The sequence below is a fragment of the Homo sapiens genome, chromosome 12 (genome assembly GCF_000001405.40).
Source record: "Homo sapiens chromosome 12, GRCh38.p14 Primary Assembly".
NCBI lineage: Eukaryota > Metazoa > Chordata > Mammalia > Primates > Hominidae > Homo > Homo sapiens.
Genome location: NC_000012.12, coordinates 74,818,853 through 74,963,031, shown reverse-complemented (window position 1 = coordinate 74,963,031; position 144,179 = coordinate 74,818,853). Strand labels below are relative to the sequence as shown.

General features: G+C 34.7%; 1 long non-coding RNA gene across 6 annotated transcripts, besides 1 other annotated feature; it reads right to left on the bottom strand.

Moving 5' to 3' along the window:
- Window positions 1–28,650: 28,650 nt before the first annotated feature.
- LOC105369842 (uncharacterized) lies at window positions 28,651–115,608 on the bottom strand. Of its 6 annotated transcripts, none has more exons than XR_001749205.2 (6): window positions 115,508–115,608; window positions 113,279–113,475; window positions 64,180–64,278; window positions 45,378–45,454; window positions 41,795–41,903; window positions 28,651–28,816 (listed from the first exon to the last, which is right to left on the bottom strand). It is a non-coding gene; the product is annotated as an uncharacterized LOC105369842 (long non-coding RNA). The 6 variants fall into 6 exon arrangements; XR_001749206.2 differs by lacking the exon at window positions 28,651–28,816 and adding an exon at window positions 38,425–41,121; XR_001749204.2 differs by lacking the exon at window positions 28,651–28,816 and having other exon boundaries at window positions 41,146–41,903.
- Window positions 142,250–142,865: an enhancer, noted in NCBI's record as "OCT4-NANOG hESC enhancer chr12:75213947-75214562 (GRCh37/hg19 assembly coordinates)". NCBI's record gives its function as "activates a minimal SCP1, AML or CMV promoter by ChIP-STARR-seq in naive and primed H9 embryonic stem cells {active_cell/tissue: H9 hESC(naive and primed)}" and the evidence as "EXISTENCE:reporter gene assay evidence [ECO:0000049][PMID:30033119]".

The window sequence follows — 144,179 nt, the reverse complement described above, 5'->3', positions numbered from 1 at the left end:
GACACTTTTCTTATATTATTAAATGGAGCTGGCACTTAGTAATCATAGTTTTAGGTTTGTTAGGTATCATGGTCACATGAAATATTTCATAAACTTTTCTTTCCATTCTAATTTGTTATTGTTTTTCAAAGGTGTAAATTAATCCTTTGATTAGGATTATAGATATTTCTTTATACATATAAATTTTCAGTTATAGTAGTTTTGGCAACATTTGGATAGTTTATCTAAAGGTAAGTAGACAGCAGATTAAGGCATTTTTCACTTATGAAAACTAACAGTGACAGATTTAAGTAAGTTCCTTTGGACCTAATAGAAAAGCTCCTAGCTACAATTGACCTAGTTTCTGAAAATCTGGATTCAAATAGAAAATACTGCCATAACATCCTTTGATTATATGCAATTCTATTTGTATTTTAGGCTCATGATCATATTTCGGTAATTGGAACACAGCCATTCCAAGGCTTTTAGCAGTTTCTTGTACATTAATCATCTTGTTCCTGGTAGGTGAACTATGTTTTAGTTAAATAAAAGGATAATTTTTAGTGTAACTTATTTTAGATATTTATAAGGCAGGAACTATGTTTACATTTTATATTTTGTCCAGCACTTAGTGCGTTGTGATTTTTGTATAGAATTACAGCCACTGCATGCCCAACAATGGAAGGGATTCCTTCTTAATATTCCTAACATATTGTCAGCTGGCCTCTGTTTAGATATGTCTAGGTTCAACCTCTTTTTGCCCTTTAAGAGAGAAATTTATTTTATACCTAAACTTTTAAAATATAAATTAACATGGTTACATTAGAGTACCTATTGTTAATAGGAACAAGCATTGAACTGAACATATACTAAAAACGCAAAATCTCTATATTATTAGTCTACTGTCACTATTACCCTTTGATTTGTTTGATCAATTAATTATTGAGTACTTACTATGTGCAAACTACTACGATAAGTGCTATAGAATGTAAAACAAAAGTGAATTGAATAGAAGTCTTATTCTTTAAATGGTAATAATGTGGTATAAAAATGTTTGTACTCACTTATGATCAAACATTGCTATAACACAAGGAAGACTGCCATAAATGAGAAGAGAACTGTGTGTAGGACAAAGTAGCGCATTAGGCCTAACTAATTATTACTACTTGAGTATTTTCCTAAGTTGCTTCTCTGTCCGCTGTTAAATGATGGTAGACTTGCTAGGTTCTCAGTTTCCCAAAATAAACCTATCCATCACCACTCCACACTTCCCAGAAATGGAGCACAAAATATTCTATTTCTGTTATGCTACTGGCATTGACAGAATAGAATTTTACTTTCATTTTTTCTCCTCCCCTAAAACACATATATGCATATCTAAACTATACACATTAACCATAATTATCTTAATTTAGGAAAGGGAAATTTGACTGCTCACTGTTGAATATGTTTCAGGTACTGTGTTAGGCAATTTACCTGTCTTATTTCATTTGATTGTCAAAACATCTCTGTGAGGTACATTTATTACAACTGACAAAAATGGATCAGAGAAGAAGTGAATTGCTCAGTTAGTAAATTTTTTTTTCACAGCACGTTAGTAAGGAGTAGAACCACTATTATGTATGTTATTTGTTTCCTTATTATATAAGCACAGTAGGTAGTACAGAGTAGGTCTTTAATTTAAAAAAATAATAAAAATATTCATTAAATAAGGACTTCATGCTAATAGTGACACAGGGAGAAAGGAGAGGAAAGATGCAGGAGATAAGGTGTGGCAGATGGAAAACATGCAATTTTATATCCCTCCCAGTAGTTCATGTCATCTCTCTTCATATCTGAGTGTGTTCTGTGACTACTTTGACTAACAGGATAAAGTAGACATTAAACCTCATGCATTTCTGCACTCAGACCTTAAGAATCTGCTAGATTTTACTTCTTGTCTCTTGAAGTGTTCTCTTTAGGAGAAGCGGAACACCACATCAGCAGTCTGACCACCCTGAGACTTCCATGCTATGAGGAAATCCAAAATAGCCATTTAAAATGTGAAGACAGTATATTTTTTAAAGAAAGCAATACTGGCTAACTGTCAGTTGTTTTGACATCCAAGTCTAGACACTAGCTATGAATGTGAAGAAGCCATTCTGGACATTCCAGACCCAGCAGATGCCACATGGAACAGTACTGAGGTCCAAAACACATGGTTTTCCACCATATCCTGACAATTGAACTACCCTGGCTGAAGCCCAGACATCATGGCACAAAGACAAGCTGTCATCACTGAACCCTGACAAAGTTCTTGACCCACAGAATTGTAAGCCTAATAAAAGTGGATTTTTAAAAAAATGTAACTAAGTTTTGAATTTTTTGTTACACAGCAATAACTAACCAGAACAGTGGGTTTTAAAGATAGGCTGGAACAAGATTAATCATCTCTCTCTCTTGCCTGCCCCCACCCCGACTCTGTGGATAATGAGAAACAAACATAAGGATATTGTCAATGTAAAATGGAAAAAGTGGAGGCGAAAAACTTCCCTATTCTTTTTCCCCTCTACTTAAAAAAGGAAGAAAAAGGCTGAATGTTAAGGAAGTAAGATATGCATTTTTTAACTTGTGACTGGCCAATGACTTCTGTTAGATTGTGAATATTAACTTCTTAGATGAGTATTTCTATAGAAAAAAATAGATAAATCACACCAGAAGAGTCTATTGAGAACAGCTAACCGTTATCTAGTCTGTTTTTCTAACAGTTTCTTCTTCAGTATCATGGTTGTGCCTATCTTACCCACTGTAGCATCTGAAGTTCTTGGTGTCCTTGTCTCTAGTGTGTCAGGGTAAAAGAGTTAGCTGGGGAACAAACCAAACATGAGAATAGAAAATATCTTTGTGGGTTTGGGTGAGAGCATGGAATAGGTGATTTAGAGTCAGACAAACTTGAATTCAAATCCCAATGGTGTGACCTTTGGGCAAATTTCTGATGTCAGTTTTCTTATCTGCCAAGGAAGGGTAACCTAAATTCACCAAGCTATTGTTAAGATTAAATAAGATGGCCTATGGAGAGGGCCCAGAACATAATACACAAGTTGCTTAATCACTGTTTTCTTATCCTTTAGGACTGAATAATGAAGCAACACAGAGTGGGCCTGGCTTTGTCTACTAAAGCGAGGAACTCGATGAAGATTCTAAAATGACTAGGGAAAAGATCTGCTCTGAGTCACTTAACCATGAAAATTGTTAAAGTTATGTAGATTGGCCTGAAGGACTGCAGAGCCATTTTCTGAGGTGATGCACAGCAGTTTTGATTAGTGAGCAGAAACTCAATGTAGACACATGGCTTTTCCACATGCATTTAAGTGTCAGTGTGCACAGCAGGATATTAGCAAGAGTTGTGTTTCCTCTTCTCCTCTTTTATAAATAAAATTGAATACCAGTAATTTCACTTAATATTTAAGTTATATAGTCTTGTCCCACATATTTACTGTTTTAAGCTTTTGCCCCCTTTCCTTGGCAAGTATTTTTACTAAATTATTATGAATAATTTTGGGATCTTAAAACATTTTTCTGTAGATATAAACAAGGTTGATAACTTCTGTTGCAGTTAGATCCATTTGGCTGCAAGGGACAGACACTCATATTATTTTAAATAATGGAAAATTACTTTAGTGATGAGTAAGGAAGGCAGGGATTCAAGAAATGTGAGAGATTTAAAGGGAGAGGGCCTTATGGAAACTGAAGCTTGACCCATAGCTGAGATCTTGGAAACAGGACTTTTCTTCCTTTCTTCTGCCTTTGACTTAGGAATTGTTTTTCCAATTCTGCTTCTCTTCCCCTAACGTAGTTGCTTCCCTATTACTCTTGACTGCTGCATCTTCAACATGGTATCTACAGGGAGAGTCTACTGCTATTACCTGTTTCCTTAGAACCTCACATTATGTGTATCTTCCATTCTACCTCTTTGCCTTTCTCAAGGCATTCTTTGGACTTCAGCCAAAACTGCCAACTCTTACTTTTTAAAGAACATTATTATGATTTACTTATCATATCGCTATTGCAGAGGTCAAACCTTTAAGGCTGGGCAGATGACTAGATAAGAGCCCAAGAAATGGCTGCCCTTCAGTCATGAGCTATAACATGGAGAAGTGGTTTGGGATAATTTCTCTTAAAAGGATCTGTAATTATAGCAGGTACCACAATTTGGCATATTTTACACAGTTTGAAATCTTCAGGGATATTCTTATCTACTTATGAAGGATTATAATTAACTCCTCCTTAGTTATGGTTCTTCTAGTCACCACATATACCAAAAAAGCTTTCCTCAACGTCTCATTCCAAGGCTAGGTTTCCCCTAGGCCTATCTCAGCACTTATTCAGTGGCCCTGTGACGGCCTGGGTATTTCATCCTTTGAACTATAATTCAGTTGAGGATGGAGATTATGATGTAATTATCACAAAATCCTCAAAGTATATATTTGTCACATGGAGAGCAGTGTATACATTTTTTCTTTTTTACCTTAAATGGATAAAGAAGATAAAACATGTTTAATCTGCTATAGAATTTCTTATGCCTTAAAAATCTCAAGTCATTATCTGCCACAGTCCAAGAAACAGTGTTAAGCATTATCAATAGGGCACATCTTCTTTAAGACCTGTACTGAGTGACTCTAATATAAATGGCTAATTGTTTAATAATTAGTTAAAGGTAATTGATACACTTTCGTATTTTTAGAAGATTTAGTCTATTATTTTAAAATGGGGAGCTTTTCAGTATTGGCTGGTTCTGTCATTTCTCCCAACCAAATATTTGACAGAAAAAAGTTTCTTCAAGCTGGCATGTTTTCCCCAGTTCAAAAATGTTCCAGTGACATTTTAGGCTAATTTTATTTTTACAAGTGAAAAAAATAGTCTTTTTCACTGAACAAGTTTTATTGCCATGGAAGATTAACTGGGGTTGTCAAAAATAAGAAAACATGTCAGACATTTTGTACTCTTTCTGTCAATGGGTCATTCATTTATTCAGTCATTCACAAAGTTAGCTCATTCTTTTAGAAACAGTAGAATCCTAATTTACATTTTTCATATATTTAAATGAACTAATTACTGAAAGAACAGCCAGAGACTATAAAACTCAGCCTGATGTAACAGCAAATGTGGAGGCAAAACATGACAGCTCTTCTTTGTTTAAAATTGTCTGAGGTTCTTGATATGAGTACCCAAGATGCATAGGAACTACTTGTGAAAAACAGAACTTTCACCTGCTGCCAAAGGCAGATATCTGTTGCTCTACTATACTTGGTACTGCCATTTGTGGGAACTCTCTGCTATGGATGATATCTTCAATCTGATTAGAATATTCATGAAAGGGAACTCTGCTATTCAAAGTACAAATAAATAGAGAAATAAGGTCTGCCAGAAAACATAAATAGGATTTTTATTTCTGTCTAAATTTTTAAGAATAATATATTTCCCTGTTGAAGCTATTGGAAAAATAATATCTTATTGACATAACACAAAGTGTTTCTGTCATGCTGATAATCATGTCATAAGTACAGAGAGCCTGTTTTCCCAATAGGGGAGGGACTTGAATTCTAATTCCTGTGGCAGAGGCATAGCCGGGCTCTGACATCACTGAGCTGGGCTAGCAGGGGCAGGGAGAGATAGCTAGTACCCAGAAGAAGCACCAGACCTTGACTGTCTTCTTTCAGTGTGTCATTTTCTTGCTTTCACACTCCGTTCTCTAGCATCTTTACATCAGAGAAATAACAATTAATTGAGTCAACATATTCTTTAAGAATATCGAAAAGGAATCAATTCAAAGAATGTTCTCAAAAAGAGAGACTGATTCCTCTGTTCTTCTCTTAGCTATGTCAGGGTTTATTACTGAATTGCCAGGCTCTATGGCTAACGAGCCTTAATGAAAATCAAATATTCTAAAATCTGTTTCTTAGCCATGATAACGACATGTTAAGAATGGGTATATTTTCTTATTAAACCAGTGTAATCCTAATCTTTGCTTTGTGGTTTATACTACCTTGAGCCATTTCTCCAGCGGATACAGATCTCCAGGAAGATATTACTTAGAAAAATTACGTTTGCTGAAAATGAGAGTAGACATAAGATAAAAAGGTTAATGTTAATGATAATAATGACAATAACATCTTTTATGTACTTATTGTGTGCTGGCAGATACTGTTCTAAGTGCTTTATAAGAACACAGTTTTAGGTGGAGAAACTGAGGTACAGAGCAGTTATGTAACTTGCCTAATTAGGGCCTAGATGAAGGTAAGGCAGGTGAAGCAGTTAAATCCAGTGCAAAAATGTCCATGCAACCCAAAGTGACCTGTAAGTTCAGTGCAGTCCCCCAAAAAACCCCAATATCATTTTTCAGAAAAAATAGAGAAAGCATTTCTAACATTTCCATGGAGCCAGAAAAGACCCTGCATACTCAAAAATTTTTTCCAAAAAGAACAAAGCTGGAGGCATCACACCAATTTATCTCAAAGTCAACTACAAAGCTATAATAATCAAAACAGCATGGTAGCGGCACCAAAACAAATGTATAGAAAAATAGAACAGAATAGAGAACCCAGAAATAAACCCACATTCTATAGTCAATTGATATTTGATAAAGGTGCCAAAAACACACAATGGGGAAAGAACAGTCTCTTTAATAAACTGGATTACCACATGCAAAAGAATGAAACTCATCCCACATAAAAAATCAATTAAAAACTTAAATGTAAGACCTACAATTATAAAACTGCTAGGCAAAAACTAGAGGAAAAGCTCCATGATATTGGTATTAGCAAAGATTTATTGAATATTATCACAAAAGCACAGACAGCAAAAGGAAAAATAAAGCAATGGGATTACATCAAACTAAAGAGCTTCTGCACACCAAAGGAAACATTCAACAAGCTATTCATGAGACAACCTGTTTAACAAGAGAAAGTATTTGTAAACCATTGTATTAGCTCACTCACATTGATCTAAAGAAATGTCTGAGACTGGGTAATTTATAAAGAAAAAGGATTTAATTGGCTCACAGTTCTGCAGGCTTTACAGGAAGCCTGGTGCTGGTATCTGCTCAGCCTCTGGGGAGGCTTCAGGAAGCTTACAATCATGGTGGAAGGCAAAGGGGGAGTAGGAACACCATACGGCAGTGGCAAGTGAGAGAAAGAGTAGCCAGGAGCTGTTGTACAGTTGTAAATGACCAGATCTTATGTGAACTCAGAGCCAGAACTCACTTATCACCAAAGAGACGGCCCAAGCCATTCATGAGGGATCCTCCCCAATGATCCAAACACCTGCTACCAGGGTCCAACTCCAACACTGGGATTACATTTCAACATGAAATTTGGGTGGGGACAAATATTCAAACTATACCAACAATATATTTGATAAAGGGTTAATTTAAAAAATATATAAGGAACTCAACTCTATGCAAGAAAACAAACAAACTGATTAAAAAATGGGCACAGAACTTTAATAAATATTTTTCAAAAGAAGAGAATCAAAAGGCCAATAAGTATACAAAAAAAAAAATATTTCACATCACTAATCATCAGGGGAATGCAAATTCACAGGTGTGAATGAGCTATCACTTCACACCTGTGAGAATAGCATTTATTAAAATACAAAAGACAAATATTGGCAAATATGTAGAGAAAAGGGAACCCTTGCACACTGTTTGTGGGAATGTAAATTAGTATAGCCATTATGAAAAGTAGTATGGAGGTTTCTCAAAAATTAAAAATAAAACTACCACATAATCCAGCAATTCCACTTCTGTGTGTATATCCAAAGGAAATGAAATCAGTTATGTCACAGAGGTATCTACAGCCTCATGTTCATTGCAGCATTATTCTTAATAGCGAACTATTATTCATAGCCAAGATATGACAATAAAATAATATCTCTTGATGGATGAATGGATAAAGAAAATGGGACGGATACACACAATGGAATAAGATTCAGCCTTAGAAAAAAGGGTATCTTGCTATTTGAGATACTATGGATGTATCTGCAGGATATTATGCTAAGTAAAATAAGCTAGGCACAGAAAAAAATACTGTATGATCTCACTTTTATGTAGAATCTGAAAAAGTTGAACTCAAAAGAGTAGGGTATTCTTTTCATAGGCTGGGAACAAGGACAGATGTTTGTCAAAATATAGAAAGATTCAGTTAAACAAGATGATTAAGTTCTGGACATTTATTTTGTTATACAGCAGAGTGACTATAGTTAATAATAATGTGCTACATACTTGAAAAGTGCTAAGAAAGTAGATTTTAAATGTTCTAACCACAGAAAAGATGTTTATGAGGTGAAGATATGTTATTTACTTTGATTAATTGTTCCATTATGTATACATATATGAAAAAGTCATGTTGTACCCCATAAATATATACAATGAAAATCATTTCAAAATAAATGAGTTATTTTTTTAAAAGTGGTGCCAAAAACTCAGTAATCAGGCTAAATAATAGTTAAGGCAATGAATTTAAAAAATCAAAAATTAAAAAAATTCATGAGAAGCAAGATGTCAAAATTTTAAAAATAGGCAGGTTGCTGTTATTTATTTGTCATATGACCCAGTGTTGTGTAAATGAAACAGTTGTTTCTAATCAACCCTGTTCGTGGGTATGCACAGCCATCATGACTCCTTGCTGGGCATGTTTTTGAAGGTTCATAATGTTGTGAAAACAGATTTGGCAACTCATGGATATATTTCACCATATATATTTGCAAATATGTAACAATACGTACATTTATTATATATTGATATATATTATATGTAGGGATATACATTATAAATAGTGTATACATGCATATTTCTTTTTATTGTGCTATGCTTTATTTTACCATGCAGATTTTGCATATTTAACAAATTGAAAGTTTTTGGCAGCCTTGCCTCTAGCAAGTCCATCAGGTCTTTGTGACACATTTTGGTAATTCTTGCAATATTTCAAACTTCCACTATTATTATATCTGTTACGGTGATTTGTGATCAGTGACCTTTGATGTTACTATTGTAATTGTTTTGTGGCACCAGAAAACATGCCCATATAAGACAGTAAACTTCATTGATAATTGTTGTGTGTGTTTTGATTGCTCAACTGATTGATCATTGCTCCATGTCTCTCCTTAACTTCAGGCCTCCCTATTCCCTGAGACACAACAATGTTGAAATTAGGATAGTTGATTATACAACAGTACAGTGACCATGGAAGTCAGAATCCACTAAGGAGTGTATAACAACTCAACTGACTACTCAACTGTCCCTGAAAATGGATGGTGCTGAGGAGTTGAGCCAATATGCAGCCATTGCTAGTAGAGGGACTAGAGCAGGAAGGACAGAGCAGTGCTCAGATCTCCCAAGCCTAAAGACACTATGCCAAGATGAGTAGAAGGGCCATTGCAATGTCCCTTAATAGAACATGGGCCTGGGTGGAGCCACTGCAGGCGCAGATCTTGGTGGTAGTAGCAAATATTAAAACAACAATAAAAAAATTAGGGCAATTAATAGCTCTACAATGGACTCGAAGTGTTCAAGTGAAAGGAAGAGCCACATGGCTCTCACTTTAAATCAAAAGCTAGAAATGACTAAGCTTAGTGAGGAAGGCATGTTGAAAGTCAGGATAGGCTGAAAGCTAGGCCTCTTGCAACAAGTAGCCAAGTTGTGGATGCAAGGGAAAAGTTCTTGATGGAAATTAAAAGTGCTACTCCAGGACAGGTGTGGTGGCTTATGCCTGTAATCCTAGAGTTTTGGGAGGCTAAGGTGGGGAAATTCCTTGAGACCAGGAGTTCAAGACCAGCCTGGGCAACATAGTGAAGACTTATTTAAAAAAAATAAGCCAAGTATGGTGGTGCATGTCTATAGTCCCAGCTACCTGGGAGGCTGAGGCAGGAGGATCACTTGAGCCCAGGAGTTCAAGGTTGCAGTGAGCTATGATTGTGTCACTGCACTGCAGCCTGGGCAATAGAGCAAGAACTTGTCTCTAAAAAATAAAAGTGTGACTCCAGTGAACACACAAATTATAAGAAAGCAAAACAGCCTATGGCTTAATGGAGAAATTTTGAGTGGTCTGAATAAAAATGATCAAATCAGCCACAACATTTCCTTAAGCCAAAGCTTAATCCAGAACAAGGCCTTAACCTCTTCAATTCTATGAAGTCTGAGAGTGGTGAGGAAGCTGAAGAGAAAAGTTTAAAGCTAGTAGGTGTTGATTCATGGGATTTAAGAAAATAAATTATCTTTATAAAACCGTCTCCAACCTAAAAGTGCAAGTGAAGCAAGTGCAAGAAGCTACAGCAAGTTCTCCAGCTGAAGTTCTCCTGCCTAAGATAATTGATGAACATGGCTACACTAAACAACAGATTTCTAATGTAGACCAAAATGCCTTCTATTGGAAGAAGATGCCCTCTAGAACTTTTGTAGCTAGAGAGAAGAAGTCAATGCCTAGCTTCAAAGCTTCAAAGAACAGGCTGACTCTCTTTTTAGGAGCTAATACAGTTGGTGGCTTTAAGATGAAGACGATACACATTAGCCCTTCTGAAAATACTGGGGTCCTTAAGAATTATGCTAAATATACTCTGCATTTGTTCTAGAAATGAAATAACAAAGCCTAGATGACAACACATCTGTTTACAGTATGGTTTATTGAATATTTTAAGCCTTACTGTTGAGACCTTTTGAAATTCCTTTCAAAATATTCCTGGTCACTGACAATGCACCTGGTTACCCAAGAGCTCTGATGAAGATGTTCAAGGAGATTAATGTTTTTTTCATGACTGCTAACACAACATCTATCCTGTAGCCCACAGTTAAGGAGTAATTTTGACTTTCAAGTATTATTATTTTACAAATACATTTATTAAGGATATAACTGCTACAGTGATTCCTCTAATGGATCTGGGCAAAGTTGAAAACCTTCTGGAAAAAAATTGCCATTTTAGATGACATTCAGAAAATTTGTCGTTTATGGGAGGAGGTCAAAATATCAATCCTATGAGGAGTTTGGAAGAAGTTGATTTCAACCTTCATGGATGACTTTAAAGGTTCAATACTTCAGTGGAGGAAGTCACTGCAGATGTGGTGTAAATAGCAAGAACTCTTGTCTGATGAACAGAATTGCTTTCGATGGCTACCCATTCTCACAGCATCTAGGAGTAAAAGCAAGCACGGCATTAGCATGAGAGGGGGTTTCAAATCTGCTGTGGGTGGGAGCAAGGGGAGGGCAGGAGACAGCAAGTCCCCAAGCATTCTGCTGTTGACTGAGGACCTATGACAGCTCCAGTGAACACTATATTCAAGAGTATCAGACAGAGGAGCTGGGGATTTCATCAAGAACCCGGAAGCCATATCATATATATATATATATATATATAAAATACATATAATATATATTATATAATATACATATATATGTATATATTATATATACATATATATGTATATATATGTATATTATGTATATATATGTATATATAATATACATATATATACATATATATGTATATTATATATATACATATATATGTATATATAATATATACATATATATGTATATATAATATATACATATATATGTATATATATATGTATATTATATATACATATATAAATGTGTGGGTGGAGAGACAGAGAAAAGGAGAGAAAGAGAAAGATGTATGTGTACAGTTAACCCCTGAACAACATGAAGTTTAGGGGCACCAAGAACCCACATAGTCAAAAAACCACATAAAACTTTTGATTTCCCCAAACTTAACTATTAATAGCTCAATGTTGACCAGAAGCCTTACTGATAAACATTTGGTTAACAAATATACTGTATGTTATATGAATTATATTCTCTATTCTAGTAAGCAAGAGAAAAGGAAATGTTATTAAGAAAATAATAAGGAAAAATTATTCCACTTAACTATTCATTAAGTGGAAGAGGGTCATCCTATAGATCTTCATTCCTGTCTTCCTCATATTGAGTAGGCTGAGGAGGAGGAGCGGGAGAAGAGGTTTGTCCTATTATCTCAGGGGTAGCAGAGGTGAAAGAAAATCCACATATAAGTGGATCTTTGCAGTTCAAACCCATTTTTCAAGGGCCAACTGTATATGTTTTCCTATATAGCTCTCTCCATATATCCACATATAAATTTCTATATATCTTCCACATATAAATAGATTTCATTTTATTTTATTATTTTCTTATTTATTTATTTTTTATTATTATACTTTAAGTTTTAGGGTACATGTGCACAGTGTGCAGGTTAGTTACATATGTATACATGTGCCATGTTTGTGTGCTGCACCCATTAACTCGTCATTTAACATTAGGTATATCTCCTAATGCTATCCCTCCCCCCTCCCCCCACCCCACAACAGGCCTGGTGTGTGATGTTCCCCTTCCTGTGTCCATGTGTTCTCATTGTTCAATTCTTACCTATGAGTGAAAACATGCCGTGTTTAGTTTTTTGTCCTTGCGATAGTTTGCTGAGAATGATGGTTTCCAGCTTCATCCATGTCCCTACAAAGGACATGAACTCATCATTTTTTATGGCTGCATAGTATTCCATGGTGTATATGTGCCACATTTTCTTAATCCAGTCTATCATTGTTGGACATTTAGCTTGGTTCCAAGTCTTTGTTATTGTGAATAGTGCTGCAATAAACATATGTGTGCATGTGACTTTATAGCAGTATGATTTATAATCCTTTGGGTATATACCCAGTAATGGGATGGCTGGGTCAAATGGTATTTCTAGTTCTAGATCCCTGAGGAATCGCCACACTGACTTCCACAATGGTTGAACTAGTTTACAGTCCCACCAACAGTGTAAAAGTGTTCCTATTTCTCCACATCCTCTCCAGCACCTGTTGTTTCCTGAACTTTTTAATGATCGCCATTCTAACTGGTGTGAGATGGTATCTCATGGTGGTTTTGATTTGCTTTTCTCTGATTCCCTTTGAAAACTGGCACAAGACAGGGATGCCCTCTCTCACCACTCCTATTCAACATAGTGTTGGAAGTTCTGGCCACGGCAGTCAGGCAGGAGAAGGAAATAAAGTGTATTCAATTAGGAAAAGAAGAAGTCAAATTGTCCCTGTTTGAAGATGACATGATTGTATATCTAGAGAACCCCATCATCTCAGCCCAAAATCTCCTTAAGCTGATAGGCAACTTCAGCAAAGTCTCAGGATACAAAATCAATGTGCAAAAATCACAAGCATTCTTATACACGAATAAAAGACAGATAGCCAAATCATGAGTGAACTCCCATTCACAATTGCTTCAAAGAGAATAAAATACCTAGGAATCCAACTTACAAGGGACGTGAAGGACCTCTTCAAGGAGAACTACAAACCACTGCTCAGTGAAATAAAAGAGGATACAAACAAATAGAAGAAAATTCCATGCTCATGGGTAGGAATAATCAATATCAGGAAAATGGCCCTACTATGCAAGGTAATTTATAGATTCAATGCCATCCCCATCAAGCTACCAATGACTTTTTTCACAGAATTGGGAAAAACTACTTTAAACTTCCTATGGAACCAAAAAAGTGTCCACATTGCCAACTCAATCCTAAGCCAAAAGAACAAAGCTGGAGGCATCATGCTACCTGACTTCAAACTATACTACAAGACTGCAGTAACCAAAACAGCATGGTACTGGTACCAAAATAGAGATATAGACCAATGGAACAGAATAGAGCCTTAGGAGAGAGTGCCACATATCTACAACCATCTGATCTTTGACAAACCTTACAAAAACAAAAAATGGGGAAATGATTCCCTATTTAATAAATAGTGCTGGGAAAACTGGCTAGCCATATTTAGAAAGCTGAACCTGGATCCCTTCCTTACACCTTATATTTTATTATTTTCATATTTATTTATTATTTATTATTTTCATATTTATTTTATTTCATTTTATATCTAAAAATTTTCTATCGTCTATTGACATTGTAGGTGTCATAACATCCTGACACAACATATTATTCACATGTTGCATAAAAGTTGCAATAAAAGTACAGCACATACAATTATGTATAGTTCATATTTGATAATAGTAGTGGCTATATTATCAGTTTATGTGTTTACTATATTCTACTTTTTATCATTAGGTTAGGGTATACGCCTACTTACTAAGAAAATTTAACTATAAACAGCCTCAGGCAGTCCTTCAGGAGGTATTCTAGAAGGCACTATTATCACAGGAGATGAGCTCCATGAGTATTACTGCCCCCGAAGACCTTCCAGTGGGACACAGTATGGAGGTGGAAGACTGTGATATTGATAATTATGACCCTGTGTAGGCCTACGCTAATGTGTATGTTAATGTATATGTTTGCATCTTAATTTTTAACAAAAAAATTTATAAAGTTAAAAAAATTAAAAATTAAAAAGTAGAAAAAATATTTTATAATAAGGATAAAAAGGAAGAAAATATTTTTGTACTGCAGTATAATATTTGTGTTTTAAGCTAATTGTTATTACAAACATCAAAATGTTAAACAACTTTGAAAAGTTTATAATGCAAAATAGTTACTGCAGGCTAAGTTTAGTTTATTATTGAAGAAAGAAAAATATAAATAAATTTAATGTAATGTAAGTGTACAGTTTTTATAAAGTCTTCTGTAGTGTACAGTAATGTTCTACACCTTCACATTCACTCATCACTCACTCACTGACTCACACACAACAACTTCAGGCCTGCAAGCTCCAGTTACAGTAAGTATCCTATACAGGTGTGCCTTAAAAACAAAAATTATACCATATTTAGTGAGCTTGTATTAACTTTTTAGTTAATACATTTAGTGAGCTTGTATTAACTTTCTCCACTTGGTTCAAAATAAACAAGGATATTTAGGTAAGTATGTATGGGGATATACATTCTTCCATTTGTCTCAAACTCTGATAGGACTTGGCAGGGCATTGTGCCTAAGGTTACAACAGCTTGTAATTTGCAGAGCCAGGACTTAAACCCAGGTGGTCTGGTATCACAGGGTTCATTTAAACTTCTAGATTGTCTCTCTGTTTATGATAAATGTGCACGATTTGCATAAGAACAAAAATTGTATTACAATATCTCTCAATCTGCAAGTTAAAAAAACCAATGAATTGGCTGGTGTTTACAGAATTACTGATAATTCAAAACATCTTTGCAGATATTGGTTACTTGCATGTCCTTTATTGAGATATAGCAGCTCGTATGCTCTTTCTTCTCTCCTTGTACTAGTATATCTCCCCAAATTCAATTTCACTAATTAAGAATTTGTTAAAATATGGGGGGAAATGTATAAATTTTAAATATTAAAAGAGTAGTATTAACTGGGCATTTTAAATATTTACCTTATGAAATCAATAATATTCTACCTCATAAAAGTAATCATATTACTATATGTGTAGCCATTTTTTTCCAGAGATATACACCTCTATATAATATATGAAATATATGGGTCGATATTCATTTTAAGGGATTTATTAAACAAAATAAGTACTGGGTAAAAATACGTATTATATGGCATGATTAATTTACCTTGATGTTACCATTTCTAGAATCGTCTCTAAAATGTAGAGTAATTGGAAAAATTTTTTCTTATACGATTATTATACAATTTAGAATGATTTCTATTCTTGAAAGTTTCCTTTTCTTTTCCTTTCTTTAATTAGTGATGGTTTATTGTATTAATGCTTTTAGTGGTTTATAGATTCCATTGTTAGCATAACTTGAAAATTAAATACCAGTAAAGCTGGAGAAGTTCCTGCAGATAAAGATTTTTTTTCCTTTTCTAATTTTCGATGTTTCAATAAGTCCCCACTAGAAACTTCAATTTTTTACAAAATTAGACAAATATTTACATATGTAAAAATATTTAATTTTCATTTTCTATTGATTGAACATTTTATAGTATATCTACTTTCAGAATTTTATTCTTAATTGTGACACTATGAGATTTTTCTCTTTAGTAATTTAGTTCATGCAAAGAGCAGTTTTACATAAATTTAAGTAGTGATAGCACAGGGATGAACTTCTCCAACTCACTGACACTCCTCTTCAGTAGTTTTGGAAAATACTAGGTTTGGAGAGCTGAGAGTCAGGCATCATTATGAATACAGCACTGGTATGTGTATTTGGGCCTGGGCTTTATCTTAGTGCAATTCTGACCTGCAAGTTACCTATTCTTTCATCTAGTAGGGGCTTTAGGATAATTGTACCTGCATTTGATTAGTTGAGTTGCACTTTTATTTTTGCCAATAACAATTTTATGTACTATTAAACATATTATATCCCTTTTGTCTTTAATTGTATTATTTGTTGGTTTGTTTAATAATTTGTCAGAAGAATTAATATTTGAAACTGACAAACCTTATTTATGCAAGTAACAGGCTTCTTTTTGTGTATTGTCATTTGCAAATGATTTTTCCTGATACAGTCCTATTTCTGTACTTCTGATTGTACCAGATGGTTGAGTATGTGCAGAATGGATGCAATTACTCTAACATATCCAGTCTTTCTCTGTTTTTACCCCTTTCCACATCTACATGCATCTCTTCACTCTCTGGCAATGCACAAGGCTGTTTTCAGACCTTTCAGTCTTCTTTGTTGCTTTCCACCTTGTCTCCTACTTCAAACGGAATGAAACTTTCAAAACAGGCTTATGAATGAAGGCTTTTCCAAATACAGTGCAATCATCTGAACTGTTTCATTCACAGGCCTGTTTTTTCCCTTCACAACATTTCTTGCACTAACTTGTGGATATCTTTTAACACAGAGATACTTGTATGCAGCACCCAGTAATTTTTTTCTTCTGATTTACAGAAGGCACACACCTTTGAATATGATTTAGTTACTTTATTTTTCAACTTCTCCTGTACTGTTTTCTTTAAGTTGGACAGCTTTTTTTTTCTTTTTTTAAATGTGGTCTATGATTCTTTCACACCTCTGTGGTTTTATTTGCACCATTTCCTCCTTCTAAACTTAAGATTCTTCTGGCATGCCTCCTACAATATTCATTAATCATTTCCAGACCTATTCATTGCTAGGTTCAGATAACTCTATGATTTTGTCCATTAGACTCAACCTTTTCCTTCCGTGGATGCTCTGGCACTTTTATTGGCATTCTTTAAATCCCATAGTGCATAAATATTCTTTATCTTCCTGGTCTCTCCCTGTACAAGATATTGCACATGAAAAGATACAATGCCATCTTTGTATAGTTATAGCACGTAACACAGGCTTTATTGCATGTTACAACTTGTCCCTATCAGGAGTAAAAGATGAATGTCATATAAACTGTTAACTAAGGGTCTAAAAAGTACATTTTTAGACATTGTAACTCAAGGGTCAGTAAAGACAGGATTATTTCCTGTACCTGGGGCTTAAGACCTGGCTGCCTTTGTGTAGAAAACAGATCATAGCAGGGTCTGAAAATTGAAAGAGGACTTTTCCATTTCCTACACATGGTTCAAATAGTTCTGATACATGCATGTTTTGTATTTTATAAAATGCACAGGACATAATGTTAGCCAAATTCTGCACAAATTTTATGAGTTAAATGTTAAATAAACAATTATTTCTAAAGATGAAAGAAAAGGATAATATTTTACCTGTTTTTTAATTTTTAAACTAATTTACTTTATATTTAAAAACTGTTCATTTTCTATCTAGGACTTTCTTTGCAAAGAGATTATAAATGTTATGTAGAAGCCCTCATCTCGAAGGCTTAACAGTGAGAAAACTGTCCCTGACTTGCCTACTTATTCCATGGAATGATAAAATTTTGCCAAAATAGCTTAGAAAAGTGATTTTGAAAGGGACACTCAGAGAGGATATTTTAAATAGAGTAGGTCACACTTGAGAGTTGAATTGCAAAAGGAAACTGTACTGATTTTATAAGAATCTATTAAAACTATGCAAAATTTTACAAATAATATGATTAATTCATAAAACCCAATATTTCCAGTGTAATGGGAAATGAATAAAGCTGAGCAGGCACAACCTAAAAGAAAACTTTAAAAATTACAGTAAAAAGGATGAGCACATGTTGGTGAAAAGCTAAACACAGGAGATATTTTTAAGCTTCACTCATACAGAAAATACATTTATTGAAAATTTGAGTAATTTGTGTAATATCACTGAAGTACAAGAGGCGACATTTGATTTTTCAAATCAAATGCACTGTGAGGAGTTCATTGTTCACCTAGGTTCCAGGCACTGTTCTAGGCACAGGAAATACAGCTGTGAATGTTCATGCTTTTTACTTTATGGATCTATAATGAGTCTTGCATATGTGTTCCATTGATGTTACTGAAAGACATGCATTCCAATATGAAGAGGGGTGAACACATAGCACTGCAAGGAAATAGAATATGAGACAGGTCTGGGAAAAAAGAAAGGGTTTAATTTTCAAAGAAACAATAATCAGGTCTCCAAAAAAGTTTCTATGACTAAGAAAATATTTGTGAACAAGTAAAATTAGGTTGTGATTAAAAGTTTTCATTTGTACTTTCTTTCATTCCCTTAAGTCTTGAAGTCTCTTTATGCTCAAATACCCAAGTAATAGCTCATTAACTGTGAACATGTTTCTTCCTTTTCATTGCAATTCTATTTTAAGCATGACAGAGAATCAAATGGCACATCACTGAAGGGTAAAAATTAGTGCAGGTGAAGGATTTCAGGACAATGTGTAAATCTACTTTGCATCATAAAGATTCTGCTAAATATTTAGAGACAGAGGTAGTTGGGGGGGAACACTTTACCATTCTCCCCTGAAGAAATCTCACAGTTATTGCTTTACCTTGTATTAGCAATATAACCTAAATCAGAAAGAACCCTTTACAACGTGAAAAGATTGTTTACTTCGGTTATTGAGCTGATTTACATTTGTATAAACAGCAAGACACATGACAACACAGCCTTCAATCTTTGTCAATTGGTGGAGATCAAATAAGATACTGCTAAAAATTGCCTTTTGTGAGCAAGGCTTACAAACCATATATAAACACTTCTTGGGACTTTAGCATCTTCCAATACCTCTATTTGGCACAGCTTTCTTCTGCATAAGGGATTTAGAATTAGTCCCAGATGAGTAAGTGGAGAACCTAAATGAGACCTAACACAACCAGGAGCCATATATATATATTCTGTAGAAAGATGAATAATGGGAGAGAAGATGAGGTCTGAAGTTTTATGAAGTACTGAATCAATACCAATAGACTGTCACAAAAAAGAAAATCTCCAGGATGTTTTCTCCTTAACTATATGGGGGAAATCTGAGAGTTTTATAGAGCTGTAACTTATTAATGGCAGATACCTCATATTCTGTTATTTTTTGTTCTCACACTTAGTAAAATACTTTGGCTTCTGTGGATGCAAACACATGTTAGTGAGCAATTAATAACTAGGGCAATCAAAGTATAAGACCAGAGAGATGAAATATTTGCTATAAATCTAGAATATTGCAAGCTGAAATAGACACAAGGTGAAGATATTATGGGTATAACCAGTGAAGTCAACCTCAATTTAAAATATTTAGGCATTCAATGTTCTCAGGATCAAATTCTGAAAGACAGTTTTCTTAAATATGTATGAAACAAATCTTCATTGCAAGCCCACTCAGAGCTGAACACATAAACATTAGACAAATGGCACAGCTATCTCAATCTCTACCAGTAGTGCCAAAGAACATGGTTGTGGAAAAAATTGTATCGTGTCTTTTAAGATAAGAATTTTTTAAAACTTGGAGAATGTACATCAAATTTCTAGACCTCTTTTTCTAACCTGTTATTGCATAAAAATTTCTAAATCGATTTGATTTTTGTTTAAAACCCATATAGCTCTTAGAATTATTTATTTATATTCAACGTAGAAAATAAATTAATGCTCAGAAATTTTTTTTTTGGAAATACCACTTAGAATTTTTTAAAAAGGCATACAGTTATATGTTATAGAGAACATAGTATGACCCACTAAGGATTTGACTAAAGACATTTTATACAAAATTTTCTATATTTTAACATAGTTTAATTTTTTCTTTCAAATACACAAACCAACCAGCAGTAAGCTTAAAATCTTAGCCTAAGAACATTAACTATGGCTTAAAAACCATAAAATAACAATTATTATTATTTTATTTATTTACTTACTGAGTCTCACTCTGTCACCCAGGCAACAGTGGCAAATCTTGGCTCAGTGCAACCTCTGCCTTCAGGGTTTAAGTGATTCTTCTGCTTCAGCCTCCAGAGTAGCTGGGATTACAGGCATGTGCCACCATGCACAGCTAATTTTTGTATTTTTAGTAGAGACAGGGTTCCGCCATGTTGGCCAGGCTGGTCTTGAACTGCTGACCTCAGGTGATCCACCTGCCTCGGCCTTCCAAAATGCTGAGATTACAGGCATGAGCCACCGTGTTCGGCCTAGTGAAACTATTATTTTAAAGCACAATTGGATATTTATATATCAGCTGAGCTTTCAAAGTATCTTTGTGTATAGAATCTCATTTCATTTTCCCAGAAGCCATATGAGACATTTTATTCCATTCTGCAAATGAAAAATCTAAGACTGATGAAGGTTGAATACCTTATTACATAGTAAGTGCTACAGCTAAAATTTGTTAGTCACCTGACTGGCTGTCCAGTGCATTTTAGATGACACAACATTGCTCTTATATTAACCATGCAAATATTCAGAAACTAGTACTTTTTATAACTTGATTAGTTGAATGATTTTTATAAAAATGCATATGAATTATAGAACATTTAAAAATAGAGAAGCAAAATAAAGTAAGTAAAAACCACCAGTTATATCACATCACCCAGTGACATGGTAACATTTAGGTGAATTTTCTCCCAGACTTTGTACACTTATATATGTATTTAAAAACAGGATCACAATTCACATACTGCTTTATAATCTGCTTTTTTTCCACTTAGTAATATATTATGACCTTATTTTCATATTATCACATATTGCACTGAATCATTTACAGAATATTTTCCCTATTTCTTACCACAATTAATAATATCATTCCTGATCAAAGGCATCTTCTACACCCTGTAGCGAGAAGTAGTTAATCTAGTATAAAAAAATCTCTCCCCATTACATAAATCAAAATTAGTACTACAGAAGACCTTAGATTTCCACTTCTTGCTGAGTGTTCTGGGAGCCTCAAAAGTGAACATACTGTTTAGTTGTTTCTCACAGCAGGTGGAAGGAGGTAAACATGATGGAAAATTTCAGAAGGCAAAGTCAGTAGGGTTTAATGAAGCTCATTTCTCAATAAGATGTGATAAATGGCAGACACATTTGTCTGAATTCCAGCTATTTCTACGATAAGCTGTGTGGCTATTTCCAGGGCAGTGTACAGAGATTTTTGTGAAGAAAAACTAAAATTTTCTATATTACTAGGTGAAGGATGCACTAAATATTTGTGTGTTTTATATAAATAAGGTTGTCATGTAAATTATAACATTTTTGTTTTATGTAAAGTGTTTATAGAAATGATGTTTAAATGCAATAATACATCCAAATTATAGAGGGAGAGCTCTAAAATAGTAGATAGTCTGATTTTAAAGTGTTAAAACAGTTAAGACTGATGAGCAGTGTTTCATATTCATTACACCTTAAAATGTTAGCATTAATATTTCTAGAAATATTAGATGTGATTTTTCATAGCAGAAACAGTATTTTCTTAAGATACATATTATTCTATATCAAGGATGACCAAAGTCCCGGTTTGTGTGGGACTGAGGTTTGTTTGTTTTGTTTTGTTTTTAAAGACGTAGCACTGTCAAGGATAGAATAGGAATTGTCTGGGGCAAACTGGGTGGTTGGTTATCATCTATATAGTGAGGATAAAAGACTGTAGGCAAGTTAAAAATCAAAAACAGTGAAAGCTATCAAGATGATAAGGCACACAAGCAAAGATGGGCTGCTAGCCTGTCCAAGAAATTATTTCCTGGAGAGTTGTGTTACCTAGATTTTCACAGAGGGTCCAAGACAACAGGCCAAGGGATGATACTGTACTTAGAAGTACAACCTTTTCTACTTAGCATCTGACACTTGTGATAAATTAAATACTGTTAAGATATTTTAGTTTCTTTTAATCTAATGCTGAAACCAACACATTCAAACTTGAAATAATAAAAATTACTTTTCCCCAGGGACTCTTAGAAAACAAATTAGAACAGAAAAAATAAATCTGTCTCTATTCGCAGACTGTGTGATTGCATACTTAGAAAAATGACAAAGTATTTGCAAAAGAAGTTCCTAGAATTAGTAAGTGAGTTTAGCATGGTTACAGGATGGAAGTTCAATTTACAGAAATCAATTGTATATCTACATACTAGCAATGAACATTTGGAATTTAAAATTAAAAACAAATAATAATAACATTTACAGTGATATCAGAAGGTGAAATGCTGAAATACATATTGAATAAGATATGTACAGAATCTGTATGGCAAAAAATGTAAAACACCTAAGAAAGAAATCAAAGACAACCCAAATAAATGGAAAGAAATGTGTTCATGAATTGGGAGACTCACTTTTGTTCTTTCTATCCTGACCTATAGATTCAAAGCAAACATAATAAAAATCCCTGAAGGATATTTTTAAAGTATAGACAAATTGATTTTTAAAATTTGGATGTAGAAAGACGATGCATATGTTTGACAGAAACAGTTGCATTTATTTTATACTAATTTTTTACAGAGTATAGTATTCAAACACACAATTTACCGAGTAAAATCAGTTTTACAGATAGAATGTAACAAGTCAATACTATTGTAACTGATACCCAAATCAATACACTGAGTGTTGCCAGTACCGCAGAATTATCTGTCATAAATAGTTCCCATATATGCCTGGTTTTACTTCAGGGTCTTCTGTTTTGACCCTTTGGCCTACTTTCCGTCCCAATGCCATAGGATGGTAACCACTAGAGCTTAATATTAAGTCTTGCTATCTGGTAAAACTTTCCCACTTTGTTAAAATCATCTTCTATGATACCTTGGATTCTGTCAGATGCTCCTGCCTCCTGGGCACTGAGATGCTTGTTCCAACCTGACTCCAAAGCAGCAGACGGACCCTGTGAGGGGCAGCCACATTTTTCACTTAGGTCAACACCTGGAGTCCCTGGCTTCTCCCACTATTTTCTATTTTGGTGTGAGCACTGTGTGGCAAGATATGAGGTGAGACTTTCCCACCAGCTGCCAAAGGGGCCAGGCTAATTTCTCATAACACCAAACTTGATCAATAGCACATCAGAGATGGGAGGCAGCTGATAAAGTCTTTCTCCATTGCGATCGTGCATGGACTTCTGAGGTGTAGTGTTTCTGTACAACCTCTACAAACGTCCTGTGTGGCCAAGTGACCGTCTCCTTGTGAAGAAGCAGCCATCTTGTGAATGCATCATAATATATTTGCTTCCCATTTATATTTTGGCTTCAAATCTTTATTTCCTTATTTTTTCCCCTGAAAATAACACTCACAATTAAGCATTAGCAATTAAGTTTCCTCTTCAGATTCTCTTTTTCTATGGGACTTTGAGTGGGACTACTATCTAGGCTATGCTATCTAGGCCATTTTGTCCTTTGTATTCCTTATAAATGTATAAATCCTCACCCCCACCAACCCTCCGCATTTCACAGATTCTGTGGTTATAAAGCAATTTGAAAAAAAAGTCACATCACATTAAATATGGAATACTTTAATTCATTGACATAGCATAATTCTCCATTTATTCATATCTTCTATGTGTACAAAGTATACATATTTTAATGTAAATGTTTCGTTATTTCTAGATACATGATATTTTTCTGCTATCTTAAATGGTGATTTTCCTTTTATTTCTAAATCATTGAGCCAGTTAAGTTTTAGATATTAATGTAAAATCTTGCATACTTGATAAGGTATGCATGTGTGCATGTATGCACATATATCTTCTTTTGAAATGCTACTTATACAATTGCAGAACTTTTTATTTCTTGTCAATCATTTTTTGTGTATTAGACAATCTCAGTTCTTCAGTATTAAATAGAAATAGTAAAAGCAAGAATACTTGACTCATATTAACTCTAAGGAAGAAAATAATCAGACATTTAGTTTTTATTTTCACTGTAAGATTTTGTACATGCCTTTACCATGTTGAGAAAGTTACATGACATTTCCAGTTTATCAAGAAATTGTATTATGAATGGATTATGAATTTTGCTATATAACTTTTCAACAAGATATTTTTCTCATTAATTTGTTAATGCAACACATCTTATTTATTGAATGTAGAACACAATACCAACTTCAAATTTCTGTGATAATCACAACTGAACATATATAACATATTTGCATACACTGCTGCATTTGCTTTACTTATATTTTATTTAAGCTTTATGGGGTAATACTGGCATATGATTTTCTTTTCTTATATTGTTCTTATCAGGTTTTGATTAAGATTAGGTTGAGTTCCTATAGTAAATTACAAAATCTTTGCAATTTTCTTTTTCTCTGACATTTTAACATATTGTGAAAAACATTTATTCTTTGAAAGTTTAATAGAACTTACTGATAAAACCATCTGGCCAGGAAGTTCATTTGTGAATTGTTTTGTTTATTTGTTTGGTTATACATAATCAAATCCTTAAATGGTTCTAGAATTATTAAGGCTTTTTATTTCTATTTGTGTCAGTTTTGTATATACCGTGTGTATTTCTATGTCACCTATCTCATTTCAATTTTATAATTTTTTGACAAAATTAATGTAAATGTTTTGTAATGTAAATCTGAAAATTAGTGTACTTAAATGTCAGTCTAAGAAAACTGGCACAGTAAATCTGGAGAATGTTAAAGTCAGAATATCATAGAAATAAATATTAATAAAATAAAAAATATATAATAAAATGTTTAAAAATAAATTTCCTGAAATTTGTAATTAAAATGAGAAATTTCTGGCATAAGTGAGTAGTACAAACGTGAGAGAAGTTTCAAGTAACCAAAGTCAGAATAGACAAAGGAGACATTGCTGGACAATCTTGTTAGACAAACTTCCAACCTTGCTCTGATTTTTTTCAGCCTTATCTACCACAACTTTCTTTAATGTTCCATCTGCTCTAAACTGAACTCTTCACTATTACACCCTATTTGCCCAGTTTTTCACTCTTTATTCCACATGAAGTATTCTCCCTTAATATCTATAGGTAGTAATCTTATAGTTCTCAGGTGCCAGTTAACATCATTCTAATGTCTCATAGATTTCCCTGTCCTCTCCAATCAGAAGAGTTTTTCTTCCATTCAACTTCTAGGCACTGCGTGTACAACTCAATTTCACCCTTACATTACCTTTATTGGAGTACATGTCATTCCTACTCTCCTAGAGAACATGCATATTTTAAATTACAATGTTTTCTAATCTTTTTGGTTTTCCACCATGCTTGACCAGTTGCCTGGCATGTAATCAGTATAGTAGACATGTAGAAGGATTGATTGAATAAATGAATGAATTAATAAATAAGTGCATGAACCAGTTGGCATAGACTGATGCCACATTGTCATTGGCTGATTGGAAATTGGCATTCATTCAATGAGACACTCTAAATTTCTTGCACAACAAAGTGTCATGCTTCTTATAGGAGATAGTGATTGATCCTATTAGATTGAAACAGCACCTGTTTCTCTTCTAATGTATTTTCAGTGCATATCAAGCATGTTTGATAATGCAGGCTTTAATTGTTCTAAATTGGCTTGAGTCTACTGAAATAATAAATGAGGCAATTTTGTCTTCAAAGACAATGGACTTTAATGAGAATATTTCTGTATCTGGCAATTTGCGGTCATAATTTATTTATAGCAGGGCTTATGATTCATCATTTTAATTTCTTTCAAATTTGTAAGAAAAATCATCTCTACGAGCACAAGTGTCTTATTCTGGCAGCTGTTCTTCACTAGCTGATATTTTCTGCAAACCCTAAACTTAGCATTAGCAGTTTTCAGCTTAATTTTTCTTTGTTTACATTTGGAGTATTTCCACCATATAAAAACAGTCTCATTGTAAAAATGCAAGGAAGAAATATATGCATCTGCAACACAGCCTGTTAGCAAACTCTAGTCTTCTCTGATCCCAGGTGAGCATGTTGGTAGCAGGAATAATCCCTTTCCCCTGGTGAGCATCTATAAAAAGAATCTGGATCAAATTATTTTCTTTGCTAAAATGCTCACTGTACCCACAGGGTTTCTTTAGAAACATTTGCTTTGTGAAGATTTAGCCATTTCCCAAAGCTTCTACAGAATGACATTTATTGTTTATTGTATTTTCAAGGAATTGTAACCTATAGTTGCTGAGGAAAAAAATGGGTTGATATTATTGCAGCACTATGGTGGTATTTTAACCAATTTCAATCTCTGTTTATTGCTTTCATTCTATCTGTGTTCATATTATGACAGATCTAACAGGTATCTGTAAGGCAATTCAGGGGCTGGGGAATACTTAGATAATGTCTGAGTACCTGAGACTTTATAGCTGAATACAAAATTAGCTGGGGTATAATAAAAGGCCCTGACATGAAAGAAGTAACTAGAGGAAGAGGATAGCTGCCCAACTTGCTCTTGCTTCTTCTAAAAATATTTGTTTAAATTGTTGTCCAGTATATTCAGGTCATAGGAAATACGAACACTTTTACACTGTTGGTGAGACTGTAAACTAGTTCAACCATTGTGGAAGTCAGTGTGGCAATTCCTCAGGGATCTAGAACTAGAAATACCATTTGACCCAGCAATCCCATTACTGGGTATATACCTAAAGGATTATAAATCATGCTGCTATAAAGTCACATGCACACGTATGTTTATTGCGGCACTATTCACAATACCAAAGACTTGGAACCAACCCAAATGTCCAACAATGATAGACCGGATTAAGAAAATGTGGCACATATACACCATGGAATACTATGCAGCCATAAAAAAGGATGAGTTCATGTCCTTTGTAGGGACATGGTTGAAGCTGGAAACCATCATTCTTGGCAAACTATCACAAGGACAGAAAACCAAACATCACATGTTCTCACTCATAGGTGGGAATTGAACAATGAGAACACATGGACACAGGAAGGGGAACATCACACACCGGGGCCTATTGTGGGGTGGGGGGAGGGGGGAGGGATAGCATTAGGAGATATACCTAATGTTAAATGAAGAGTTAATGGGTGCAGCACACCAACATGGCACATGTATACATATGTAACAAACCTGCACGTTGTGCACATGTACCCTAAAACTTAAAGTATAATAAAAAAAAACTCAATATAAAATATAGGTTACTTAATTTTAGATTTTTTGCTATTATTTTTTCTTCATTTGTATTACGTAGTTATGATTACACATTTGTTTTCATTTTGCTTTTTTTACTTAACATGACAACGTAAGTCATTTCCATATTAATATAATCACTAATATAATAATTTCGTAGGATTTTATTTCTGAACGTTCCATTCAGAAATGTTCCTACAGTCAGATTACCCATTTCTCTAATAAATAGTGAAGATTTAGTTTTGTCACTGTTAGGGTTACCGTGATTAAAAAATATGAGAATAAACATCAAAAAAAAACCATAGTAAGTCTCATAACAATTTGTTTTAACATTAATTATTTATATGGCCACACTTATATTTCTCATTTTTATAAATGCTAAATAGAAAAGTCAGGACTTTCCTGAAGAGTCAACTAGCATCAGGCACCGTGTAACGCAGTGCGATGTGGAGGATACACAAAACCAGTGCTGAGAAGAGACATTCCAAACCGAAGATATAGAAATGAGTATTTCAGTCTCAGATTAGAATAAGTAAACAAACACATACACACTGAAACATGGGACCTGAAGCACCCATGATTTGTGTGAGTGTGTATCTGCCTGGCCACAAACAAAAGATACATATACTTTGTCCTTTGAGATAATGTCCTTCATAGTTAGACAACCTACAGTAGTGAAAATTAAGTGTACTTTCAAGTTGGGCAGATTTTTCATTGCAGATCTTCCTAGTGTTGGCAAATTGCTTTACCTCCCTGAACCTCAGTTTTTTCTTTTTAAAATGGAGTTAATAAAACCTATGCCATAAAGCCACTGAAAGGATTCATTAAAATGCCATATATAAAGTGCTGGACATATGGAAGACATTTAGTAATATTAGCTCCATCTTACAACCATAATGGTTGAATTTCTCATGCAAAAATATATAACTAATTTGTACTGAGAAATGCCTGAATATCGGATATTTGCAGTCATCAAAATGGCATATTTCGAGCTGTTAAGTTTTAGGACTGTAGCACCATTATACTATGGTTCTTCTTTGCAGAAATTATTTTGGATTGTTTCTTGTCTAAATCCTCGGTTTAAATGATCCATTGCCGCTGAAAACCTGGTTTCATTATTTACTTTCAACTTCTTGACTCTAGCCTTTCCTTCCTTCCTTCCTCCCTCCCTCCCTCCCTCTCTCCCTCCTTCCTTCCTTCCTTCCTTCTTGTGTTCATTCTTTTCAGCATCTCACTCTGTCGCCAAGGCTGGAGTGTAGTGGCATGATCAATCATGGCTCCCTGCAACCTTTGCCTCCCAGGCCCAAGCAATCCTCCTGCCTTGGCCTTCCAAATTGCGGAATTACAGGTGTAAGCTACCATGCCCAGCCTTGACTCTGTTTTTAAAATTCAACTTTACATTAGGTTCTAAATTTGCAATATGATAATGATGTTCTTACCTTTTCACTGGCTCTTTGGTGAGATATACCTTTTTGACTCTCCTCACTACCAGAACTTAAAGATCCCTGGAGTCCTTGATTCTTTAAGGTTAAGACATATTTCTATAATCAGAAATGGCAAATTGTACACTTGGTGGTAGACAGCAGCCTAGGATTTTATTTGAAGATCATAATATTTTCATATTCAAGTTATCATTATGTTACAAACAATTGAAAGTCAATGATTGGGTGGGTATTAGGATGGAAGAAGTAAAAGACACATGATGCTTTAATGGAAATAATGTTCTAGTTAATCAGGTAAAATTTTCACAGACTTTTGAAACAAGGTATAAATTCCTCAGTACCAAATCTGTAGCCAGTCATGGAGAGAGTAGGGCCTAAGGAATGGTAGAGGAAATGTAAGCATCAACATTTGTGTGTGGGAAGCATGCAGGGGAATGGAGTAAATTGTGAGCAAGTGAAACATGATGACATGCTGTGAAGTCAAAGTGAAAATGGTCATTGCTAATGTTAGGGAAAAAAATAACTCAGCTCCGAAATTCTTTAAGATAGGCTCTTTGACATCTACAATTTGCTAGGATATTTGGAAATGGATTACCACCACAAACTGTTACATTTTCAGCTTTAAAAAAATCATCAAACAACTGTTAAAAATAGACAGTGTCACACTGCTCTTTCTGGGGTGAAAGTTAAGATAATACAAAGATGGCATAAGAGATAAATGCCATTGATATCTATGCAAATTACAGTATTTTTTAAAAAATGACCAACGTGATGCAGCATGGAACAGGTTATATTAAAATAACTTTACACCTGAACATCCAGTTTTTTCAACATCATTTGTTTGAAGAGACTATATTTTCCCTATTGTGTGCTCTTGACATCCTTGCTGAACACCTGTTGACCATACATTCATAGGTTTATTTATGGGCTTTCTATTCTGTTCTATTGGTCTGCATGTTCATGTCTATGCCAATACCATATGGTGTTAATTACTGAAGTTCATAATATGTTTTTGAAATTTGGAAGTTTGATGCCTTCCAGCTTTTCTCTTCTTTCTTTAGATTACTTTGTCCATTAGAGGTTTATTTGTGGTTCCATATAAATTTAAGGACTGTTGTCTTTCATTTCTGTAAAATATGCCATGGGATTTTTATAGGAATTGCACTGAATCTATGGATAGCTTTGAGTAGTATGATAATTTTAATATTAATTGTTCCAAACCATAAACACAGGTTGCCTTTCTATTTGTATGTATCTTGAAGTCTTTCACCAATGTTTTATAGTCTTCTGTGTAAAAGTTTTTTACCTTCTTGAGTTAGTTCATTTCTAAATATTTTATTATATTCAATGTTATGGTAAATTGGATTGTTTCTTAATTTGCTTTTCAGATAGTTCATTATTAGTATGTAAAAACACAACTAATATTTTCATGTTGATTTTGTATCTTGCAACTTTATTGAATTTGTTTATCAATTCTACAGTTTCTGTTTGTATGTGAGAATTATTTAGGATTTTTTAATATAAGATTATGTCATCTGCAAACTGAGATAATTTTACTTCTTCCTTTCTGATTTGGAATCTTTATATTTCTTTTTCTTTGCCGAATTTCTCCAACTAGGACTTCTAGTAGTATGTTGGATAGAAGTAGTAAAATAGGAGTCATTGCCTTATTCCTTATATTAGAAGAAAAGTTTTCAGGTTTTCACCATTGAGTATAAAGGCCACTTATGAAAAATCCAGCATATTTTCATGATAAAAACTCTTAATAAACAAGAATAGAAAAAAGAATAAAAACTCTCAATAAGCAAGAATTTCCCACAGGTAAATTCCTTCTATTCTTATTTATTGAGAGTTTTTATCATTAAACTATGTTGGATTTTGTCAAATGCTTTTTCTGCATCTATTGAGAAGATCATGTGATTTTTATCCTTCACTTTGCTAAGGTAGTATATCACATTAATTGATTTACATATGTTGAACCATGCTGAGGGATAAATCTCACTTGATTATAGTGTATTATCCACTCTGCAGCAAATGGTGCTGGAAAAACTGGATACCACATGCAAAAGAATGAAATTGTACCCTTACTTTACATGGTACACACAACACACACACATACAAAGTGAAAATAGATGAAAGATTTAAAAGACCTGAAAGTATAAACTCCTAGAATAAAACATAGGGGAAAAGCCTCATGACATTTGTTTTGGTAGTGATTTATTGAATATGACATCAAAGGCACAAGCAACAAAAGCGAAAATAGACAAATGGGATTACATAAACCAAAAAAACTACTCCACGGCAAATAAAATAATCAACCAAGAAAAGTGATAATCTAAGAATTCAGAGAATAGATTGGAAATCATACATCTGGTAAGGGGTTAATAACCAAAATATATAAGGAACTCAAACACTTCAATAGCAAATAAACAAATAACCTGGTTAAAAAATGGGAAAAAACATAAATAGGAATCTCCAAAGAGGACATACGCATGGACAACAGTATATAGAAAAACATTCCAAATCACGAATCGTCAAGGAAATGCAAATCAAAACTACAATGAGGTATCACCTTATTATACCTGTTAGAATAGCTATTATCAAAAAGACAAAAGATATGTGCTAACAACAATGTGACGAAATTAGAACGCTATTACACTATTGGTGGAAATGTAAAAGTGTTTCAGCCATTATGAAAAATAGCCTGGTGGTTCCTCCAATAGTTAAAAATAGAAGTAGCATGTGATTCAGCAATTCTACTTCTGAGTATATATCCAAAGGAAATGAAATCACTATCTCAAAGAAATATTGGTGCTCCTGTGTTCTTTGCACACTGTTTACAATAGTCAAGATATGGTTATAAACTAAATGCTCATTGACAAATGAATGGGTAAAGAAAATGTGGTATAACATACAATAAAATATTATTCAGCTTTAAAAACGAAGGAAATCCTGCCATGCACAACAAGAAGGATGAACCTGGAAGACGTTATGCTAAGTGGAATAAGCCAGTTACAGAATAACAAACCTACAGGATTCCACTTCCATGAGGTATCTAAAATAGTCAAACTCACAGAAACAGGAAGTTAGAATGATGGTTACCAGGGTCTGGGCACAAGGGGAAATGAGGAGTGAGGAGCTGATGTTCAATGGGTGTAAACTTTCAGTTATCCAAGGTGAATAAGTTCTAGAGATATGTTGTGCAACATTGTGCCTTTAGTTAACAATATTGTATTCAGTGCTTAAACATTTGTTAAGAGGGTAGATCTTGGCTGGGTGTGAAAACTCACTCATATAATCTCATCACTTTGGGAGACCGAGGCGGGAAGATTGCTTGAGCCCAGGAGTTCGAGCCTAGCCGGGGCACCATGGTGAAAAACTGTCTCAACAAAAAATAAAAATAAATAAAATAAATAAATTATCTGGGCATGGTGCTGTGTGCCTATGGTCTCAGCTACTTAGTAGGTTGTGGGAGGAGAATTGCTTGAGCCTTGGAGGCCGAGGCTGCAGTGAGACCTGTGCGCACACCAGCCTGGGCGACACAGCCTGACCCTGTTTAAAAAAAAAAAAAAAAAGGAAGGGGATAGATCTCAAGTCGTGATTTTACCACAATAGGAACAAAGTCAAAGTAAAAAACAAACAGAACAAATTAAACTAAATAACTCTACCACAATATTTAATTTTATTGCTCATGATCATCACAAACCTGGCTTTCATGGGGAGAATTGGGTCCGATACTGAGAATGCTGTTAGTGGACAGCCTTCATTTTCTCAGTAGCAGGTAGAGCCACCTTGCCCAAGGTAAAGCTCTTTCAGGATGGACCAAGTCTGATGCGTGATAAAGGTTGGGTATAAGGGCACAGCCACATGGGGCAAGATGGGAGAACTCCTACAGGTTATTTCTGCCTTAGCACTTCCCACAGCATTTGGGCATTTATCACAACTCAGTTTCTCTCTTTGTCCCATCTTGCTTTCTTAACCTCCCTTCCTAAGTTATTCATCCTAAAAGCCCTCCCTAGTAAACATTCTGAGTACTAAATTCTCAGAATCTGCTTCCTGGGAACTCACACAGTCAAGCATGTTGTTCTTCTCCCAGTGAGGTCTAATCAGGAGGTTTAATCCTGCTGTCAGGCTGATTTATCAACCACTACTAATGTGTCAGGCAATTTGAATAAAATCATCTGATATATTTTAGTCACATTAATTCTCAAGAAAAAAGTAGAAGAAAACCAATGTATTTTCATGTTGAAACAATAAAATTTTGTACTCGATACCTGTGCTAATAGTATTTAGCATACTTGGTCAATATTCAGATTAATAAAGATACAACTCAGAAAAGTTATAGAATACATTATTTTGTGTAATCTATTGAAAATATTCAATTTTCTTAGTTGCCTTTCTAAAATAGGTATGACTTAAAGAAAAGTAAAAGGAACATTTATCTGTCTAGGTGTATACACACACAAATACATTTATACATATGTGAATTATTGGAAAATTCCATTGTGGGGGAAATTAGGTAGTTGAAGAGATGATAAACCATTCTTAAGAAATGAAAATAATTTTCTTGCCTGAAGTATAATTTTAATGAATATTATTTTTATTTTTAAGTATAGTTTATCATCTCTTCAACTACCTAATTTCCCTCCCCAAAACGTGGAATTTTCCAGTAATTCACATATGTATAAATGTATTTGTCTGTGTGTACAATAGACAGATAGATAAATGTTCCTTTTACTTTTCTTTAACTAAGTCATACCTATTTTAGAAAGGCAACTAAGAAATGTATTCTATAACTTTTTTGAGTTATATGTTTAGTAGTCTGACTATTAACAGTGTAATAAAATTTGAATATTTAGAATACATGTTTTCTTATATATTCTCCAACTTTCTTGGCCTGTTCCTTTCATAGTTTAGTCAATGCAAATTAGTATTTAGTCATTAATATTAATTACTACTACTATTCCTGATGTCCCAATCCCACACTATATCAATGAAGACATGAGACTTTCAACCTCAAAAACAAGCAAACATACAAATAAAATCAATATTTGAATACTGACATCTATATGTGGGGAGGCTCTCATTATGCTCCAACAGAATATTTTTTAAAATTCATTGTTTTAATTAATTATAAAATTATATATATTTATTATGTATAGCATGATGTATTGAAAAATATAAACAATGTGGAATGCTAAATTGAATTAATTAACATGTGCATTACCTAACATACTTACAATTTTTTGTAAAGAGAACACTTAAAATCTACTCTCTCAGAGATTTTCAAGAATACATTTTATTAACTATAGTCACTATGTTGTACAATAGATTTCTTGATTAATTGAAATTTTGTATCATTTGAACGACATCTCCTAAACCCACTCCACTCTGCAGCCCTTGGTAACTATCATCTACTCTGTTTCAATGAGATCAGCTCTTTAGATTCCACATGTAAGTGAGATCATTCAGCCTTTCTTTGCCAGTCATATTCTAACTAACATGGTGTCCTCCAAGTTTATCGATATTATTACAAATGAATAGAATTTTCTTCTATTTTAAGGCTGAATAGTATATATACCACACTTTTTATCCATGCATCCACTGATGGACACTTAGGTTGATTCCATATCTTGGCTATTATGAATAATGCTGCAAAGAACATGGCAGTACAGATATCTCTTGCATATCCTGATTTCATTTCCTTTGGATATATGTTCAGAAGTAGAATTGTTGGATTATACGGTAGTTCAATTGTTAATTTTTGAGAAATTTCCATATTATTTTCCTCAATGGCTGTACTAATTTACATTCCCATCAACAGTATTCAAGGTTTCTCTTTTCTCCATACCCTTGTCAATATTTATCCTTCATATTTTGATGAAATCTATTTTAACAGGTCTGAGTTGATATCTCATTGTGGTTTTAATTTCATTCCTCTAATTATTAGTGATATGGAGCAGTTTTTCATATACCTGTTGGCCATTCAAATGTCTTATTTTGAGAAATATTTATTCAGGTCTTTAGCCCATTTTTAAATAGGGTTATTTGTTTTATTGTTATTGAGTTGAGTTCCTTATATGTTTTGGATATTAACCTTTAATCAGATATACGATTTGCAAATATTTTTTCCATTCTGTAGATTGTCTTTTCACTCTTTTGATTTGTTTCCTTTACTAGAAGAAGCTTTTTAGTTTGATGTAGCCCTACTGGTTTATTTTTACTTTTGTGACTTGTACTTTTGAGGTCATATCCAAAAATTCATTGTCCAGACCAATGTCATGAAGCTTATATCCTATGTTTTCTTCTAGTAGTTTTACAGTTTCAGGTCTTACGTTGAAATCTCTAATCAATTTTGAGGTAATGTTTATATTTAGTATAGATTAGAGTCTAATTTCATTATTCTGCATGTGAACATACAGTTGTTACAACCTAAATTATTGAAAGACTCTCCTTTTCTAATGTGTTCCTGGAACCTTTGTCAAAATGTCATTTGACAATAAATGCTTGGATTTCTTTCTAGGCTATTGTGTTCTGTTGGCTTATGTGTCTGTTTTTGTGCCAGTACCATGTTGTTTTCATTACTACAGCTTTGTAGTATATTTTGAAGTCAAGTAGTGTCACGCCTCCAGCTTCTGGTTTTATTGCTCGAGATTGCTTTTGCTATTTGGAATCTTTTGTGGTTTCATGCAGATTTTAAGATTGTCTTTTCCATTTCTCTGAAAACTGTCATTGGAATTTTAATAGGGATTACATTAAATCTGTAGTTTGCTTTGGGTAATACGAACATTTTAACAATATAAATTTTCTAATCTTTGAATATGGGATGCCTTTTTTGATACGTATGCTTTTTTAACTTTTAGGTTCAGGAGTACATGTGTAGGTTTATTATGTAGGTAAATTTGTGTCATGGGGGTTTGTTGTGCAGATTATTTCATCACCCAGTTTCTAAGCCAGGTACACATTGGTTATTTTTTCCTGATCCTCCCCCTCCTCCCACCCTGCACCCCCTTGTAGGCCCCAGTGTCTTTTGTTCCTCTCTGTGTGTCCATGTGTTCTCATAATTTAGCTCCAGGTTATAAGTGAAAACATGGGGTATTTGGTTTTCTGTTCCACATTAGTTTGCTAAAGATAAAGGCCTCTAGTAAGTTCTAGGGTACATGTGCACAACGTGTAGGTTTGTTACATAGGTATACACATGCTATGTTGGTTTGCTGCACCCATAAACTCTTCATTCATGTTAGGTATTTCTCCTAATACTATCCCTCCCCCAGGCCCCCACCCCATGACAGGCCCTGGTGTGTGATGTTCCCTGCCCTGTGTCCATGTATTCTCATTGTTCAACTCACACCTATGAGTGAGAACATGCAGTGTTTGGTTTTCTGTCTTTGTGATAGTTTGCCAAGAATGATGGTTTCCAGCTTCATACATGTCCATTCAAAGGACATGAACTCATCCTTTTTTATGGCTGCATACTATTCCATGGTGTATATGTACCACATTTTCTTAATCCAGTCTATCATTGATGGACATTTGGGTTGGTTCCAAGTCTTTGCTATTGTGAATAGTGCCACAATAAACATACGTGTGCATGTGTCTTTATAGTAGCATGATTTATAATCCTTTGGGTATATACCCAGTAATGGGATGGCTGGGTCAAATGGTATTTCTAGTTCTAGATCCTTGAGGAACGCCACTTCCACAACAGTTGAACTAATTTACACTCCAACCCACAGTGTAAAAACGTTCTTATTTCTCCATATTCTCTCCAGCATCTGTTGTTTCCTGTCTTTTTAATAATCGCCATTCTAACTGGCATGAGACGATATCTCATTGTGGTTTTGATTTGCATTTCTCTGATGACCAGTGATGATGAACATTTTTTCATGTGTCTGTTGGCTGCATAAATGTCTTCTTTTGAGAAGTGTCTCTTTATGATAGAACAATTTATCTTTGGGTATATACCCAGTAACGGGATTGCTGGGTCAACTAATATATCTGTTTTTATGTCTTTGAGGAATCACCACACTGTTTTCCACAATGGTTGAAGTAATTTACATTTCCGCCAGAAGTGTATAAGTGTTCCCTTTTTCCACAACCTTGCCAGCATCTGTTATTTTTTGACTTTTTAATAATCACCATTCTGACTGGTGTGAGATGGTATCTCATTGCGGTTTTGATTTGCATTTGTCTAATGATCAGTGATGCTGAGCTTTTTCATACATTTATTGGCTGCAGAACAGGGGATAGCTTTCCATTTATTTATGTCTTCTTCAAATTCTTTCATCACTTTTATAATTTTTAGTCTGTAGTGTACTGACTTTTCACTCCTTGGCTAAATTTATTCCTAAGGGTTTTACTTTTGCAGCTATTATAAAAGGAATTGTTTTCTTTATTTCTTTCTTTCTTTTTTTTTTTTTGATATTTCTTGTTAGTTTATAGAAATGCTGTTTTTTGTGAATTGATTTTGGGTCAGGCAAGATTACTTATTTATTACTTCTAATAGTTTTTAGGTAAAGTTTTTATAGAATTTTCTATATGCAAGTTTATTTCACCTGCAAACAGAAAAAAAATCATTTATTCCTCTTTTACTTGGTTACATTTTTTTTTTTTTTGAGATGGAGTTTCACTCTTGTTGCCCAGGCTCGGGTGCAATGCTGTGATCTTGGCTCACTGCAACCTCTGCCTCCCGAGTTCAAGTGATTCTCCTGCCTCAGACTCCTGAGTAGTTGGGATTACAGGTGTAATACATGCCCAGCGAATTTTGTATTTCTTTTTTCTTTTTTTTTAGTAGAGATGGGGTTTCTCCATGTAGGTCAGTCTGGTCTGGAAAATTTTATTTCTTTTTCATACCCAATTGCTCTGGCTAGGACTTCCAGTAGTATGGTGAATTCAAGTGGCAAGAGTGGGCATCCTCATGTTGGTCCTGTTCTTAAAGCAAAAGCTTTCAACTTTTCTCAGTTGAGTATAATCTTAGATGTGGGTGGTCATATATAACCTTCACTGTGTTGAGGTTCATTCCTTCTATACCTAATTTATTGGCAGTTTTTATTTAAAAGGATGTTGAATTATGTCAAATTCTTTTTCTTCATGTATTAAGATTATCATATGGTCTTTGCCCTTTATCCTGTTAGTCTATCATAGTTATATTTCCACATGCTGAAGCATCCTTACATCTCTAATATGAATCCAACTTCATCATGATTAATGATTTTTTTAATGTGCTGTTGAATTAGGTTTGGTAGTATTTTATTGAGGATTTATGTATCTATGTTGATCAGGGATATTATTGCTCTGTAAATTTCTTTATTGTAGTGTCCTTGTCTGGCTTTGATGTCAGGGTAATGCTGACCTCATAAAATGAGTTTGGAAATATGCCCTTTTTGGAAAAATTTGAGGATTCATACTAGCTCTTTTTAATATGTTTGGTAGAATTGAGCAGTAAAAAGTGATTAAATCCTGAGCCTTTCTTGGATGGGAGACTTTTCGTTTCATTATCAAATCTCCTTATTATTAGTCTATTGAGATTTTCAGTTTCTTCATGATTCACACCTGCTAGGTTGTACATGTCTAGGCATTTATCCATTTCTTCTAATTTATCCAGTTTTTTGGCATATCATTGTTCTTAATAATCTCTTATGAACCTTTGGATTTTGGTGGGATCAGTTGTAATGTCTATTTGTGTCTTTTCTCTTTTTTTCCCCCTATTTTGTCCAGCTGAAGTTTTATTTTTCTTCCTTTGTTTTTTTTTTTTTTTTTTTTTTGTCAATAAACCAACATCTAATTTTGTGGATATTTTCTGTTGTTTTTCCTAGTCTCTATTCATTTCTGTTCTGATCTTGATTAATTTTTAACATCTAACTTTAGGATTATAGTTTGCTGTTTTTTGAATTATAAGATTCGGGTGTTGATTTCATATCCTTGTTTTTTTGCTGTAGGGGTTTATGTTACAAACTTCTGTTTTAGAGCTCCTTTTGCTAGATTGCATAAGTTTTCATAGTTGTGTGTCCATCCTCATTTGTCAGAAGATTTTTTTTTAATTATTTTATTTTATTATTATTATACTTTAAGTTTTAGGGTACATGTGCACAATGTGCAGGTTAGTTACATATGTATACAAGTGCCATGCTGGTGTGCTGCACCCATTAACTCGTCATTTAGCATTAGATATATCTCCTAATGCTATCCCTCCCCCCTCCCCCCACCCTACAACAGTCCCCAAAGTGTGATGTTCCCCTTCCTGTGTCCATGTGTTCTCATTGTTCAATTCCCACCTATGAGTGAGAATATGCGGTGTTTGGTTTTTTGTTCTTGCGATAGTTTACTGAGAATGATAATTTCCAATTTCATCCATGTCCCTACAAAGGACATGAACTCATCATTTTTTATGGCTGCATAGTATTCCATGGTGTATACGTGCCACATTTTCTTAATCCAGTCTATCATTGTTGGACATTTGGGTTGGTTCCAAGTCTTTGCTATTGTGAATAGTGCCGGAGTAAACATACGTGTGCATGTGTCTTTATAGCAGCATGATTTACAGTCCTTTGGGTATATACCCAGTAATGGGATGGCTGGGTCAAATGGTATTTCTAGTTCTAGATCCCTAAGGAATCGCCACTCAGTGTATCTAAGTTCTAATTTTAGTTGTTTATTATTTTTCTGATTTTATTTAATTGCTTCTTTGTATTTTCTTGAATTTCACTGAGCTTTTGTAAACCATTTATTTTGAATTTCTTTTTAAATTGGGGAGCTCATAAATATCCATTTCTTTAAGGTCAGTTACTCGTGTTTTATTTTGTTTCTCTGGTAGTGTTATGTTTCCCGATTGGTCTTAATTTTTGTGGCTTAGTATTGGTGTCTGTTTATTGTAGAAGTTCGGAGTTATTACCATCTCTGCAGATTGACTGTGTCTGCGAAAACCCTTTACCAATCAGCCCATCCAGAGATTCTGAGCAGGCTGTCTGGCATGGTTCATGGGCTGGCTTGTTGCTGGGGTCCTCAGATAGGCAGGTCTGGTGCTTGGTTTAGCAGGTGAGTGGGCCTGTTATCTGGGTCAGCTGGGTTGAGTTTGGAACCTGGACTCACTGGAGTGGATATTTTGATTGGGTTTGTGGAGATATATCTGGAGCAAGAGTATGTGAGGGTAGACCTGGAGCCTTCATCTCCTGGGGCCATCCTAAAGCTTAAATCCACAGCAGTTAACTTGACTCTGGGACTGACCTTGAGCTTGAGTCTATAGAGGTCAGTCAGGTGCTAGAATTATCCTGGTGCTTGGGTCCAGTGGGTCAAGCCTGAAGCTTGAGTTCACAGGCTGACCTGGTGCTGAAGTAGGCCTGGAGCCTGAGTCTGTTCAGGAAGATCTGGGTTCTGGGCCCATGGGGGTTGGCCTGGCTTGGATCCTGGGCCTGTGGGGGTGGCATTGGAGCTTCAGTCTCTCTCTGGTAGTTGGCCTGACACCAGGGTCTACTGGGGCGGGCCTGTAGTCTAGATATGCCAGAGTAGTACTGGACTTTGGATCCTCTGGAGTCTGAGGCCATGAAGACTGGCCTGGAGCCTAGGTGCAGCCTGGTACTGGGACAGACATGGAAAATGGACCCATAAGGGCTACTGTGGAGCCTGGCATCATAGGTGCTATCCTAATGCCTAGAGCCTTGGTTTAGAGAGGCTGGTTGTGCAGTAGTTGGTTCGGAAGCTAGGCCTGCAAAGTCTGGCCTTGGTTCTAGGGTTGTGGAGGTGGACTTGGAACCTGATCCACAGGAGGCAGTCCTAGAGCCTGAGTCCGTGGGAGATATCCTAGTAAAAGTCTACTGGGGCAAACCTGGATCCTGGGTCTTCTAGAGAAAGCCTGTACCCTAGTTCTGTTGGAGCATGGGGTCACAGGGGCTGGCCTAGAGTGTGGAACTGCAAGGACTAGCCTAGCATTGTGCAAGCCTCGAGCCTGTATCTACAGGTGCCAGTCTGGTGCCTGAGGCTAGGGGTGTTTATCTGGCACTGGCATGGGCCTGAGGCCTGGGGCTATATGGGTTGACATATGTCAGAGCTGAGTTGGAACTTGAGGTGAGCCTGGAGCCAAGGATCACAGGGGCTGGCCTGATGCTGGATCAGCCTAGAACATGTATCCAAAGGGGTCAGTCTGGAGGCTGGGTCCTCTGGTGCCATTGGGTTTGGCCTGGTGTTGCTGTGGGCCCAGAGACCAAGTATGCTGAACAAGCCTGGAGTCTGGAGTTGTGGGATCTGGCCTGGCATTGGAACCAACCCAGAGGCTTAGTCAGTAGGTATTGGCCTGAAGTCTGGGGTCATGGGTGCTGCCCAACACTGAGTGTTGGGATCTGAGGCAAAGTCTTGTACTCACTGTTTTCTCCTTCACCCAAGCAGAAGTATCTCTCTCCATGCTGTGCTGCCTGGAGGTGAGAAAGGAGTGATGCAAGTAACGCATGACTGTCCTTTCTATCCTCTTTGATGCATTTTTTTCTTATTTCTGTGCTACACTCAGGTGCTATAATTTCTCTTCTGGTTTCCTTAGCTCTGTGATGGTTTTTTTGTGTGTGTTTCAGATAGTTGTTCAAGTTGATGTTTATGCAGTAGGACAAGGAGTGGAAAACCCTATTCTACCATTTTGCTGATGTTCAGCCCAAAACAGAATCTTAAAAATTATATGCGTCTTTGCTTAAAATAAAGTTTTTTCTATTACACCACCTTGTTTTTTCAATGGGCTTTCTCTGTATTTCTCTTAACCCATTCCATATATCTAGTTCCTTTATTATCCCTTTCTTTTTTCTACATTACTTTTAATTTTTCTCTCATTCCTTCACAGGAAGAAAATAAACTTCTTCTGGATTTCTCCTGCAAGCCAGTTTAATCATTGTATTCTTTAAGAGATTTCTACCAAGACAATGCTCTTCAAATTTCAACTTCTCTCCCAAGTGGCTAAAAAAGTATTTCGGCAAACCAAGATTATCCTGCCCTGAGAGGAATTCTGGTAGCAGGTGTTATAACATCATCTGAGTTCTTTGATAAATTAATCAAAACCATAACAAGTAATAATCGTAAGCAGTCATTTTAAAATGAATTTACCTCTTTTTAGGGACAGATGTTATCATCTCTTCTTCCGGACTATAACTGTTAGTGTCTTGTTTCCATAGCACTACTGATTAGTACTCCTCATTTTTGACAAATGGAAAATCTAACAAAAATAATTAGAACATATAACGTTTTGGTATGTTTAGTTTTGATAACACTTTTCTCAGTGACAAGTAATCCCATTGTCTTATGGTATTCATCTTCCCCCATTTATTGCCAAGGTTTCAGTCATGATGTGTGATGGTTTAGCTCCACACAGACTATTTGCATCACTGTCCATATGGAGCATCTATGTGTTTTTGATAATCAACTACTGTAATTCCCACAATGTTACATGAGACATAGATGAAAATGCATGAGTGAACAAAAATGTCAAGATCATCTTAACATCATAATCAAAGTCAACCTCTCAATATTTCTGTAAACTCTTTATGTCAGGCTTCTTATCCTTTCCTTTCTCAGTCACACTTCTAACAAGATGAATGGCAAAATATGGGAATCTCAAGATTTTTGATTCAAACAATCGTTTAAATTGTATATCTGTAATTTATATGTCAATTTAATGTATTTGTCTCCTCCTCTCTATTGTTGTCGCTAATAAATGAGAGTTGCCAATAAAAAAGAGAATTAGAGTTTAGAGATACAAAGTGATTAGAGACAGGCACTGATTACCTATCAAAAGGCAGGTCTTTAGGGAAATACATAAGACAAGGGAGAAAGATGGCTTTGGGGACTGAACATTACTAAAGTGGACTAAAAATTAAATGACAATGATTAGTGAAAGAAAATATTTTTTCTAACTCCCAGGGAAACAAAGATTTCTTTGGAAAATTTGAGTCGCAGGTGAGAACAGGGAAAATATTCATTAATTCATTTGTCACATATTTGGTGTGCTCTGGTTATGTGCTAGGCAGTGTAATAAGCACTGAGAATACTATGGTGAGCAATATAGGCATGGAGCTTCATGGAACTTATCATCTAGAAACAGGCAGCAATTACTATATGTCTACACTAGATCTCTAAAACAAATTGTCCCATCAATTACTTGGTGGAAAGAGTATCGCATCATAGTATGAGTAGTAGAAAAAGGCAATATTTTCTGTAATTAATGACATAAGGAACACTGTGGGAAAAAATGAACTTGCACATGTGTCACATCCATAATATTGGAAGGGGCTTTAAATTTGCCTGTAATAATTTATTCATTTTATAAATAAGATTTGTTAAAAATGATTTAAAGGATTAAGAAAAGTCTGTAAAATATTACTTTTATCTGTAAATAAACTGTCAAATTGATGACCATGTATATTTATATTTAGTTGAATGGATTCCTCAACCATGTTTTAGCACAACAATACTGATAAACATTGGTGGAGGTTAATGGGGGTAATTGCCCACTTCAGCTATGGCTGCTGACAGATAAGTCCCTAGTAAAGAAATAATTGCAGTCAAGAGCATAATCGCCCTGTCCCAGGGACCTCTAAAGTATTAATCAAAAAAAATTTTAAGTAATTTTTAATAATTATCTTTACTGTCTGGAAAGTAGTGATCATCATCTATTTGAAGAGATATTTTACTTTTAATCTCGAAACATGTAACACTATGTGTGCCAGGCTCACTTTCTTTTATTTTACAAATAGTAGCCCCTTTATTTCACACAAAATTTCCTGTTATCTTAGTCCATTCAGGCTGTTATAACAAAATATCACAGACTGGGTAACTATTAAGTGACAGAAATGTGTTTCTCACAGTTGTGGAGGCTGGAATCCAAGATTAAGGCACTGACAGACTCCGTGTCAGGGGAGGGCCGATTTTCTGGCTTATAGGCTATAATTTTCTCACTGTAACCTCACATCATACAAGTGACAAGGGAGCTCTGGGGTTCTTTTCATAAAAGCACTAATTACCTTCAAAGGTCCTACCTTCTGACACCGTCACCTTGAGGTTTAGAATTTCAGCATATGAAATTTGGGGGGACACAAACATTCAGTGTATAGCTCCCAGCGTTTGTCTTTTATGTTCTTAAAAATTGATTAGACATACTACTATACCAGGCATGAAGGAAATTGAAAATCTTTATTTAGGGATATGAACCAACCTAGCCATTACTTTTTCTGTGGCAAGTCTGGCTTGGGATAAATAATTGGTTTTATTTGCTAATGAGGAGCTATTCAATATTTTTCCACATTAATTTTATGATTAAACTGATTTGAGATAATATAATGTCAATACTAAATAAGACAAAATGAAATGAAGAGTGGAATTATAAGAAGATTCAGAATTCAGGTTCCAAATTTCCCTTTCTCCTCCTCATGTAGTCAGGAATAGAGTCTGAAGAAAATTTTATACTTAATCATATTTACTATTTAATAATCCTTAAATAATAAAGACAATCTATGGTATTTAACAGGTCTGAATCTGTATAAAAAGGAAATTAATTTATTGATAAATTGCTCTAAAAGATAACATACACATTTTCTAAGAAAAGTGTACACACATAAACTTTCTTAAGTTTTAAAAGTAAAAGTTTTAAAGTATACAATTTATATATTTTGTAAAGTAATCCTTGGATAACCAGTATTTTATATACATGCTTGATAAAACATAAAGATTAAGCTGTAAAGAAGATAGGGAATTCAAGAAACATTGAAAGCAGCTTATATTAAGTAACCATTTAAAAAGCAATAAAGCATGAGTCACTAACATCCAAACTATCTTGAATGAATATCTGTAGCCAAAGAAATTTGACTGGGGTCCCAGATATGATCTTATTGTTTGTACACAAATACTTAAAGCATAATTTACTTGAGCATTTTCTCATATTAAGAAAACAAATAAGTTGCCTCCAAGGCTATGAACATTTCTGAGACATAATATAAACGTTTTCAATTTTATATAACCATTTAAAATACCTAGACTTATTTTGAAATTAAAGTATTGGAACAAGTTCAGCAAATAGTCTTTCTATATATCTTCTTTCATATTGAAAAAAACTACATTATGATTAAAAATATACAGTCACACAAAAGTTGGAAATTGTAATGACTCTGAAAAAAATATGATTTTAGTTTTTTAACTATTCTATATTTATTTGGGCTGGCTTTAACACTGTGTGTGGTGTTCATGAGTTTATTTCCAATTCTAGACCATGTTCCTTATGTACTCATGTAGTAACATGAGTACATATTGTTTTCTTGGCTAAGAGTATTCTGCTTGCTTTCTAGGTACCTAGAAAGAAGATGGAATGAAAGCAATTCAATTATTTTCATATCTGGTTACTTAGCACTATGTAAATCTCCTTGGGCCTATTGTATTCCAGAAAAGCAGAAATTCCATTACAAGCAATGCCAATGTGTTTTTGTAATAGCTACCCAGGTGAAGAAAGGGAACTCATGCATATCTTGGGAGCCTAGGTTTTTTCAGATACCATTAAAAATCCTTTAGCACAGTAGTATTCACAATAATGATCAAATTTGAAATATTTTATTACAATAATGTGTTAAATAAGACTCAAAGAGTCTGAGTACTTCTCCTGAGGTTACATGACAAAAAAGCTATATATGAAAAAATAACATACCTCAGTATAATTCCCAAATTTAGATCCTTTCTGCTGTACTGTGCTGTTTGGCCCCACATCAATTACCAGTTCTCCTTCTAAGAAGAAAAAGGTAATACATGCTTATAGTCTGAATTTAGCTACAAATGATTAAACTAGAATTCTGTGGAGCTAACATTAATTTGTGAGATTTTGCTTATTCTAGAATTGAGCATGTAAAAGTCTGAACAATAAGACATGATTGTAGACACGGAGACAAAATTAGATGCGAAGGAAATTGCTTTGTTGGTTATTATATAGCTGGAGTGCAACTTTGAGATTCAGCTTGATGATCTTTTGTATCATAGTTCCTTGGTATAATACAGAGAGATAAGAGAGACAAAGCTCAAAATAGAACCAAATAGATCCCTTAAAAATAGGGAACATATAATTGGACATGGAAAATGACAGTAAATTATTATTGAACATATTTCATGAGAAATATGCTGGAAACACAACAAAATTCAATAACATATTTGCTGAAGGAGGACATATACTTAAAATATAAATGGCTATACAAGATTAATATTATGTTAAAAATAACATTGATATAGAACTTACTATATTTATATACTATATAAGTACTATGTTTTCATTAAAATCCTTTGTCTTATTTTCATTTTACCAATGAAAAAACCAAAGCCTAGAAAGTTCTCATAAAATATAAAATTATCTATGCAAGGCCTAATTAAATGGCATAATCAAAAGGAGTATAATATTTTAGGATTGCATGGCTTGGAATTTGAAATGCAGGATTTAGAGAAACAGCAAAGAGCTGTTTGGCCTAGAGAGAAAGCATGTGAGTTTCTTTGTGATTTCTTAGCAACAAGAATGTATGAAGATCATTTAGTGAGGAATAAAGAACCTGCATCTGAAGAGACAGTAGTGTGCCTGGTGTGACAGATGTAGACAATGGTTTTGATCATGTTGTTTTGAATTCATGAAAGAGATGAAAATTGGAGGACGAAAAAATTCCACAAAATGTTGTTTTCATCTTCAAATTTATCTCCTTTTACTGGTTATTACTTAAAATGATTCTTTTTATATTTTGCACTTATACTTTTCTAAAAAAGTTTTTTTATTGAGATGGAGTTTCACTCTTGTTGCCCAGGCTGGAGCTTACTGCAACCTCTGTCTCCCAGGTTCAAGCGATTCTCCTGCCTTAGCCTCCAAACAGCTAGGATTACAGGCATGTGCCACCACACCCAGCTAATTTTGTGTTTTTAGCAGAGATGGGGTTTCACCATATTGATCAGGCTGGTCTCGAACTCTTGATCTCAGGTGATCCACCCACCTTGGCCTCCCAAAGTTCTGGGATTATCCGCATGAGCCATCGCACCCAGCCTAAAAGTTCTTATCTGGATTTTTTCATCTGTCTTACCCTGTCACTGAACTTTGTATCATTTGATTCTTCCTACCAAATATATTTTGAATTTTTATCCCTTTCAAAACCCTCTTTCTCATAGGTTCATAAACTCTAATTCAACCTTTAAATGTTCTCATTACAGAGAAACTGATTAAAAGTACATGTAATAAGGAGAAAAGGGATAAAGAAAAGTAAATGCTCACTTTGTTTCTTTTTTTTTTAAAGTTCCCTGACTGTAATTCTTTCTGCAGTCAGTTATAATTGACAATGGATTCATTGTAAGATTAACTAAGCAAAGCAAAGAACATTAATTATAAATATCTTCCATTACTTCTTCATTTATGCTGCTGTACATAAGGACATATTTGTATGCCAGATTAAATGTGACTGTAGAGTACAGGAAAGCATTCTTTAGCAAACACTTATAAGCCTCTTTGGCCTGTGTGGTCAGGAACTGTACAGTAATAGGAGAAAAGCCACATATAAACTAAATCCTAAACCATGATCAATTTTACACATCAGGAGAATGGGAGAAACTAGGAAAAACTCAAAGTAATTACTGATTTTTTTAGTTGATATTTTTACCTTGTTACACCCAAGCCTGGAATATGTGGTATACTTGAATTCTGCTGTGTTTATTTTCTATTCCCATCTTTATGTATATATATATATGTTACAGAAAAGAAAGACAAAGGCTTTTTATAATTAAAAAATTAGTTAACTACAGTTTTATTTTTATTTCTATATAAATTTGATTCAAAGAACATCATTTGTACTGAATGTGGTTTTAGCTCTTGACAATTAGTTTTCTATTTCCTTTCTGAATGAATATGCCTATTTCTATATATAGTCATCCCTCAGTATTTATGGGAGGATTAGTTTCAGGACTTCCAATGGAGACCCAAATTCATGGATGCTCAAGTCTCTCATTTAAAGTGGTGTATTATTTCCATGTAAACAACACATATCATTACACAGACTTTAAATCATCCCTAAATTACTCATAATATCTAACACAATGCATACACATCTCTTCATTTGTGTGGATACATTGTAGTACTCAGTTCACAGAAAATTCAAGTTTTGCTTCTGAAACTTTGTGAATACTTTTTTCTGAATATTTTCAATCTGCAGTTGATTGAATACACAGATGCTGATCCCATAAATAGAGAGAGCCAACTGTATTTACTTCAAATGAAATTCTCATTTGAAAGAGACCGAATATTTAAAATATGACAAAAGTATAGATGGTAGTTACTTTCGACAATTTAGTATAAATTATAAAACTTTAAAAGCTTAATTGAAGTACAGTTGGTTTAATTTTCCCCACCTTACTCCAGAATTGGGTATAAGTCTACTTTTTAGTTACTTTTGATACAAGTAAAACAATATGTCGTAAGATGGCTTTTGATCCTTCAGACATAGACATTTCAGTAGAATACACAATGGCAACACTTAAATTGTTTCATCTTAGGAAGCCATTTGCCATGTGTTTGATTACCTATTACTAGGGGAAAAAAACACCTCATGTGAGTACCTTAAACACCTCATGTGAGTACTTCTTTTGCTGTCAATTCTGTGGCTTGCCTGGGCTGTGGGCATTTCTCATGTGGGGTCTCTCACCGGATTGTAGTCAGATAAAGTCTGAGGCGGGAGTCATTTCTAAGTATTCTTCACTGACATATCTGACACTTAAAATGTAGGTCTCTCTCTCACCATGTAGTCACACTTTTTACATGAAGGCTGAAGGCAGTCAGAACAAATGTTCCAAGAGAAATTGATTGAAGCTGCATGGCTTTTAAAAAATCCGTCCTTGGAAGTCACACAGTATCACTTCCATCACATCCTATTCCTTGAAGCAGTCATAAAGACCAGCCCTAGTTCAAGGGGAGGAAACCTTGATTCTACCTGAATTTGAAAACATATTTAAAAACCACCACACCATGTATGCAAATTGTTATCTAATTTTTATTCTTCTGTTTGTACAGAAAATGTCAATTTTTATTTAATAATGACTAATTTTTGAGTTATGAAAATAAATAACTCAGTATATTTTATCAATTGCGATTGTCCCAAGATGACTGAAAATATTTTTTACTCCTTAGGTCAAGATTTCCATAAAACAATAGGAAAAAGACTTAAATTCAATTAAATGTGACCTTTAGCTAGCTGATGTAATCAGTAAACAGGATCATTGATTTCCAATATTTGTTCAAGAAATATTTGTCCAGCATCTAATATATGCTCATTGATTACATAGTTATACTATCAAGAAAGATAAGAAAAGTAAAAGCATACCTTAAAAAAACAGTGCTTTTTTTCCCCCTGGGAATACAATTAAAACTACATGAATGTTAGCAGAAGGTTAAATTTTAAGAGACCAATTATTATTAAACTAAAAAACTAAGGAATTATAGGAACACATTAATTAAATATATTTGAATTTTAAGGAAAAGACATGCACACTGAGTAAAAAGTATGTGAAATACACAAAAAGAGTCTTCTACAAAGTGAAAACACTAATAAGCATATTGGCTGAATATTTAACCTTACTAATAATCAAATAATTTCAAAAACTAAGTATTATTTTTCTTTAAAATCAGCAAGGATTAATCATGCTTCCTTCCCACTATTGACAAATATATAAGAAATAGTAAATGGAAAATAGTCACTGGTTGGTGGAAGTGTAAATAGACACAAACTTCCTGGGGGGCAATGGAGAAATATAAAATGTAGAACCATCTTTAACATATGAAGGTTAGATAGGGCGCAGTGGCTCACGCCTGTAATTCTGGCACTTTGGGAGGCCCAAGCAGGAGGATCACTTGCACCCAGGAGTTTGAGACCAAACTGAGTCACACGGTGAAACCCTGTCTCTACAAAATAGTACAAAAATTAGCCTAGTGTGGTGGTGCATACCTGTAATCCCAGCTACTTGGGAGTCTGCGGCAGAGGTTGCCGTGAGCTGAGATTGTGCCACTGCACTCCAACCTAGGTGACAGAGTTAGACCCTGCCTCAAAAGAAAAAAAAGAAAAAGACTTTCTGAAAATTACTGAGGATATGTGCTAAAACACATATGTAAATAAAATAATTTTTCATACAGGAAATGATCATATATGTGGCAATAAATACAAACATGGTTAGTAAAACAGGAGCTCAGATAAGAGAAGTGGAGAGACCTAATCCAGATTGATTTCAAATAAGAACTCTGAGTTGATTTTGATAATGAAGAATGGACATAATGTGAATAGGATAAGGAGATAAGAGAAATAAAGGTAAGAGTAGTAAGTTCAACACAATATCTTTTGTGCCCTTGACTGACTCTTATACTCCTGATCCACATCAATCTTTCTTTTTTCTGAATTGCTAGTGTATTTATATTAAGCACCAAATTCCTGAGCACTTAAAGTGCTTTCTCATTACTTTTTGTTTCTTTTCTTCCCCATTAAATGATAAGCTCTCTAAAGACAGAAACAGTGTCTTCTTTAGTATCCTCCATTGCATAGTGCTGAGTAAAGGGGACCTGTTTAATACACATCACTTAAGAGTCTGTTGGTTGAGCAAGAACCAAAGGAGGTACAATACATAAATTATTCAATTCTGTATATAGGCGGAGCAACTGCACAAAGATTTTGTTCCATTGACTACAAAATTGGCTACATTTTAAGTTTTTCTTTTAATATAGTGAAAAGTGTAAATGAAATCACAGTTCATAAGAAAAGTAGTCAATAAACATAAATATTACTTGGTATTTTATAGCCTAAAACTGTATATTTTCTAATTTTCAGTATTGGAATTGGTTAGAAGCATCCAGATATTTTTATATATATATATATATATATATATATATATATATATATATATATATATGCACACACACATACATATACACAAACACACATACATATGTAAATATTACAAATGAAAATTATTTTAAACAATATTTTTATCTAAATATTTCTTTTTATAGTCATACATAAGATAGAAATCCTATCATTTCTGCATCCAATTACACATATATTTAGAGAAGCTATCTGATTTATTATGCTATTAATGTTTTTAGAAATATCCCATTTCCAGAAGTGAGTAAATATATTTTTAATTTTATAAATCATCCGTAGTTATTTATGAACAAATGAACTACAATTATAACAATCAGTTGACTCAAGTGGGAGAGACATTTATCCTTGTTATTTACTTTCATATATGTGAAAGTAGCTGCTTTTTACTTTTACTTTATATATAAGTGAATGATACAAAAGAAGATATTCTCTGAAAGAAGGAAAGAACAGTTGCTTTATAATGGGAAACATTTGCATTTTATGGAGGACTGTTAGAGAAAAAAATGTATGCATGACATCAAAGAAAGCAGAGAACAGTGTATGATTATGTACATATTTAATGTACCATCCAAATAGCTACATATCCACATATTTTGAGTATTTAATAATTTGCTTCTCACATCAGATTAGGAAATAGAGTGCCCTTTGTAGAATCAACTCTAATCTCAGAAAAGACTTTTTCCTATCACTTTGTGTAAGGAAAGATGATGAGCTCATTTGAAAGTTAGTAATAAAATGAAATTGTATTTCTGAATGGGAAAGAAGCATATGGCACACATTTGCATCTTTTAAAACTTTTTTGCAATAAAATATAAACATACTGAAATGAGATGTAAGATATATTAGTAGCTTGTTTGGAGGAAAAAGTCATGTCACAATTTCACTGTGTCACCCCATAAATAAACATATCCAGTCATTTTTCATAAAAACATAAAGCAAAATAATCTAAAACATTAAAATCGTCTCACGGAGAATCTTTCTTCAACTTGAAGAAATAAGTTGAAGAAATAAAAATAAATAAATAAGCTTTCTTTTTATACACCAACTGAGAAATAGTTTTCACTAGTGAGTTCAATCAGTGGACTAAAGGAGAACAGAACAAGTAAGGAAGAGTGAATGCTTGAATCAGGTGGAAATAAACCATTTCAAAACTAAAGCTATGTCAAAATATTAAACGATGCCAGGCTCAGTGGCTCACACCTGTAATCTCAGCATTTTGGAAGACTCAGAGAGGCGGATAGCTTGATCCCAGGAGTTCAACACCAGCCTATGGCAGAATCACCTGAGTCCTGAAAGTTGAGGCTGCAGTAAGCCATAATGGTACCACTGCACTCCAGTGCTGGTGATGGGAGTGAGACCCTATCTCAATAAATATAAATAAATAAATAAATAAATAAATAAATAAATAAATAAATAAAAATATTAAATGCTTCTTGATCCTTTCATTTCAACATTACACTCATTTGGCGAGAAGAAAAAAGTATTAGGCTCCTACTCCAGTTATTTGTGAAAGATGAGTCAAAAATACAAGAGTAGAATATCATTTTACCTGAACATGCGACTGAACACCTATCTATCTATCATCTGTCTATCATCTATCTATCTAATCTATATCTATTATCTATCTGTCTGTCTATCTAATTCCTCTCACTTGTGAAAGAAAAAGAATAAATAAATAAAATTCTGTCAATTTAGCCTAGGAATAGATATTCATCAGATAGTAAGAACAACTGAAGGAAGTAGTTGCCAGAAGATTCAGGGAAATGAACCAAAAAAGATATTTGTATTTGACATTTCTGTTACTTACATTGTTAAGGCAAAATAATAGTTGACCAAAATCTAAAATGTATTATGTAAGTAAAATATATATTCTGTCTCCTACCCAATCATTTATTTTACCCAATCTAAGTCACACAAAATAAAAGCAGTTCATAACAGAGATGTGAAGTGCAACCCCTTGCACTGAGGTTGGGTTTTTCATTCCTTTGACTAATAGCATTCAAATTGATGGAAGGTAACCTAAGCCAGTTCTCACTTTGAACTTTAAGATGGCTGGCATAATTATTCCACATTTCTGGAACCCACATTGCTCCCAGTGATACAATGAGCAGGTTCCAACAGCCCATGTGAAGAAGAATCAATGCCCAGCTAACAACCCAAGTTGAGCTCACTGACAACACCTGCTTCCAACTTGCCAACTATGTGAGGGAGACATCTTGAAGAGAGGAGAGAAAATATTTGAAGAAATAATGAAGAAAATGTTCCAACAATATAACATGAAAGACCTTATATTGAAATGTTTTATAATACATCAAATTGAAGATTGACAACCATAAATATGTACTTTAACATATTTTCATGAAATTTAAGATATCAATCTGAAACAATTATAAAAGCTTCCAGGTAAAAGCAAAAATCATCAAAATGGAACCAGAGTCTTGACTGATGTTAGTCTTCAATTGCCACACTGTCAGAAAACAATGAGTGATACTTGCAAAGAACTGAAGAGTGGGGTTATCTGAGAGCCCCTAGCTATTAATTTATTTAGAATAGGTCTCAGCTATCGGGCTTGCTCTCGTTGGAGCTGTCTCTAGCCTATAACAAAGAAAGGCTGTGGCCTAAGGACTTAAATATTTCCATCTGAAGTGGTATTTCTCACATGGCCAGTGTTTATCTACAAGCTCCTCAGTGGACTGACAGAGACCATAGTCATGTCTGTTGCATGGTCTGATGGCTCCCCCTGTGCAATTTTGCTTCTTTCCCTTACACTTTCACACTTGTTACTCTTTAATAAACCTTTTGCACTCCTACCTCCATTTCATTGTCTTCTTCCTGGAGAACACAATCTGAGACACTATTTTATCATTCTATAACCTTTCTTCTTAATATTTATTTTTAATATTTTTTCTAACTTTTACTAATTAATTTTTTCTTATTTCCAATTGTTAATATGTTTTCTTATGTCTTTAAGCATATTTATCACACCTATTTTAAATTATTACTTCATCTGCTTTGAAAAGTATACATTTAGAGTTTCAAAATGTTTTAATGTCTCAGTATATAAACCCACGTATGTCTCATGCTTGTAAGTCCATGTTCCATATTTCAGGGTGATAAAGGCTGAGTATTGGTTACTCTGTCTGATAATGTATATTACAGAAGGATCATAATCTTTAGTCTTTATTAATCTCTTTGAGTTTTAAAAGAAAGAAAGGAATAAGCTCCAGGCCAGAGAGTGTTGGAGGTCAAAGAACTCTAGCTGATTAATTTTGTTTGCTGGCTGACATAGTTTGGATATTCGGTCCCACCTAAATCTCATGTTAAATTTTAATCTTCAATGCTGGAGGTAGGACCTGGTGGGAAATGTTTTGATCACAGGAGTGGATACCCTATGGCTTGGTGCTGTCTTCATGATAGTGAGTTCTTATGAGATATGGTCATTTAAAAGTGTATGGCACCTCCCACCTCACTCTCTCTCTTTTGCTTCTACTTTTGTCATCTGACATGCCTGCTCCCCTTTCACCTTCTTCCATGATCAAAAATCTCTCTGAGGTCTCACCAGGAGCTGTCTCAACCTCTGAGGTCTCACCAGGAGCTGTCTCAACCTCGGATAAAAGCATCCCCTCATTTTCTCTGTTTCTACCATAGGTCTACTGACATCTGTAGAAGAAATCTAATTAATTTTTTAAAAATTCACAAAGACTGGCCTGGTGGGCTCTTGGTGCTACTTTTCAGTGCCTTTGTTTATTTATAATCAGGTTTTTTCCCTCTCTTGATAATAGATATCCAATTTTCTCCACTTTCAAGCATTTCTTACCTAATCCTAACTCCCTGTCAGGGTGTGACATTGCCTCTCACAACACAAAGAAAAAATAATTATTGTCATGAAAGGATTCCTTCAATAATTTTATTTTCCAACTCCAGACACACTTGAATAATAATATCAATAATATAAATGATAATAATAATCATTTTTTTCTGAAAATTTGTTTTGTACTTCACTAATTCTGAATTTTTTAACTCATGCTTCAGATTTCTCACCAATAAAGTGGGGATATAATAATACATTTTCATGTTTTTATGAATTAAATAATGTAGTTCCTTGTATATAGTAGATATTGAATAAGTTTTAGCTGTTTCATTACCAACATCATCATTATCACCACTATGCATACGTTTACTAACCATAAACTTGGGCATCATACCTGATGCCTCCCTTCCTCTCTCAACATGCATTTAATTTATCATCATTTCCTCTTGATTCTAGTTCCTAAATGTATCTCATTGTCCCCAGTTTAATTTTCCAAGTTTACCCTACAATTTTGAACATTATTATTACATTTTTATATGTCTTCTTATCTCCAGAACTTTCACTTTCTAATCTAATATTCGCAAAGAATGAGAAGGATCTTGTGAAAACATAAATTTGATCAAATTACCTTTCTATTTAAGCTTATTCCTGAGTCCCCATAAGAATAGATATAAGACTGGAATATGATTTAAATCTTTCCTGCTTAAAGAATTACAAGTGGACCAGCAGCACTGGCATTACTTGCAAAGCTTGTTAGATATTAGTGCTCCATTCAAGATCTACTGAATAGGAATCTAGGTTTTAACGAGATCCCAGATGATTGCTGTGCACATAAATTTTGAGAAACACTGATTTATAGTCTTTTCACCTAGTGCCTACCTACTACTCCAACATGATCTTTTTCCACTTAATTCTCTGACATACTGTATGATCCCGTCCCAACATATTTTTTAAGTCACCGACAACTCTTTCTTCTAGGCCTTTGAATATACTGTTAGATTTGCCTGAACACTATTATTTACCTTCACACCAATATATCCTTTCCAAGTCAAACTCTGTTTGTTAAGTCTATTTGCTTCTTGCAAGTCTTTCAAGAGTGCTGTCCTGACCTCTACCACCTGTTCTATACACCTCCCTTATTGCCTCCATAACACAACACCCTGTGCTTCTCTCATCATAGTTCTCAACATATTTGCATGGTAATTCTTTTGGACCCAGTACAATAAGATCATAAGATGAATTAATGTACCCTTGCTACATTTTCTCCATGATATCTTCAGTGTATAGCAGCATGACAATACATGACAAATGATGGATTAGTGTTTGTTTAAAAATGATAAATAACAAGAATTTTGAGACACAGTATTTGAATAATTTATGCTAACACACAGCTCACAATTAGAGTATAATAAAGTCTGACCACACTCTCAATGTCTAATTTTTCTCCCTTTTGTCTCAGAATACATGTTTCCCCCCTTGAAATAGTAAATCCTTTAGTTTTTCTTGATTCTTAGTCTTTCAAATTCCTCTAGAATATATTTATCCAATTATCTTGTCTCTCTTATATCTATAATCTTTCCAAATTCAGTTGATTCTTATTCTATGTAAACATACATCTTTCTCCCACTTAAATACAAAATAACAAGAAAAATGACAATTTTTTTAGATCAAGGTGTCTTGAAGATGTTCAATGTAATATTTGTAGATCAATGATGTCAAAATTTGGTCCAGAATATTAAAATATGAATATCCATCTTCAGGTACATTACAGAATATTATATAATATATTTCCCTTATGGAGAATTACAACAGTTTTTTAAATACTATCCAGTAGATGATCTGGGGTCAAAGATGGAAGCAAATGATCAGCTAGGAGACCTTTACTTCTATCCTGGATAAAGATGATTGTGACATTGTTCAGAGTCATAGTGATAGAGCTAGAAAACTGGTCAGATTGAAAACATTTCTTAAGGAAGAGGCACGAGAGCTTTCTGATCAGGCATGCAATATGAGAAGAAAAAAGTCATAGAAGATTCTAAAATTTTTGTTCTAAGCAACTGGAAGAATGGCCATGCTATTATCTATATGGAAAAGGTTTTGAGACGATCGATGTACTTGGCCTCTAAGATGCGAATGGTGGAAACGGAGAAGCTGTTGTTCTCTGGGACACCTACAGGCAGACATATGAATGGACAGAAAATGGTTTTCAGCAGCTTCTGGGAGTGCTCCTGGAGATCACCTTCTATGGTGTTGTAGGCTGCTGAGATGATTGGTGGTGACTAAGCGGTGGTGTAGGCATTTATTGATTTCATAAATTGTAGCAGAATATTCCCTGACCATCATAAACTCTACTCTTCTAGCAGACAGGCAAGTCTTTAATTTCCTTTGTTAACGCCTTTTTACTTTGAATTCTAGAGTAATTTCTGTTTTCCAGACCAAACTAACTGATACTGGCGTGAACACCATCCTCTGAGAAAGTCATATTACAGGTAGATTAACAAGATGAGGGAATGTTGACTGAAGAAGTAAATGATATCAAGTATTTTGCTTATCACGTAGTCTGAGTTCTAGAGATTTGTTGAAAAGGTTTCAGAAGTTGGAAAGGGTTAGGAGATGGAGTTAGATTTTCTTATGGCATTGAGAATCAAGCTTGCCATATAGTCTGAGTTCTAGCGATTTGTTGAAAAGGTTTCAGAAGTTGGAAAGTGTTTGGAGATGGAGTTAGATTGTCTTATGGCATTGAGAATCTAAGTACTAAAGGATAAACCTCGGTCTTGAACTTCTTATGATTAGTATGAACAGAGATAAAGATGTGATTAATTCTGATAATGTTCTATGAAAGTTATTGTAGTATTGGAAAATTTGTGTTAGATAGTACTGGAAAATAGGTGTGAGGTTTATAAGGACCATAAAATATTTGTTTAAAAAAATCAATTCATGGTTGCCACAGGAACCTTTTAAAAAGTTATATTTAACACTGTAAATATTTTATTGTTATTATTATCATTATAATTAAAGTATATGCTAAAAGTTACAGATATCCAAATAGCTATTTAATGATCAAACAAAATTACCCATAAGAATAAGTGTATAGTATTTACAGAGATGAATAAGTAAATTATAAGAATATAACAGAAAATATATAATCTTAGAAAATCCCTTAATATTATACTATATTGATTTGCTCCTAGAGTATTGCCTGAAAAATATGACTCATATATTTGGTGATTTTTCAGGCATTTGAGAAAATGTTGGTGAAAGCAATAGTTTCTCTAGCTTTTTAAGTGATGGGAAGAAAAGAACATAAGCAACAGCAAAACAGAGAAAGTACATTTGACACATTTTCCTATAAAAATATCTTATATATGTTCACCATATTTGCCTCCTCAATCAACCAAGTCATTCACATATTCTTTCATTCATTTAGTAAACTTATATTTGATACTAATGGTCAAAAATATGGTTGATATTACAGAGATTAACAGGAAGAAAGAGCACCATTTAAGCAGATTATGGAATTACAACATTGAATATTCTAACATTGCTGATGGACAAAGTAGTGAAAACACAGAAGAGACTCATTATGTCTGAGGATGCTGGAGGAGGCCTTACAAAAAAAAAAGAGAGCTTTAAAATGCTCCTTGAAGATGGAGGTGAGGTTTTTAGCTCCAGGAAGAGGAAAGAACATGTGTAAAATCTAGATTATCACAAGGTCATTGTTGCTTCAGTCATGAAAAAAGTCCTGAAAAACTGTGGCATGAGGACCAAGAGAACCTAAAATTAAAAGGGCAGCTAAAATGACTTTCTATGTGACGGGGTACCAGTGTGTGTTTTAATATACAGGCAATTAGAAGTCAAGAAAAGTATTTAAATAAATTACATTTGTGTTTTTTAAGAAAGTCTGCCAGCTGTGTGTTCTGGAATAAGTGAGTTAACTGATGGCCATAGGGGTGAGGATTATTTAGAAACACTGCTGTATTCAAGCAGTTCTTAGAACAAGTGAATATTTCCACATGATATTATGTGTTTAAAAAGGGCAACAACAAAAAGCAGTTAGATCTGATTCCACTATTTGTATTATATCTCATATCCACTATTTTTCAAGATACCAGGTTAGCATTATATGCTGTGTATACATAAATATAAATAATTATACTTATATACATAAAATCATATATATACATGTGTATATCTATGTATACACATGTATATATATACATACATATACATATATACACATATATCTCTATATATAGATATATCGCTAAGTATCTGTATATAAAGATATATCTCTGTGGATATATATGGATATATAGAGATATATCTATATGACCTCCAAGATATATATATGTATATATAGATATATCTCACTATATATAGACACTATTTTAAAGCAGTATAAAGTCATCTATTTAATTTTTCTAAAGAAGGGAAGTCTATGACCAGATTATCTTCTAAGAGAGCAAATTATCTAAAAATTAATTAAGTCCTCAATTTGGAATATATTCCACACTTTTTTGGTAGCATATGTGTCTCCCCAATTGTGATTTAATTGATTAATAACATTATGAGTTTGATCCTCTCAGGAGGTGGTGGTTGGGCATGGGGAATGTGTCTCAGAAATATATGAAGAGGCCAAAGGAGTCTAAGTAGTTTGTTGTTTCATGTGGGGTTTGGACAGTTGCAAAGACAGCATTTATAGTGGGAAAGAGAGAGTGAAGCATCCACCAAAAACCTGGACAGTTCTTGCTATGGTAAGTGGCATAGCTTATTCATCCAACTGTCAGGAGTGTAATGTGGTGATGATTCACAGATTTCCATTGACAAGGGAAGTTTCCTCAGTCCAAGCCTTGCACTGTCAAGGTGGGCAGACTAGGCAGCCCATTCACAATGATTGGTCTATTCAGGGTTACAAAAGCCCAAGTCCTGTTGCTCCAATTCAGAACAACTCTCAAGGGCCATCCCAGCTTTAGCGCCCCCTGTAGGATTGTATGAAGCCTGTTTATAACATTGTAGTTCAACTTCTGCCTTCATCTTCTCCTGTATCTTTCCCTCTCTTATAGGTGCTGATCTCATTCCCCAAGAAGCCACCTACCTAAAAATATTTGTATCCTGTAGAACTAAACTGAAATGACTATGTTAGCTGATAAAAATACAGAAAAAATAGAGTGGAGATTTTACAAAAATAATAGCTTATAGGGATATTACTAAAATCCAATTGATAAATTCTCATATTTACTCCTTTCTCTTAGAGCATTTGGACTGTATTTTTTATGTGTGTATCTTTCATTCACACTTGCATTCTTTCAGCAATATTTGTTCATTTTTTTTTGTTTCTAAGGGAAAATATTTGGCACTGGGAATACAAATATTGAATAACATATGAACTCCCATTAGAGATTGTGACTAATTTAGAAAGGCTAAAGATCAAGAAAATAAATGATGGTGAACTGTACATAGCCCATGAGAAATCTCCATGTAATTCAAAAAATTATGGAAGTCATTGAAGGATTTTAGGTACTCTCTGACATATTCATATTTGTACTGGTAAGAAAATCACTTTGGGAAAAGTATGTAGAATATACTGATAAAGAAGGAGACTGGAGATCGGGAGGCCAAGTAAAAGGCAATTTCAATATTCCAGGTGATCTGTGTAAGGCTGAAGCAAAATAATAAGTGCAGGGATGCAGATGAGAGGGTGCATTTAAATTATAATTAGAAGCAAACAACTTACAGAACTTTAGACAATGGGTGAAGGAAGTGATGAGTAGAACTGGATGGACTGCAACTCTCAGTATTCTGTTTTGGCCTTTTGGTTGTCCTTGTTGTCACCGAACAAAATAAAGATAAAAGTAGAACATACAGCTTGATGAAGGAGAAGAGAAGGCATTTGGTTCAAATTTAGACAATTGAAGACATTGCAGTGTACAAGATCTCCAAGGGGTAGAATACATAGTGAAAGAAAAAATGGCTGATGAGAGAGTAGGGCAGAGTAAAGCAACCAGAAAAGAATTGCAAATAAGATTGCAAAGGAGCTAGGGGGAGAATCAGATGAGGAAGAGAAGATGATACTATGGAATCCAAGGGATGAGATATTTAAGAAAGCATAGTAATCAGTACTGAAAGTGACAGTCAGATAAGAAGATACTAGAAAAATAACTTTTGCTTTAGCAATCAGCACATTATTGTAAGACTTAATTAGTGCAATTCTAGTGAAATGATGAGGTAATAGTAAGAATCCAAACATTGTGAACTGACAAATAAGAGAAAGTTATGTAAGAAAGATAATGAGTTTAAGTTATTCTTTGGTCATCCTAGAAGTGAAAGAAAGAAGAAATAATAGGTAGAGATAAATTCAAAGGCAGATGTTTTAAAAATTTATTTTTTATATTTTAATTTTTAAGATAGAAAACACTTGACATGTAAGCAGAAAGGAAGAACTAGCAGTGGAGAAAACATTGTCAACATAAAACAAAATATGTTAATGGCTGGAGAAAAGGTCAATAGAATGCTGGTGAACATAGTATCTACAGTAAGGGTAACGTACTTCATAAAGGAATAGATTTATTTCTTTAGAGATGAGAGGAAAATAATTATGGGTATACAAAAGTTTGCAGGTTGGATGAGGAAAGCAGCTGGTGGTAGACACTGTTTAGGATGATATCCATTTCTCATACATAATAGAAAAAAAATTATGCTAAAGGAGAAGAGGTTAGAAAGCTAGAGAAGAATGTGAAAGATTTTGAATACAGCTGAGTAATGTGAAGCTCCTCAATGTCTATAAATAGGTTAATTACTAAGAATTACTGAGAGTAGATGTGTTTATGAATCAAAATTTTGTAGGATTACCAATCCTCACAGTAAAATGATCTTGTCCAGTCATTTTGTTCAAAAAATAGGTGAAGTATTTAAACAATGAACAGGATTATTTGCACATCTGAAATAGAAACGTCTGCCTTCTTTTCACATGTGCTTTGACCATGACTTTGGACAACTTGGAGAAAAAGACAATATGGTGTGTGTGTGTGTGTGTGTGTGCGTAAAACATAAATTCCCAATGGTAAATAAAAGTCATGATCATGGGAGTAAAAAAAATCACTGAGAAGAAATCTTACAATTGGATTGTAACTAATAATTCTCAAGTATGACACAAAAACTTCTCAACATGAAGTGTTGTGAACGGAATCTGAGTTTAAGCTGTGTCTTTAAGATCTGATCAAGAACTGTTTTCCATTTGCTTGGTAGATTTTGGTTCATGTTATGATTTAATAAATTTGCAAAAGATTTTTTAAAAATCTGATCAGAAAAGATCAAAACAAGGTATCATTCTTTTAGAAGCAACCAATGTGATATTTTGGTAAATAACTAATGTTACTTTTCCTTAGTTTTATGAACAGTCTTCCCCTAAAATTTTTTGGGAATCACTTTCTTGACTGCTCCTGTGTGAATGTTTCCATGTGTATAATAAAGCGCTGTCAAGGGTTCACCTCAGTTGTTCCTGTTTCTTTAACAACGGGGAAGTGGGGATCACTTATAAATACAAAAATTGGGTATGTTTTTTCTCCAGAGTGTGAATGAAGTAGCCCTGTGTGATAGACTTAGGGTGACTTAATTTATAGGAAGCCAAGAGACTCAGTGACTTAGAAGAAGAGTGATTAAAAGGCTGTGATCCGCTGTGCACATGAACCATTTAGTTTAGTAGATTTGTAAGACAGCCATCATACAGTGATAACTAAGATTATTAATTGGAAAGAGAGCATTTGTGGCTCAGGGAAGAAACATAATTACTCCAGGGTGTATGTATGCACTTGTGTGTGAGTGAAGAAGAGGGCCCTCAAAAATTGGGTCAAACGTGTTGTTTTCATAGATGAATTATCAAGTATTTATTTTTTGAGTGAACTAGTCATCAGTTTTATAGGGAATGTATCTGAATACCCAGTTGCTCACAATTATGATTTTCCCCCAATTTATACTTCAACAGCTACTCCTATGCAAAATTGTCAGTAAGTTTTCAAATGCAGGAAAAAACCCACAGACATAGGCTTATATAACCAATAAAACACAAATAGTGCATCAAAGATCAGCAATCCTTACCGTGTACATGTAGGTTAAGACCACAAAAAAGGTCTAACTATGCTTGAGGAGCTAAACTATGGTTGCTGTGGAAACGGAACTTAACTTTAAGGCTTTGCACTGTGGTGCATAGAAAATTTCAAGCCGACTGTGCAGTAATGTCAGCTTTTTCAGTGAATATACAGCATCAGTTGCAGGAAACCGCATGAATGGAAGATAATGAGTTCCCAAGACTGACAACATTAAACACACAGAGACACAAACAGACAAACATACATCTAACTTTTTAGAAGCATAATTGCATATTATATATTTTTAAAAAATATTTCATTTTTCTACTGTTTTTTAAAATTATTTTCAATGGCAAATTTCTCACTATCCCTCAGCATTTATAAATGCAATTTGCAACATCAGTTTAAAGATCTCTCCTTTTTATCCTGATAATAGTGCTTATGAATGCTGTCTAACATCTCTCTCATCAATGTTTCCACTGATGTACTATAAATACACCAAGGAGGCCTTAGGCCATGATAATTTTTAAAATTATTTTGTTCCATGGACAATATTGAACAAGTATGAAATTGAATATATAGAGATATATAGACGTAAGTTTAGCTAACATGAAAGTGATATCTCTTATAAGTCGAATCCATAAACAAAGTACAGTTACATTTTTATGTCCCCAGATAGAAGACTGCTGATACACAGGCAGAATGCACTTTATACAAATTACTTGCCTACCGTGCCTCATATTTCTCTATAATAATTTTGTTATTCACATTTCCCAGTGTGACCCAACTAGAAAAAAAAAAAGAGCTAGGGCATATAGGTTATAATGAAAGTACTCTAAAGCAGCCTTTGTCTCAGAGGCTACTCTGACACTTCCTTATCGCTGTCACCGCACTAGCCTTGCTCCAGTTCACTCCTTTCTCTTGTTAGAGTCCTTGAGTTACTAAAACCTTCTCACCACAGCCAGTGACATTCACCTCTGATTCCACTGATGCTGGCCTTCCCTCCTCATTTCTCTGTGGCCTTGGTCCTGCCTTTTGCCATTTCTCCAGGTGATGCTGACTCACATTTATGCTAACTTTGAGAGTGGCTATTGCTTTCTGGTTAATTCTCAGGTTAACACAGGGCTGACCCAGTAAGTATTATGGAAGACTTTTTTAACCACAGCATTGAGGTTGGGGAAAGACTTTATCCATATAGTGAACAATTCTTTAATTAGATGCTCAAATAGAGATAAAGGTTTTTTTTTTTTCTCTGAGTCATCTACATTTTTTAGTGCTTTAGTGCTTTGATTTATTCTTTCAATTTCTTACTTAATCACCCTCACAATCCCCTTGCGAAACTTTTCATAAATCCAACCTGCATACAAACTAAAGAAATATAAAGAGTAATTCATAGAGAAGTATTCAAAATTATTCTGCCTCATCATGAACAATGGTTGTTTTTCCTCTGTGTATTAATTGTCTCAATTTTCTTTTGCTTAATTTTCTATATATTGTTTATTAATTTAGTCCCAAAGCTTTCTGACAATGTTTAAAATTCTTCTCAATTTCATTAAATACATTGTGTATTCTCTCAATTTGCTTCATAACCTCCTGTCTTTTTATCCAATCTTTCTAACACAATTGTATACAATTTACCAAGGGACCATCTTTTGCCAACATCTTGGGGATTCTCTTTACCTTTCTCTTGGAATCCCTGTTACTCCCACTTTCCTCATTCACATTGTTTTTATCTTGGTTTAATCCTTCTTCTGTCTAGAATACATCCACCATAGTTTCCTGAAAGACAGGACATAGGAAATAAATGTTAAGAGGCCTCTATGTGTGAAAATATCTATTTCCACTTTCATATTGGATTTCATATGGTTTTGTGTATAATTACAAATAATTCCCACTTGTAATTCTGAAAGTTCTGCTTTTTTTTTTTTTTTTTTTTTTTTTGAGATGGAGTCTCTCTGTGTCACCCAGGCTGGAATGCAGTGGCCTGATCTCGGCTCGTTGCAACCTCCACCTCCCGGGTTCAAGCAATTCCCCTGCCTCAGCCTCTGGAGTAGCTGGGATTACAGGTGCATGCCACCATGCCCAGCTAATTTTTTTTGTATTTTTAGTAGAGATGGAGTTTCACCATGTTGGTCACACCGTTCTTGAACTCCTGACCTCAGGCAATCCTCCCACCTTGGCCTCCCAAAGTGCTGGGATTACAAGTGTGAGCCACCGCGCCCGGCCAGTTCTGCCTATTCTTTCTTTCCTTTGGGAAACAACTTCACTTTTAGCCCACTGCCTCTTTGGAACTGAAATCATAGCATGCCTGTGTTCCAGCCATAGGGGTACTTGTAGGCCATGCAAACTTACAATTTAGAGTACTGTACGCTGTTGGCATGGAGAGCATTTCAGAAATGGCTCTGCGACTCCTACAGCTTAAGTGAGAACTTTACCAAGAATTTGACACATAGGTTCCAGGAGAGAGAAGATTTATCTTTCTCTAGAATCATGAACCATAGAGACCTTGTAAATCTAGAGATGCCTGCAAAACCTCCCCCTGGCCACATGAAGGCATATATTTACATAATGATGACAACACGAAGACACAGAGAAGCAAGTAAACTTGAAGTTTCTGCAGAAAGACACAGGACCTAAAGAGAAAGAGCCTTAAAAACAATGTTTTCACCTCTAGAACCAATCATACCGAAGCTAATAATTATCCATTTTATAAGGTTATTCTGAATTTCAATTCTGTTACTTACAAATGAAAGGATATTTAATAAAAATACATGTTAAAATTTGATGAAACTGAAACTAAATGAACCAATTGCTCTTCTCTGATCACACCCATTGAATGTCAGAGGCAGGTTTTCAGCCCATGTCTCTTCTGATGCACTACAATTTCTTGTTTCAACATGCCAAAACACAAGTCCTGAATTGTGGTATGGTTATGTGCTGCAAAGCTTCTGGCTTTTATTATTTATGATGTCACTAAACAAACAAACAAAAATGAAAACAAGTCATAAGCCAGGCAGTGGTTCACACCTGCACTCTAAGAGGCTGAGGCAGGTGGATTACTTGAGCCTAGGAATTCGAGACCAGCTTGGTCAACATGGTAAAACCCCATCTCTACCAAAAATACAAAAATTAGCCAGTCTCGTAACCTGATCTCTAAATAAATAAATAAATAGATAAAAATTAAAATAATAAAAAAGCATAGTCAGTATCTATTATATATCTGTTTCTGTGTCTAGCACTTTTTTTCCTCTGGTTAGTTGCTAAGTTCAAACATAAAATAATGTATTTATACATAAATATATTTGTGTGTGTGTTGTGTGTGTATAGACATGCCCTGAAAAATGACATTTCAGTATTGATGAACTGCATGTACAGAGTTGGTCCCATAAGATTATAATGGACCTGAAGAATTTCTGTCGCCTAATCAAGCACAATGCATTACTCAGGTGTTTGCGCTAAATGCTGGTGTAAACAAAGCTACTGCACTGCTAGTCACATGAAAGTATAGCATATAAAATTATATGTACAGTACCCCATTTTTGACAATAATAATCAGTGATTATGCTACTGGTTTACATATTTACTACACTATACTTTTCATCATTATCTTAGAGTGTACTGCCTCTACTCATAAAACAAAAAGAGTTAACTGTAAAACAGCCTCATGCAGGTCCTTCAGGAGATATTTCAGAAGGAGGCATTGTTATCACAGGAGATTTAGCTCTGAGCATGTTATTGCCCCTGAACACCTTCCAGTCAGACAAGAAATGGAGGTGAAAGACAATGATATGGATGATTCTGACCCTGTGTGTGTCTAAGCTAATATGTGTGTTTGTGTCTTTGTTTTCCATAAAACAGCTTAAAAGCTTAAAAAGAATAGAAAAAACTTTATAGAATTTATTGTATATATACATATATTCTATAAGTATATACAAATATACTTTTGTATAGCTGTACAATGTGTTTGTGTTTTAAGCTGTTGAGTCCAAAAATTAAAAAAAAAATAAGTTTATAAAGTAAAAAGGTATAGTGGGCTAAGCTTAAGCTATTATTGAAGAGAGTATTGTTTAAATAACTTCAGTGTAGCTTAAGTGTAGAGTGCGTATAAAGTCTACAATAGTGTTCAGGAATTTCCCAGTCCTTCACATTCACTCACCACTGCTCACTGACTCACCCACAGCAGCCTCCAGTCCTGTAAGCTCCATTCATGGTCAGTGCTCTAAAAAGGTGTTCCATTTATAAAAATCTTTTATATTGTATTTTATTGCATCTTTTCTATGTTTAGATATGTTTACATATACAATTCCCATTGTGTTACCATTGCTTATAGTTCAGTACAGTAACCTGCAGTACAGGTTTGTAACCTAGGATCAATAGGCTATAAACCCATATAGCCTAGATGTGCAGTAGGCTATATTTCTAGGTGTGTGTAAATATACCCTATCATGTTCACACAAGGAAGAAATGGCCTAATGACTTCTCAGAATGCATCCCCATCATCAAGCAACATATATGATGTGTGTGTATTTGTGTGTATGTGTACAAAGACCTCAAAACTTGTGCTAATATACATTCGTTTCATTAGTCCTGATGACAGTACTGTCCAAGGGAGTACATCGCAAAAACCTGAGTCTCCTGGATTCTCGCATATTTTCACTTCACCATCACTGTTCAGGTCATCCTGCAAAGCTCTCATGTGCTTTTAGCTTTTCCCTGGCACTTTTCTTTAGTTCAGTTTGAGAAAAATCATTCAAATATTCAACATATTTTTATAAATGTATCATAAATATAAAAATAAATATTTTTCCAGTTAAACTAGACATATTTTCCTAAACTGAAATTCCAATAGTTGTTTTTATGAGGTTGTGTTGATTTTTGTTAAGTGTTTATTTTGTAAGATAAATAAATATTGATAGATTTTCTTTAATAAAAATGACAAGGAAAAAGTTAAAATACTAAACAACCATATCTACTTGCTTGCCTATTTCCTATTTTTATGGTTCCTTTAAGACACTTTCTACTTTATGATCTTGTCAAAAGAGATAAAACTAAAAGGAATAGAGAGAGAAATCTAAAACTTAGCAAAGAGAGGACAACTTGGTGTCAATGATGTCACAAAGTGTGTATTCTTATTTTTTTTGATTGATGTTTCTTCATCATTATCATGATCTCAACCCAAAGTTACATCAAGTCTACAGGACAATACCTTCCTTTGAATAATCTAACACATAACCATAGTTTTTTTTTTTTTCTTTTTTTTTTCTTGAGACAGTATCTCACTGTGTCGCCCAGGCTGGAGTGCAGTGGCACTATCATGCTCACTTCCATCCTTGACTTCCCCAGGCTCAAGTGATCCTCCCACCTCAACCTGCCAAGTAGCTTGGACTACAGGAGCATGCTACCAAGCTTGGCTAATTTTTGTATTTTTTTTGTAGAGACAGGCTTTCACCGTGTTGTCCATGTTGGTCTTGAACTCCTGGGCTCAAGCTACACACCTACCTCAGCCTCCCAAAGTGATGGAATTACAGGCATGAGCCACTGTGCCCGGCCATTTTCCATTTTCGAATTGGATATATTCTCATTAAATATATACGTTTTTCTTATGAAATATCTTTTAAGTTCTGGACTGGCAAATTCTTTAAGTATCTCTTGTTTTATGGAATAATACAGTGAATACTTACAGTGTTTGCAAGAACTGGCCTAAACTTTAGGCAGTGATAAATGATCCATTTGAGATAAATGTTTATTTTCAAATGGGACAATTTCTACATTTGCATTATAATGGTTGTATTTATTATTAGGCTCCGAATTTGAATAAGCTCTCTCTGCAATCCACTTCTCAATTTCTAAAATAATTATCTTTATAATACTGTGAAGACAGAGAGATGGTTAGGATTCCATCTTTTTCTCTCCATGTCCCTGTGTTATTTGTAGTGTAGTGGAGTTACATTTCTACCATCAATGTGCTCAAATGATGGAGAATTAATATTATATGCAACCCAGGTAATGAATTATCAGTGGTGAAAACTCATACTTGTGCATCTGCACTCCCCTGGTCTGGGTTACCCTAGAGGATTAGAACTGATGCTTTTAAGTGATCAGTTGTCACAGAACAATAGATCCTGAAGAACCTGATGATCAATAGCAGTTGTGCTGCCCACACCACAATTTTCTGGACCAGGAGACCATTCTACACTGACATGGCTGAGATAGCCTGGATTCCACTAGTAGTAATTTTCTTTTAAATTTGGTTAAATGCTTTGCTACAAGCACCGTCACCAAAAATATACCTTATTTGATGTCTTTTAGCAGTGCCTCCAGGTGCTGTAAACTATGCCATCATTCAACTTTACTAAAAACTTTAACTCCTCATCACAAAATTTTGAGGGCCTCTTGGATGGAGAAACTTAACTTTTGAAATAAAAATTTTAGACTTTCTTTCTTTTTTATTATTATTATACTTTAAGTTCTGGGATACATGTGCAGAACGTCTAGGTTTGTTACATAGGCATACACATGCCATGGTGGTTTGCTGCTCCCATCAACCCATCATCTCCATTAGATATTTCTCCTAATGCTATCCCTCCCCTAGCCCCCTACCCCCTGACAGGCCCCGGTGTGTGATGTTCCCCTCCCTGTGTCCATGTGTTCTCATTGTTCAACTCCCACTTATGAGTCAGAACACGTTTTCTGTTCCTGTGTTAGTTTGCTGAGAATGATGGTTTCCAGCGTCATCCACTTCCCTGCAAAGGACATGAATTCATCCTTTTTTTGGCTGCATAGTATTCCATGGTGTATATGTGCCATATTTTCTTTATCCAGAAGTTTATGTTTCTCCTTGCTCAAAGTAGTTTGTAGAGAGAGTAATTGCCACTGTGGTCTGTTCTATTTCTTTCACTCTTCAACCTTTTTGTGTGCAATTTACGTAATGGTGAACAGGGGTATTCTGGGACCTGACTGCCCAAATTCTTTTCCCAGCTCTGCTATGTATTATTTGTGTGACTTTAGGAAAATTATTTAACCTGTGACTCCTTTGTCAGAGGTTAAATTTAAGATTGTGCTAGCATTAAATGACTTGATATCTATAAAGTGCTTTCTCTAAACAGTGCTTGGCACATAGTGTCAGCTATTGTTACAGGTGTAGAAACAGTCCTCATTTAAAACACTGAGCCCCATCACCCCCTTTAAGCAACACTTCTGTTTTAAAAATGCAAATCCCAGTTTTAAGCTCAGCATAGAATAAGAGTATATTGTTTAAAAAAAGGGAGGGGGTTTCAAGAGACATGAAAATTTACAGATGTATGCCATAGCCACTGTATTATCGCATGCCTTCTCTTTGCTTTCTATCTCTTCTCCAGCGCACCTTGGCAGCCACTCAAAAGCCTGGAGAAAGTGTCAAAGCCTATTCAGTTTTTCAGTTTAGTTGACCTTGTGACCAGGGGTGCTGCCCCTGCTTCACCTGGTGAAATAATCAGAATCCTGCTGGTGCTTCCTCAGGAGACAGTGAGGCTCACCACTTGCAGCAGGGCTCTGGATTCCAATGTCCAAATTCTTGCTGTAGCAATTACTATGTTCCTTGGTCACATGGATTAACTACCATTGCCTCATCTGGAAAATATGGGTACTAATGTGGCTCTCTTAAATATTTGTGAGGCTTACATAAGATAATCTAAGTAAAATACCATTAATGGCTAATTTCAATAAATTTATCACAGTATCCTAGAGCCCAAGCTAGAAAATTACAGTACATGAGATTCTTTATAACAAAGTCAATGTTGAGAAGGAGTAAAATTTGAAAGGTGGTAGTGAGAGCACTTAATTGTGACCATGAGAGCAAGAACAGCTACCCTCCCGCAGCTTCATCTTAGGATATAATGTGATCCTTGCCGCTGCTTTCCTTCTTTTTATTTTTTTGTGATCCCTGGAAAATTCTAATATTTGATGTATTCAAAACATGTAATTCTTGTTTGATTCCAAAGACTGTCAAATGAATAAATAATATGTTCGTACTTCAAGCTTCATCTGGTTTTATTCAGCGTTGCTATTTTTGCTCACTCGCTGTACTTTTGTGTGTCCTACTTCCTCTTCTACCTTCTTACAGATAAAATCTTAGATGATTTCCTTTAATCTTAAAAAGCTTTTCATAATGATAAAAAAATAACTCTGCAGTTCAGAAGCCAGGTGCACTTTTTAGTTATCAACAGTGATAAAAATGCTCTCCCCAAATGCTTTCATTGTATTGAGATTCCTTCAGCAGCCATAGTCTTGCTTTTGCAAAGCTGTGGAGAGGTCATTCACTTCATTCAAATTCTGTGGCTCTGTGAATTTTCAATGTATGTCTAAAAAGCCTATGAAGCCAATAGCTCTTCACTCCCCCCAGCTTCACTGTGTCGTGATAAAGGTCTTTTATCAAAACTCTTCACAGGTTTTTAAAATTATTCATCTCCTATCTTTACCAATCTCTTCCTTAATTTTTTATCCTAATGTAGAAAAGATTTAACATAGCCATTTAAGTAACCCACAACCAAATATTGTAAACCTATTTGAAAGTGCCTTCTTCTTTATTTTTATTCATTTTTTCTTTGAAATTGTGTATTTAAAATAGGAGGGAGGGGCATCCACAACAGCTGGTTGTATATTATCTGTCTTTGTAACAGCTGAGAGAAAAGATCAGTTAATTCTCCTTGAGAAGCAACTGCAGATGAAATTATCAGGCCAATTTGTCTATTTTAGATGGCTATTTTAAATAGCCCTTTACATCACATGACATTGAGGATCACCTTAAAAGCAGATGATAGTTAACTAAGGAAATATGCCCACCACACATATAAATTATGGGTTTTTCAAATTGGAAACACTGGCCTTGAAAAGGAAAGATGGATTCTTTGAGACCCTATAAAATTTTCTGTTTTCCACATTTTGCAAGATGAAGAAAACTAAGGGAGCTCAATTCTGAGATGCAAAAAACCTGGACCCCAATCCCAAAATGGCTTACATAATAATTCTCTAACTCAAGGATGAGATTTTTTTTAAGAGTGACTCATTCCCCTGTTATTTAAGATAAGTTTATTAGTATTAGATCCCTATCTGTAGTGTCGTGAAGATGAAACATGAATTGGCATTTTGATGAGATTGAGTAAATAATACTACTTACCTATGCATTTTTATTTTCCATGTTATCTCAATATTTTTAAATTTAATATATGCCAGCTTTATGTCAGGCCAGATGCTTCACATTCCTTATCTTTAACCACTATAAAAATCTTACAAGGTATCTAGTTTATAATCTCAAAGCTGAAAGGTTCCAGACAACTTTCTAATATATTTTTGTGCAAATGATGATGATCCCACTAACTTTAGGGAAGATAAGTGGAGAGTTAGAAAAATGAAGCTTCTAGCAACACTCAAAATATAATTCTGATTCTAGCTATATGGTATGGGTCCCATATAACTGCGTGAGAAAAAGGAACCCAGTGATCCTGACGTAGTTGGTTCTTGTATCTTGTTGTTACCTGGGTTAGACAAAATTGCTTGCAGTTAAAGTTGTTCAGCCATCTCTCCATATATGCAAAATGAAAGAAAATTGTTTCTATTTTCTTAATATCTATATATATTGCACAAATTATATTTGTGCAAATCCATTTAGCCAGCCTCCAAAATTTCAAATGAAATTAGTTTCAAATAGTTTTCAAATTACCAAATGAAATTTTTTGCAGTGTAACTATATGGTACATACTGAAGACTCAATATTCTTTATGATGTTCCTGAATGCATCTGGGAGGTTTTTTTTTGCTGTATTTAATCAATTTCATGTTTGTAATGTATTACATTAACTCAGTCTAGTTTTCTTGTCTTTATTAAACAGCCTTCTTTTAATGTTTGAAATCACATTTATAGCCAAAGACAAAAATCTTTGATAATTCTGCTTTAAGTAGCTTCCAAAATTAGAGGCTAGTTTATGTAACTATGTTAATATTCTCATTCCATAGATGGATACTAAAAGAATATGAAGGGTTTGTTGGTTTATTACACAGGGACACTGCATTGACGGTATCACATGTGTTTCTTTAGTATGGTAGCTGCCAGCAGAAACTCCGGTTTTAGTGAAGCTTTGCACAGGCTCTTACCTCTTGCCGGGACTGACTCTGTTATAAATAGCTTGGCCATGACTCATCATTAGACTCATATCAGGAATCAGCCTGAGCTCCTCTGGCTTACTCAGAGATTTGCCCTGCGTTATGGCTCATATTTTTATATTCATATAGAGTGGATAAAATTCATTTAATGGACTTTTCTCTGCTATTCTATATTACCAAATGGGGTGCAATCATTTTGTGATTTCTGGGTGGCTGAATTTTTGAGATATACTCTTGCTGTGTGAGCAAGTCATCAACCGTAAACAGTGTTATCCTACATCCTTACCACCAGATGAGAATACCTCAGAGGTTGAACAGCACACACTCTCTCTCCTCTATTACACACACACTCTCCTCTCTCTCTTTCCTCTGTGTGTGTGTGCACACACACATGTTTAGGACAGGAAAGAGACGGGGAGGATAACTTGAATTCATCAGAATTTTCCAGTGGGGAAAAGAAAATTCCAATATCCTATCACTGCAGATGCTAGAAGAAGGTGACTCTATCTCACCTGCCACATGTTTTGTATCGATCTGACACCCTTTCCCTACATAATATTAAGGGGTTGGCATTGCTAAAAACCATGAGCAAATAAGTGAGATTTGAGTAAGATATACAAGGATGTATGAGTCACATATTAGACAGGGGAATGCTGTTAGCTGCCATAACAAACCTCCCCCAAATCAAAGGGCTTTATGTGTGTTCATAAATCTTGTTCCTCATGTCATAATCTACTGTTAGTAGTGTGGATCACCTGAAAATCTCTTTTTGAAAGGGTGACTTGATTATCTGGGCTCCTTTTATTGTGTGGCTTCTCTATCTTGAAGTCATTTTCTTATGGCTACAGAAACAAAGAGAGACAGAGAGAGAGAGGGAGGAAAATTTGGCATTTGAGAGTTTACTTTTGGAAGTGGAATCACATCACTTTGCCCTGCTTTTTATTGTCCAAATCTAATTACAAAGTCACAACCTTACTGCCAGGAAAGCTGGCATATGTCTTAATGTTCTCCAAAACAGGCAAGAGAGTTTCTGAGTAGCTAGCTAGTTCCTTCTTGTTACCCATATCTTTTTCACTATTCCTCACATATAGAAAACGTTCAGCCTACCTCAAAGCTGTCAACCACAAAAGTATGTCAATCATGACATACAGCTCAAATTTTAGGATCTTTAGGTTATGTTAATTCTTTTCAATTGGGTCTAGCTATGACTCCTTTTGGTCTAAGGTTTACTGTCAAAAAAGGTATATTATTTGCACATCCTGCTCCCATCACTACTTAATTATTTAAGGGTGAAACAAGGCGATATGGTTTGGCTCTGTGTCCCCATCCAAATTTCATCTTCAATTGTACTTCCATAAATCCCATGTGTTATGGGAAGGAGCCGGTGAGACATAATTGAATCATGGAGGCAGTTTCCCCCATACTGCTCTCACGGTAGTGAATAAGTCTCACAAGATCTGATAGTTTTATAAGGGATTTCTACTTGGGTGTCTCTCTCGTTCTCTCTTGTACCACCATGTAAGAAGTGCCTTGTGCCTTCTGCCATGATTGTGAGGCCTCTTCAGCCACGTGAAACTGTGAGTCCATTAAACCTATCTTTTCTTCCCAGTCTCTGGTATGTCTTTATTAGCAGCATAAAAACAGACTAATACAGTAAATTGGTACCAGTAGAGTGGGGTGCTGCTGAAAAGATACCCAAAAGTGTGGAAGCAACTTTGGAACTGGGTAACAGGCACAGGTTGGAACAGTTTGGAGGGTTCAGAAGATGGGAAAATGTGGGAAAGTTTGGAACTTCCTAGAGACTTGTTGAATGGCTTGGGCCAAAAGCCTGATAGTGATATGGACAATAAGGTCCAGGCTGAGGTCATCTCAGATGGAGATGAGGAACTTGTTGGGAACTAGAGCAAAGGTGACTCTTGATATGTTTTAGCAAAGAGACTGGTGGCATTTTGCCTCTGTCTTAGAGATTTGTAATACTTTGAACTTTAGAGAGGTGATTTAGGGTATCTGGCAGAAGAAATTTCTAAGCAGTAAAGCATTCAGGAGATACCTTGGGTGCTGTTAAAGGCATTCAGTTTTATAAGGAAAGCAGAGAATAAAAGTCTGGAAAATTTGCAGCCTGACAATGTGAAAGGAAAGAAAAACCCATTTTCTGAGGCAAAATGGCAGCAGAAATTTGCATAAGTAATGAGGAGCCAAATGTTAATCCCTAAGACAATGGGGAAAATATCCCCAGGGTATGTCAGAGGTCTTCAAGGCAGCCCCTCCCATCACAGGCCCAGGTACCTAGGAGGAAAAAGTGGTTTCATAGGCCAGACCCAGTGTCCCCATGCTGTGTGCAGCCTAGGGACTTGGTGCCCTGCCTCCCACCACTCTAGCCATGGCTGAAAGGGGCAAACATATAGCTCAGGCCGTGGCTTCAGAGGGTGCAAGTGTCAAGCCTAAACCTTGACAGATTCCACGTGGTATTGAGCCTGCCAGGGCACAGAAGTAAAGAATTGGGGTTTGGGAACCTCTGCCTAGATTTCAGAGGATATATGGAAACACCAGGATGTCCAGGCAGAAGTTTGCTGCAGGGGCAGGGCTCTCATGGAGAACCTTTGCTAGGGCAATAGGAAAGAAAATGTGGAATCAGAGGCCCCACACAGATTACCTACTGGGACACCCCCTAGTGGAGCTGTGAGAAGAGGGCCCCCATCCTTCAGACTCCAGAATGGTAGGTCCACTGACAGCTTGCGGTGTGTGCCTGGAAAAGCTAGATACTCAATGCCAGTGCATGAAAGCAGCTGGGAGGAGGCAGTACACTGTAAAGCCATGGGCAGAGCTGCCGAAGGCCATAGGAACCCACCTCTTGCAACACCATGACCTGGATAAGAGACATGGAGTCAAAGGAGATAATTTTGGAACTTTAATATTTGACTGCCATGCTGGATTTCTGACTCACATGGGTCCTGAAGCCCTTTTGTTTTGGCCAATTTCTCCCATTTGGAACTGCTGTATTTACCCAATGCCTGAACCCCCGTTGTATCTAGAAAGTAACTAACTTGCTCTTGATTTTGTAGGCTCATAGGCAGAAGGAGCTTGCCTTGTCTCAGATAATACTTTATTTAGACTGTGGACTTTTGAGCTAATTCTGAAATGAGTCAAGGCTTTGAGGGACTGTTGGGAAGGCATGCTTGGTTTTAAAATGTGAGGACATGAGATTTGGCAGGGTCTGGGGGAGGAATGATATGGTTTGGCTCCGTGTCCCCATCCAAATCTCAGCTTGAATTCTACTCTCATAATTCCCATGTGTTGTGGGAGGGACCCAGTGGGAGATAATAGAATCACGGGGGGCAGTTTCCCCCATACTGTTATCGTGGTAGTGAATAAGTCTCATGAGATTTGATAGTTTTAGAAGGGGTTTCCGCTTTCTCTTCTCTCTCATTATCTCTTGCTGCCACTGTGTAAGAAGTGCCTTTTGCCTTCCACCATAAAGGTGAGGCCTTCCAGGCTACGTGGAAGTGTGAGTCTATTACACCTACTTTTTCTTCTCAGTCTTGGGTATGTCTTTATAAGCAGTGTGAAAATGGAGTAATACACACAAGGAGAGCATAATCACAAAATAGCCATATTCTGAAAATGAAAGAAAAGGTATTGGTTTGTTTGTAGTAAACATAAAGTCCTGCCAGTCAGGCTATGCAAAAGACCCTTTCCTGGATAGGGAAGATCCCTTGTTTGGGGAGCTTCCTTGACTAGACTTTGAGTCAGCTGTCTGGGAGGACTTTCCTTGTTGTTATTTCTCCGTATTCTCCTTGATCAGACCTCTAGGATGCTCCTCCTAGAATATTGTTTTCCTTAGCCACATCTGAGGTATGTTTTAAAACTTTATTTCTACTCGTAGAAGATTATGGGCCCAAGATTTGCTTTAAATAGTTATCAAAGCTGCCTCACATCTTTTTAAAGCCAGTTTCTCGGATGCTACATTTTCTTCAAAAAATTAGTATTCTGATTTATTTGCTTTGAGTGAGTTTCATGTGTCAGAAATCATGCCCAACATTTTCTAGTAGACATGATTCTTCTGTCTGTTCCATATATTTTCTTTGTGGCCTCCATAGGGTAATCTCTTTCTGGACGTATTTGTGGTCAAGCTCTGACACTAGAAATTATAAAAATAATTCCAGAATATATAGACGATATCATTAACAAACAGAATATTTTTTCAGCTATAAATATTGACAAGAGCATCTGCTTTTACTTGCTTACTCTTCTCATTAAGACAAAGAAAAAAAACAACAATAAAGTCTCCTTAATTTTAAGTCAATATTTTATCCAAGAATTCTAGATGAGAACTTAAGCATAATTTTTAGGACTGGTGATACTTTAGCCACCACTCTTTCCTATAGTCACCTCCTTTTACTGTCTCTTGCGCATATTACGCAATCCCTCTTGATGTCACCTCTAAAATAAGAATAATGATGTCCTCTTCTTAATGTAACTTTGAAGATTACATAAAACAACATATAAATTTCTTATTACAACATCTAAGTCCTCAGCATATGTTAATTATTATTTTTTCTATTATGACTGTCATCCATACTCAGAGCATTACATGAACAGGGTATCTGTTTAATATACAACATGTAATCAATGTTTATTGACCTGGATATAAACTAATGATTAAGACATGACCTTAAAGAGCTCTGAGTTTAGTGATCTCTTTATGAACAATCCATAGCAATTTGAGAAAATCCAGTTTTTATGTTCAGCATTGCTTTCTTTCACATGAATCAGTTTATAAATGTCCACAGATTAAATCAATCCTTGTTTACTCCATAAATGGCATTTGGAATAGCAGATGGCTTTGAGTTGTATGCATATTCTTTCTTTGGGCCTTGGTGATATATTGAGCAATCATTTGCTATATAATGGTTGCTTCAGGAAATAGAGCAACTTATTCCAAAAGTACAGGGCAGACACACGATACATGGGCACAATGGCATAAACAGACATATGCAGGTGGCAATGACATCTATACAACCAACATAAGTACTAGCAACAGATTTTAAGCACCAATTTGCCTTTGGGCTTCAACAAACTCTACCCATATTTCCATTCTTGATTTGTTTTAAAAAGACATTAACTTTTATTTTTAACTTCTTGTTTTAGATTTAGCATTCTCAATCAAGGTATGAATAATGCATTATGGTTAGCCTTCTCCTTCAAGTTGTATTCTATATGATTCCCAATTCATCAGACAATTTGAGTAAGAAAAACACCTTCTAATTTGTTTGTTGCTATGTAAACAAAACATATTTTTTCCTAGATAATACTTTGCAGATTGAATATGAATAACAAAAATCTATTTAAAGTATATTTTATAGAATGTATTTCTGGCCGACATATAAAAAGGTGATGCCCACCATTGCAGATTTGCTGAGAGATTTTTGTTTTGTTTGTTTCATTTTGTTTCGGTAGATGTCTTGGCATTGTCAAAATCTGACAGAGCCTACAACTGTGATGCAGTGGGAACTGTGTTAACCATCCCCCACTGAAGCCCTTTTCCAATAGTTTGCTGTTGTTTTCTAGGCTAAGCATGTTTCTTTCTGTGACTTTCAAGGGATCCAGGATTATACAGTTAAGTCACAAATGCTGACAAGATAAGAATCATGTCTTTTTTTTTCCCCTCAATTGCTACTTTTCTCTTTTTTGGTTTGTTTTATTTTAGTAGATTAAGGCACAATGTCCTTGTGCTATAGAAGAGAAACAAAAAGAATTCCAGCTTGAAAGGATATGTTGAATTATCTGTGGGACCTGAGTTGGAAATCACATTCTCACATTCATTTTTGTGCTGCTGTTATTATTTAATATTTAATCAGTGCAACTTTAGATACCCTAAAAAATTAAAGGAAACAAGTAATGTTTTCTTTTAAGTGCTCACAGGCTACTTTTTGGGGGGGGTTGTAAATTAAAGCTCTTCATCCAGAGACCAGTATGTGTTGAGGGAAAGGGGGAGGCTAAAAATTCCTGCAGAGTTAAGACATATTTGGAAATTTGAGACACACACTTGATTAGTATTACAATATTTTCCTAGGTTTGTAAATTGATCTCAAGGAACATGTAGTCTAATAGCTTCATCACTATCATCTTATGCACATAAAATACTATACATTTAATTTTTAAAAATAAATTTTACTGTGTATATTTAAGATATTCAACATGCTGTGGGATACATATAGATAGCAAAAGAGGTTAATATAGTGAACCAAATTAACATATCCATCATCTCACATTGTTACCCATTTTGTGTTTGTTTTGTTTCCAGAGCCATTTTCTAAAATCTGCTCATTTAGAATGAATCGTAAATATAGTACAATTTTATTACCAATAGTCCTCATGTTGTACATTAGATCTTGAGAAGTGTTCATCGTGCATATCTGCCACTTTATATCCTCTAACCTATATGTCCCAATTTCATCCTTATTCTCACTCCCTCCTCTCATTAACCACTGTTTGATCCTCTCTGTTTGTATATTTGACTTTTTTATAGATTTCACATACAAGTGAAATCATGCAATATTTTGCCTTCTGTGTCTGGCTTATTTCACTTAGCATAATGTCTTCCAAGCTTTTTCATGTTGTGATAAATGGCAGTATTGAGTTTATTTTTAAGGCTGAAGAATATTCTTTTATATATATGTATATATATAATGGAATAGACCATTATATATATAAAATATTCCATTACATATATATAAAATTGAATATGCTATTATATATGATGGAATATTATATTATTCCATTTTATGTATTGTATATTACATATATTATATAATGATATTTTTATATAACATAATATTTAATATTCCATTCTATATATATGATAGTCTATAATTCTACTTTATACATATATATATTTTCTTCTTTCTTCATTCATCCATCAACAGACACTTAGATTGTGTCCATGTCTTAGCTATTTTGAATAATGCAGCAGCGAACATGGGATTTCAGATATCTTTATCAAACGGTGATTTCACTTTTTTAGGTATATGCCCAGAAGAGGAATTTTTGGATAATATGGTAGTTTTATTTTTAATTTCTTAAAAAAATCTTCCTACTCCTTTTCATAATGGCTGTACTGGTCTACATTCCTACCAACAGTGCACAAGAGGTTTTTTCTCCACACTCTCTCTAATATTTGTTATCTTCTGACTTTTTGATAATAGCCCTCCTGATGCCTGTGAAGTGGTATCTCATAGTGGTTTTGATTTTCATTTTCTGGTGATCGATGATGTTGAGCGTTTTTCATATGTTTGTTAGTGATTTTGATGTCTTTGGATAAATGTCTATTCAGGTCTTTTGCCTATTTTTTATCAGGTTATTTGTTTTTCTACTATTGAGCTGTATGAGTTCTTTATAAAGTTTGGATACTAACCCCTTATCAGCTATATGACTTGTAAATATATCCTCTCTAATGTACAAACTGCCATTCATTTTGTTGATTGCTTTGTTTGATGTGCAGAAGTTTTTCAATTTGATGTTATTCCACTTATTTAATTTTGTTTTTATGGCCTGAGCTTTTGGTGTGATCTCCAAAAAATCACTGCCAAGGGCAACGTAAAACAGTTTTTCCCTTATATTCTCTTCTAAGAGTTTTATATTTTCCGGTCTTTTATCCATTTTGAGTTTACTTTTGTGGAAGAGGTAAGATAGGGGTTCAATTTCAATCTTCTACATGGGGAAATCTAGTTTGCTTAGCACCAATTATTGAAGAGACCATCCTTTCCTCACAGTTTCCTCTTGATATCCTTGTCAAAAATTAGTTTGAACCATATATGTTTGGATTTACTTCTGGGCTCTCCATTCTGTACCACTGTTTTATGTATTTCTTTTTATGCCAGCACCACACTGATATGGGTTGTATGTTGTCCTCTTCAAATCTCATGTTGAAAAGTGATTCCCAAAGCTGGAAGTGGGACCTGGTGGGAGGTGATTAGATCATGGGAGCAGATCCCTCATGAAAGGTTTAGCACCATCCCTTGGTGATAAGTGAGTTCTAGCTCAATTAGTTCACACACGATCCGGCTGTTTAAAAATCTGGGACCACCTCTGCCTCTCTTTCTTGCTCCAACTCTCACCAATTGATAAACTAGCTTCCCCTTTTCCTTGCACCATGTTGTAAACTTCCTGAGGCCTCACCAGGAGCAGATGCCAGTACCATGCTTCCTGTACAGCCTGCAGAACTGTGAGACAAAATAAACCTTTTTTCTTTATAAATTACCCAGCTTCAGGTGTTTCTTTATAGTGATGCAAATCAGGATTAACCCACCTACTGTTTTTATTTATATAGCTTTGTAAGATAGTTTTAAGTCAGGAAGTGTCATGTCTACTTTATTGTTCTCAGAATTTATTTGGCTGTTTGGGGAGTTTTATGTTTTCATGAAAATATTTTTTCATTTTTTTGTTTTATTCAATCTCTTTCATCAGCATTTTATAGTTTTAGTGTACAGATCATTCACTTCCTTAGTTAAATATATTTCTAGTATTTTAATGCCATCATAAATGAGATAGTTTTATGATTTCTTTTTCAGTTAGTTTGTTATTTGTGTATAAAAATGCTCATTTTTTGTATGTTGATTTTGTGTCCTGTCATGACACTAAATTTGTTAGTGTGAACAGTTCTCTCTCTCCCTCTGTTTCTGTGTGTGTGTGTGTGTGTAATTTTTGGATTATTCTTACATATAGTATCATGGGCATCCTTGCCTTGCACTGGATCTTAGCAGAAAACCTTCCAGTATTTCTGTAATAATTATAATATCGTCTGTGGGTTTTACATAAATGACTTTTATTATGTTGAGAAACTTTCCTTCTATACCTGAAATGTTTAGAGTTTTTATCAAGAAAAGATGTTGAACTTTTTCAAGTGCCTTTTCCACATCAATTGAGATGATTATGTGATTTTTTTTGTCCCATTAATGTAATGTATTATGTTGACGGATTAACATATGTTAAAACAGTCTCGCATGCCAGGGATAAATTCCACTTGGCCATAATATTTATTTATTTATTATTGTATGTGTACACCAAATCTCACTCTGACTTCTTCACTTTCTACTCTCCTTAATGCTCTCTTTAGGTTTTCACCTACTCCATACCACAAGAGACTGCTCTTCAGGAGACCAGCACTCACCAGCCTCTTTTTTTTTTTTTTCTTTTTTCCTTCTTTTTCTGCTTTTTTTATTTTAAATGAACATTTTATTTTATTTCATTTTGTTTCCTCTTTTAATGTATCAATTATATTTCTTTTTAAAAAATTTAGAGGTTATCCTAGAGCTTGCCATAAACATTTTAAACAAATCCGAGTTTACCTTCAAACAATACTATACTGCTTCGCATGTATAGTGCGGTTAACTTATAACAGAGTATACTCAATTCCTCCCTCCCATTTCTTTTTTTTTTTTTTTTTTTTTTTACAGGTCCAGTTTGTGTATACTTTAATGTCCTTTTCTTTTTTTTTTTTTTTTTTTTTATTATACTCTAAGTTTTAGGGTACATGTGCACATTGTGCAGGTTAGTTACATATGTATACATGTGCCATGCTGGTGCGCTGCACCCACTAACTCATCATCTAGCATTAGGTATATCTCCCAATGTTATCCCTCCCCCCTCCCCCGACCCCACCACAGTCCCCAGAGTGTGATATTCCCCTTCCTGTGTCCATGTGATCTCATTGTTCAATTCCCACCTATGAGTGAGAATATGCGGTGTTTGGTTTTTTGTTCTTGCGATAGTTTACTGAGAATGATGGTTTCCAATTTCATCCATGTCCTTACAAAGGATATGAACTCATCATTTTTTATGGCTGCATAGTTTTCCATGGTGTATATGTGCCACATTTTCTTAATCCAGTCTATCATTGTTGGACATTTGGGTTGGTTCCAAGTCTTTGCTATTGTGAATAGTGCCGCAATAAACATACGTGTGCATGTGTCTTTATAGCAGCATGATTTATAGTCCTTTGGGTATATACCCAGTAATGGGATGGCTGGGTCAAATGGTATTTCTAGTTCTAGATCCCTGAGGAATCGCCACACTGACTTCCACAATGGTTGAACTAGTTTACAGTCCCACCAACAGTGTAAAAGTGTTCCTATTTCTCCACATCCTCTCCAGCACCTGTTGTTTCCTGACTTTTTAATGATTGCCATTCTAACTGGTGTGAGATGATATCTCATAGTGGTTTTGATTTGCATTTCTCTGATGGCCAGTGATGATGAGCATTTCTTCATGTGTTTTTTGGCTGCATAAATGTCTTCTTTTGAGAAGTGTCTGTTCATGTCCTTCGCCCACTTTTTGATGGGGTTGTTTGTTTTTTTCTTGTAAATTTGAGTTCATTGTAGATTCTGGATATTAGCCCTTTGTCAGATGAGTAGGTTGCGAAAATTTTCTCCCATGTTGTAGGTTGCCTGTTCACTCTGATGGTAGTTTCTTTTGCTGTGCAGAAGCTCTTTAGTTTAATTAGATCCCATTTGTCAATTTTGGCTTTTGTTGCCATTGCTTTTGGTGTTTTGGACATGAAGTCCTTGCCCACGCCTATGTCCTGAATGGTAATGCCTAGGTTTTCTTCTAGGGTTTTTATGGTTTTAGGTCTAACGTTTAAATCTTTAATCCATCTTGAATTGATTTTTGTATAAGGTGTAAGGAAGGGATCCAGTTTCAGCTTTCTACATATGGCTAGCCAGTTTTCCCAGCACCATTTATTAAATAGGGAATCCTTTCCCCATTGCTTGTTTTTCTCAGGTTTGTCAAAGATCAGATAGTTGTAGATATGCGGCATTATTTCTGAGGGCTCTGTTCTGTTCCATTGATCTATATCTCTGTTTTGGTACCAGTACCATGCTGTTTTGGTTACTGTAGCCTTGTAGTATAGTTTGAAGTCAGGTAGTGTGATGCCTCCAGCTTTGTTCTTTTGGCTTAGGATTGACTTGGCAATGCGGGCTCTTTTTTGGTTCCATATGAACTTTAAAGTAGTTTTTTCCAATTCTGTGAAGAAAGTCATTGGTAGCTTGATGGGGATGCCATTGAATCTGTAAATTACCTTGGGCAGTATGGCCATTTTCACGATATTGATTCTTCCTACCCATGAGCATGGAATGTTCTTCCATTTGTTTGTGTCCTCTTTTATTTCCTTGAGCAGTGGTTTGTAGTTCTCCTTGAAGAGGTCCTTCACATCCCTTGTAAGTTGGATTCCTAGGTATTTTATTCTCTTTGAAGCAATTGTGAATGGGAGTTCACCCATGATTTGGCTCTCTGTTTGTCTGTTGTTGGTGTATAAGAATGCTTGTGATTTTTGTACATTGATTTTGTATCCTGAGACTTTGCTGAAGTTGCTTATCAGCTTAAGGAGATTTTGGGCTGAGACGATGGGGTTTTCTAGATAAACAATCATGTCGTCTGCAAACAGGGACAATTTGACTTCCTCTTTTCCTAATTGAATACCATTTATTTCCTTCTCCTGCCTGATTGTCCTGGCCAGAACTTCCAACACTATGTTGAATAGTAGTGGTGAGAGAGGGCATCCCTGTCTTGTGCCAGTTTTCAAAGGGAATGCTTCCAGTTTTTGCCCATTCAGTATGATATTGGCTGTGGGTTTGTCATAGATAGCTCTTATTATTTTGAAATACGTCCCATCAATACCTAATTTATTGAGAGTTTTTAGCATGAAGGGTTGTTGAATTTTGTCAAAGGCTTTTTCTGCATCTATTGAGATATTCATGTGGTTTTTGTCTTTGGCTCTGTTTATATGCTGGATTACATTTATTGATTTGCGTATATTGAACCAGCCTTGCATCCCAGGGATGAAGCCCACTTGATCATGGTGGATAAGCTTTTTGATGTGCTGCTGGATTCGGTTTGCCAGTATTTTATTGAGGATTTTTGCATCAATGTTCATCAAGGATATTGGTCTAAAATTCTCTTTTTTGGTTGTGTCTCTGCCCGGCTTTGGTATCAGAATGATGCTGGCCTCATAAAATGAGTTAGGGAGGATTCCCTCTTTTTCTATTGATTGGAATAGTTTCAGAAGGAATGGTACCAGTTCCTCCTTGTACCTCTGGTAGAATTCGGCTGTGAATCCATCTGGTCCTGGACTCTTTTTGGTTGGTAAACTATTGATTATTGCCACAATTTCAGAGCCTGTTATTGGTCTATTCAGAGATTCAACTTCTTCCTGGTTTAGTCTTGGGAGAGTGTATGTGTCGAGGAATGTATCCATTTCTTCTAGATTTTCTAGTTTATTTGCGTAGAGGTGTTTGTAGTATTCTCTGATGGTAGTTTGTATTTCTGTGGGATCGGTGGTGATATCCCCTTTATCATTTTTTATTGTGTCTATTTGATTCTTCTCTCTTTTTTTCTTTATTAGTCTTGCTAGCGGTCTATCAATTTTGTTGATCCTTTCAAAAAACCAGCTCCTGGATTCATTGATTTTTTGAAGGGTTTTTTTGTGTCTCTATTTCCTTCAGTTCTGCTCTGATTTTAGTTATTTCTTGCCTTCTGCTAGCTTTTGAATGTGTTTGCTCTTGCTTTTCTAGTTCTTTTAATTGTGATGTTAGGGTGTCAATTTTGGATCTTTCCTGCTTTCTCTTGTAGGCATTTAGTGCTATAAATTTCCCTCTACACACTGCTTTGAATGCGTCCCAGAGATTCTGGTATGTGGTGTCTTTGTTCTCGTTGGTTTCAAAGAACATCTTTATTTCTGCCTTCATTTCGTTATGTACCCAGTAGTCATTCAGGAGCAGGTTGTTCAGTTTCCATGTAGTTGAGCGGCTTTGAGTGAGATTCTTAATCCTGAGTTCTAGTTTGATTGCACTGTGGTCTGAGAGATAGTTTGTTATAATTTCTGTTCTTTTACATTTGCTGAGGAGAGCTTTACTTCCAACTATGTGGTCAATTTTGGAATAGGTGTGGTGTGGTGCTGAAAAAAATGTATATTCTGTTGATTTGGGGTGGAGAGTTCTGTAGATGTCTATTAGGTCTGCTTGGTGCAGAGCTGAGTTCAATTCCTGGGTATCCTTGTTGACTTTCTGTCTCGTTGATCTGTCTAATGTTGACAGTGGGGTGTTAAAGTCTCCCATTATTAATGTGTGGGAGTCTAAGCCTCTTTGTAGGTCACTGAGGACTTGCTTTATGAATCTGGGTGCTCCTGTATTGGGTGCATAAATATTTAGGATAGTTAGCTCCTCTTGTTGAATTGATCCCTTTACCATTATGTAATGGCCTTCTTTGTCTCTTTTGATCTTTGTTGGTTTAAAGTCTGTTTTATCAGAGACTAGGATTGCAACCCCTGCCTTTTTTTGTTTTCCATTGGCTTGGTAGATCTTCCTCCATCCTTTTATTTTGAGCCTATGTGTGTCTCCACACGTGAGATGGGTTTCCTGAATACAGCACACTGATGGGTCTTGACTCTTTATCCAACTTGCCAGTCTGTGTCTTTTAATTGCAGAATTTAGTCCATTTATATTTAAAGTTAATATTGTTATGTGTGAATTTGATCCTGTCATTATGATGTTAGCTGGTGATTTTGCTCATTAGTTGATGCAGTTTCTTCCTAGTCTCGATGGTCTTTACATTTTGGCATGATTTTGCAGTGGCTGGTATCGGTTGTTCCTTTCCGTGTTTAGCGCTTCCTTCAGGAGCTCTTTTAGGGCAGGCCTGGTGGTGACAAAATCTCTCAGCATTTGCTTGTCTATAAAGTATTTTATTTCTCCTTCACTTATGAAGCTTAGTTTGGCTGGATATGAAATTCTGGGTTGAAAATTCTTTTCTTTAAGAATGTTGAATATTGGCCCCCACTCTCTTCTGGCTTGTAGGGTTTCTGCTGAGAGATCCGCTGTTAGTCTGATGGGCTTTCCTTTGAGGGTAACCCGACCTTTCTCTCTGGCTGCCCTTAACATTTTTTCCTTCATTTCAACTTTGGTGAATCTGACAATTATGTGTCTTGGAGTTGCTCTTCTCGAGGAGTATGTTTGTGGCGTTCTCTGTATTTCCTGAATCTGAACGTTGGCCTGCCTTGCTAGATTGGGGAAGTTCTCCTGGATAATATCCTGCAGAGTGTTTTCCAACTTGGTTCCATTCTCCACATCACTTTCAGGTACACCAATCAGACGTAGATTTGGTCTTTTCACATAGTCCCATATTTCTTGGAGGCTTTGCTCATTTCTTTTTATTCTTTTTTCTCTAAACTTCCCTTCTCGCTTCATTTCATTCATTTCATCTTCCATTGCTGATACCCTTTCTTCCAGTTGATCGCATCGGCTCCTGAGGCTTCTGCATTCTTCACGTAGTTCTCGAGCCTTGGTTTTCAGCTCCATCAGCTCCTTTAAGCACTTCTCTGTATTGGTTATTCTAGTTATACATTCTTCTAAATTTTTTTCAAAGTTTTCAACTTCTTTGCCTTTGGTTTGAATGTCCTCCCGTAGCTCAGAGTAATTTGATCGTCTGAAGCCTTCTTCTCTCAGCTCGTCAAAATCATTCTCCATCCAGCTTTGTTCTGTTGCTGGTGAGGAACTGCGTTCCTTTGGAGGAGGAGAGGCGCTCTGCGTTTTAGAGTTTCCAGTTTTTCTGTTCTGTTTTTTCCCCATCTTTGTGGTTTTATCTACTTTTGGTCTTTGATGATGGTGATGTACAGATGGGTTTTCGGTGTAGATGTCCTTTCTGGTTGTTAGTTTTCCTTCTAACAGACAGGACCCTCAGCTGCAGGTCTGTTGGAATACCCTGCCGTGTGAGGTGTCAGTGTGCCCCTGCTGGGGGGTGCCTCCCAGTTAGGCTGCTCAGGGGTCAGGGGTCAGGGACCCACTTGAGGAGGCAGTCTGCCCGTTCTCAGATCTCCAGCTGCGTGCTGGGAGAACCACTGCTCTCTTCAAAGCTGTCAGACAGGGACACTTAAGTCTGCAGAGGTTACTGCTGTCTTTTTGTTTGTCTGTGCCCTGCCCCCAGAGGTGGAGCCTACAGAGGCAGGCAGGCCTCCTTGAGCTGTGGTGGGCTCCACCCAGTTCGAGCTTCCCGGCTGCTTTGTTTACCTAAGCAAGCCTGGGCAATGGCGGGCGCCCCTCCCCCAGCCTCGCTGCCGTCTTGCAGTTTGATCTCAGACTGCTGTGCTAGCAATCAGCGAGATTCTGTGGGCGTAGGACCCTCTGAGCCAGGTGTGTGTGGGATATAGTCTCGTGGTGCGCCGTTTCTTAAGCCGGTCTGAAAAGCGCAATATTCGGGTGGGAGTGACCCGATTTTCCAGGTGCGTCCGTCACCCCTTTCTTTGACTCGGAAAGGGAACTCCCTGACCCCTTGCGCTTCCCAGGTGAGGCAATGCCTCGCCCTGCTTCGGCTCGCGCACGGTGCGCTCACACACTGGCCTGCGCCCACTGTCTGGCACTCCCTAGTGAGATGAACCCGGTACCTCAGATGGAAATGCAGAAATCACCCGTCTTCTGCGTCGCTCACGCTGGGAGCTGTAGACAGGAGCTGTTCCTATTCGGCCATCTTGGCTCCTCCTCCACCAGCCTCTTTTTTTTTTAACCTGAATCTACTTTGAAAATCAGTGGAGACTTTTCTATCTTCCTCTTTTACAACTCTCAGAAATATCTAACAAAAATAATCTCTTTCTTCTGGAATTATTATTTTCTCTCAAATTTTGAGAAAACACATTGTGTGTTTTTTTCTACTTAATTTTCCTCTCTGCTTTTTGCCTCTTCTTTATATTCCTATATGGTTCATTCCTAATATTAGAGCAACCTGAAGCTTATTCTTTACCTCTCTTCTTTTTATTCACCATCATGGTTAAAAATGTAGGTTATACAATGGGTATGCGTGGACATAAAGATAGTAATAATAGACACCAGAGACTCCACAAGCAGGGAGCAAGGGAGAGGAGTGAGGGTTGAAAATTATTGGTTAAAATGTTCACTATTTGGATAATGGGGACATTAGAAGCTCAATCCCCACCATTACACAATATACCCATGTAACAAACATGCACATGTACCCCCCGAATCTAAAATAAAATAGCTTTTTAAAATGTGGGCTATAAAATCAGATTGCCTGACTCTCAAACATATATTCACAAATTATTAACACAGTGTCTTTAGGCATGCTATTTAGGCTCTTGGTTTTTCAATTTCTTGAATTGTATAAAATGAAATAGAAACAGTGTCTGCTAAAATGAAGTTGTTGAGATTAGATGAGTTAGTCTAAATAAAATTTAAAATAGTAGATAGCCCCCGTTAATACATTAGTGGGCCATACTATTTTACTCTCTCTCTCTCTATATATATATAGTATATATATGTATAAAAATATATATAGTATATATAAATATATAAATATATATAGTATATATAAATATATAAATACATATATAGTATATATAAATATATAAATATATAGTATATATAAATATATATATTTATATATATAAAATGGTATGTTCATTGTTCTGATTGTTATTATTATAAATGGCACAGGAAAAGTTTGGATGTTTGTTGATTTTATTCCATCCTCAGGTTTGCCATTGAGAGCCAGAGTGGTAACTACCTGACAACTTGATATCTTTGCTTTGATATCGAATAGCAATATGAAACTTAATATGAGTCAACCAAAATTCTTGATTTCTTATACACTTATAACTTTTTCTCCTTTAGTCTTCAGTCTCTTTAAGTAACACCACTTTTCATCTGTTTGCTCAAGTCAATAATATAGGACTTATCAATGAGTTTTCTTTTTCCTATTATTCAGCCATGCATTCATTTATTTATATATTCATTGATTAAAAAATAATTAGTGAGCAGTGACTGTGAACTATTGCTCTCAATCCCAGAAATACAGTAGTAAATACAACAGTTAAGCACTCTGCTAGGCTGGAACTGACATTTAAATAGGGAAATATAAATAATAGGTAGATAAAATATTTGATGGCAATAAGTGCTGTAAGCAGAATGGGAAAATGTTTATGTAAAAGAGAAATGATGGCTCCATGATATTTTGGGATCACAAGGGCCCTCTTAAAGAGATGACATTTAATCTTGGACCTAAATGAGAGAAGAACAGTGAGGAGGAAGAACAAGTTTAGGATGCAGCTTGACTTGTTTGAGGAAAATAAAATAGCTGATATAGCTTTATAGTGGATGATGATGACAGTTGTTTGAGATGAGGCCAAACAGGTAGGCAGGCGATGTATAAACCAGTTTAAGGAGTTTGTAATTCATTCTTTGTGCAATGATAATCCTTGATGGGCTCTAAGCAGGATAATGACATAAACCAATTTGCCTTATAAAAAGATCACACTCCCCCATATCCAATCCAAATTATTACTTTCTTGCTTAAAACCTTTCAATAGCATTAATAATTAATTAATAAGTGAGTGTTTTACCTATAGCATGTACATGATAAATATCAAATGAAAGAATGATTAAACGAGCAAAATAGATTTTATGTCGTTGCGAAGAGGTCTCAGTTCCTTACCACACGAACCTATCCATAGGACTGATGCAGAATCTGGCTCCTCCCGGTGCAGGTGATCCGAGAGAGAGATCAGGGAGGAAATTCAGTGATTCATTTTATAATCTAGTCTCAGAAGTTGTCTGTCACTTCCATCACGTTATATTCATTAGAAATGAGTCCCTAAGTACAGCCCCCTCTGAAGAGGAGTAGAAGTATGTACCAGTTTTGGAAGGGAGAAGTATTAAAGAATTTTGAGATAGAATTTAAAACTACCACAGCCACCTAAATAATTCCTGGCTTTATAAACCTTTACATTATTAAAAAATGTTAACATAGTTGGAGATACATGGCAATGCCTTAAAAGGGAAGAAAGTTAGGATCTATAAGACACTGATGAATTGAACTATTAACTCTGAAATTCAGGAAGAAATTTCTCAGACAACTTAGTCACTGATAAAAGTGACAGAAAAGAGAAGAACTTAGCATTTTATCAGTGTGAGCTACAGAGACATATTTTTTACTATTCATGAGTTTGTATTGTAGCAAAGGAAAAAATTCTAGTAATTAATTGTACTTTAGTGTCATTGAGCAATTTTTACAGGAAATATTTCTTCGAAAATTATTATTAAAAAGACACTGACCCGCCCGGAAGATAGCCAGGTATGATTGCTACAATTGTTTTGAAATGTAGATTCCTTGGCCCACAAAGTGTAATTTCCTGAGGCTGTGAATACATGCTTTGATTTTGGTTTTGTATAATTAAAAACAGCATATTATTGTCCTTTCATTTTAGAATTGTCAGTGGATTTTATTTTATTTTTTACTTTTGACCTGCTAATCTGGTTCAAGGACCAAGAATAAAGCAACTAAATATATGTCTTAGATGCTATCACTGGAACTGTTTCTTTAGATGTCAACAGATATTCAGAGGGCAGGATGACCTTAACCTTGCAATATTGGAACCAGGATTTATAATTGCTTTTAAAATGGTAGTGCAGTTGGCACTTAACTTTCACACAGTATAGAATTGTAATTTATAGCCTTGCTCCAGAATTGCAAAGAAACTGTGATCTGATAACTAAATTCTTGTGGAAAGTACCCAGAAAGGAAGACTAGAGATGTAGGTTACAGAGATGAAAAGACCACTTAGACCTTTTTGATCTTTGTTTCCTTCACTGCAAAATAAGTTAGGGCTTATTGCATTGTAAGACCACCTGGGAGCTCTATAGTTCTGTGATTACTATTTCATGGTAGAAAATATAAAGTGTCATTACCTTGTTTGGTATGAAAATATCAATGATTATTATTCTGTGGTACAAAATATAAAGTATCATTACCTTGCTTGGTAATATTTTTATATCAATGAAAACAGCAAGCTGTAAAATATATAAATTTATTTCCTACACATTCAAATCAGTCTTATATTTATAAGACATTTTTATAAAATGAAGATACCCAGAACATAACTTACATCCATTTTAAAATTCCATGATAAGATCAAGTATGACATCTAAACAAAGGACAGCTTTACAGGTACTATGGTAACCAAAGAAGAATCCATTAAGTATCTGCTGATATGTCTTTATAACATAAAATATTAGCATATTAGACAAGATCAGATGTATTATATGTAATTAATGTTATCATATAATGATTTTCTGGTGAGTGATGACAGTTAATAGCTTTCTGAACATATTATCACGAAATAGATTAGTGCAGGAAGAGTACTAAACTTTTAAAGAGTCAGCTAAGCCATAGTGCTAAGGTATTTACATATATCATCTTAAATTGATTCATAAAATTTTTTTCAGCTGAAATTAAATATTATTAGCTTGGGTAAATTTTTGCTGTAGAGAGAGGGTAAGGAGAGACGGCAGTAATTACTTGCTGTGTGACTGTAAGCTGATCATCTATCATAGGTATTTCACAATGCTTTTTTCTTTGATATTAAGAATTTGGAGTTGTGGATCTCTTCTACAGTTAATAGTTACGAGATTTAAAATCACACCTGGATTTGAGGCCCTGCTCATTCACTTACTATTGTGTAATATGAAGGATGTTAATTAAACTTATTAAACTTTAATTCCTTTTACTTCAAAATGGGAATATATGATATATCTCTCAGGACTGTTTTAAGGATTAAATGAGATACTGAACACAAAATCTCTCACATAGTGTCCAGCATGTAGTAGGGTCTCTGTATATGGAACCACGTCATTATGTTCTCTTTGACATCAATGTTCTCTTTTTATAAATGTTGTTTAAATTTTGCATTATCGGGACTACCAAGATTGAAGCAAACACCTATCTTAGGGTTGCTTTGCTCAGATTAACCTAAATAGAATCAGTAATCAAAATGATTCTTCTATCAGTATACATTGTTAATCATTGTAAATACATTTTATATTTGAATTTTTATAACAGTACTATGAAAGTTCATGAATATGTATGTAGAACTGTTTATATCATGCGGTCCCGTCACTTTGAAACACTGTAATTTGAAGAAGATTTGAGATTATAGGGACAAAATAATATTTAAGATGCAAAATTGATAGTTTGGTTAAGTAAATGCCAAATAATTTCTACTAAAATTGAAACAGCCAATTGCACTAAGAGGATCTATTTATTTTTCCAGAGGTAACATCCCTTTCCTCGCTCATTTTTAATCTATAATTTTAGACTTGTTTCTTGGTGATTGATGCAATGGATTCATGTAATGGACTAAGGCAAACTCTAGAAACTTCACCCACAGGGAATTTGTGTCTAACTGCATGTCATATATAAGCTTTTCCTAGAAAGATCCAATATACGAAGTTAAATATCTTACATTTCATAGTTTGAGGCTCCATTCTGAAATTTCTCTGGTAATGGCAGATCTAGTACATTTCAGATGAAAAGGCATTTGATAAGTGATATTAATAAAATGCAAAAGCTATTTTGCCAACCACAAATGCAAAATAATATGACAGACAGGCAAATTAAATATAATCCTAGTAGTTCATCATTGGATTTTCTTACGTGGTAAGATTCTCCAGTTTCTGAAGAATGTTGAAGTTCTTTCAAGGACCTGCAATAGCAGCCATTGTCAGTTTATTTATGGGCTCTCATTGTCAAGATGCCCACCTGGCTCCATGGATCACCTGATGCTGGCAAAGCTGCCTGGCTGGACATTTATATCATCTGGAGCTCAGGTGAATTTATCCTAAATCAGTGATATGTACACAGGCCACCTGCTATCTTCACAGTAGCTGATAATAGCATTTTAATTTTAATATTAGAAAATGAAAAGGCTACTGGATAGTTTTACTCTTGATGTCTTTTCATGTTCATGTAATGCTATTTAGGCATAATTTATTATGGGAAGACATTAACATTAAAAACATTTCTAGGGTTCACCTTGACAACTCCCCTCAGAAATATTGAGTTATAGAGTGACCACATATCCAGGTGGTCTTGGCCACCCAGTTTAGGTCTTTTGTCAGAGCAAAATTACTAAGTTTCCTTTTTCATCTCCACAGTGTCTTGGTTTGGACAATTAATCCTATAATCTCCTTTACAATGATTTTAAATATCAAAATTCTCTAGACCTGAAACTATAAGAATCCTAGAAGAAAACCTAGTAAAAAAAACTCTTCAGAACATTGATCTAGGAAAACAATTTATGACTAATTCTCAAAAGCAAATGCAGCAAAAAACAAAAATAAACAAATGTGACTTAATTAAATCAAAAAGCTTCTGCACAGCAAAAGAAAAAAATCAACAGGGTAAAAGACCACTTACAAAATAGGAAAAAAGTTTGCAAATTGCACATCCAACAAAAAACTAACATCCAGAATCTACAAGAAACTCAAACAACTCAAAAGTAAAGAAACAAATAACCCCATTAAAAAGTGGGCAAAGGACAGAAAAGACATTTCTTAAAAAAAGACATATAAGCGGCAACAAACATGAAAAAATGTTCAACATCACTCATCATTTGAGAAATGCAAAATAAAACCACAATAAGATAGCATTTTACACCAGTCAGAATGTCTATTACTAAGAAGACAAAAAAAAAATAACAGATGCTGGCGAGGATAAGGAGAAAAGGGAATGTTTATACGCTGTTTGTGGGAATGTTAATTATGGAAACCTGTATGGAAACTCTACAGAAAGCTGTATGGAGATTTCTCAAAGAACTAAAAATAGAACTACAATTTGATCCAGGAATTTCACTACTGTGTATCTACCCAAAGGAAAAAAAAATCCTTGTGTCAAAAAGTCACCTGTACTTGCTTGTTTATTGCGGCACTATTCACAATTGCAATGTCATGGAATAAACCTAAGTGTCCATCAACAAATGATTGGATCAAAAAGACACCTGTATTTGCTTGTTTGTTGCAGCACTAATCACAATTGCAAAGTCATGGAATCAACCTAAGTGTCCATCAACAGATGATTGGATAAAGAAAATGTGGTATATGGCCTGGCATGGTGTCTCATGCCTGTAATCCCAGCACTTTGGGAGACTGAGTCAGGAGGGTCTCTTGAGGCCAGGAGTTCGAGACCAGCCTGGGCAACATGGTGAAACTCCGACTCTACAAAAAAATACAAAAATTATTCAGATATGGTAGCATTTGCCTGTAGTTCCAGCTACTCAGGAGTCTGAGGTGGGAGGATAGCTGGAACCCAGGAGGCAGAGGTTGCAGTGAGTCGAAATCTGTCACTTCACTCCAGCCTGGATGATGGAGTGAGACCCTGTCTGAAGAAAATAAGAAAGAAAGAAAGAAAAAAGGAAAGAAAGAAGAAAAGAAAAGGAAAGAAATGTGGTATATATGCATCATGGAATACTATGCAGCCATAAAAAGAATGAAATCAGGTATTTTGCAGCAACATGGATGGAACTGGAGTGAAATAACTCAGAAACAAATCCACTATGTTTTCATTTATAAGTGGAAGCTGAACAATGGATACACATAGACATGCAGACAAAAAATAAAATAAACACTGAGGACTCCAAAAGTGGGGAGAGTGGTTGGAGGGTGAGGATTGAAAAATTACCTGTTGGGTACAATGTACACGATTTGGGTGATGGGTACACTAGAAGCCCAAGCTCCACCACTACACAATATAAATATCCATGTAACAAACCTGAACTTGTACCCCCTAAATCTACAAAAATAAAATAATAATAATTTTAAAAAATTCTACTCTTTTCTACGTTCAAGCACTAAATTCAGAATTAGATAAATAAGCTTCTGAAGTGTGGCTAAAACATAGTCTGATAACTGTAAACCAAAAAGTGACTCAGGCAGGTATCAATCGATTAGAGGCCGATTTAGCTAAGGTTAAGGACACACCTAGGAAAAAGAAACACAAATCACAGGAGGATCTGTGGCCTGTGCTTTTTCCAAAGAGAGTTTTGGAAACTTCAAAATTTAAAGGGGAAAGGGCAAGCAGGAGAGGGAGGATTTAAAAAGGGGAGTGAGGGTAGGCAGTGAGGCCAGTGTTTACATTCTTGTGAGGCTCTGATTAGTGCTCAGTGAATCTATATTTTACATGTGAAATAGGGAGGAGAGGAAAAAGCCAATTATGCACTCAGTACACGTACATTTTACATCAGATAAACATGCGAAAAGAGGGAATAGAGGAAAAAAAGTCATTTATGCATTCACTTCAAGGTAGGCAGAGGGATGAATTCTAGTCTTGTTCTTGTCCTATACCTGTGAGGATAACCCGGTAACTGACGTTGCTGGGTGATATTTAACAGAACTTGGTTTTAGTGCTAGCTTATCGGAAGGATAGGTATCCTGAATGATTTTGAGAACCACAAGAATTTCCTTGTGAGCAATTTGTGAAGGAGGCCACCCTGGGGAGATATGTAGCCTTCTAGCACTCTGGGAACCTGGCTTATGTATAAGGCTATGACACAGGGTTGTGAAATTGTAGCTATCTATTTGGGAAAAAAAGAGACACTTTTGTGTGACTCCATTCCCAAGCTTAACTGTCCCTTTGGTATAGTGAGTTTGAAGTGCCAAGGTTCTAATTTCTGACACATGATCTAGGAACAATCTTTCTCAATAACTTAGTAGATATTGATAGAGTCCGGTAGTAAAATAAATTGATTGAAATTTATGACCAATAAATGTTGAGGCAGGTGGAAGTAAAGAATCAATGAGACAATGTTAGAAGCTCCTGTTATCAATAAGTGGCTTATTGTCAAAAGAACCTATTGAGTGGCATAATGAAGAGAACTGAAATAGGAAGTTAAGAGGTCAGGGCCAGGTGCGGTGGCTCATGCCTGTAATCCCAGCATTTTGGGAGGCCAAGGCAGGTGGATCACCTGAGGTCAGGAGTTTGAGACGAGCCTGGCCAAGATGGTGAAACCCTGTCTCTACTAAAAATACCAAAAAAAAAACTCCATATATATATATATATATATATATAGCCAGGCATGGTGGCAGGCATCTGTAATCCCAGCTACTCAGGAGGCTGAGGCAAGAGAATCGCTTGAACCCAGGAGGTGGAGGTTGCAGTGAGCCAAGATCACGCCACTGCACTCCAGCCTGGGCAACTGAGCGAAACTCCATCTCAGAAAAAAAAAAAAAAAAAAAAAAGGTTAGGAGAGCACGGACTCCAATGAATGCGGCTGAATGAGTGGCAGGTAAGAAGGAAAATTTGTTCTGTTGTGAAAAACTTGGAGCTGTTTTGTTGAAAAAAAAATTGTATTAACAACTCTCATCAGTAACAGAAACAGAGAATAAGACTTTCAGGAAGAAACTTTTAGTAACACCAATAATTCCTTGTCAAAAATATCTTGGGCTTCCCATTTAAAAGCTATATCTCTGTTATGAAGATGGAAAGGTAATGTTTGAACCATCAACAAATCTTTTTTTTAAGAAAGCTCACTTAGCAATTTTTCTTGCTTTCTTATAAGAAGAATTGAATCATTTATAACTCTCAGAAAAAAATTAGTAAAATAGCATTCTGTTTAATATATATGGAAGACTAGAAAAAAATCAGTTTCTTGTAAATTTAGTCATTGTGAGGACATCCCTAAATTTAAGTTACCATGAGACATGATCACACTCTGCAGAATGCTTCATTTTATGATTTTTTGTTTTTTTACCTTTTATTTTAAATTCAGGGCTCTATGCGCAGGTTTGTTACATAGGTAAACTTGTGTCATGGAGTTTGTTGTACAGATCATTTCACCACCTAGGTATTCAGCCTAGTACCCATTAGTTATTTTTCCTGATCCTCTCTCACTTCCGTTATCATTTTCAAAAAATATTACTTACCCACTATCATGAAGTCAATAGGTGGCAAGTGAGATAAGTATATTTCCAAATGCATGTATGCAAATACTGAAATTTGAAAGGTATTACATTAGATATTCAAACCATAGACTAGGTCAGTAGTAATGTAGAGAGAGAGTAGAATATAGGTTTTCCAAATGCTTGCTTGTTACTCAGCATTTATCAGCTTCAACATTTTATTTATTTTATTTTATTTTTATTTTTTGGGACTGAGTCTCACTCTATCAGCCAGGCTGGAGTGTGGTGGCACAATCTAGGCTCACTGCAACCTTCACCTCCCAGGTTCAAGGGATTCTCCTGCCTCAGCCTCCCAAGTAGCTGGGATAACAGGTGTGCACCACTATGCCTGGCTAATTTTTGTATTTTCAGTAGAGACGGGGTTTTCCCATGTTGGCCAGGCTGATCTTGAACTCCTGACCTCAAGTGATCCAGCCACCTCGGCCTTCCAAAGTGCTGGGATTACAGGCATGAGCCACTGCGCCCGGCCAGCATACACATTTTAAAGCTGCAGATAAAATCATAGAAAAATTGTGTACTTACATAATTTCAGAGGAAACATAAAAGTATTCAAGCAAACCAGTATGATTTCATTAAAAATAAACACTATGGTTTTGTCTTGGTATTTACAAGGCAGTCAAAATCATTAACTTGAGATAACATTATTTTCAGTTGACATTAAACATCTTAGGCCTATTTTAGATAACATTTAAATACTAGACTTAGTTTAACATTTGGGAACATCTTTCAATGAATGAATATTTTTTCATCTTTGAGCACTCTTAAGTGTAACCTGATTTTTATTTTCTTTGCAAAGGTAATTATTCATGCAATAAAAATTCAAAAGGGGTGAAAAGAAAGGAAGTAAAACTAAGCATTCTCTCGCCTTAGCCCCCACAGAACCTAATTTTTCTCCCTAGAAGCATCCACCATTACTAGATTTTTTTGTAAATTCCTCTTCCAATTTATTGTTTGAGATTATGTACATACGCACACATATACAATTTTTATTTTTATTTTTTTATTTTTTTATTTTTTTATTTTTTTGAGATGGAGTCTCGCTCTTGTTGCCCAGGCTGGAGTGCAGTGGCGTGATCTCGGCTCACTGCAACTTCTGCCTCCCAGGTTCAAGCGATTCTCTTGCCTCAGCCTCCTGAGTAGCTGTGATTACAGGCGCCTGCCACCATGCCCTGCTAAGTTTTGTACTTTTAGTAGAGACGGGGTTTCGCCATGTTGGCCAGGCTGGTCTCCAACTCTTGACCTCAGGTGATCCGCCCACCTCGGCCTCCTAAAGTGCTAGGATTACAGGCGTGAGCCACCATGCTCGGCCAATTTTTATTGTTTTTACACAGAAAGTTATTATACATTGCATATTACTTTATCTGTTGCTTTTTAAAAAAATTTCTGGCCAGGCGCAGTGGTTCACGCCTGTAATCCCAGCACTTTGGGAGGCCGAGGTGGGCAGATCACAAGGTCAGGAGATCGAGACCATCCTGGCTAACACGGTGAAACCCCGTCTCCACTAAAAATACAAAAATTAGCCGGGCGTGGTGGCAGGCGCCTGTAGTCCCAGCTACTTGGGAGGCTGAGGCAGGAGAATGGCGTGAACCCCGGGGGTGGAGCTTGCAGTGAGCCAAGATCACGCCACTGCACTCCAGCCTGGGTGACAGAGCGAGACTCCGTCTCAAAAAAAAAGAAAAAAAAAGTTCTTACATAGAATAGCATTTTATTTTTTTATCACTTTAAATACAACTGCCATACTCTTTTTTAGTTGTGCATAGTATTCCACCAGAACATGATTGATAAGAAGCTGCCTCAGTTAATAAACATGTATATTATTTTCAATGCTGTCCTGAGTTTCCTGGCACACCTGTTATGTTGCTTGGATTTGCAGAAGCTAAATAACTGGCAGTAGAATATCTAGGTGAAAGGATATGTGAATTTAAAATTTTTATAAATATTGTAACTGCAATAGACAGTATTTCAGCTTATGTTTTCTTCAGGTGGGTGTAGACATAGAAAAAGTGCCTCTTTCCCCTACCGTTGCCCACAACATGTAGAATCAAAACTTTAGATCTTTGCCCATGAGGTAGGTTAAAACAATACATATTTGAGGTTAAAATTTACATTTTCCTTAGATTAATCTTGTCATTTTATTGTGTTTGAGATCCAATTTCTATGAAATGTCAATATGTCTTTCCCTGGAAAAAAGAGAATCCTAGAGCCTTCAATAGTTGTATTCCCCTTTGTCATTTATTGAATAATCATTTCCAACTTTCCCTGTGGGTAGATGGCTAAATTTTCACAGAAGGGATGCAAAGAGAAACGTGTGTGACCTCTCAGTTGTTTTTTGAAAAGGGATATCTCTTCTCACTGCCTTATCTTTTTGATACTGACTAATATTTGTACAACATGGAGGAAGACAGACCAGCTATTTTAAGCCTTGAATAGAAATCATATTTTTTGGAAGACCAGACAACAGTAGAAGGCCTGGCCTGCTTATACACACATGATTTTATGACACACACACACGAAACTAATTTTAAAAGCTGTCTTGTTTTAGCTATTGTTATTTTGACATTTGTTACAGAAGCTTCATCTATATCTTAACTAATATATAAAAATGATATTGAGTAATTGGTATTTTTCCTGTTGATTTGTAGATGCTACCACATGCAAAAAATGAGAGAATCATTCATGCAAAATGTTATTCTCCAATTTAGTGTTTGTTCTTTGACATTCTTCATAATTTTTTTCAAAGAAACTGATTGTTTTCTTTTTGGCTTTGTGTTGTCAAATTTATCATAAATGCTTCCTTAAAGGAATCTAGATTTTGAGTCATTCTAAAACAATTCTCCTCCCCACTGAATGCCACTGAATGCCTATTTATTGCTTAAAAATATTTTAAAAGTCATCTTGACATTTTCTTCACACTGCACTCAAAGATCAATGCTAGATGGATTACAGACAAAACTGATAAGTAAAACATAAAAGTTTTAGAAGAAAACATAGGAAAATAACTTTTGACAGTAAAGTATGAAATTTTTAATAAGAAATTAAAAGCACTAACCCAAAGTAAAAAAAAACAAACAAAATAAATTAGACACTATTAAGATTAAGGATTTCCATTCATCAGAAAAAGTGAGTAAAAGAGATAAGCACAAATCAGGAGAAGATATTTGCATATTTTTGGAAAGGTACTCATATACTTAATGTCTAAAGATCTAAAGAGCTTCTAAAAGTTAGTAAGATAAAGACAGACAACCCAACAAATAAATGGACAAAAGACATTAACAGTCACTTAAGAGAGAATTATCAAATGGGAAATAAGTGCATGAAAACATGCTCACCATCGTTACTCATCAAGGAAGTACAAATTAAAGCCACAGTGAGATACTATCATCCATCCATCAAAATATCTAATGTTTTAAAATACTGACAATATAAAAATGTAGGAGAGGATATTAAACAAATGAAATCCTCAAAAATTGCTTATAGGAATATAAACTGGAAAACAATTTGGCACTGCCACTGCTTCTAATGGGCCATCTTCAATATTTTATCTATTAAAGAGTTATTGTTAACACTAAATTTTAAAAGATGAGGAAACAGGTTATTTCACTACATTTTTCACTCTTCATTCCCCTTTAGTTATTTTTTGTAGTTATAGCACGTCTACATTTTCTGAGATTTTAACATATGCTTTCTCTTTAACATTTGCTTTACTCCTAGTTCTGTAGTACGGCCTACAGCATCACTCCCTGTTTTTTTCCTGGACTAGGCCTCGAGGACTAATGCTGGGTTGTAGCCAATAGAATGTGCCAGAGATATTTCAGTTTGATTTTTGTTTTTTAATGATTAGTATCTGTTTTGATTAGCCACAAAATCTGTTCCAATTGGTTAATTCCTGAGGCGTTCTTTTTATTAAATATTTTCAAAATAATCCCAGCCAATGACCTTGTCCAGCCTTTATTACTTAGGGTAATTCTTCCCTGCATTATATAGTTTGGAATCATGGATTTCACGGTCGTCTGAAATGGTAGTTATGTTTTTGTCATTCATTCTTCTTCTTGTTCTTGGACAATTCCTGAGATAAGAGGAGAAAAATTCAAAACATTATATAATCCATCACGTTTCAATCAGAATTCCTAGATATGATTTCATGAAATTTATTTCTAGATAAGACAAAAATGGAAATGGTTTTATTCTCCCTGTGTTTTACAGTCTATAAAAGTCAATGTTGGTAATATATTAACTATTTTCCCATATAACCAGAGACAGTTGTATGGGAAATACAGTACATGCAATTTAATACAATTGTGCAGTAATAAGATTCAATTCAGTAACTAAATAAAATACCCCTTTTCAACCTCTACTAAGATGCATATCTTTCAAACTTCCAAAAAGATAAAGGCTATGCTCATTATCACTATCCTATGCTATTCCTGATCACTTCAGCCAAGTTGGTGTCCCTTCCTCTGAATTTTATTCATACTTGCCTTTACTACCCATTTGTAACTTTATTATTTTGGCTAGAAATCAGTTTACTTGCTCAATCTTTTTTTTTTTTTGTCTTTCAAAAAGTTCAGGGGAAAAAGTTACTCCCATAAAAGAGTTGAGAGTTGGCTTAAGGAACCTGCCCTGTGTAAGCTGATGAGGAATAAACATTTTACATGCATTTCTTGTGATGGCAGTATAAAGTGACAAACAATTACTTCTTATTCTATTAGTATTAATGTGGAGGAGGAGAAAATAGTTACTCTGCCTTGCACTGCACCTTGCTAGGTTCCAGAACCTGTCTTTCCATGGGATTTCCCTTACAAAAGGTGAGAAATGGGAAGTGGGGCAAGGTGGCTATTCCCAGCCATGAGGGCAGTGGAGGAGAGAGACACTCAAAAAGAGGTAGTAGAAATGAGGCATGACTGAGGTCCAAGTTTCAGGGATTGTTTCTCAGAGACTACATTTACTGTATTAATGTAATTTTCTGATAATTAAATAAGGAAATAACCATAATCCTTTGACCCTTTTTTGTGCCTATAGATGCTATACAAAGAATAGACCTGTTGAATTATGAAGTAAATTTTATTCATACGTTTGTAAATAAATTGCTTGAAACACTTTTCTGTGTTAACATAGATGGCAGTATTTAATGAATATTGCCAATTTCTGAAATTCATGTGAGAATTCATTTCTGATTCATTTTAAAACATCATAAACATATGTGTATTTATTACAAATGTTAATCAATTGTTTTACACCACTCACTGTAGTAATTAAAAATTTGATAAAACCTACCCAAGCTTTATCATTTGAAAATTAAATTATTCTGACTCTATTAAATAAAATTTATTGTGCATTGTGGTCAAATTAGAATTTTCTTAGTAATGCTAATATCAGAAATTATCAGTCAAATATTACTAAATTAATTATTAGGAGCCTCATTTAACACATTTTATAACATCTAAAATCTACCAATACATCTGAAAAATGGAGAAAAATTATAAACAAAAATAAATAGAACATTTTCTGTAATCATATTTAATAGCTACATTGTTTACATTTTATTGTATCTACATTTGTGATACTAGAGATTAGTATTAGATATTAATATCTAGAATACTAGATATTAGTATTAGATATTAATATCTAGAATACTAGATATTAGAAATATCCCATACATCTAGTTTTAATTGAAGTATAGTTCATTTGAAGCATAGTCTCAATAATTTGAACTTGAACATTTAACTACAAGCATAGTCAGTTTCAGAATTCATTCTTTGTAGACAGTCTATAAATACAAATATATCTCCCTCTGTCTGGCGCGGTGGATCATGCCTGTAATCCCAGCACTTTGGGAGGCTGAGGCGGGTGGATCACTTGAGGTCAGGAGTTTGAGACCAGCCTGGCCAACATGTTGAAACTCCATATCTACTAAAAATACAGAAATTAGCTGAGCACAGTGGTGCGTGCCTGTAATCCCAGCTACTTGGGAGGCTGAGGCACGAGAATTGCTTGAACCAAGGAGGCAGAGGTTTCAGTGAGCTGAGATCACACCACTGCACTCCAGCCTGGGCGACAGAGTGAGATTTTGTCTCAAAAAAATGTGTACATATATATATATATATATATATATATATATATATATATATCCCTCAAATTTAGCAAAAATCGTACATTAAAAAATGCCAATATCTGCCACTTCAGAGTCTAATGGTTGACTCTTCACTGCTACTGTCATTGTCCATTCCATGCATACTACCCAGTGGACTGAGGACCTGCCCACTTACCTAGCCCATCACTGTTACTACTAACAACTAAGTAATCTGCCTGGAGGCCCAATAATTGGCCCGTTTGAACCCACTAACAGTCATGTCTGCATACACCACCAGGAAGTCCAAGGACAGACACATTCAGCCCAGTACTGCTACCACTGGGGTCTAGGGACTGGTATCCTTGTCTGTGGCAAAGCCTCACCACAGCCTCCATTAACAACCACAGCCTATGTCACTAAGGGAATCACAGACAAAGCTGATATTTTTTACAGCTAAAGAACTCATATGGAGACTATGCTACTGCATGAACCCAGAATTAAAGCTGGTATGTTCTTCCTTGTTAACCAACACAATAGATATATCTTCAGGAAGATGTCTTTCCCCATATAAGCCAGTCCAATAAATTGGAAGTGACTATTAAACCAGTGCACGGATATTAATAAGAGAGCACAAGAAACCTGAAAAAATACTATATGATACGTCCAAAGAAACATAATTATTCCCCAGTAACAGATGTCAATTTAAAAAAGCTTATAAAAGGCTGAAAAAATTCAAAAAATGGTATTAAAATTCAGCAATTAAAGAATCTCAGTGAGATGCAGGAGAACTCAGATAAACAATACTAAATAATCAGAAAAACAATTCAAGATGTGAGTGAGAAGTTCACCACAAAAATAGATATTTTAAAAAGACACAAATCTTAGAACCAAATAATTCAATGAATAAAATAAAAACTTTATTTGAGAGCTTCAGTGATAAACTAGAGAAAAAAAAAGTGTCCCAAAACTTGAAGACTGATCTTTAAAAATAGCCCCAAAATAAAAACCGTCAGACCAAAAATAATAAATAAATAAAACAATAAAAAAAACCTTACTTGACATGTGGGATATGATAAAGTGACCAAATATACAAATATTGAGTGTTGAAAACAGGAAGATGAGACCAAATCATAGAAAACCTATTTAACACAATAGTTTTATAAACCTAAGCATAATAGGTTTATAAGCCTAAATAAATAATAGCTGGAAAGTTCCAAAATTTAGCAAGAGATTTAGACATCCAGATATAGGAAGTTTAGAGAAATCCAAACAAATGCAACCTAGTAAGTTTTTCTCCATGACACATTACAGTAAAACTATCAAAAGTCAAAGACAAAGATAGAATTCTAATAAAAACAAGAGAATAATATCTAGTCACATATAATGGATCCCCCATTATAGCCAGAAAACAATCAACAAATTACAAGAGTAAGTCCTCACATATCAATAATAACCTTGAATGTAAATTGATTAAATTTTCCACTGACAAAATGTAGACTACCTGAATGGATTATTAAAATGACCCAATTATATGCTGCCTACAAGAAACTCACTTCACCTGTAAAGACACATATCAACTCAAAGTAAAAGGGTTGAAAAAGGTAGACTGTCTATCGTGGGAATTCACCTTGTCATTATGTGAGCCAATTCTCCCTAATAAACTTATATAGATAGATAGATTAGATAGATAGATAGACAGATATGTATCTCCAATTGGTTCTGTCCTTCTGGAGAACACTGACTAATACATAAACTAATGAATCAGACTAGAGAATCCGAAAATGAATTCACGAATTTACCACCAATTGATTTTCAACGAAGTTCCAAAAATATATATTTAGAAATGGACACCCTCTTCAATAAATGGTACCAAGAAAACTGGATATCCATATGCAGAAAAATGAAACTAGACCCGTATCTCTCACTATACACAAAAATAAACTCAAAATAGATTAAAGGCCTAAACATAAGACCCAAAACTATAAAACTAATGGAATAAAACAGAAGAAACACTATAAGATATTGGCCTAGGCAAAGATTTTATGGCTAAGACCCCAAAAGGACAGACAACAGAAACAAAACTGAATACATAGGACTATATTAAACTGTGAGGCTCTGCAGAGTAAAATAAACAATCAAAAGAATGAAGAGACAACTTATTGAATGGGAAAATACTTGCAAACTATTCATCTGACAAATGAATAATATTCAGAATATAAGAGGAACTTAAACAACTCAACAGCAATAAAACTATAATCCAATTTAAAAATGGGCAAAAAATATCTATAGACATTTTCCAAAAGAAGACATACAAATAACCAACAAGTATATGGAAAAAATGCTCAATATCACAGATCATCAGAGAAACACAAATCAAGACCACCATGAGATACTATCTTATCATAGTTAGAATAGCCATTATTAAAAAGGCAAAAGAAAATAGATGCTGGGAATGATGTGAAGAAAAGGGAACTCTTATACACAGTTGCTGTGGGATATGGTTCGGCTGTGTCCTTACTGGAATCTCATCTTGAATTGCAGTTCCCATAATCCCCACGTGTTATGGGAGGACGAGGTGGGAGGTAATTGAATCATGAGGGCTGTTACCACCATGCTGCTCTTCTCCTGATAGTGAGTGAATTCTCACGAGATCTGATGGTTTTATAAGGGGCTTTTCCCCCTTTTGCTCGGCACTTCTCCTCGCTGTTGCCATATGAAGAAAGACGTGTTAAGTTCCCCTTCTACTATGATTGTAAGTTCCCTGAGACCTCTTCAGCCATGCTGAACTGTGAGTCAATTAAACCTCTTTGCTTTATAAATTACCCAGTCTCAGGTATGTCTTTATTAGTAGTGTGCGAATGGACTAATACAATGGGGTAGGGAGATTTCTGAAAAAACTAAAAATAGAACTACCATACAATCCAGCAGTGCCTCTACTGGGTATCTATCCAAAGGAAAATACATCAGTGTATCAAAGGCATATCGGCACCCCCGTGTTTATGAAGCATTATTGACAATGGCAAAGATAAGGAATCAATCTAAGTGTCCATCGACAGATGAATGGATAAAGAAAATGTGGTATATATGCACAACGGAATGCTACTAGGTCCTAAAAAGAATAAAAACCTGTCATTTGCAGCAGCATGGATAGAATTGGAGGCCATTATGTTAAGCCAAACACAGAAAGAAAAATATTGGGTCTTCTCATTCATATGTAGGAGCTAAAAAAAAATGATCTCATGGAGGTAGGGTGGAGTGATAGTTACCTGAGGATAGGAAGATTGTGTGTGGGGGAGGCAAGAAGGAGTGATGAAGAGAGGTTGGCTAATTGATACAGACATAGAGTTAAATAGAAAAAAGTACATTCCAATATTAAATAGAAGACTAGGATGATTGTTGTTAATAAAACTTGAATATTGTATATTTCATAATAGCTAGAAGAAAGGATTGAAATGTTCCCAACACATAAATATGATAAATACTCAAGGTGATATATACCCTAAATACCTTGACTTGATCATTACACATTCTATACATGTAACAAAATATCATTTGTACCCCCATAAGTATGTAGGATTATTATAGATCAATACAATTTTTTTAAAAATGTCACCTAAATTTTTAAATGTCATGTTTAAACATTTTCAGTTAGAAAGTTTAATAAGATTAATAATGATGAGGAGCATGGTTGATTGCTTTATCAAAATCCACTTGATTCGATAAAGTTTTGAACTCTATTCTGTTTTACAAAATGAAGGGAAGCTAAAGTAATCCACGCACTTCCTTCAACATTCTGGGTTACCAATAATTCAGTCCTCAGTATCTCCTGGTAACAATAAATTCAGGAGGACAAATATCACTTTCCTTCCTTCAATGTTTTGTACATTTGCTTTGTTTCTCACACTTTCAAAACCATTTTTTTAATCCTTTCCAAAACATGCTGACCTAATAAAGTTACTTCTTACTCAGTGAGAATATTAAAACTATTACGTGAGAAAAAAACGTCTTCCAAAAAAGCAATCAGCAAAACCTGTTTAAAATAATGATACGGTCTTCCTTTGCTCTTGCTACATACAGTTCATTAACTGTCATTTCTTCTCCAGTAAATGCAGGCACCCTATGCATACACTAGATGCTATTCATCTTGTTTACTGTAGAATTTTGTTCCAACAATTATCTGCTTCTTCTCATATACCATTCATTTTGTTTTTCCCTCTGTTGGATCCTTCCCATCAACATACACATAGATTGAATTCAATTTCTTCTTTATTATACACAGAAACCAAATAAACAAACAAAAAAAAATTGACTACATCTTCATTCCGATTTTTATTTTTGTTTTTCATTCCTGATAGTAGACATCCACCCATGAACGAAATAGAAAAACTTGTTCTCAGATACTTTACATTTTACTAAAATAATAGGATATTAAATAACTTCTTTGGTTTAGAAAATAAACAGCATTTATAATTATAGACTCTAAGTAGACACTTCAACAAAATGATTATAATTAACAACTAATTGGATGCCAAGAACTATGTTAAAAATTTGAATGTTTGTTAATGTATGGAGTCTTTCATTTTGAATATCTTAAATGTCAGTACCAATCATTATTGTTAAGTTTATCCTGGACTATTCTGCATTGATAATTAAGAAAGCTGAAGTGAGATGTCCATGAAGGTGCTTTTGTAAATGAAAAAAATAATAAATTCTGTAGTTACTTTGGTTTTAAAGGTAAATATACAATTTGTTATATTTATAAAAGCAAAATGATTCTGGTTTATCTTTCAAGTTATACTTAACAGCTTTAAAAATTTTGTTTATAAACATAGAAAAATCTAATAGTGACTTCTAATGTAGCTTCTAAAGATTAATTACATTATCCAAAAGTTTAATACCGAACAAATTTTAAAATTTGCCTTTTTGCCATACTTTTATATTCTACCAAAAAAGAATTGAATGCCTTAATATCATAACTTGGAAAAATCAATTAAATTTATTAATATAGTCAATATATAATTGAATTAAATGTTTAAGTATTATTAATTTAGTAAGATTGTGTTTTAAAATCACGTATAAAATTAATTACATAATTACATATTTTAAATTAAAATCTAATAATTTTTCTGATGGGGAAATATTCATTAAATAGGTTATTTACATATAAAATATATGAGTTACTTATTATGGTATCAAAATATTCATTTTGTGTGTTTATTTATCTTAAAAGCCCTTTATGAACTTTTAAATCTTCCCTAATTTAAAAGTTAATAATCAATATTTACTTCTATTACTGATAGTCCATGTTAATCAAATAAGTTATATAAGTATACCTAGAACAACTGAAAAAGCTGCACCTAATATAAAAATCTGCTTTAATGCATCAGAGAACCAGCAAAATAGGGAGAAATGACCAAGCCCCAATCCATAAGAAACAGAATCCAGAGAGCTGAGCCTGTTCTTTGGAGACACATGCTGTCTGTACATATCTGCTCATTGCAGGTTTTGCAGCTGACAGAAGAGTAGCATTTCTGAGATCAAAGTGAGAATCTAGGGCCCACTTGGACATTTTCAGGACACAAAAACAATTTACAGTCTGATCATATACTGAAGCATAAAGCAGATTTCAACTTACTTAAGAAGATTAATATCAGAATGCATTCTCTGAACATACACAATAAAGGTAGAAATCAATAACAAAAGCACGCAGTCAATTCTTGTTATGCATGGTAGTTATGTTCTGTAAAGTTTCAGTGAACACTTAATTAGTGAATACTGAACCATTGCTCCTAGGGAAAATATTATACAAGGTTAGCTTCCCGTAAGCCTCTGCTTATAACATTTTATTAATCAATAAATACATAACCTTATTTTATGTGCATTTCTGTTTAAAGATACTTTATTAAGTATATATTGTTGATTCATTAACATTGAACTCATGGCCAAAAGTACTATAATTTATGCCTGAATGAAGCTTATGTAACAAGCGTATCTTCTCAGTAAGACCCATGATGTCTTCTTGTACTTAGAAATACTAGACAATATGTCAGCATTATGCTTGGTGTACATCTTAAATAGTGAAATGACCAGCAAAACCAACAATAATGTACAAAGAATTTCGCTAAAAAAAGTTGCAATGGGACACTTGTTTATAGTGTGAGAGCCAAAACAAGAAGGCGGATGTCCCCTTGTTTAACCTCAGTTGAGAATAGGTATCATTCAAATGTTTTTCCTTTCTCTATGCGTTCACAAATGACAGCAAAAGCACCCCAAGTGTTGCTTTGGGGGTTACAAATAAACTGTAGTGAATAGGTGAATGTGAAAATATGGAATCCCTGAATAGTGAGAATCAACTATAATTTAAGCATTCAACATACTGGGAAATTAAAAACATATTCCAAATTTATGAGTCATAGAATATTTCAAAATGGAAAATAAAATAATTTTGAACTGTAATAAAATAATATTGGTATATCGAAGTGTGGAAATGCAGGAAACTAAAGCAAGCTTAAGGAGAAATGTGTTTGCTTATATTTACATATTAGAAGAAATAATAATAAGCTAAGTAGTAATCTCAATACATTTTTTAAAAACCCAAAATAATCCCAAAGAAATTAGAGAGATAAAATAACATGTGCAAGAATAAGTATAAGTGAACAGAAAACTAATATAAAATAGAAAAGGTAAATAAAGTTAACATTTTGTTCTTTGAAAAAAATTAAGAATAAACACTTGCTAATACTGATCAAGATAAAAAATAAGAAGATACAGAATAATGTTTATTCATTTTAAAAGTAAAATAGTTTTTTAGCAACCCATGTCACAAATAAAAATAGAGTATTACTATAGATCCTGGGAATATTACACAGATATGAGAATATTATAAAATGTATATAAGTTTTTGCTATTAAGATAAAACAGACAAATTCCCAGGAAAATACCACCTACCCAAAGTGATCTAAAATCAAAGATAAATTCTAAATAATCCTATAACCACTAAAATAATTAAACTGATAATTAAAAATCTACAAGCCCAGATGGCTTCACAAGACAATTTTGCCAAACTTATAAACAGGAAATAATACTAAACACAAACAAATTCTTTCAAAGAATGGTCATTGAAGCATTCAACTTACCTATGAGACCAGTATATCAAAATCAATTAATAACATTACCTTTAAAAAATTGCAGTTTAATCTCATTTACGAGCACAGGTACTAAATGCTAAACGTAATACTAGAAAATCAAAACCACCAATATAAACAATGGGCAGCATATTATGCTGAATTTTGCTTAGTTCCAAAAATATAAAGATACATTCAATATTGGAACAATTGTCATGTTCTTTGCCACATTAAAGTAATAAATGGCAGCAATTGTATGTTTATTTCAGATATACAGAGGAGCACTTGACATAATTCAACATCAATAAAAGATAAAAACTCTAAGCAAATAAATAATAAACGGGAATTTTTTTATTTGATAATAGTATCCACAAAAATTTATAGAAAATATCACAACTAATGATTAACTTTCAGAGCCATCGCCCTGAGATTGGGTATGAGATAAAGATTTCTGTGAGAACCATTTCTTGTCTTCATTTTACTGGAAGGCCTAATCACTTCAACAAGGCATAGAAAGAAAATAAAAGCTTTGGCCAGGCAAGGTGGCTCACGCCTGTAATCCCAGGACTTTGAAAGACCGAGGCAGGCGAATGCCCTGAGTTTAGGAGTTTGAGACCGCCCTGGACAACACGGTGAAATCCCATTTCTACCAAAACAAAAACAAACAAAAGATCCAAAAACAAACAAAATTTAAGAATTAAAAAGGGGAAAAAACAAATAAAATAATAAAATGTATTATTGCATTAAATTTTTCATACATAGAAATAAATATACCCAAATACATTCACACATCTTCACAAATAAAACACTTAACAAGAAATGCATAATTACACAAATGGAAAGATAAGCCATGCCAATGGATGTGAAGACTCAATATTGCAAAGAGATAAAATCTTATGTTTTTTTCTGTGTGTACAAATGCAAACTCAATCAAAATCCCAACAAGCTATTTTCTTAAACCTGATCATCTTATTCTAAAATTTATCTGGAAATACACCAAGCCAAGAATAGGCGAGACATTTTAGAGGAAAAACAAGACTTATTCTACAAGTTAGCAAAGCTTATTATAAAAGATAGACAATTAGAATAATATAAAAATGAAAGCATTCAGAAATATATTAATATATGAACATTTGATTTATAAAAAAGCTGGCACTCTGAAGTCACATGTGTGTGTCTATATATAAAAGTATAAAAGACATACATATGAGTATCTATTTTGCATATATATAATATATATAATACATACACCCACAGTAATGTAAATGTGAAAGAAAAAAGTAAAGCTTATTTTAGGATAATTTTCTCACTTTAGGGAAATATTTCTTAAACAAGATATTGTAAGTACTAACTATAAAGAAAAATATTTTTCAATTTAGCCATATTAAATCTAAGAGTTTCTATTTATCAAAAAAGTTATGCCAGTGAAAATATAGGAACAAAGTAGGAGAATATATTTGTGAAACAAGACAATACAATTACATAACATATAAATATGACAGGAAAAACATAGACCAGTAGAAAAATGTCTAAGAAATTTGAACACACACTTCCCCTAAAATAAATATTGCAATGTCCAATAATCAGTAGATGGGGAAATACAAATTAAAATTAACAGAATCTCAGTATAAACACTTAACATGCTTAATTATTTCAAAATTAACTTAAATTTTGAAAAGTGATTATATCACATATTTGTGAGAATAAATAGTAATAGGAATTTTCATTTACTGCTGGTGTGACTGAAATTTTTGATATTATTTACTTGTATTGATGATACATGTGGTCTATAATCCAACAGAAAGGCAAGCAAAAGTGCACCAAAACACAAGTTCAAGGATGTACATAGAAGCATTATTATTGATAGCCACAAAATAGAAAAATAAAAATGAACTGTAATGGAAGAATGGATAAATAAATTGAAGAATATTTATGTAAGAGAATTTTATACATGAATGAAAATGAACAAATTATGCCTATGCGACAAAATAGGTAAATTTTACAAATATTAAGAAGTCTGACATAAAATATTACCTACTGTATGATTCATTTATATGAAAACATCAAAACTGTGAAAAACTAAAAAATAGTGTAAAGATATTTTAAAAAGCAAGGTAGTAATTATCATAAATATCAGAATAGTGGTTACTCTTAGGGAGAGGAAGGCAATTGTTACTGTGAAATCTTATGACTTGCACATTCCTGGTAGTGCTCTCCTTCTTTATCAGCTGTTGATTACATATTTCACTTTATAATTATTCATTAAACTCTAAATTTGTGTTTAATGCACTTTTATCTATGGATGTTACATTTCACTATAAAAAGTAGCTTTTGTTTAATTGTTTACCTATAAAGGACAAAAAATGTCCCCCCAGTAAGAGCTTTTCATCCCAGTATACTGAAAGATTTTGTACACTGAGGACCTCTGCAGGGAACATAAGAAACAGTTATTTCTGGAAAAACAGATTTCTACTATGGGACCAGGGATTCTTCAATTAAAATGTTAATTATCCACAGAAACCACATCATTATCTTATTATCTTCCATTAATAAAAAAAAGCCTGTAACGTTACCCCACTAAGATGAGGTGATTTCTTCCTTGCTACAGTTTTCATTTTACTCTCTCAGTATTTATATGTTGGGCAACATATAAATGGTACATACCTTTGGTTTTTACAAAATTTCACTTACATTAAGCTCCTTCTCTGTGAATAGAATGATCTTAGGAAAGGTAATTCCAAAAACTTGATTTCACCAAGATGAAGCATCAACTAGTGTGAGTGTGTGGAGGCACATTGTTACACTCCACACTTTGATTCCAAGGAGGTATCACAAAGGGAATAGATGTCTGTAGTTCATTTCTGGTGAAGCAATCAAAGTCAAATATAAGCAAAATGATTTAACACTAGCAAGAAGTTAGCACAGATGGGCAAGTGGTTCCACCTCTTATTTTACTGTGGTGTAAAGATGAGTCCAAAGAGTATGCTCACAGTTAAATAAATTGTTTAGAGTTTCTGAACACTCAATTTGTTTTAGTGACAGACATCGTGCCACCTACAGAAAGAGTCCATACCATGTAAATTGTGTAGATTTTGATGGCAACATACCCCTAATCAACCAGCAGAGTGGTGTTTAAAAGGAGTTAGATTTGAATGCATTGCTTTCCAGCTGTGTAACATTGGATAAGTTACTCTACCTAGCTGTTCCTGCATTTCTTCATCAATAAAATTGTAATGATAATAATATTGAAACCTATATCAAAGAATGTTTTAAGTATAAAAAGAGTTCATATATGAAAGTAACTTTAAACAAAAGATGGAACCCAGTGCAACTTCAATAAATCTTAGTTATTAGTTGACCTGAAGAGGTTTTCATATTAGATTCCAAATACATAACCTTTAAAAAAGACTATTTTAAATCCTCATTGTCTCACACACCACTAAAGTGACAGTAATAGAAAAAGGAGTACTGTACAAGAAGAGAGATAAATGCTATGAGTAAGAGGGATAAACAAGAAAAGAAAGCAAACACAAAAAATGAAATTTGTAAACACAGTTCCCAAACATTAGTGAAGAAAAGTTATCTAGAGATTGGTAAAGTAGCCAGATCACTTGGTCCCACTTGGAGAACTCCATGTGTTGTCCTCCATGTGATTCTAATGTTGATACTCCCTAGAATAACCTTAGAGAAATACTACAGTGTTTCTTATACCAGTCCCCTAGCTTGACAGGGATGAAAATGAGAGTTGAAAAAGTCATGCTACTCTAACATGTTTCTTCTCCAAAGAAAAAGGTAGAATCAATAGTGATGTAGAGGTCTACTAACTTCTAGGGAACCTCTCCATGCAAACATTTTCGTTTTTGGATTCTCAATTATATTGAAAAATAGAAGACTTAAATGGAGACTAATCATTCATCTTTTTACTAATAAAACAGGATGGAAGAATGCTTCTGTTTCAGAAGAAAAAACAGATTTCAGAATGCTGCCTGAAATCTACAAGCTAGTAAATCTCTTTTCATCAAGCTGACCTGTCTCCTTAGTCACAGAGGAAATGCTGTTACAGGAAGACTTGCTCTCCTGAGATTTGTACCATGAACCATATAGATATAGTACTACGAAGCACAGAGAAGAGAAAAAGCACCTATTTACTGGCCCATAGAGCCCTTGTGTACACGTATAGGGTGAATTTCTGTTGTTCAGTTACAACCCTGTTCTCATTGCTGAAGCTATCTGGAGACATGATGCTGACTGTTGGCAAACCAAACTAAAAATGTCACAATTGTTGATCAACACAGTTCCATGCAAAGGTGCCACATGTAGGGGATAGTCTGTATTATCTTGTCAACATTGTCTATAAAAAATGTTCAGACTGATGTTTTGCACCTGGCTTCTCTTATACTATTTTGATTTCCTTTCCAGCCTGGTTTGATTAGGTGACCAGGAATAATACAAAATATCCCCCTATGGATGAGAATATGGCTTTCCAGAGACCAAGGTATATCACACATATTTTGGTGGTTTGTGACCCAGCAATGAAGCATGCTTTGTGTGATACAAAATAGATGTTGGAAGCTGAGCCTGGATGTCTCAGACTTTCTTGATGCTTACCTATACTATCTCCTCCTCCTACACTGTATTCCTTACTTTTATCAGAGTCTTGTCAGTCCTTTCATTAATTAAAACAGGCACCATTAATGCACCTTCTCACCACTGAGATAAGTCACAGCTACATCAAAGATGTAGGCTAAACCAGGGCTAGAGAGAAAGTAAGAAGCTTTCTCCACAACCTGTCCTAAAGTTAGAGTTTCTATTTTATGAACCATGTGTGAAGAATATAGAGAGAAGAATATAGAGAAAGGAAATGAACAGGCAGCCGGCATTTTGTTCTCTTACCTTGAGGCCGCCCAGGAATGCAGATATTTTGTCAGGCGAGGGAATAAAGAGATTAGCGGGTAAATACTCTTCCCACCTTTGTGGGTTAATTTCTGGATAGTAACTTTCCTGTTAAACAGTAGTGCTTTTGTATTTTCCTGGGACCCATGTGAGCAGTTAGTTAATCTTTTGCTTTTGCTCTCCAAAGCCCTTAGATAGGCTAGAAGAGAGTCTAATTATACTAAATCCAATCATACAATGCACTCCTGGCTAATAATTCTGTATTTTCCCAGTTTAAACTACACTCAGCAATATTGTCCAAAGGTTTTTTTTTAAAATCTCACGAAAGATTATGCAATAAACTCTCAGATGTAAAAATAGCTAACTAATACTACCTCACAAGTACAAAAATGCCCTAAGTGTGTACCATATATTCCTTGTTTTTAAGGAAAGGATTAAATTAAATTTGCATGTTTTCTTTCATTTGGAAAACACAATCTTCAACAAACAACCATATACTCACTACCACAAATGAAAAGATATTAACATTTTGCCACATATTATTCTAATCTCTTATATGAAATAATATTTTACTGATAAAGTTGAAAGATATTCCTACACTTCTTTACTTTTACTTCCATTCCCAGAAAAAATTATTAGCAAAAATTTAGAATTTAGTATACATTTTTCCACTCCGTATTAGAATATATTTTCTACATATGTATTCATCCATAAACATGATGGAGATTTTGTGCTTTATTTTATGTAATTGGTATAATATTGTTCACATCTTGCATATACTTTTGCATTTTTCCAATATCACTGTAAGATTTTGAGATTTAGGTATGTTGAAATATATAGATGTATTTTGTTTTTATTGTTTATCCATTTTCAAGAGAAATCAAGGTCTAAAATAAATACTTTTGAAAATGCAAAGGAATGTGAGCCTCAAATTCTTCCCCACTCTGTTATTCTTAGTCTGCAAAAATATCAATTGCTTTTGTTTGTGTCATTGGTGGTATCATTATATTTTACTGCAATTTCCATGTCAACTTTTCCTCTCTCTCTCTCTCTCTCTCTTTTTCTGTCTCTCTTTCTCTCTCATTTATCTTTTCATTTTTACCTCTGAGCAGGACAGCTAACTATAATTTATTTTACATAGAATAGAGCCATTGTTATTGGGAAAAGTGGCACGTGGGGCCATATGACCATTTCTTACCAGCAGAAAGTAAGTAGAAGTCATAGATGTCATTTCCAGGGCAGTTTAGTAGAGAAGTGTTTGTTGTTGTTGTTGTACTATTGGAATGCAGGAGTTCTTAGGGGATAGGAGGATCCTCTGTCCCTGAATTACGATATGTGGAAAAATTGTGCACTGATGTGAAGCACCCACATTTAACTGTTATTTGGGCAAGAAATAAACTTATGTATTAAAGCACAGAGTTTTGTTTGCTACAATAGCTAGCATTACTTTAACTACTGTTCTTGTCTATATAAAATACCCACAGGGGATAAGAACTTCACTTTACCCTGCTAAATATTTCAACCATCTTAACGTACCCCATATTTACCCACAGTATCTTCTACTTGAAACTGTATAGTACTATAGAGGACCTTATTTGACAATCATTACCAGATTCCCTTAGGCAAATTAAGTTTTTCTTCCATATACTTAAAGCATTATTTTGTTGAAATGCCCCTATTTCCTCAAATACTAGGCTGGGAGCTTCTTAAGTGCTAGCAAGTGCTGAGTTGCTTGATAAATATTTAAATAAAAATGAATAAACATGTGGCCTTGAAGACGGATATCTGGTTTAGAACTCTATTTTATAACATATGGAGAGACATTTTTTAACAGACTTTATTAAAATCAGGACAGCATTTCTAAAAAATAAGTGCACTGAACATTTTGATAGACACTAATTAGGATCAAAAGGGCAGATTTAGCCTAATTAGAATGAATATTTCTTCATTATTTTAAGGATAAAACCAAGTATACAATATATTAGCCTTTTGAGAGCCAGACACCCTTTCAAAGACAAGGAGGGAAATGCTATCTGATTGAAAAGTATCAGAATTTAGTGCAATTCTAAAGAACATATAGCTGAAAAGAAGAAAAAGTGTCCGTTAATGTTTTATATATAAAACATTATATACAGCTTTATTTATATTTATAGTTTAGAAATATATCTAAATATTAGATTTTTCTATAAATTATTAGAAAATAAACCACTCATTTAAAATCTACTGAAAAAATCCTCCAGTATTTGGAAATTTTTCATGGAATCTAACCTACTCAGATATATTCTGCAACAAGCCCTAAGACACAATTATTTAAATATTAGATTTTTCTATAAATTATTAGAACATAAACCACTCATTTAAAATCTACTGAAAAATCCTCCAGTATTTGGAAATTCTTCATGGAATCTAACTTACTCAGATATATTCTGCAACAAGCCCTAAGACACAATTATTTAATTGACATTTATTGCTTTAATTATTTTAACTTCTTAGCATCTACTCTCACTTATTCTAGCAGCAAATAACAATTTCTTTTTCCTTCTTGTATGCATCCTTTGAAAGAGTATCATTCACATTTACTATCTGTCCCTAGACAAGATGTGGGCATGTAACCCCAGCTAGGCCTGTTAGACACTCTCAGGGCTTTATACTGTAAACTGGGTGACACAGTTACTGGGAAGAGGGTTGGAGCTGATTGATCAAAGCATCAGCAGGAGATCATCAATTTGTTCCTGCTTCCTCAACTTCTGGAACTTTATTAGTTCTTGCCTTCTCCCAGCTAAGGTGTTCAGTTCTTCCTTCAGTTAATTCTGCTTTCTCTCATGTGAGCCAGGGCAGGGCTCTGTAAATTGCAACTAAAACACCATGAAAATACTTGTTACAATGTTTAGGTTTTGGCATTACTCAAACACCTTCTGATGACTTTCTTAGTCCAATGTGAATAACTTGACTAACATTTGTCAAACTCTTTAAAATAAAATAAAACAAAATAAAAACAAGAAAACAAGCATGGCAACTGATCTCAGATCTCTAGTGCCTGGATTGCAAAAGTGATTTATGATATGTGGCAACTAAAATCATAAGAATGCTCAGTGCTTCTAGAGCTTTTTACTTTTTAAAGATGTTTCCTTAAAAATCACTATGATCTTATTTAATCCTCACAGGAACTCTGTGAAGTAAACAGAAAATGAATTATTACTCTCATTTTTTAAGGGAGAAAAATTGATGTAAAAAAGAAAAACAGATACTAGAGGGTCACTGAAATAAAAAAAATCTAAATAAAATAATTTTTATACTAAGTCTAAAATTATAAAACCACATTTGGGGAAGTCCTTTATTTTAATATAATCTTTTGTGTGAGAAGTCATATGGTTAAAACCAAAATAAGACTGGTCTTTGTCTTTCAATTCAATGTTTGATCTCTCAATCTTCCATCTCCTCAGTAAGTACTATCCTCACTTTTCTAGCTAACACCTTTAAATGTATAAGACTTGAAATAACTTTCCACTCAAGTGATGTATAGGAACATGTGGTATTATTCTGACACAAGAATGAAGTTGATGATAGTATTTCACCCTCAATTAGGTGATGAATTTTTGCACTGAAGAGATTGCGTATAGAGAGGAACCTTTATTTTCTGGAGTCTATGATACCTATTCATCCATTAAAATGTTAAAGAATACAAGCTAGAGGTTGGTAAGCAATAATTCAATATCTACCCATCTTTTAAATCATGATACAGTATTACTGTATATACATACACATGTATAAGTATATATGTATATATGTATGCATACATACTTAGAAATGTATTTATTCTTATTTAAACTGTGGAAAATATTTCAAAACCATAACAGGTTAATATATTCCTTTTTTATGACTTACAAATTGGCTTCATTTCTTTCTGCTCTTTTTTGTTGGAAAAAAGAAACAACTATCACCATTTCTAAAATAGACTTCATATCTCCGAAGAGCATTCTTAAATTATTCCTTAATTTTCTTTTCTCATACTAAATTAAGCTTTCTATTTTTACTGTTTTTCTCATAGGCCTTGATTTTCAACCTTTAATCATCTCCTTTGCTCAACCTCTGCCAAACTCATCACACATATTAAATTGATATCAGTTTGTTCATTTGGTGCCCGGTGGACACCCAGAAATCTGCAAAGTATCTTTCTTCCATATTCTTGTGATCTCAGCCAAGTGCAGAAATTCCAGGATAAATTTAAATAGCATTCCATATGCTGTAATAGAGGCTAAAAAATGAAGCCTGAACAGTGTCGACTTCATCAGGTAATAACTGCCTCTACTGTGATTTTTAGGTTAATGAAGAACTGGAAATTTATACAGTTTCATTGCTCATTCAGAAAATTGTCTTCTTGTCAGATTGTCCATGCTCATTGCATCTATGACTTGTAAATTTCCATTGAGATATTTTAGGCATCTCCCTTTTCACTAGCATATGAACAATAAAAGTAAGTTCTATAATTCAGATTGTATCTACACTTAAAAATTTTTTATTTTCACTGATAATCTAAAAAGAAAAGTTAAAGAATCAGCCTGTTGTTTTGTTTTGACTGACAACTATGGTATTTACTTACTTATTATTTTAAAGATTCAAGCATTTTGACTTAAGCATAAGTCACAGAAGCAGAATTTGTATTAGTATAACTAGACTTTCACTTTATTTGTTTGAAGTGTGAAATTCAAGGGGCCACATTTCAGATTCCAAAATAGTGTTTTCTTTCACTAAATTGGTTTTTGTTTCCATTCTTAATCTAAGATTGTAAACTAATGCTAATAGGCAACTAGCTCCTAGTAAAAGCACTTTCCATAGATTTCATAGGAATTACTATTCAACACTTTGTTCACTGCATGTACTTTTGTGATATCTGTTATAAAACTGTAATTACCCTCTGGCTCCTGGTATAATAAATCTGATTTAGTGTGCAAGTCACTTAGCCACTTTGATCATCAGTTTTCCCATCATATATATTTAGCATTCAAATTGGGCTATTGTGCAGATTAAAGGCAAAATATTGTATATAAGATTCCTTGCACATTATGTGGCGTACAGCAAGTCCTAAGAATAAATTATATTATTAAGTACATAATATTTATTAAATGTTATTTATAAGCTAGAGGGAAACAGTATATTTAAGCAAAGCTAATTACCATAAATGATGATAATAATATTATCATTATAATTATTATCAATAACTCAGTGGCTTAAAAGGACAAAAGTTTCCTTTTTTTTCTTACTCTATGACATTTATTTATTCATTTATAGATTCAGGGGTACAAGTGCAGTTTTCTTACGTGGAATATTGTACAGTGGTGAAGCTTGGGTTTTTAGTGTACCCATCACTCAAATAGTGAACACTGTACCCAATAGATCATTTTTCAACACTCGCCGCCCACCCACCTTCCCACCTTTTGCAGTCTCTACTGTCTACTTTCCCATTCTGTATATCTGTGTATACTCACTGTTTAGCTTCCATGTATAAGTAAGAACACGTGGTATTTGAGCTTCTGTTTCTGGGTTATTTCATAATGTATCCTACTTAAAAATTTTTAAGACTTATCTGAATATTAAACCCAGTGAACTTTTTTTCTTAAAAGTAAAAAGTGGAAAACGTAGAAACAAGAAAGAGCAACTAGATTCTTCCTAATGAAACTTAAATTCTTATTTGACTATTAGATGTGAAATGTACTGATATAAAATGCACATTTAAATAGAACTACTTCAGGGAAAGGAGTATAAAAATAAAACAAAATGTTTAAAAAGTCAAAATCTGAAATCTAATAAGTCTTGCAGCTGACCTAAAACTGCTATGCTTAATTAGGTTTCTAATATGTTAAAATATTGTTATATTTTCAAAGTTTAGGGAAACATATGGAGAAATAGTGGAAATCATACCAAAATTTGCTTCAGATGTTTGAAAAGTACTGCATGCTTTCTCTAATTGTGATCCCCTCCTCGTACCAACATTAATGTACAAATCTTTCTATATTGTTTTTATTCTACAAAAATGCCAAAACAAAAGACGAAGATAATCAAATCCTGAAATATCTTTCTCCCACTAAGGTAATTTCCTGTTAAGAGAGTTAATTATAGACACATTTTTAGCTGTAAACTAAGAACTTGGGCAATTGATTTTGCCCAGCTCTTTCAAAAGACAGCTTTAAAAAGTATAACCATATGGTTTTATTTTTAAAAAATTATGGCATGTGAAATATACAAAAAATAAGCATACGTTTATAATTTAAAAATCAATTGAAATGCTTAGAAAATAATATATGATGTTTTGGTGAATGTTAAATGAGAAATATACAAATACATTAGGCCCATGGTAGACTGTCAACAGTATGAATTTCCAATTTTCTGTTTTAATTTCCTTCCTTCTCTCTCTTTCTTTCCCTACTCCATTCCCTTTTCTAAACTTCAGCAACTCACAGCAATATATAGAAAGCAAGAGACCTTACCTTTGTACATATCTCTGGTTTCCCTTTAAACTAAATATTGAGAGTTAAAAATAATAATAATAATAAAAGCCTATAGAAGGCCAGTACATGGAGCTACTTCCTAAGATTTTTGTACATTGTCTTGTTTGGGCTTGTATAATTTCAAAAAATTACTTCATTAGGAACAAATAGATGTACAAATTGTGCAGGGAGAAAAATAACTTTTGTTACAAATATAGGTGTTAATGGGTCACTGGAAGCTTGATATAGATAGAAGTCCAGATAAGAAGTACTTTGAGGAATTCCTACGTATTTTACAAACATAAATACTATTTTTCAAAGAAGAATAATCACAATTTCGTTGACTTTTCAAATGATTAAAAAGTAATTAGGACGGGCGCGGTGGCTCACGCCTGTAATCCCAGCACTTTGGGAGGCCGAGGCAGGCGGATCATGAGGTCAGGAGATCGAGACCATCCTGGCTACCATGGTGAAACCCCGTCTCTACTAAAAATACAAAAAATTAGCCAGGCGTGGTGGCGGGCTCCTGTATTCCCAGCTACTCTGGAGGCTGAGACAGGAGAATGGCATGAACCCGGGAGGCGGAGCTTGCAGTGAGCTGAGATCGTGCCACTGCACTCGAGCCTGGGTGACACGGTGAGACTCCGTCTCAAAAAAAAAAAAAAAAAAAAAAAAAAAATTAGTTAAAATGAAATTCACTTCAAACATTACTAGTTCCTATAAAATAGAGATCTCTACAATATCATAAAGTGTTAACAATTTTTTTTATTATACTTTAAGTTTTAGGGTACATGTGCACAACGTGCAGGTTAGTTACATACATATACGTGTGCCATGTTGGTGTGCTGCACCCATTAACTCGTCATTTAACATTAGGTATACCTCCTAATGCTATCCCTCCCCCCTCCCCCCACAATTTTATGAAATGTTTTTATATTTTGCACCTGCAAGCAATGTCTAATTAGCAATTAGTGTTGGCTTACCATGAAAATTGTATTAGTGTAATAAAACTTTAAATTCCAAATTGAAGGCAGGTTTTAAAAAATAATCTTTAGTATTTATCTTCAAATTCAAATCAACAATGCCCTAGTTGTAATAAAACATAAAGTTAATGACATAATGTTCTAATACAAGCTTTTACCAGTTTCAATATTAAACACATTATGTTTAAATTTTGATTTATAATATAAAATGGTAATGGTTTATCCTTCCTTCCTTTTAGAAGGAAAGTTAAGTCTATGTACAATCCCTCCTCTTTACATAGCATGCTCTGTTCTCATGACCATTTAGTTTCTTTTTATTTTATGTGCTTCTTATAAAATGCATTCATTTGCTACCATTTTACAAGACCACATCAATAATTCATTTTGTCTTACTGAGCATTTGACACATAATTTCTACATGATAGTTATTTCATTCATTAATTCTTCATTTACTCGTGTTTATTCATTCATATTCATGTCCTTTTATTTATATTTATTGTTATTCATTTGTTCTTTGTTTATCCATATATATGGATTAGATATTTATATGTTTGACCATGGACTGACTGCTAGAGTGAGTAATTTCAAATCTTTGGAACTCTTATTCTGTTGGGGACATAATACAATATACTCTATTCTACATGAGAAATGATGAAGGAAAATGTGAAATAATAATAATAAAAGCAATGTGGTGATAGCATAAGACTGGAACAACTGAAAATAAAAGGGAGCTAAGACATTCACCCATGTGTATGTCAGCACTTAAAAGGGATTACAGCATGCATTATTTAGTAGGTGGTGTTACAAAAACTATATCATTATACGGAGAGAAATAAAATTAAATATCTACCTAATTATACATAATGACTTGAACTTCAGATGAATTAAAAACATAAATGTGAAAGGGAAAACTGTAAGGTGATTATATTACCTCATGTAGGGAGAAAAAGGACTTAAAAATTTTAAAAATATAAATCATAAAACATAGAAAAATAAACGAATCCTTTTTGACAAATCTCACCATTATCAAAATTAGTAGAAATATGATAAATTGTGAGAATATTCCATAGATAGATTTGTTATATTTATGAATCTCAATGTATATAGATGTTGTTTCATCAATTCTTTAATATCAACAGCAGAAAGGGAGGAACTCAGTGTCACCACATATTCTAGATGTATAAAATAACTCTATGCACAAGTAACAACTGTATGCACAAATCCAGGTACATAATGTATCATATTTTAACAACTTTTATTGAGACATAATTTACATAGAATAAATTAATCTATGTAAAGTGTGCAGTTCAATAGTTTTTAGTAAATTTACAGAGTTGTGCAAAAATCAGCAGAATCTAATTTCAGAACATTTTCCTCACTATAATAAGAAACACATAAACATCAACAGTCACTCCTCATGTTTTCTGCCGGCCCTAGGCAACCCCTAATCTATTTGTACCTATATAGATTTGTCAATTCTAGCCATTTCATAAAAATAGAATTATGCAATATGTGATATTTTGTGCCTAGCTTCTTTCAATTAATATAACATTTTAAACATTCATCCACATTGCAGCATGCATCACTCACTGCTTCGTTCCTTCTTATTGCCAAATAATCATCTATTGTATGGCTACATCAGATTTTGTCTACTCATCAGTTGAGGGGCATTTAGGTTGTGTAGTGAGTTGAATAGTGTCCCCCCAGAATTCACATACATCCAGAAACAGAATTTGACCCTATTTGGAAATACAGTATTTTCAGATATAATTAGTTAAGTTGAGGTCATGCCAGATTAAGATGCCTTAAATCTAATGACTAGTGTTCATATGAGAAGAGGAAAGCACACACAAATATACACAAAGAGAAGGCCATGTGAAGATGGATGTAGAGATTGCAGTGGTGAAGTCTTAAGCCAATAAATGCCAAGAACTGCTGATAAATTCCAGATACTAGAAAAAGCAAAGAAGGATTCTTTTCCAGAGCCTTCAGAGAAAGCATGGTATATTGGTCTGTTTTCACACTGCTGATTAGGACATACCCAAGACTGGGCAATTTACAAAAGAAAGAAGTTTGTTGGACTCACAGTTCCACGTGGCTGGGGAGGCCTCACAATCATGGCAGAAGGTGAAAAGCACTTATTACATGGTGGCCACAAAAGAGAGAGAAGCTTGTGCAGAGAAACCCTTGTTTTTAAAACCGTCAGATCTCATGAGACCCATTCACTATCCCAAGAACAGCATGGGAAAGACCTGCCCATAAAATTCAGTCATCTCCCACCAGGCCCCTCCCACAACACATGGGAATTATGGGAGCTACAAGATGAGATTTAGGTGGGGACAAAGAGACAAACCACATCATTCTTCCCCTTGCCCCTCCCAAATCTCATATCTTCACATTTCAAAACCAGTCACGCCTTCCCAACAGTCCCCCAAAGTCATAGCTCCTTTCAGCATTAACTCAAAAGTCCACAGTCCAAAGTCTCATCTGGGACAAGGCAAGGCCCTTCTGCCTATGACACTATAAAATCAAAAGCATGTTAATTACTTCCTAGATACAATGGGGGTACAGGCTTTGGGTAAATACAGATATTCTAAGTGGGAGAAATTAGCCAAAACAAAGGGGCTACAGGTCCCACACAAGTACAAAATCCAGCAGGGTAGTCAAATCTTAAAGTTCCAAAATGATCTCCTCTGACTCCATGTCTCATATCTAGGTCATGCTGATGGAAGAGGTGGGTTCCTATGGTCTTAGGCTGCTCCACCCCTGTGGCTTTGCAGGGTATAGCCTCCTTGCTAGCTGCTTTCACGAGGTCACGATGAGTGTTTGTGGCTTTTCTAGGCACATGGTGCAAGTTGTTGGTAGAGCTACCATTCTGGGGTCTGGAGGAGGTTGACCCTCTTCTCAAAGCTCCGCTAGATGGTGCCCCAGTAGGGACCCTCTGTGGGTGGTCTGACCCCACACTTCCCTTCTGTGCTGCCCTAGCAGAGGTTCTCCATGAGAGCCCAATCCCTGCAGCAAACTTCTGCGTGGGCATCCAGGCATTTCCATATTACATCTTCTGAAATCTAGGTAGAGGTTCCCAAACCTTAATTCTTGACCTCTGTGCACTCCCAGACTCAATGCCACATGGAAGCTCCCAAGGCTTGGGGCTTGAACCCTCTGAAGCCATGGCCAGAACTCTATGTTTTCCTCTTTCAATAGCTGGTGGAGCAGCTGAGATGCAGGGCACCAAGTCCCTAGGCTGCACACAGCACAGGAACCCTGAGCCCGGACCACAAAACCATTTTTTCCTCTTAAACCTCCGGGCCTGTGATGAGAGGGGCTGCTGCAAAGGTTCTGACATTCCTTGGAGACATTTTCCCCATTGTCTTGGTGATTAACATTTGGCTCCTTGTTATTTGCCCAAATTTCTGCAGACAGCTTCAATTTCTCCTTAGAAAATGGGATTTTCTTTTCTATTACATTGTCAGGCTGCAAATTTTCCAAACTTTTATGCTTTGTTTTCCTTTTAAAACTGAATGGTTGGGCAAGGTGGTTCACAACTATAATCCCAGCATTTTGGGAGACAGAGGCAAGTGGATCATTTGAGGTCAGGAGTTCGAGACCAGCCTGGCCAACATGATGAAACCCTGTCTCTACTAAAAATACAAAAATTAGCTTGGCATAGTGGTGGGTGCCTGTAATCTCAGCTACTCAGGAGGCTGAGGCAGGAGACTCACTTGAGCCTGGGAGGTGGAGTTTGCGGTGAGCTGAGATCACGCCACTGCACTCCAGTCTGGGTGACAGAATGAGACCCTATCTCAAAAACAACAACAAAAACAACAACAAACTGAATGCTTTTAACAGCACCCAAGTTACCTCTTGAATGCTTTGCTGCTTAGACATTTCCTCCACCAGATACCCTAAATCATTTATCTTAAGTTCAAAGTTCCATAAATGTCTCAGGCAGGGCCAAAATGCCACCAGTCTCTTTGCTAAAACATAACAAGAGTGATGTTTGCTCCAGTTCCCAAGAAGTTCCTCATCTCCATCTGAGACCACCTCAGCCTGGATTTCACTGTCTATATCATTATCAGCATTTTGGTCAAAGCCATTCAACAAGTCTCTAGGGAGTTCCAAACTTTCTTATATTTTTCTTGTATTCTTCTGAGTCCTCCAATCTGTTCCAACCTCTGTCTGTTATCCAGTTCCAAAGTTGCTTACACATTTTCAGGTATCTTTTCAGTTGACTGGAAGTTGAAGAAGCTACAACTTCTAAATAATATTTGGTATTAGGACACAGATGATGGCAAATAGAGTAGATAATGGCTCCTAAACAAAGTGTGATAGTCTGATAGCATAATAATTTTTATCATGGGATAAATTTTATCACAATATTTACTTGTGAAGGGCTACCATCAACATGATTAAATATTTCTGACAGACTGATTCATGTTGCTTCTGATTTCTCACCAGGTACAGAGTATAACTACAGTGCTCTGATAATTACTATCATGACTATTATGAGGCTTACAGACATGTAGTGTTCTTGCTCATAAGGATATTATAGCCATAGTTAGTGTGACAGAATACATAACAAAGTCTGATAAAAATATGTGATAGTGCATTGTAAGCGCTTCACATTATTATTAACAAAATAATGGATTGGTAAGAGGTAGAATTAGCTGACGAAGTGTTCCTGAAGAGTAATACTTGAAAGAAAGTATAGACTTCTGATTGCTAGAAAGTAGGAAAACATTCTAAGTGTAAGGAAACCCACATATTATGGAACAAGTAGTGTTAAGCAAACATATAAAGGGAGAAAATAAGAATAATGATGAGTAATGCAGTCAAAATCCGTGGATTAATGAAAGTGAGTGATCAGGTGTTTTAAATGGAGTCTGCAATGGAACCTTCCCAAAACTATTGTTAAGGGGGAATTTATAAGGTTTCAGGACAATGAATATAAAAAGTTTAGAAGACTAGTCTAATTTCTCAAGATGTGTTGCTGGGAGGAATGGACAGCGCCGGAGAATTTTGAAAGAGCTAGAGTGTGAGGAATAATGATAGGCAAATATCAGGTTTGGTTGAAATCACATTTATTAAATACTCATATTTTCCAGGCATTGTTCTATGTAGTTTACATGCATTAATCATGAAATCCCTGTAAGTAACCTAAGATATAGGTTACTTATCTTTATTAGTCATGATATGGGTTATTGTATCAATATAGCATTATTGTCCTCATTGTACATATGAAAAAACGAAGTCACAAAGAATTTTAGAAAATTTTCCAAGGTCACTTGGTGAATACATGTAAGACCCTAGTTTTGTCTTCAAGTATTCTAACTCTTAAAACCATACTCTTAAGCACGATGTTAAATTGTGTCATCTGGTTGCCTAATCTCTCTGCATAACAGAAGGCTTGTTATTTTCACATTTCACATAAGCTATGGTTAAAAACTGTTAAACTGATCATTCCAAATCCTATTTCCCCTTAATTTCTCTGCTAAGAGTTTCTTCATTTGTTAAACAATTGTTTTCTTTCTTGCTGTCTGTGATTTTCCTTCCTTTAAACAGTTTCTCAGCAATTAGAATATTTCTGTTCAATAGAATGGAAGTTCTGTTTTGTAGATGTTTATTTGTAAAGGAAAATGCAACAATTCTAATTCACCTTGGAAGATAATAATACATATTTACACTCTCTAAAGAAAGACAGAAACAAAAAGGTAAGAGGCGGGGAAGGAGGCAGGAGAGAACAAAGGAAGGAAGGAAGGAAGGAAGGGAGGGAGGGATGGAGGGAGAACGAAAGAAAGAAAGAAAGAAAGAGGAAGGAAAGCAAGCAAGCAAGAAAGAAAGAAAGGAAGGAAGGAAGGAAGGAAGGAAAGAAAGAAAGAAAGAAAGAAAGAAAGAAAGAAAGAAAGAAAGAAAGAAAGAGAAAAAGAAAGAAAGGAGGGAGGGAGATTACCTTTTTAAAAACTAAGTTTTTTTCACAAAGAAAAAGATTAATCAATTGGAAAATACAAAATTACAAACTCTGTTCCTCAATCTCTTCCTAAAATTAAGACAGTATCCAGACCGGAAGAAGACATTTCCTATTTGGCAGTATTTCCTAAAAGTTGATGATATATTTACCCTTTGATCAAGAAATTTGATTGCTAGGTATATACTCAACAGAATCAAATGTATATGCCCCAAATCATTTACAAGCACAATACATAATACTATTTTTCTATATGTAATGAGGTGACATATTTTATTTATTTTTATTTTAACATGATAGATTACGTTATTTATTTACTTATTTTATTTTTTATTTTTCTGTTTTTTTAAACTTTTCTTTCAGGTTTGGGGTACATGCACAGGTTTGCTGTAGAGGTAAACTCATGTCACAGGTGCTTCTTGTACAGATTATTTTTGTCACCCAGGTACTAAGCCTAACTATAAGCCAATAGTTATTTTTTCTGATCCTCTCCCTCCTCCCACCCCCCCATTCCTCAGGTAGACCCCAGTGTCTGTTGTTCTTCTCTTTGTGTCCATGTGTTCTCATCATTTAGCTCTCACTTGTAAGTGAGAACATGGAGTATTTAGTTTTCTATTCCTGATTTAGTTTGCTTAGGATAGTGGCCTCCAGTTACATTCATGTCCCTGCAAATGACATGATCTTATTCTTCTTTAAGGCTGCATAATATTCCATGGTGTATATGTACCACATTTTCTTTACCCAGTCTACCACTGATGGGCTTTTAGGTTGATTTCATGTCTTTGCTGTTATGAATAGTGCTGCAGTGAACATGCAGGTGCATGAACCTTTAGGGTAGAATGATTTATATACCTTTGGGTATATGACTAGTAATGGGATGGCTGGGTCAAATGGTAGTTCGGTTTTTAGCTCTGTGAGGAATCTTTGCTCTTCTTTCCACAATAATTGAACTTATTTGCACTCCCACCAGCAGTATATATTGTTTCCTTTTTTCTACACCCTCACCAGTATCTGATATTTTTTTGAATTTTTAATAGTAGCCATTCTGACTGGTGTGAAATGGTATTGCATTGTGGTTTTTGATTCACATTTCTCTAATGATCAGTAATGTTGAACTTTTTTTTATGTGCTTGCTGACCACATGTATGTCTTCTTTTGAAAATTGTCTGTTCATGTCCTTTGCCCACTTTTCAATGTGGTTATTTCTTTTTTGCTTGTAAACTTGTTTAACTTCCTTATAGATGCTGGATATTAGACCTTTGTCAGATGCATAGTTTGCAAGTATTTTCTTCCAGTCTGTAGATTGTTTGCTCTGTTGATAGTTTCTTTTGCTGTGTAGAAGCTCTTTAATTAGATCCCATTTGTCAATTTTTGATTGTGCTGCGTTGCTTTTGGGATCTTTGCCATGAAATCTTTTTCAGTTGCTATGTCCAGAATGACATTGCCTAGTTTGTCTTCCAAGATTTTTATCCTTTCAGTTTTACATTTAAGTATTTATCCATCTTGAGTAAAGTTTTGTGTATGCTGTAAGGAATGGGTCCAGTTTCAATCTTCTGCATATGGCTAGCCAGTTACTCCAGCCCCATTTATTGAATAGAGACTCCTTTCTCCATTGCTCGTTTCTGTCAGCTTCACCGAAAATCAGGTGGTTGTAGGCGTGCAGCCTTATATCTGTGCTCTCTATTTTGTTCCGTTGGTCTGTGTGTCTGTTTTTGCACCAATACCATTCTGTTTTGGTTATTATAGAACCGTAGTATAGTTTGAAGTTGGGTAGTGTGACGCCTCCAGTTTTGTTCTTTTTGTTTAGGAATGCCTTGGCTATTCAGGATCTTCTTTGGTTCCATATTAATTTTAAAATAGTTTTTCTAGTTCTGTGAAAAACGTCATTGGTAGTTTGATAAAAACAGTTTTGAATCGGTAAATTGTTTTGGGCAGTATGGCCGTTTTAGCCACATTGATTCTTCCTATCCATGACTATGGAATGTTTGTTCATTTGTTTGTGTCACGTCTGATTTTTTTGAATAGGGTTTTGTAATTCTTATTGTAGAGATATTTGACTACCTGGTCAACTGTATTCTTAGGTATTTTATTTTTTTTGTGGCAACTGTAAATGGGATTGCACTCCTGATTTGGCTCTTGGTTTGGGTATTGCTGGTGTATGGAAATGCTAATGATTTTTGTACATTGATTTTTGTATCCTGAAACTTTGCTGAAATTGTTGATCAATTTTAGGAACTTTTGGGCCCAGACTTTGGTGTTTTCTAGATATAGAATCATGTGGTCTGCAAACAGGGATAGTTTGACTTAAGTACACAGACCAGTGATACAATAAAGCAACCACACAAACAAGTCAGTATAATAAACAGCTAACAACATGATGACAGGTTCAAATTAACACATGTCAAAAGTAACCTTAAATGTATATGGGATAAATGCCACAATTAAAAAGCACAGAGTAGCAAGGTGGATAATGGAGGAATACCCAATGGTATACCGTGTTCAAGAGATCTGTCTCTCATGAAATGGCACTCATAATTTCAAAATAAAGGGATGGAGAAACATCTACTAAGCAAATGGAAAACAGAAAAAAAGCATGGGCTACAATCCTAATTTCAGACAAAACAGATTTTAAATCAACAAAGATCAAAAAAAGACAAGAAGTTCATTATATAGTACAAAGGAGTTCAGTTCAACAAGACTTAACTATCTTAAATGTATATGCACTTAACACAAAAGCACCCAGATTCATAGAGCAAGTTCCTGGAAACCTTCAAAGAAACTTAGGCTCCCACACAATAATAGTGGCAGACTTCAACATCTCACTGATAGTATTAGACAGATTGTCAAGAGAGAAAATTAACAAAGATATTCAGGACCTAAACTCAAAACTGGACCAAATACACCTGATAGACATCTACAGAACTCTCCCCCACAAAACCAACGGAACATACATTCTTCTCATACCACATGGCACATACTGTAAAATCATCCACACAACCAGACATAAAACAACTGTTAGCATACGCAAAAGAACCAAAATGACACCAACCACTCTCTCCAACCACAGCACAATTAAAAATATATTCAAGACTCAGAACATCACTCAAAACCACACAATTAAATGGAAATCAATCAACCTGCCCCTGAATGGCATTTGGGTAAATAATAAAATTAAGGCAGAAATCAAGAAGTTCTTTGAAACTAATGAGGACAAAGATACAACATACTGGAATCTTTGGGACACATCTAAAGCAGTGTTAAGAGGGAAATTTATAGCACTAAACACTCACATCAAAAAGCTAGAAAGATCTCATTAACAACCTAACATCACAACTAAAAGAACTAGAGAAGCAAGGGAAAACCAACCCCAAAGCAAGCAGAAGACAATAAATAACCAAAATCAGATCTGAACTGAAAGAGATTGAGACATAAAAAAAAAATTTCAAAGATTAATGAAACTAGGAGCTGGCTTTTTGAAAAAAAATAATAAGATAGATAGACCACTAGCTAGACTAATAAAGAATAAAAGAGAGAAGATTCAAATAAACACAACTAGAAATGACAAAGGGAATATTACCACTGACCCCACAGAAATACAAATAGCCTTCAGAAAGTACTATGAATACCTATACCCACAATAACTAGAAAATCTAGAAGAAATGGATAAATTTCTGGACACCTATACCCTCCCAAGACTGAACCAGGAAGGAATTGAATCCCTGAACAGACCAATATCGACCCCCAAATTGAATCAATAATAAATAGCCCACCAGCCAAAAAAGCCCAGAACCAGACAGATTCACAGCTGAATTCTTCCAGATATATGAGGAGTTGACATCATTCCTACTGAAACTATTCCAAAAAAATTGAAGAGGAGGCACTTTTCCCCAACTCATTTTATGAGACCAGCATCACCCTGATACCAAAACCTGGCAGAAATACCACAAAAAAAGAAAACTTCAGGCCAATATCCTTGGTGAACATTGATGCAAAAATATGTTTTTTTTTTTTTGCACCCAGCCACTAGCAAAGTGGGCCGGGTGAGGTGGCTCACCCTTGTAATCTCAGCACTTTGGGAGGCCAAGGCAGTTGGATCACCTGAGGTCAGTAGTTCAAGACCACCCTGGACAACATGGTGAAACCCCATCTCTACTAAAAATAAAAAAAAAATTAGTTGGGTGTGGTGGTGTGTGCCTGTAATCCCAGCTATTGAGGAGGCAGAAGCACGAGAATTGCTAGAACCCGGTGGGGTAGAGGTTGCAGTGAGCCGAGATCACTCCATTGCACTCCAGCCTGGGCGACAGAGCAAAGTTCCGTGTCAAGAAAAAACAAACAAACAAAAAATACTAGCAAAGTGAATCCAGCAGCACATCAAAAAGGTAATCTGTGCACAATTAAGTAGCCTTTCTCTCTGAGATGCAAGACTGATGCAACATATGCAAATTAATAAATGTGAATCATCATATATACAGAACTAAAGAAAAAACCACATGATTATCTTAAAAGATGCAGAATAAGCTTTTGATAAAATTCAGCATCCCTTCATGTTAAAAACTCTCAACAAACTAGGTAATGAAGGAACACACCTCAAAATAATAAGAGCCCTCTATGACAAACCCACAGCAAACATCATACCAAATGGGCAAAAACTGGGAGCGTTTCCCTTGAAAATTGGCACAAGACAAGGATGTCTTTCAAAATAGTACTGGAAGTCCTGGCCAGAGCAATCAGGCAAGAGAAAGAAATAAAGGGCATCCAAATAGAAAGAGAGAAAGTCAGACGATCCATGTTTGCAGTTTACTAATTTTAAATAAACTCATATCCCTAAAATATACCCATCTCTGTGGGTTATAATACCTTTTGTATTCACTGTTGAGTTTGGTATGGTAATATTTAGGCTTGCATTTTTCATCTACGCCCATGGGTTAAATTTATATGTCAATTTATTTTCATGTACTATCTCTATTTGGTTTTGATATCAAGGTCATGTACATCTTAAAAATACAATCGGTGTGTATGTACCTTCTTTTTCTGTTTCCTAGAGCCAATTGGTGTAAGACTGGAATAATATGTTTTTAGAAGTATAAAATCACTACTGGTGCCATGTGAGATTAGAATTTTCTTCAAAGAAAATTTTTGACCATTGATTTAATTCAATTATAGAATTATTTACAATTTATAGTTTTCCCTTGTCAGTACCCAACTTGTTCTTCTAATGACGTCTATTTTATGTAAACTTTCAAATTTATTACTATAGATTTGTTTAATATCATGTATTAACTTATTAAATCTCACCTAAAGTTGTCATTCCCACTAAAGGTTCTGCCCCCTATCCCCACCATGAATTAATTGGACTTTGTTGATTCCATTTTATTTGTTTTTTATTTCCTTAATTTTACTTCTTATTTTTAACATTTCCAGTCACCTACTCTCCTAGAGTTTATTCTTTTTCCATGTTTTGGTTCATTCATTTTTAGCTTTCTTCTTTCCATTTTCTACCTTAAGCAAACCCTGGACATTTTCTTCTAATTCCTCAACCAAATCCTAAATTTACCATGCTTGTCGACTGCTTTCAAGGCATGTGAAATTGTGTTGTCTTAAATCTGGATTTGTATATTAGTCATATTTTGGCTGCATAATTTTTTAAATATTTTATCAGTTTTTCTATGCTAAGGAAGTTTTTATTATTGTTAATGCTCTGATGGTTTAACCCAGTGTACACTTGAAGGGAAAAAAAATGTGTTCTTTTCTTTCTTATTCCCTTTTCTTTTTTTCGTTTTCCTTCTTATTTGTTTGTTTATTTATTTATTTATTTATTTTAGAAAGGGTCTTCCTCTGTCACCCAGGCTGAAATGCAATAGCGGGATCACAGCTCACTGCAGCCTTGACCTCCTGAGCTCTCAAGTGATCATTCCACCTCAGCCTCCTGAGTAGCTGGAAACACAGGCATGCACAACCATGCCTGGCTTTTTATCTTTTGTAGAGATGAGGTATCCCTGTATTGCCCAGGATTGTCCCAAACTACTGGGCTCAAGATTTCCTTCCCACCTCAGCCTCCTGAAGTGTGGAAATACAGGTGTGAGCCACCGCACCAGCCTGTCTTCTCTTCATAGGTGAAATTATTCTATTCATTTGGATTTTCTCTTAAGACATGTGTTTTATTCACTTCTTTAGCTATGCTACCCTTTCTTGTTCTTATTTTATTCTCAACATTGAAGCAAACATTAGGTAAAATATGCAATAGCTATTTAACTGATGTAAAACTTAAAAGCTCTTTTTTTGCATTTTCCCAGTGATTCATTATATTTGAAATTTGAAACTTTTATCATCTAAAATAGTAGATCTCTTTTCATGGTATCAAAGCAGGCCAGTGTTGACACAGACAGCCTTAAAGTTGACAGAGATATTTCTCATTCATAGGTCAGTCTAATTTAATGTTGGCAGCCAGATTCCAAGTGGCGATTCAGAAACCTATGCTCCTTCCATCCTGTAGATTATTAAGTTGTTCTGCTGGTTTCTCTGCATTTGCTTATGAAATGAATGTGAATTACAGTATGTCACAGGATATTTGAGGAAGCAAGATATGGAAGTATATGACATTTCAATCAGCAATCCAATCATTGGCTATAGTTAGTCACATACACTCCTATAGATGGAAGATGGCTGAGAAATGTAGAAGCATTCATTTGTTTTTCTTCCATGGCCAGTTTAAATAGTTATCAACATGGTAGTAAGTTAATTGAAAATGACAGCAACAAATTACAGCTTGGAAAATTGCTTCAATCTGTGGCTAAGTCTTCTGTTAGCAAGATGAAATGATGCAGATCCAAATAATTCAGACACCAACTGGACTATAAAATTGATTGTCATTTGCATGGTTCCATCTTCAAGTATATAGTCATGGCCTTGAATCTTTATAAATTTAATGTCTTTTTATAATTAGTTTTGAAATGTTATCAAAGAAAAAACGTTTTTTAAACTAAGTACTGGGGACACTGTCAAGATTTATCTTTTTATCTAGACTTTTTGAAATTGAAACTATATATATAATCCAAAATTAACCTGATTTGCTTTTCTTTTAGTGATTCCAAAAGGATTAATTAGTGTTTTGCTTCCTTTTTAACTAACTGACCATTAGCTTTTCATCTGTCTTCATATTTTGGAGATATGTTAGATTACTGATAACAGTTATTCTGGTAATAAGTACTCCTCTCAGATTTCAAATTAGTAGAAACTGTTCTTCATTTATTATTTAGATGAATTTGTCTCTTTATATTTACAGATTCATTGGTGATTTATACATTCAATAATACTTTCATTATTGCATTCAATAGTTACTTAGAATAAAAATTCATATGAAATAAATGCAATAATGAAAGGCAAAAATTGTCTAAAACATGAAGGGTTATTTTTAAAAGAATAATTTAAAAATCAAACAAAATACCCTGGCAATGTCTATTATCACATATTTTAGTTTGCATACTTCTTATTGTTTTATATATGAATGTATGCAAGTCATATAAGAAGTTTAAATTATAATGAGAAGCAAAAAAACAAAAGTAATCTTAGGCATTAACTGATTCAGACAAATATAGCATTTAAAAGCCATACTTCACTTTCTTAGAAAATATTTCCTCTAACAAGATTTTTATGTAATCCCTGTGAAAGAATGACTTCAATTTACTAAGTACACATTTACTATGGTTGTTTACATAGATATAGCATTGCAATTTCTTCAACATGGGGTAGAGGAATGATGGTAGAATCCAGGTGACTCACTGAGTTTCTTCAGTGAGATGGGAAGACAGATAGGAAGTCAGAGAAGCTGAGGCAGATACATTTCAAGACTGATTATTTATGAATAAAGATCTATGCAGATAAATATTCTCAAATATCTGCATAGTGGTACCCTAGAGTCTTTGACTGAATACTAATCTGTATAGTTATAAAGTGAGACTACAAGGTTAGGCAAAGAAAAATTGCAGAAAAAGCTTTAAGTTGAACAGTTACAGGAGCTTACCCATGTCTGAGAAATATTTGCATTTCACTAGACAGAGTGGAGATACCTTGTTGAATATCTGACATTCAGTAGAAAGACCAGAAAGATAACACTTTATTAAAAGACATAAGCTAGCCTTAGAATAATAAATATGCTACACTCCCACAATTAAGCTTAAAAATGCTATTGTTTGAATTTAAAGAATTCAACAGCATATCAAAAATTAACACTTTTTAAAAGACGAGAGCAAAGTCAAACATTCAAAAATGTAACACATAATGCTTAGCACTTAATCAAAAATTACTAAACATATAAAGAAGCACCAATAGGTGACCTATAATTAAGAGAAAACTCAGTAATTAGGACTAGCCTCAGAAACATCACAGGGATGTTATTAGCAAACAAGATCTTCAAAATAGGGTGATAAAAGAGGGAAAAAAAACAAGCATTATTTCAAAAATCTAATTTGATATTTTATTTAGGAGAAAAAGAATTATTACTTTACTAATGCAAAATTTTTAAAAAAGTAAAATTGAATAAAATCTTGCACTGTCTTCAAGTGAGTTTCCAACTACACCAAGTCCACTACCTTGCCAGTACATGGTGACTCCTTAACCTTCCTCTTCTCCATTTTCCACAGTACTAACCATCAGCTCAGCCCTCATCAGTGAACTAATCTGATACCCGGACTGTGGCCAGTTCATATTTGTGAGGATGGTGAGAAAAAAAATGCTTAAAGATCGTTCCTGGAAGAACCAAACTTCCTGCTTCAGCCTGTAATTCTTGGGCTTCCTGTCCACTGAAGGTTTATAAAGGGTTTGTTGGCCCTTGGTGATAAGGAAAGCCCAGGAAATAGAGAGAAAAGCCTCTTGCTGAAGGTTTCTGTTATTTGAGGCTCCGTTATCGATGATCAATGTCCATGAAAAATTTCTGTTTTTCACAGGAGTTAGTTGTGCCCAGGCCAGCCACTCTGTTCATATGTTGCTATGTGAGGCATACCTCTATGCTACTTGAAAAAAACACAACAAAACATTTATAAGGCAGGCAATTTCGAATGCTTGTTGGTATTATTTTATCAAAATTATGAAAAAAATCCTATTTTTAATGTATAGATAAGAAATCCAAAACACAGAGAAGTTAATAATTAGCCCAAAACCACATAACTAATTGGTAAACAGGCAAGCCTGGTTTCAAACCAATTTTCTCTCAGAGACCACACTCTTATCCACTTGGCAACATTATTTTCCTCCTTTGTCCTAATATATTTTGTAAATAATCAGTTTTGAAAAACAAGGTGTTCATACTTTTATTTTAAAGAATCACAAAATGAAACTAAATGTCAACCTGAGATATCTCATTTTTTCAGAACTCTATTCAAATGCAAAATTCTATAGTATTCCCATTATTTCCCTGATAACACTGCCAACTTAGAGGGACAAATGAGCACTTTTCTACTTCAGCTTGAGCAGTCTCCAGGTCTTTTCTTATCCTTGCTCAGAGAATATCAGGAAGCTCCATTGGTGATAGAATCTGAGAAGTAATCCTCACAGTTCCAAACTTGATGCATCCATTCATATGCACAGAACTAGACTTTTGCTATCTATAGTGAAAGAAGGCAGAAAATAACCTTGGGGAAAAAAATGAAATAAAAAATATCCTCCAAATAGCTATTACTAAAAATACATGTAAGCATAAACATAATGTAAAGAAGATGTATATAATTAAAAAAAAACAAAAAGAACTTCTAGAAAAGAATATGCAACATTTGAAAGATAATTTCACTTAGTGAATTCAGAATTACTGGTGGGAATGGAAAATGGAAAAACTACTTTGGAAATCAGGTCAAGAGTTTATTACAAAATTTAATTGTTGTCTCCTACAGACTTGAAAAGAGGGAAATAGAATGTTCTTTGTTTGCTCAGGACATCATTATCTACATAGAAAATGCTAAAGAATCTAAAAAATTAGCTACTAAAACTTAAGTACTTGGCAACATCACAACATAAAAAATTGATTTTTAGAAATCATCTGTATTTTTTAACACTTTTAAAGAACAATTAGAAATTAAAATTTTGGAAGTTATCACTTACAGTGGCAACAAATAATATGAAATATCTAGGTATATAGCTGAAAATATGTGTAAAACTTGTATTTTATAGCTGATAACTACAAAATACTTATGATAAACAGTTTTTAAAAGTGTAAATAAGTAGAAAGACATATGATGTTCATGAATTCGAAGACCTAATATTGTTAAGATGTCAATTTCCCCAATTGATATGTAGATTTAATGCAATCCTATTCAAAATTATACAAAAATTCCAAAAGGCTTTTTTTGTTTTTGTTTGTCCCCAGAGAAGCTAGTTCTAAAATTAATATGGAAATAAGGACTAAGCATATCCTTCCGCTCAAAAAGAAAGTAAAAAAAATTCAAAAACAAGAAACATACTTGAAGAACTTACTCTATTGTAACAATACAATAATGAAGACAATGGAGGATCACTGTAAATCTCGATAAGTAGATAATGGAAACAGCAACAGATGCATAAATAAACTCAATATGTATGGTCAAATGATTGTGGAGTAATTTGTAAGACTGAAATCTGCAATTATGTGATTTCATTTGTGTGGCATTATAGAAAAGATAAAACTAGGAATGTAAAACTGATCAGTGGTTGGTTGTCAGGTATTGGAAAGTAAAGGGAAAGCTTGACTTTGAAGAGTCAGACATAGACTTTTTGGTATGATGAAAATAGTCCATTTTTACAATTGTCTTATATCTTGATTGAATTTTGACAAATAAAAAGCTGCAAACAATGATTGGATATTTGTTAATATTAATGAATGAATTACTTCCAATTTTGGGGTAAGGGTGTGGTATAAAATTGTGGTTATGTTTATAAAGGTATGTACTATCTTTTAGTTAGGTATAAAATTGTGGTTATGTTTATAAAGGTATGTACTATCTTTTATTTAGATATGCTGAGATAATTACAGATGAAATGTTTTTGGGGTTTTTTTTCTACATAATCTGTTGTAATAACTGGTGGGAGAAAGTGGGTGTATAAACACATTGCTGCAATTAAGTGATGGAGACATGAGTGTTCATTGCACTACAATTACATTTTATTGAAAATTTCCTCACTCAAATTTATGGAATAGGTATCTGTTAGAAACTATTGATCATTCTCTCTAAATTTGAAAAAAGAAGCTGTATTTGACTCTTATGTCCCAATAAAACTTAAAAAATGCTGCCCGAGAATTGTTTGGTGTGAAAAAAAGGAAACTACAAAGTCTTTTATTAGTACATTATTTTATGAAGACGTTAAGAGGTTTCCATTAGAAGAATTTGTATGATTCTTCACTGACAGTAAGTGACTTTTAATTACACTAAATTGTTATTTACCATCTGAATAAAAACAATAATACAAGAAGACAAAATAAGATAACAGAGAACAAAGCAACAAATGAGTCATTTTGTCAGCAGAACAAATTGATACTATACACTAAGTGCCCTACAGGATGTGTTAAAGTTCCCCGCTGAGCTATATAACAGAAATACAGTGCACCCTACAGATGGTTCCAAGTCAAAGGCTATCATTAAAAAAAAAAAAAAAAAGGCATCCAAAGTTTTTAAGAGAAAGAAATACATAAAAGAGAAGGAAGAAATACATAAAAGAGAGGATGATTTTTCTGCAACATTACACAATTATTTCTAATTTATTATAAACGAATACATTAATGTGACAATCATATCAATGATACCTTCAATTTTTATTATGCTGCTAACTCTTTAATTTATTGATTTAATTTATTAATGTACTTGTGGTCTGCCAAAAAATTAAGAACTGACAAAATTTACCATTAGTTTTATAATTCAGAGCCTTACAAGCATTATCTAATAATAGATACATATTATTATCTATTAAAGTTGCCATCACTTTTTTAAAAGAAAATGACTTTAAATACATTATATAACTAATAGGAAAACATTCCCTGGTTTTATAATTCATTATTTTAGATTATATTAGTTCAGATTTATCATCCAAAAGGGGGCACCATTTACATGTAGTGATATAGTAGATTAATGTTCCCCCCACATCTTAACAATCATTTAGTGTGTACTCTGAGGATATCTATATCTCTAGGACATTAGCAGTTATATTTTATTTCTTGCAAAAAATGTCTTGAAAAGTCAATTGAGTATTCACTCTTCATAAAAAGATTAATGTTTAAATGATGGGGCTGTTATAGAAAAGTTTATTACCTGTGTCTGTATATGAAAGTCCTTATTCATAAGTAGTATTTTGTAAGTATGTTGTCTGGCAGTAGCTATTTAACCCTAACTTTTCCATATATCTAACTTTAGAATGTGTAAATAGCTAAATTAGACTGATGTGTATGATGTCTCAGCTCATTTGGGCTACCATAACAAAATATCATAGACTAGGTAACTTATAAATAACAGAAATTGCTCACAGTTCTGAAGGCTGAGAAGTCCAAGATAAGGCATCAGCACATTCAATATCTGATGAGTATCTTCTGCTTTATAAATGTTACTTTCTTGCTGTGTTGTCCTATGGAAGGCGAAAAGGGTTTCCTAGAGCCTCTTTTATAAGTGAACTAATCCTGCTCATGAGGAGAGAGCTCTCAAGACCTTATTAATTACCTCTCAGAGGACCCCCTGCTGAGTACCATTGCATTGGAGAATAAAATTAAGCATAGGCACTTTGGAGGGACAGGAACATTTAAGCCATAACATATGGATTTAACTACATGGCCCTAGTTTGCAAAAATATAATAATAACAATTAAAATTATTTGCTGGCTTCAGACTATATCCAGAAAAGAGGAAACCAACCAACAAGGAAAAATAACCAACATTACAGCAGAGTAATGATAGTAGATAATATGTAATGAGTGCTTACAATATATCAGACATAGTTCTAAGTATCTAATAAATACTAACTGAAATACCCTCACAACTCCCTCCTGAGGAGGGTGCTATTATTGTCTTTACTTCTCAGATTAGGAATCTAGGCTTAGAGAGGTTAGCAAGAGTAGGCACTGAGAATTTAACTCAAGAAGTTTAGCTGTAGGGCCTGTACCTTTAGCTCATTAATTTTTAGCAGGATTCCTCAGGTAGTGAATGGAAAATGTTCTAACAGAATATTTGACATATAGTGATGACTCAAAATTTAACCAAAATTATAATTTTTAGAAAAAGAAATAAAGTTTTTGACATTCACTGCATTAAAGTGCAAATTTTAATAGTAGTGCAACAGGGAGTGTTTAACCAGGGCAAATAAGGACTTTATAACAACCTGTGCCCCCCAACCCCTACCTCACACTGCAGAGGTCTATTCCACAGACCCTGACCTAAGGATGGATGAATAACATACACTGACACAGATATTTTGCCTGTCAGTCCTGCAGAGGGTCTGGGCCACTTACCTGCACCAAGGATGGTGCTGTAGAGTTGCAGCCACAGCCCTATCAGCCAGCAAAGCTCGCATTTATTCAGTATAGATTAAATGACAAAGGTCTTGAGTAAACACCACTAGAGGGTAATTGTCATTGTGACATTGCAACTTCCTGAATAGAGAGCAGTTATGTACTCAAGGTTGATCAAAGGCTGGTCTTAGGACCACAGGAGTAAACAAGGTATTTAGATAAACTACTCTACATTCCTTTGTATCTGCACCCTGAGCTATTAACTCAAGGTAAGAATTAGGCTGCCTTCAGCCTGATCTATTAGTGGAGCTTATGAAACCCCCCTCCAGCCTTCCAAGAAGGTTTGTGTCTATTTCTTATAACTATCTTTAAAATTTTTCCCACTGGCCTGACTGAACTTCCATGCTGCACCACATTTGTGATTTCTGTCACTGCTTCATAGAGAAGGTGAAAGCCGAGAGATGAAAACGAAGACACAAAGGCAAAGGTGATTGAGGCTACATGTTCTCAGTAACTGAACAAACTTTAATGCTCCCTCACTGGGTTTCAATCCAATACTATTAAAAGTTCTTGAGCCAGGAGGGCCAGATTCTTCCCTTAGTTACACACATTCAAAATTCTCAACCAGTTGATGGATAAATAGATAGATAGATAGATAGATAGATAGATAGATAGATAGATAAATACATGCACACATACATGCATAACCTTTCCACCTTAGGTAAACCAGAGTAGTCTCTCTGCCAATTCACATAAAGATTCTAAGTACCCTTGAGATAACAGTGATAAAAGGGTACAGATTTCTAAGCTTCTTTATGAAATAAATGTGTCACCAAGGATAACTACTATCACTTCATCCTGTAATTTTATTGTTGCTTTTTTCCATCCGAACCTGAAGCCCACTTGCATAAGCACAAGTAGTAATACCACAATTCTGATCAATAAAATGCCTGCTCCTAATGGTTGCTACAACCTAGGAAGCACAAATAACATGAACTAAACAAAGTTTCTTCAACCCATGGCCTGCAGGCCTTATATGGCCCAGGACAGCTTTGAATGGAGCCCAAAACAAACTCATAAATTTTCTTAAAACATTATGAGATTTTCTGTGACTTTTTTTTTAAGCTCATCAGTTATTGTTAGTATTAGTGTATTTTACGTGTGGCCCAAGACAGTTCTTCTTCTTCCTATGTGGCCCAGGGAGGCCAAAAGTTTGGACACCCTGGACTAAACAGATCTGCCCTTGGAATTTGCTAGACTTTTAGAAACAATTCAAGTAGAGCTCACATATCTTATGTCTAAACATTTTAACTTATATATCAAAATTATTTGAATGTAGGTGAAATTCTAAAAATGTATATTTATTTTTTGAAAAATTTAATTAAATTTTATACATAATTTTACAAAAATAAAGTGACTCACTATTTTAATGTTCAATACTCATCTGGTCACCCATGTAAATAATCAGTATCATGATTTGTTCATGTTAGGCCTATACCTACATATATACAAATATAATGAAAGTATTTAGGTACAAAATGTTCCTCAGCTGCCAAACAACTGTTGGGAATATATTGCTAATTTGTGAGAAGCCCCTAAACCACAGACTGAAACACAAAGAAAAGGCAGAAATTAGATGCTGGACAATACTGGGAAATGACACTTTGTTAAACAAGAATATATTCCATTCATGCCATTTGAAAGGAAATATTTGACAAGTCTATTTATTTGTCTTTTAGTCAAATAAGGACAACACTGCACAAATTCTGACTGCAATTCACCTTGAA